Raw genomic sequence first — 144,179 nt, 5'->3', positions numbered from 1 at the left:
GGATTGTTGATGGTACTGGTGTTGTTACTGATGGTACTGTTGGTGCCGGTGATGTTGCTGAAGCTGGTAAACTTTGCACCATATTCTCCCAATTGATTACTCGAGCGCAAAATTTGTTGACTTCTTCTATTATTCCGGGATGATTGTCGGTTGAAACGAGCGGGTGAATAAGGTTCAGAATTGTGGATAGAATATAATCGTGTCGAACTACTCTGGAACTGAGGCTAAAAATGGTGTTACGAACAGGTTCGCCGGTAAGTGCTTCAGGTTCTTCATCAAAAGGTGAATTCGGTTAGTGGAAGGGGTCGCCTTCTGCGCGTCTCCATTGATTAAGTCGACAACGAACCCATCAGATGAAGTGGGGATGGATGATTGGTTGATTCATTCTGGTGACACTACTTTCGGAGCTTATGTGAAACTCCATATTAGAATAGCTGTCGGAATCCGAGGAGTTCGAACTAGTTGAGGGATTCATCTCGTACGATCAGATGAAGAATTTTCAATAAGAAATAGATTATAGGATGTTGATTAGTACCTTGCAATACATAATTTACATATGCATATATAATACTAAAATCCCATAAGTTACGGAGGAATCTACGGAATATGTTAGGCAAAGTTAACAATAACAGATACGCTAAGATATGAATTTATCTATACACTGTCTATGCAATAGAGGCAGCAAGACATGTCTAGACTAAGAATGATAAGCAGGTAATTTCCTAAGGATGATAAGCAGATGATTTCCGACTAGAAATGACAAGCAAAACTTTTGACATGCAGACATGGTCGAAGTCCAGACTCACTAATGCATCTAAACAACTATCAGTTAGACACACTAATGCAAAACCTGGTTCTCTAAGACCACCGCTCTGATACCACCTGTAAAGACCCGTCCTTATCCACCTGAACAAAGTCTTCAACATATGGTCCCATTGCGGGGTACTGAACTCTATATGCCTTGAACGACTCCATGTAATATCTTTAAAATGAGTAAATGCACAGCGGAAGATTTCTTTCATACCTGAGAATAAAATGCTTAAAAGTGTCAACCAAAAGGTTGGTGAGTTCATAGGTTTATCATGATAATCATTTCAATATATTAATAGACCACAAGATTTCCGTTATCATAAACATAATACACTCGCAAGTGTATGTAAAGCATTCTAAGTGGTTGAGCACTTGGTAACCATACTTAACATTTAATCAACATCACATATTCCCTTTATTATGAAATCTCCCTACACTGTACCAAGTGTAGTAACGAAACGAAGTACTGTGCAACCGTTGAATACTGGTCGCCGGTCCGGTTGGGGTTGTCAAGCCCGATAGATCTATCAACAGGATTCGCATTTACAATACCCATGTAAATAGTAGTTACCAAGCTACAGGGAAGTATGCCAGTGGTACAACTCAACGTAGAATATATTTTTAAGTACTTGTGTCTATTTCGTAAACATTTATAAAAGCAGCGCATGTATTCTCAGCCCAAAAATATATATTGCAAAAGCAATTAACAAGGGAGCAAATGAAACTCACAATACGATATTTTGTAGTAAAACTATGCATACGACGATACTGAACAATGCAGGGTTGGCCTCGGATTCAAGAACCTATATCAAGTATGTATATATTAACACATATAATCGTAGTTGAATAATTTATATATGTACTTATTGGTGATATCATTTTATAACTTATATATTTCGTTAAAAAATATATATTAAATAAAAATATTAATATAGTTATATTATATGTATTAAGTATATTTTTTTAAATAATATTAATCGTTTTTTAAAAAAAATAGTTATAAGAGTATCAACATGCTGATAATAATAATAATAATAATTTTTAATAAAAAATATAGTTTTAATAAACATGTTCATTTTGGTAATAATAATAATACTAATAATAATAATAAAAGCGATAATGATAATAATATTACTAATTATTTTAACTACAAAAAAAAAAAAAAAAACATAATGAACCTAATAATATTCATCATAATATTAATAGTCTTAATATTAATAATAATCATAGGTTTATATATTATATATATATTTATTATGATAATGATAATAATAGTAATACCTAAAAAAAATGACAAGTATGTCACATGCAGGGATCAAAACCGCAACCCTTTGAATAACAAACATCCTAGCAACCACTGATCCGTCTTTTCATTTGTGAATTAGCCCCAAACTTAAATCTTTTAACCATTGATTCTGTTTTCATCTTCCTCTTCCTTCTTACCATCATCATCATTCACTACGATCCATTTAACCATAGCTATTGTGTACATAAATTTTACAGCCCATCATCAATACCATCATATTATCGAGCATCATTTATCTGTATCGTCTTCATCACCGGGTCATCATCTTTTATCACTAATAACCTCATCTAACCCTAATTACCTTTCTAATCAACACCCTTATCAATTATTATTAATTTTGTTTATTATCATCAACCTAAACCTAGCATAGCATCACCAAAATTTTACTAATTACATCAGGGACAGAAATGGATAGCCATTAAAGAGTAAGAACATAAGAGTTGAAATCTTGAGGGAGACGGTTTTAGACGAAAATATAAAATAGAAGTAGAAGTATTGTAGGGTCGTCATCATCGGTTCTTCATTATTCTCATCATATCTATTCGTTCCTCAATTTGATCATAATAAGATCTCAATCATCCAACTCTCGGTCCACTAGTCACTAACTGTCCCAACATAATAAAAAAAAATCATAGCAGCATGCTCAAAAGTTGGTTTGTGGGGTTAAGGTTATTAGTTGTAAATCCATAAAGAAAAATAAATAGGTCGGTCCCTAATTCTTCATCAATTATCATCACTTTTTCGCCACTGTAACATCATTAATATTACAATATCAGCATCTATCCTCATCGTGAAATCTCTTCATCCTCTTCTTCATTTTCTTACAGCAATTTACGGAAAAGTCTTGTTGAGTGGTTATCAGTTGTTTAACTTCAGAAATTAAAGGAAAGTTGCAGGTGTTGGTTGTCGAGGGTTTATAGCTGAAACAGAAAAGGATCGAAACAATTGGGTTGTGGCTTGTGCAATCACGAAAAGATGGAAGGTGACGACTTTGTTGACTGCAACAGAATTTAGATTTGGAAGGGAGAGCTAGTGAGAGAGAGGAGAGAGGGAAAGAGATGGTTTTTTGGTGGTGGTTGTGGTGCTAACCGATGATCGGTGGTGGTGGGTTTAAGGTATTTGTTTGGATTGATCGAATGTATGGTAACAAAACCGTGGGTTTGCATAGTTTAAACTTGAATAGGACCGATGATCAATGAGTGGTAGCAGTTTGTGTGATCTAGTTGGGTTATGGTTTGGAGTGGTGTTGATATAGGTGTGGTGACGAGTTATGGTGGTGATTTGGTTGAAACAGAAGGAAAGCAAATAGCAGGACTAGCGATAAGGGTGGCGAGTTGGTGGTTGTTTATTCGACATAGAAATAGAAACAGATTATAAGGGGATGGTGAGGTGATTGTTCTTCATGGGTTGGTGGTGGTGGTGCACTGTAGGTGGTGACGGTTAGGCTGTTGGTGGAGAAGAAGTCACAAGAAAGAAGATGGTGGATAATGAGTTATGTGGTCATGGTGGTGATTGTTAGTGGCGACAATAGGCGGTTATAAGGTGTTGGTTTCGGGTAGTAGCAGTAAATTTGCAAGCTTGTTTTGAGATTTGATGATCATAGTGACGATTGCTCGGTGATTATAGGTAGTGAGGAGGGTGGTTTAAGGTGATTCTCGAGCAAGAAGCAGGAAGTGAGTTTTTTGTTTAGTGTAGGTGCCTTTTAAACGTTGATATGTTGCTGTATATGTATTATTAAGTTGAAAGCAATTAAGTTGAAAGCAAACACACTATTGTTTCATGAATCATAAAATATTTAGAACGTGTATACAGCTCATCGATAAAGATAGGTAATAGTAATAAGACTTGAATGTTTGAAAGAAACAAATATAGTAATAAACGTTTAATCAATCTTCACTTTTTAAATTTGCAAAATTTGGATTTTGTCAAGGTTTTTATCCGTATGTTGATTATATATATATATATATATATATATATAGTAGTAATAGTAATAATAATAATAATAATAGAACGTGTAATTATAATATTAAGGAGTTAGTTGTCCAATTGTGTCATTATGTATTGATAGTTTTAACCAGGATACTCCGTGTCTCTTTGTTAAACAATTATAAGTGAAAGCCTAAAAATAAATTCCAATTCATATGTACGGTGTATTAACATTTAAACTAAAAAGGTAAAAATATTTTCATCAAACCTAAAATCGTCGTAATCAAATTACAGTCTAACTTTTATTTTGAATTTTCATAAACTCGTATTAGATCTATATGAACACTAGCAAAATGTCAACCGAGTGTTACTAACGTTTACTAATTAAGCTCGAAATCATTTATTTTCCATATACTATGTGTATATATAAATATATTTTAATATCAGGTTTTATTATATAACTAAATATATATATATTTTCAAATAAATATATTTACAATTAACATTCATGTATATATATATATATATATATGTATCTATTTACAAATAGTTCGTGAATCGTCGAGAACAGTCGAAGGGTAAATGAATATATGAAACAGTTCAAAATTTTTGAGACTCAACCTAATAGATTTTGCTTATCGTGTCAAAGATATTAAATCGTATCGAGAGTTTGTTTTAAAATTAGTCGAAATTTTTCGGGTCGTGACAATATACCAATAGTACATACATCTAAAATATGTGTATTGTACGAGTACGAAGTAGAATTGTTGATGAAACTGAACGAGGAAGTAATTGTAAGCATTTTTATTAAGTAGAAGTATTTTGATAAGTGTCTTGAAGTCTTTTAAAAGTGTAAGAATACATATTAAAACAATACATGTATACACATTTTAACTGAGTCGTTAAGTCATCGTTAGTCGTTACATGTAAATGTTGTTTTGAAACCTTTAGGTTAACGATCTTATTAAATGTTGTTAACTCATTGTTTATTATATCTAAAGAGATGTTAAATTATTACATTATCATGATATTATGATATATTAATATATCTTAGTATGATATATATACAGTTAAATGTTGTTACAACGATAATCGTTACATATATGTCTCGTTTCGAAATCATTAAGTTAGTAGTCTTGTTTTTACATATGTAGTTCATTGTTAATACACTTAATGACATCTTTACTTATCATTTATCATTATTAAACATAGTGTATCAATATCTTAATATGATTCATATGTATTTAGTAAGACGTTGTTATAACGATAATCGTTGTATATATCGTTTCGAGTTTCTTAATTCAATAAACTCAATTTTATGTATATAACACTTTGTTAAAATACCTAATGAGATACTTACTTATCATAATATCATGTTAACTATATATATAATCATATATATGTCATCATATAGTTTTTACAAGTTTTAACGTTCGTGAATCACCGGTCAACTTGGGTGGTCAATTGTCTATATGAAACCTATTTAAATTAATCAAGTCTTACCAAGTTTGATTGTTTAACATGTTGGAAACACTTAATAATGTAAATAACAATTTCATTTAATATATATAAACATGAAAAAGTTCGGGTCACTACATTACCTACCCGTTAAATAAATTTCGTCCCGAAATTTTAAGCAGTTGGAGGTGTTGACGTATCTTCTGGAAATAAGTGCGGGTATTTATTTTTCATCTGATCTTCTCGTTCCCAGGTGAACTCGGGTCCTCTACGAGCATTCCATCCAACCTTAACAATTGGTATCTTGTTTTGTTTAAGTCTTTTAACCTCACGATCTATTATTTCGACGGGTTCTTCGATGAATTGAAGCTTTTCGTTGATTTGGATTTTGTCTAACAGAATAGTGAGATCTTCTTTAGCAAAACATTTCTTCAAATTCGAGACGTGGAAAGTGTTATGTACAGTCGCGAGTTGTTGAGGTAACTTAAGTCGGTAAGCTACTGGTCCGACACGATCAATAATCTTGAATGGTCCTATATACCTTGGATTTAATTTCCCTCGTTTACCAAATCAAACAGTGCCTTTCCAAGGTGCAACCTTAAGCATGACCATCTCTCCAATTTCAAATTCTATATCTTTTCTTTTAATGTCGGCGTAGCTCTTTTGTCGACTTTGGGCGGTTTTCAACCGTTGTTGAATTTGGATGATCTTCTAGGTAGTTTCTTGTATTATCTCCGGACCCGTAATCTGTCTATCCCCTACTTCACTCCAACAAATTGGAGACCTGCACTTTCTACCATAAAGTGCTTCAAACGGCGCCATCTCAATGCTTGAATGGTAGCTGTTGTTGTAGAAAAATTCTGCTAACAGTAGATGTCGATCCCAACTGTTTCCGTAATCAATAACACATGCTCGTAGCATGTCTTCAAGCGTTTGTATCGTCCTTTCACTCTGCCCATCAGTTTGTGGATGATAGGCAGTACTCATGTCTAGACGAGTTCCTAATGCTTGCCGTAATGTCTGCCAGAATCTTGAAATAAATCTGCCATCCCTATCAGAGATAATAGAGATTGGTATTCCATCTCTGGAGACGACTTCCTTCAAAAACAGTCGTACTAACTTCTCCATCTTGTCATCTTCTCTTATTGGCAGGAAGTGTGCTGATTTGGTGAGATGATCAACTATTACCCAAATAGTATCAAAACCACTTGCAGTCCTTGGCAATTTAGTGATGAAATCCATGGTAATGTTTTCCCATTTCCATTCCAGGATTTCGAGTTGTTGAAGTAGACCTGATGGTTTCTGATGCTCAGCTTTGACCTTAGAACACGTCAAACATTCTCCTACGTATTTAGCAACATCAGCTTTCATACCCGGCTGCCAAAAATGTCTCTTGAGATCCTTGTACATCTTCCCCGTTCCAGGATGTATTGAGTATCTGGTTTTATGAGCTTCTCTAAGTACCATTTCTCTCATATCTCCAAATTTTGGTACCCAAATCCTTTCAGCCCTATAACGGGTTCCATCTTCCCGAATATTAAGATGCTTCTCCGATCCTTTGGGTATTTCATCCTTTAAATTTCCCTCTTTTAAAACTCCTTGTTGCGCCTCCTTTATTTGAGTAGTAAGGTTAGTGTGAATCATTATATTCATAGCTTTTACTCGAATGGGTTCTCTGTCCTTTCTGCTCAAGGCGTCGGCTACCACATTTACCTTCCCCGGGTGATAACGAATCTCAAAGTCGTAATCATTCAACAATTCAATCCATCTGCGCTGCCTCATGTTTGTTGTTTCTGATTAAATATGTGTTGAAGACTTTTGTAGTCGGTATATATAACACTTTTGACCCCATATAAGTAGTGCCTCCAAGTCTTTAATGCAAAAACAACCGCACCTAATTCCAAATCATGCGTCGTATAATTCTGCTCGTGAATCTTCAATGTCTAGACGCATAAGCAATTACTTTCGTTCGTTACATTAATACACAACCGAGACCTTACTTTGAGGCATCACAATATATCACAAAATCATCATTCCCTTTAGGTAATGACAATATAGGTGCCGTAGTTAACTTTTTCTTCAACAATTGAAACGCTTTTTCTTGTTCATCATTCCATTCAAATTTCCTCCCTTTATGCGTTAATGCAGTCAAGGGTTTTGCTATTTTCGAAAAATCTTGGATAAATCTCCTGTAATATCCAGCTAGCCCTAAAACTTGGCGTATGTGTTTCGGAGTTTTTGTGGTTTCCCACTTTTCAACGATTTCAATCTTTGCTGGATCCACCTGAATACCTTCTTTGTTCACTATATGACCGAGGAATTGAACTTCTTCCAACCAAAATGCACACTTTGAAAACTTACCGTACAGTTTTTCTTTTCTCAGCAACTCTAGCACTTTTCTAAAATGTTCTTCGTGCTCTTGATCATTCTTCGAGTAAATAAGTATGTCATCGATGAAAACAATGACAAACTTGTCAAGAATGGCCCACACACTCGGTTCATGAGGTCCATGAACACAGCTGGGCGTTAGTCAATCCAAACAGTGTAACCATAAACTCGTAATGACCGTAACGCGTCCTAAAAGCAGTCTTTGGAATATCATCCTCCTTCACCCTCATTTGATGATATCCAGAACGTAAATCGATCTTCGAATAAACAGACAAGCCTTGTAGTTGATCAAATAAGTCATCGATTCTCGATAGTGGGTAGCAGTTCTTGATGGTAAGTTTGTTCAACTCTCGGTGGTCGATACACAACCTGAATGTACCATATTTCTTCTTGATAAACAAAACAGGAGCTCCCCATGGTGATGTGCTTGGTCGAATGAAACCACGCTCTAAAAGTTCCTGTAACTGACTTTGTAATTCTTTCATTTCGCTGGGTGCGAGTCTGTATAGAGCACGAGCTATTGGTGCGGCTCTTGGTACAAGGTCTATTTGAAATTCAATGGATCGATGTGGGGGTAATCCCGGTAATTCCTTCGGAAATACATCGGGAAATTCTTTTGCGACGGGAACATCACTGATGTTCTTTTCTTCATGTTTAACTTCCTCGATATGTGCTAGAATAATGTAACAACCTTTTCTTATTAGTTTTTGCGCCTTCAAACTACTAATAAGATATAATTTCGCGTTGTTCTTTTCTCCGTACACCATTAAAGGTTTTCCTTTTTCACGCATAATGCGAATCGCATTTTTGTAACAAATGACCTCTGCTCTCACCTTTTTCAACCAGTCCATGCCAATTATTACGTCAAAACTCCCTAACTCGACTGGTATTAAATCAATTTTAAACGTTTCATCCCCCAGTTTAATTTCTCTCTCCCGACATATATTATCTGCTGAAATTAATTTACCGTTTGCTAATTCGAGTAAAAATTTACTATCCAAAGGCGTCAATGGGCAAATTAATTTAGCACAAAATTCTCTACTCATATAGCTTCTATCTGCACCCGAATCAAATAAAACATAAGCAGATTTATCGTCAATAAGAAACGTACCCGTAACAAGCTCCGGGTCTTCCTGTGCTTCTACCGCATTAATATTGAAAACTCTTCCACGGACCTGCCCATTAGTATTCCTCTGATTCGGGCAATTTCTAATAATGTGGCACGGTTTTCCATATTTATAACAAACAGTGTTGGTATTTCTTGCTCTGACACTATTCGTTTCGGCATTACTTGTTCCGACATTATTTGTTCCTTTAGTTCTGTTAAACTTTGGTCCATAGACCTCACACTTTGTCGCGCTATGACCATTTCTTTTACACCTCTTGCAAAATGTCGTGCAAAACCCTTGATGATTTTCTTCACACCTATGACATGGCTGTTTTTGGTTTTTGTTGCCGTTGTTGTTATTGAGGTTGTTGTTGGGATTGTTATTGTTGTTGAAACGGTTGTTGTAGTTATTGTTTTTGTTGGGATGTTTGTTGTAATTATTGTTAGGATTGCGGTTATTGTTGCGATTGTTTTTGCGGTTGTTGGGATAGTTGTTGCGATTGTGGTTGTAATTGTTGTTGTTGTTGTACTGGTGACTCTTGTCACTGTTTTCCTCCCACTTCCTCTTTAGTTGTTTCGTGTTGGCTTCTTCGGCCACCTGCTCTTTAATTCTTCCCTCAATCTGATTTATGAGTTTATGAGCCATTCGACTTGCCTTCTGTATAGAAGCGGGCTCATGTGCACTCACATCTTCTTGAATCCTTACTGGTAACCCTTTTACAAATGCGTCGATCTTCTCTTCTTCATCTTCGAATGCTCCCGAACATAATAGACACAACTCTGTGAATCGTCGTCCATATGTGGTAACGTTGAACCCTTGTGTTCGTAATTCTCTAAGTTCTGCCTTGAGTTTATTGACTTCGTTTCTAGGACGGTACTGCTCGTTCATCAATTGCTTGAATGCCGACCACGGTAGTGCGTAAGCAGCATTTTGTCCTACCTGTTCAAGATAGGTGCTCCACCACATTAACGCAGTACCTGTGAAGGTATGCGCATCGTACTTAACTTTGTCCTCTTCAGTACACTTAGTTATGGCAAACACCGATTCGACTTTCTCGATCCACCGTTTCAATCCAATTGGTCCTTCGGTTCTATTAAATTCAAAAGGTTTGCAGGCAGTGAATTCTTTGTAGGAGCATCCTACACGATTTCTTGCTCCGTTAGCTGCATTGCTAGATTTAGAGTTATTGTTTGTATGTAGCGCAGCCTGTACTGCGGCTATGTTTGCAGCAAGAAAGGTACGAAAATCTTCTTCGCTCATATTCATGGCGTGTCGAGTAGTCGGTGCCATTTCCTTCAAAATAGCCAACTGAATCGAGTTAATCATACAGAATATTAAGAGTAGTCAATAGTATTTCGTAGGATAATATGAACTCATTTATAAAAGCTTTTTATTCATATTAGCGTTTTATAAGTTTAAATTCGGGTACTACCTACCCGTTAAGTTCATACTTAGTAGCTAATATACAATTCAACTACTACAATTCCATATGAAAAACTGATTATAATAATATATCACATACAAATATTCTTCAAACTTACAACTTCGCTATATTACATATAACATGAAATATAGTACACTTTGATACATGACAGTTTTGAAGATAAACCTAGTTAATACGCAAGTTGTTCAGCAAAGGAAATAAAGACACGTAATTCATAAGTCCAGAAACAAGTCATGCATTCTGGTTTTACTAAGACGACTTCCCATCCTTGGTCTTGTGGAAAATAACCGTTATGACCATTGGCTAGGCAGCATGTTGTAATGTCGTTAGAATAACGAGGGTTTCGTAATGTCCAACAGCCCCGTAATAATCTAAAAACCTTGTTTCTCACCCCAACTACTGAATCCGTCACTTGTGGTAAAGTTTTATTTAAAAGTTGCAATCCGATGTTCTTTTTCTCACTTTGGTAAGAAGCGAACATCACTAACCCGTAAGCATAACTTGCTTCTTTATGTTGCATGTTAGAAGCTCTTTCTAATTCACGAAATCCTATGTTGGGATATGTTGAGTCAAAATAGGTTCTTAACGCGTAGCGTAAAATTGCATTTGGGTTCCCCGTATTTAACGCTTTCAAGAAAACACGGCGTAACTTACGGTCTTCCCAATGTGATATACGCCACCTATAAAAGGAAAGCCTTTTATAAACTAAGGCATTTCTGGAAAGTCTTTCAAATGCTTGATAAGTTAATTTCGCCATAACTAAATATGCTGATGAATTCTGACCGACTCTAGATAAGATTTCCTCAATCATATCCTCTGGTAGGTCTTCTAAAATATTCGGTTGTCTACCCTTAACGTCCATTTTGTTTTTATACTGTAAAATAGATAAGAATTAGATTCGTAAAAGATAATTATTAAATAATACAAGCAATTTTTACATAGAACATAAAAGTACAAGCACACTACGATATAAATAATACACAACATGATTACAACCCTCTAATCTGAATCACTGGTTTCTTCTTCTTCGGACTTGGTTTGTTTTCCTAATTTTCTAGGGATATATGGTGTTCCTCTAATACGAGCCGTCGTTTTCCACAATGGTTTAGAAAAACCTGGTGGTTTAGAGGTTCCCGGGTTATTGTTACAATTTAGGAAATACAGACGTTGCCGATAGATATAAAGTTCATCGGGGTTGGAATCAGGTTTCTCTATTTTTATACCTTTTCCCTTATTATTTTCTTTTGCTTTATTAAATTGGGTCGAGGTAATTTCTATAATATCATCGGAATCCTCATTGGGATCCGATTCATCGGAAAATTGGTAATCTTCCCAATATTTTGCTTCCTTGGCGGAAACACCATTGACCATTTTTAACGTTGGTCCGTTGGTTGAGGATTTTATTTTATTTAATTGATTTACTGTAGGTATCAATATTTCTTCCTCCGGAACCTCTTCTTCTTCCGGTTCCTCCTCTTCCGGTTCCTCCTCTTCCGGTTCCTCTTCGGGAATTTGTGAATCTTCCCAAAGTATATTCGAGTCTTCATTATTATCGGGTGAGTCGATGGGATTTGTACTAGTGTAGACATCTATCACACAATATCAAACATATTAAAAGGTTAATATATCACATAATAATTACATATAGTTTTCAACAAAATTGTTAAGCAATCATTTTTAAAGAAAACACGGTCGAAGTCCAGACTCACTAATGTATCCTAACAAACTCGATAAGACACAATAATACAAATTTCTGGTTCTCTAAGACCAACGATCGGATACCAACTGAAATTTCCCATTCATATTGATTACAAACATTCCATATTAATTGATTTCGTCGCGAGGTTTTGACCTCTATATGAGACGTTTTTCAAAGACTGCATTCATTTTTAAAATAACCATAACCTTTATTTTATCGATAAAGGTTTAAAAAGTATTACGTAGATTATCAAGTAATGATAATCTAAAATATACCGTTTACACACGACCATTACATAATGGTTTACAATAAGAATATATTACATCAAAAAATAAGTTTCTTGAATGCAGTTTTTACATAATATCATACAAGTATGGACTCCAAATCTTCTCCTTATTTTAGTAAGCAACAGCGGAAGCTCTTAATAATCACCTGAGAATAAACATGCTTAAAACGTCAACAAAAATGTTGGTGAGTTATAGGTTTAACCTATATATTATCAAATCATAATAATAGACCACAAGATTTCATATTTCAATATACATCCCATACATAGAGATAAAATTCATTCATATGGTGAACACATGGTAACCGACATTTACAAGATGCATATAAGAATATCCACTATCATTCCGAGAAATCCTTCGGACATGATAAAAACAACATCGAAGTACTAAAGCATCCGGTACTTTGGATGAGGTTCGTTAGGCCCAGTAGATCTATCTTTACGATTCGCGTCAATTAGTAGATTGGTTTACTAATTCTTAGGTTACCAAGCAAAAGGGGCATATTCGACTTCGATCATTCACCCATATAATGTAGTTTTATTTACTTGTGTCTATTTCGTAAAACATTTATAAAACTGCATGTATTCTCATCCCAAAATATTAGATTTTAAAAGTGGGACTATAACTCACTTTCACAGATTTTTACTTCGTCGGGAAGTAAGACTTGGCCACTGGTCGATTCACGAACCTATAAAAAATATGTACATATATATCAAAGTATGTTCAAAATATATTTACAAAATTTTTAATACGTTTTACTGTTTTAAGTTTATTAAGTCAGCTGTCCTCGTTAGTAACCTACAACTAGTTGTCCATAGTTAGATGTACAGAAATAAATTGATATATATTATCTTGACCCAATCCACGACGCAGTGTATACACGTCTCAGGCTAGATCACAACTCAAAGTATATATATTTTTGGAATCAACCTCAACCCTGTATAGCTAACTCCAAGATTACTGCATATAGAGTGTCTATGGTTGTTCCAAATAATATATATAGATGGGTCGATATGATATGTCAAAACATTTGCATACGTGTCTATGGTATCTCAAGATTACATAATATATTAGAATACATGTATAATACAATATAAGTTAGCTAGGATATGATTTGTATAGAATTGTTACAATATTTCCCGTAGCTACAACAATCAAAAAATATCCAATCTTGTTTTACCCATAACTTCTTCGTTTTAAATCCGTATTGAGTGAATCAAATTGCTATGGTTTCATATTGAACTCTATTTTATGAATATAAATAGAAAAATTATAGGTTTATAGTTAGAAAAATAAGTTACAAGTCGTTTTTGTAAGAGGTAGTCATTTCAGTCGAAAGAACGACGTCTCGATGACCATTTTGAAAAATATACTTCCACTTTGATTTTAACCATGATTTTTGGATATAGTTTCATGTTCATAAGAAAAATCATTTTCCCAGAAGAACAACTTTTAAATCAAAGTTTATCATAGTTTTTAATTATTAAACCCAAAACAGCCCGCGGTGTTACTATTACGGCGTATGTCCGGTTTTACGGTGTTTTTCGTGTCTCCAGGTTTTAAATCATTAAGTTAGAATTAACTAAACTATGTTCTAGTGACTTCAAGTTTAAATCTTCGAATAAGATAGTTTTATATGTATGAATTGAATGATGTTATGAACATCATTACAACCTTAATTTTAGTAGGTAAACCTACTGAAAATGAGAAAAATAGATCTAGCTTTAAAGGATCCTTGGATGGGTTGAAAGTTCTTGAAGCAGAATCATGACACGAAAAGAAGTTCACGTAAGATTTCCACTCGAAATAAGATTGTTATAGTTATAGAAATTGAATCAAAGTTTGAATATGAGTATTACCTTGTATTAGAAATATATCTTACTATAAATAAGAAATATTTCTTGAGGTTGGATGATCACTTTACAAGATTGGAAGTAAGCTAGCAAACTTGGAAGTATTCTTGATTTTATGAAACTAGAACTTATAGAATTTATGAAGAACACTTAGAACTTGAAGATACAACTTGAGAGAGATCAATTATATGAAGAAAGTTGAAGAATGAAAGTGTTTGTAGGTGTTTTTGGTCGTTGGTATATGGATTAGATATAAAGGATGTGTAATTTTGTTTACATGTAAATAAGTCATGAATGATTACTCATATTTTTGTAATTTTATGAGATATTTCATACTAGTTGCCAAATGATGGTTCCCACATGTGTTAGGTGACTCACATGGGCTACTAAGAGCTGATCATTGGAGTGTATATACCAATAGTACATACATCTAAAAGCTGTGTATTGTACGAGTACAAATACGGGTGCATACGAGTAGAATTGTTGATGAAACTGAACGAGGAAGTAATTGTAAGCATTTTTGTTAAGTAGAAGTATTTTGATAAGTGTCTTGAAGTCTTTTAAAAGTGTAAGAATACATATTAAAACACTACATGTATATACATTTTAACTGAGTTGTTAAGTCATCGTTAGTCGTTACATGTAAATGTTGTTTTGAAACCTTTAGGTTAGCGATCTTGTTAAATGTTGTTAACTCATTGTTTATTACTACCTCTGTCCCATTACAAGTGTCCACTTACTTTTTGCACACAGTTTTAGGAAATCCCACTAACTTCATTCTCCACTAATCAGAAATCTTCTCTCTCCAGAATAACCTCTTCTCATTGGTTAATATACAAAGTGGACATTTGATATGGGATGTCTCAAAATAGAAAGGTGGACACTTGAAGTGGGACGGAGGGAGTATATCTAAAGAGATGTTAAATTATTACATTATCATGATATTATGATATATTAATATATCTTAGTATGATATATACAGTTAAATGTCGTTACAACGATAATCGTTACATATATGTCTCGTTTCGAAATCATTAAGTTAGTAGTCTTGTTTTTACATATGTAGTTCATTGTTAATACACTTAATGACATGTTTACTTATCATTTATCATGATTAAACATAGTGTATCAATATCTTAATATGATTCATATGTATTTAGTAAGACGTTGTTATAACGATAATCGTTGTATATATCGTTTCAAGTTTCTTAATTCAATAAACTCAATTTTATGTATATAACACTTTGTTAAAATACCTAATGAGATACTTACTTATAATAATATCATGTTAACTATATATAAAATCATATATATGTCATCATATAGTTTTTACAAGTTTTAACGTTCGTGAATCACCGGTCAACTTGGGTGGTCAATTGTCTATATGAAACCTATTTAAATTAATCAAGTCTTAACAAGTTTGATTGCTTAACATGTTGGAAACACTTAATCATGTAAATAACAATTTCATTTAATATATATAAACATGGAAAAGTTCGGGTCACTACAACATTTTCTTGATATGTTCAGGAGTTAAGTAGAATGAAAGAGTTATGTAACATGGCACATGATGACGTTATGATCTGTGAATCATCATGCTCCAATAGAACTTCCAGCATGACTTACTGTAATATAATCACATTTGCCAAGCATCATTTTATTATACTAACTCATGCTCTAATTCTTAACACTTCTCCAGAATTCACTCATAATTTATGCTTAGGTTTTACAGAAGTTTCCAATATAATGGAATACAGATAGCACGAAGAGGTATATAATTTCGAACGAGAATATTTATGAAAATATCTTCAGAAATATCGAAGATATTTATGATGATATTTTGGAATTTCTAAGTTTGAAAGTTGATGAAGAAATATTTTTCGCAAGATTTTAACATGACTTCAGAGCATGAAATTCTCTAAAGATTTCATCGGATCCAGAATTACCTGGATTCTTTGAATATAGGGTTTGGTCCTTGTATTTGTTCTTGGTCTCCTTCATGATTAGCTAAATCCGTTTTTCAGTACCAAATTTTCTATTGAGCGTTTCCAACACTCCATACTTTATCATCAAACTCTTGGTCATTTAGGCCATCTACAATTTTACTGTTTTGTCTGCATTTAATGCAGCCATATCTGAATCGTCAGTTATTAATCCGAGGTGATTTCAAAAGAATTGTGTTTTAGATGATTAAACGCTGATGGTAATATGGTGGAATATAAAAGGTTCCCCGGTAACAATAAAGAGCATGCATATATATATCAAAGTTATAATAAGGTTGTTTCGAACGAAAAGTCGAAGTTGACTTGCTGGAGCTGTGACAAAATTGGCTAATTTGGAAAGAGATTGCAAAGTTATTTTCGGTATTAGTAACGCTAAAGGAATTAGCACAGTTACGCGTTAAACGTTTACTCAGTTTCCGAGAGTTTTTCAGGTACATAACTATATGCATAAATCTTTTCTTCTGTAGATGAAATGCGGTTGGTTCATTCTCTCAATCGAGGTGTTTTCAAGAATCATGAAAGGTTTGAACGCAGATTGTAATCGTCAAGGTACAAACGAGGTTTAAGATGAAATCAAGTGGCAAACTTGAAGAATTGTTTAGTTTCATATGTTATAATTAATATTTTAATTCATTTTTAATTGTCCAATGTTGATAGTCCAATAATCGTTTTATATATATATATATATAATCTTAGAATTACCCCACGACGTATTGTATACGTATTGTCTTTGCATCAACCCAGAGACATATTGTATATGTATTGTCTTAGAATTAACTAAAACGTATTGTGTACGTATTGTCTTAGGATTTATCAAAATGTATTGTATACTTATTGTGTTAGGATGTACCAAGAATATTATTATACATATATACAATTACAGAATTCGTGTACATGTCTCAGACTCGATCACAGCTCAAAGTGTATATATTATTGTAGAATCAACCTCAACCCTGTATAGCGAACTCAAGCATTACAGCATATAGAGTGTCTATGGTTATTCCAAATAATATATATATATGCGTCAATATGATATGTCAAAACTTTGTATACGTGTCCCGATATTTAAAGTGAGTAAAAATAAAAACAGAAATTAAATGACGATAAATAAAATTGCGAGAATATAAATTGCGATAATTAAATTGCGATAAATAAAATGTAATCAGTTAGCTAGGAACAGTTAGCTGGAACAGTTAGCGTGGATTCTTAAAAAAATTTCTCATAGTTAATTCGTTTGTTTTTAATAAATTTTATTTTGTTCAATGTTTCTTCATTATGCCACTTGTTGGATTCTGATAAATCAAAATCTAAATATGAAATTGAATGAATATGGTTATTCTGTGGTGAATGGATACGTATATCGGTGGATGTAAATAGGATAGTAAATGACCGTTAAATCAGATTCGAAGAATGTACAGTGTAACTTATTAATGCGAAATCTTAAATATTCCTCGGGTATTACCTACCCGTTAAAATATTTTCATCATTAACAGTTTGTACGAAAGAATTTTTATTTACAATCTTTATGAAAATATACTTGCATATATATTTTCTTCAGATGTAATCATGGATCTAATGAGTTAATATGATATTAATCTCATTTGCTTTTCGGTTTGTGCTAGAATAAGTAATCTCTAAAACTATTAGGAACCACTTATTCTTTGCAGAATATTAATGAAGTTATGGATCAATACGTCATCGTTAATTATTGTTGGTACACCTTGGTATCTATGGTGCGTATGATGTTGATGTTCGCGGTATAGATTATGGTGTCGAGATGTGTGATGCGGATGTTGTAGTTAGTGGTACTGGTGCTGCTGGTACTGATGTTGATGGTACTGTTAGTGCCGGTAATGCTGCTGGTGCTTGTAAGTTTTGAACCATATTCTCCAAGGTTAGCACCCGAGCTCGATGTTCTTTAACTTCTTCTACTAACCCTGGTTGGTTATCAGTGTGAGGTAGAGATCGTATATCTTCTCTAGTTCCGTTAATGGTAGTCTCAAGACAAAACATTCTCGCAAAAAGGGTATAAACGGTGTTGCGAATAGGTTCGCTGGTAAGCGGGTCGAGTACTCCAAGGTTAGGTGGTAGATTCGGTTCATGATATGGAGTACCTTCTTCCCTTCTCCATAAGGTGAGTATGTCGTGAACCCACCCCCATCTTCTCCAGTAATCACGGTAGTTGATTGGTTGGTGTGCTCCCGTCACACTGTCTTCGGAGTCAGAGGAACTTGGACGATTCGTAGAGGCCATCTTTCGCGGCCGCAGAAAAATATTTTTGGTATGAAACGTTTAGTGACAGCAATTGATAGTTGGATGGTATTCTCAATGCATAATATGCATAGATATATATAGTACCAGGATTCCTTAAATTACGGAGAAATTTACGGGAGATATCAGGCAAAGTTTACCGTAATAGATACGCTAAGATATGAATTAGCAGATACGCTAAGATATGGATTTGTCTGTACACCATCTATGCAATAATTGCAATAAGAAGTGTTGAGACTGACAATGATAGGTGGATATTTTTCGACAAAGAATGATAAGCAAAACTTTTGACATGCGAACCAGGTTCAAGTCTAGACTCATTAATATAACCTAACAACTACTAGGCCGAAGTCCAGACTTATTAATGCATCCTAACAACTACTAGTTAGACACATTAATGCAAGATCTGGTTCGCTACGACCACCGCTCTGATACCAACTGTAACAACCCGTCCTAATCCACATGGACGAAGTCATCAACATCTGGTCCCATTGCGAGGTACTGACCTAAAGATGCCATGAATGACACCAAGTAATATGTGTTAAATGAGCAAATGCACAGCGGAAGACTTCATTCATATCTGAGAATAAACATGCTTAAAAGTGTCAACCAAAAGGTTGGTGAGTTCATAGGTTTATCATAACAATCATTTCAATAACTTTAATAGACCATAAGATTTCAGTTTCATGAATATATGTACACTCGCAAGTGTATAAAAGTATTCTATAAGTTGTTGAGCGCTTCGGTAACCATACTTAACAATTAATGTGGAATATTCCATTTATTATGAAATCTCCCTACACTGTACCAAGTGTAGTAAAAACGAAGTACTATGCAACCGTTTACGATACTAGAGCGACTAGCCCGGTTGGGGTTGTCAAACCCGATAGATCTATCAATAGGATTCGCGTATACATGTTCTTCCAACATGTAAATATTAGTTACCAAGTTATTAGGAAAGATATGCAAGGTGGTACAACTCAACGTAGAATATATTTTAAGTACTTATGCCTATTTCGTCAAACATAAAAGCAGCGCATGTATTCTCAGCCCAAAAATATATGTTGCAAAAGCAATTAAAAAGGGTGAAAATGAAACTCACCTAATGTATTTTGTAGTAAAAATACATATGACTATATTGAACAATTGTAGGATTGGCCTTGGATTCACGAACCTATAACATTTGTATATTTATTAATACACATAATCGTAATCGAACTTATATATTATTCTTAGTGATGTGTTATATATATATATATATAGTAGATTAATAAGTTTCATTATGTGTATTTCCATTTAATATATAGTTATATCAATATAGTTAAGTTATGTATATTAAATATATATATTTTATACGCAGATTATTTGTTTATGAAATTATTATTAATTCTGATACTACTAAAGTTAATAAAAATAGTGGTATTTTATAATAATATTGATAAAAGTGATAATAATAATAATAATAATGTTATTGGAAAATAATGATAATAATATTAATGTTAATGATGATATTTATAAAATCATAATATTTATAATAATTTTAATAATAATAAAGTTAATGATAAAAGTAATAATAAAAAAAATGATAAAAATAATAATAATAAAAATTACTACTACTTTAATAATAAAAATCATATTTATATATTAACAATTAATCATCTTACATAATTAATCTTAACCATAACAACAATGGAATTAATAATAATATTAGTAATAATAAAAATTATAATAATAATAATAATAACAAACAATACCTTAGAAGCATTAAAGGAAATAAACTGCTCGGGACAGGACTCGAACCCGCAACCTCTACCTTACACCACAACACTCCTAAACATTGCTCTACTTATACTTTCCTGTATTATTCCCGAATTAAAGTTATATAACCAAATCCTCAGTTTCTTCTTCTCGTTCACTTATCCCAATCGGGTCACAGCCCAAAACGCAGCCCAATATAATTAGTAAGCCCAACAGTCCTTTAGCCCATTTAAAGCCTGATAATAAAAAAACAGATACTTAACGCAAGTTGCATTATTTATCAAATAAAAAAAACAAGGTTGTCTTCTGGTTCCTTTATCTTCGACGCCCCCCTCTCCCCACTAACATCATCATCATTATATCGTTTATCCATAATCATCATCATAAACATTTTCATTTCTTCTCCTTTAACTAACTGTATCGAATTAACATCCATCACTCTACATCATTCATTTATCACTATCATCCTATATTATTAACATCACGATCGTTACGTATTGCAGTAGCAGGAATGATAGTAGTAGCAAAACGCCTTACTCGAATCGTGTACATATTTAAGCGAAACACGTAATATTTTTATATAATTACTCGTAAAATTTGGCCATTATTACTGTAGCTCATCATCCCTTTTCGCTGGTTTTAAAAGAAACAGAAAAGAGCAGCTGTAATATCGATTTGCAGGTGGATTTTTGTTGTGGATTTCGAATGAAAAAGAAACGAGGGAACAGCAGCAGTACAACAGTGTTTCAAGGTGGTTGTGGTTGTTTGAAATAGAAATAGTAGTAACGATGGTGGGAGTTGAAAATAAAACGGTAGTAGCATCAATGGGTGGGTTTATGGTTGCGGTTTGTATCATTATTGAACGAAACAGAAACTTGTAGCGTAGGAGCAACAATTTGCGTGATATAATAATGGTGTTTGGCTTTGGTTTTGCAATTGAAAAAGAAACAATACATAGGCAGCGGTTGTTGATGACCGATGGTTCATGGCTTTGAGATGATATTCGAGAGTGTGGTTGTTTGAGTTTATTATGATGGTGAACATAGATGGTGGTGTAGGGTGGTGGTGTATGGTGGTCGGTTGTAGTGATTGGTGAAGGTCGATGGTATGCATATGCATATACATATAATGGTTATTTGTATGTATAATATAAATATGTGTAAGTTTATGCATATGTAAGTGTAGATTTTATATAGATATATATGCTGTGAGGATATTAAACAAAGAACACAAAAAGTGCTCAACTTTAATAATGCGTACAGTTAGCAGCCGTGTAAAATGGAATTTTCTACCGACACTTTTAACCCGAAGTATTATATTGTGTCCATTGCTAAACAGTTAACGTATAAAAGTGTTCCTAAAAATCCCAAATTTTTAGATTAAATATATTTAATTATTTCACTCATTAACTGTTTGAAACCTGATCAAAAAGGTTCGATAATTATTTATTTTCTGTTCTAATTTTTATGTACGGAGTACAAATATTTAAATTTAAAAAGGTGAAAATATTTTTAACAAAACTAAAATCTTCGTAATCAATTTACAATCCAACTTTTATTTTGATCCCTCGTATATATATATTATATCTATATGAATACTAACGAAATGTCAACCGAATGTTACAGACATTTACTATTTAAGCTCGATATCATTCATATTTCATTTTCTTTCTCTATATATATAATTAGTTTTTAAATAACAAGTTTGCCATATTAATATATGTTATATACTTTTAAACAAATAGATTTAGTATAATTTGATATATTTACAAATAATATTTATGTACATATATATATATATATATATATATATATATATATATATATATATATATATATATATATATATATATATATATATATATATATATATATATATATATATATATATATATATATATATGATAATAGTTTTCATTATATCGCATAATATTTTACATATTCATTTCCAACAATTTAAATCATATATTATGTAAAATAATATTTTAAATTATTATTATTATTATTTATATAATATATATATATATATATATATATATATATATTTCTCTTTATAAATAATTGTTCGCGAATCGTCGGATTTGAATATATAATCAGTTCAAACTTTTTGAGACTTCAACATTACATACTTTGCTTATCGTGTCGAAATCATATGAAGATTAACTTTAAATTTGGTCGGAAATTTCTGGGTCGTCACACACACCTCAACATCACAATCTGTACCTCGAACATCAACATCATACGAACCGTAAATACCAAGGAGTACCAACACCAATAAACGATGAAGTATTGATTCATAAATTCATCGAGGAAATATTCTGCAGAGAATATGTAATTTCTAAAAGTTTTAGAAATTATTTATTCTAGTTCTAATTGTAAACCAGATGAGTGAGCGAAATGATGAAATGAAACCTTGACTGGAATGGTGCATGATTTACATGCTATATTTGTTTTACCAGCAGCATCAACAGTACCGTCAGCATTACCAGCACCGTCAGTGCCATCAACATCGTCAGCACCAGCAGCACCTATAACATCACAAGTTCTACCAGATCTATAATCACCAAGAACAACATCACTAATCAACAACAAGTATGTCATATCAATGAGTTATGAACTTATTTCCACTGAAGAAATTATATGTATAACTTATATATATAAATTTTGGAAACCATAGTATATCTCTTCATATTAAGCTATTATGAATGATTTAAATAAGGGTAGATACTACTCAGTTAATTCATATTACTGATATGCAATGATGTACATCCTTCGTTCATGACTTAACCATTGTTAACTACAACCTCTCTTTCAAATCAATGAATTCCATTCCATAATAAACTAAGTGTATTATTCAATTATATGTTTGATTTTACACTTTCATCGTCGACGTATTCGAAACTTTCTACGAAAACCTTATTCGTACCTTACAAAGTTCATGGGAACTCCACGAACATCAACATCCTTCACCGAGGAAATATCAATAAGAATAAATAATGGAGTATTGACCACAGTGGTGAAATACTCTGTGAAGATTATGTAATCTATAATGTTAGAGATTAATTCATTTCTAGTTCCAGCCGAAAATCAAATGAGCTTAATATGATATTAACTCATTAAATCTATATTACATCTGAAGAAAATATATATGTATATACATTTTCATAAAGACTGTGATAAAAATTCCCTTGTATAAAATATTACTTGTGAAACTTTTAACGGGTAGGTAGTACCCAGGAGATATAAATTCACAATTAATATGTTACATTATTCGATTCTGATTCAGCAATCATCAACTATACTCACTACTTTCACAACGATATACATTCTTTCATAGAAATCAAAACAACCATTCTCATTCAAATTTGATTACATATTCTGATTTTGACAAATCAAAATCCAAGTTAAGATTTAACAGAAGACATCACTCTTAGATCCCTACATCTTTTGAAGTTATACTTTGACTTCAAAAATGTGATAGAACATCATTTATATTCATAAAACCTAGAAAAATATTCGTATCATTCAAAATTCTAGAACATCATAGATATATTAACAATTACAATCTGTGTTCAAACCCTTCGAAATTCCTGAAGACACTTCAAATGATGAACACTCAAGATGATGATCCAACCACATGTTACCCACAGTCTTGCACCTGAAAAACTCTTGAAACTAAAGTCATAGTTTAACACGTATCCGTGTCAGATCCTTTGGCATTTACTAGCAAAAATAATTTTTCAATCCCTTTTCAACGTAGACAGTTTTATCACAGCTCCAGCAAATCAACTCCAATTGTTCATTTGAATAAGCCTTATTATAACGATTACCCCTTCATCATTGTTACCGGGAAACCGTTTATATCCCACCACATTAGCAGCAAACTTACCAACAATTTTGTTAATCTTTAACTTTCAGAAAAATCATTATATTCATTGAGACCCTATCATATACTCATCCGCACCTTGTAACGAAAATTTTCATACCAATTATCGAGAATCAGCAATCAGTATTTTGAAATCTCACAGCATGTCTACATCAACAGTTCTATATATACATATAACGTCCATCTTTTAGACTTACATACTTCGAATGTGAAGCTTCTGAAAAACACCCTAAACTGCGAACTAGTTCTCCGAATTTTGAAAAATGTTGATGAAGCAACGAAAACTGTAAATGACCTTAACAGCCAAAAGTTTGATGATAAAGAATAGTGTGTTGGCAAAGCTCAGAAAAAGAGAAGATTTGGTACCAAAAAACGGATTGAACAAACCATGAAGGAGGCTGTGGACAAATCACAAAGACTATACCTGCCTTCAAAGAATCCAAATGATTCAGTGTCTGCTGAAATTATTATCGAATACCTTGCTCCTGACTCTAAACCTTTACGGATAAATCTTCATCATCATCCATCGATGTTAGAAATTCTAAGATATCATTGTATCTTTCATTATAAATATCCTCGATATTTCTGAAGATATCTTCATAACTATTCTTATCTGAAATCAATTATCTCTTCGCGCTATCTGTATTATATCAGAAAGGAAACCATTTTAGTTTCAAAATTCTGAAAAATTCGAACTTAAAATATGAATGTTATTGAAGTAGTGTTAGGACCTGAAGCATGAGTTAGTATAATATAATGACACTTGATCAATGTGATTATATTACAGTAAGTCATGCTGAGTTTCTAAATGGAACGTGATGATTCACAGATCATAACGTAATCATGTGTCATGTTACACGACTCTTGTACTCTACTTAACCTCTAAACATATCAAGAAATATTTTCTTAATAATTCGGTCTTTTCCAGGATATTCTGGTAATTTAACAAATTAAATCGTGCTACTACCTTTCCTTTCTATTTTGTATATTATGATAATTCGAAACTCCATATCTACGAATTCTGGACCATTATTCGCTTGACTTGAAGTCGGGAAGAGAAAACAAAAGCATGGAACTTCTAAATATAAGGGAAAATATAAAGCCCAACAACAACACAGGAATTACAAACCGTGTATATCAATACGTATTGCTACGTAAAGAAACGAGATAATTAAAAACACTATAACCCCAAGATAATAGTAAAAGTAAATAAAATCCTCCGGTAGTAGATGAAAGAGAAGAATGACAGATATGAAAGTTAGAAGTATATCAAGGATCAGAACGGGATGGAGCATATTGACAAATGTTTTAAAATATGAATTGAAGGAGGAAGAATAGAAGGTGTGAACTGTGGGAATAAGGAAACGAAGAGGGTAGATATATAGTTAAATATCCGACAGGGCAATCAAAATAGATTATCATATTTAATCAAAGCGGATCCTAATTTCCTTAATTACCGAAGAACCAAATCTTATTATGAAGATTTTCTCTAAATCCCTTAAATTCCAAAAATCAACCGTGACTACGTCACCGGTTAAAAAAACCTACATTTACTCATTTCACTCTTTTGTGATAACTTCACTCATACTCTTCACATAAACGGATTATTTTATCCACATTACTCTATGATGATAAAATTCTATTTATCAACTCATATTTGTCATGAAAACATTCTTATTGTTATTCATGATGACCTCGATCAAATTTCGGGGACGAAATTCCTTTAACGGGTAGGTACTGTGACAACCCAGAAATTTCCGACCAAATTTAAACTTTAATCTTTATATGTTTCCGACACGATAAGCAAAGTCTGTTGAATCTCAAAAAAAAAAAAAATTAAACTATGATCATACATTCATTTAACCTTGACCAAATTTTGACGATTCACGAACCATTATACAATTGATATGATTATATATGTATATATATGTATATATATTATAACTTGAAAATGTCAACAAAGTATTAAATGTATAATACTTTACCTGAACGTAATTGCTCCCATATGTTTATCGATGGAATAGAAGATAATATCAAATGATTGAATTATCAGATACATTGAATTGTGATTATGGGTCTCTATTGTGAGGTCCACTTTGATTTGAGAAATCGTTCCTTTTTAACGGTATTTGTGATAATTGGTAATGTGATTTACAAGTGAGAATAAGGTATCAATTAACGAGTGTTAGACAAAAGTTAGTGGAGATTCCTGTTTGATTTCCAATAATTACTTTACAATATTTTTCCTCGTATCTTTTGATAAGTTAATTATTTAGCTTTCATAATGATTGATCAAATAGAATAAATAACTAGGATAAGGTTCGTCGATTAGATAAAAACCATTTGACATTTTACATTAAACGATATCATACGTTTATATTAACCATTAGATTTTATCTTACGCTTCACCAGCAAACGGTAATTTAAAAATTTGAAAACCTATTATGAATTATTTACGATATTACTTTTCTAAAACATTTTATGATATAACGATCTTCATTATTTTAATCTTTTAACAAAATGATTCTCAAAATATATATTAGCTTTGGAAAACAAAAGTTATCATATTTGTTTGGTTTTATACTAAAATGTTTTCAGCTTAGAAAGAACTTTATTAATAAAATGTTTTATAAGATACTTTGTTAAATAAATTTTGAAGAACTTAATTAAAGCATTATATATATATATATATATATATATATATATATATATATATTGTTTTAAAAATGTAAACGTAATACGACATAATATTTTCTATCATTTCAATGATTATAAATGAATTTTGAAATATAATTACTTTTGAAAAACTAAATATTATATTATTAAATAAATATTTCAATTATAATTTATATTTGTAAATGAAGATATATATATATATAAATATATTTATATATTTACAAAATGATTAAATATAATATTAACTAGATATAAAACGTTTTGATTTAAAATAATTAAATATAATTTGATAAACAATGAGACGTCGATTTATAGAAGCAAATGACCAAAACACTTAGATGACTAAGTTACACTTCGAGTGATATAGTTCATTGATGAATTAAGTCTAAATATTGACAAAGGTACGAGTCACGAGACGTAAAGTGCTAGTTTTCTTAGCGCATGAGAGAACGTTCGAAAAACCTGAACTGGGACAAAATTCGATCGTGAACGTACAAGACATCGAAACTAATTTTGCAAGTCAACTATGCACGTAAATATAATATAATATATAATTAATTATATAAATTAAATATATTATATATAAAATATATTAAAATGAGTGTCAGCATGAATGATTGATCGAAGGTGAGCTAGAGAAGGCCCTCATACGATCGCATGGGCACTCCATACAACCCTCATGTGATCGCATGAGGGGAGTTGGTGGCTAACATCCTTTAAAAACCGAATTCGATTCATTCTGATTCATTTCATCTTATTTCTATATTACGGAGTATTACTTATATTAATTATTATTATTATTATTATTATTATTATTATTATTATTATTATTATTATTATTATTATTATTATTATTATTATTATTATTATTATTATTAATCTTATTATTATTATTATTATTATTATTATTATTATTATTATTATTATTATTATTATTAGTATTAGTAGTATTTAGTATTATTATTAGTACATATTATACATAAAATACTACGATAAGGGCATGCGCGAGCGAATTCAAAATGAGTTTTTCGAGTGGGATAAAGTTAAGAAAAATATGGGTTAAAGCTATGGAGGTTATGGGTATTGTTCGGGGGTATGCTCGTGAAGTCAAACTAGTGTTTATCATCTCCGTTGCGTCTACATACTTTCCTACAATATTGAATCACAATATTGATACGTGAGCACTCATAACTTAACTTTTATATATTAATAGTGTATCCCTGACTAGTGCTCGAGTATATAGGATTATGCATGCTTGTATGCTTAATATTGTCGTTAGCTAGTTTATGATAAATCACGAATTTAATACATATGCGATTGAGATAAGGTATATGAGATGCATGTTGTTGGAAAGTTGGCGGAAAATTAATAACTTTTCATTTAGAAAGCGTATGATTTCGATGAACGGAATAAAAGATATCGTCAATTGAATTAACTATAATTTTAAGTATTATTGTTAAAATGATTATTATTACCGTTATCATTTTCGTTATCGTTATCGTTATCGTTATCGTTTTCATTATCGTTATCGTTATCGTTATCGTTATCGTTATCATTGTCGTTATCGTTATCGTTATCGTCGTTATTATCGTCATTATTATTATTATGTAATAATCAATATTATTATTAGTATTATTATTATTATTATTATTATTATTATTATTATTATTAAAATAATTAATATGTTTATCAAAACTATCATTTTCTTATTTTTATCGTTATTATTATTAAAAGTATCATTAATATTAAAACTAACATTTTTATTAAAATTATGATTTTAATAGAAATATTGTTATTGTTATTATTAGTAGAATAATAATAATAATTATTATTATTATTACAAAATAATACAACTTTTACTCATTATTATTATTATCAATATTATTTTATCGAATACATGTGTGATTCAAAGATATTTTTTTTACCACACGTAATATAATTACATTAATAATACATATCACTATATTTTTATGATATTAAGTAAACTATATAAACTATATTACTTAAGATATATAAAAGCATATATTTTTTTTATCATATATAAATTTTAATATAAATTTTTATTTATTAATAAAGGACTTGTATTATTTACTTAAATAAAAACCTGATAAACATATTTAAATATATAAAATGACTATATTTAAAACATATAATAAACATGAATATATTTTGAAGTCATTTTGGGTCAAAATGATTTTTGTTAACCTCTGCATAATAATCTCGAGCATTAGGATTGTGATACACTATGACTTGACCTAAATTGTTAGACATATATTGACTAACATATAAATATATATATATACTTAATATAGGTTCGTGAATCCGATGCCAACCTTGCACTTGTTCAATGCCGTCATATGTATTTTTACTACGAAATACAATATAATGAGTTTCATTTGCTCCCTTTTTAAATGCTTTTGCAAAAGACCCGTCATTTTGAAAAGCCATTTACAATCAACTAGCCTAGAGCCAGCAGGTTATGCAACAAGTTCCCAAACTTGGTTGTCATACATGGATTGCATCTCAGCGTTCATGGCTTCCTGCCATTTATCCTTATCAATCCTTGATAAAGCATCTTGGTAGTTTGCTGGTTCATCCAAATCAACCACATAGCAACCATCCATGAGAAACCCATATCTCTCAGGAGGATTACTAATTCTACCAGATCTGCGAACGTCTTGTGTATTTTGATCATCCATTTGACCATTCTCAACATTTTCATGTTGAGTGCTAGTATCAACCAATTGTGTATCATCTACTTGATCTCGAACCTCCTCAAGATCTATCATCCTTTCACTATCACCTTCCATCAGGAACTTAGTTTCAAGGAATTCAGCCTTCCGAGCAACAAATACATTCTGTTCTGAGGGATCATAGAAATAATATCCCATATTATCCTTGGGATATCCTATGAAGATACACTTTGTGGATCGAGCATTTAACTTATTAGGGACGTAACGCTTAGGGTAAGGTTCACATCCCCATACCTTTAAGTATGATAGAGATGGAGGTTTTCCAAACCACATCTCATGAGGTGTTCATTCCACTTTCTTGGTTGGGGCCATATTTAAAATACGAGCCACGGAGCATAAACAATAACCCCAAAATGATAGAGGTAATGAGCTTCTAGCCATCATAGATCGAACCATATCCATTAGGGTTCAGTTCCTCCTTTCGGAAACTCCATTCAGTTGGGGTGTTCCAGGAGGAGTGAGTTGCGAGATAATCCCACCACTTCTAAGATGATCTTGGAAAGCATCGCTTAGGTACTCACCTCCTCTATTGGTACGAAGTACCTTGATTGTCTTATTGAGTTGATTTTGTACTGCATTTTGATACTCTTTGAATGCTTCAAAAGTTTCGTCCTTATGTCTTAACAAGTAGACATATCCGAAACGACTGAAGTCATCAATGAAAGTAACGAAGTATCTTTCACCATTCCTAGTTGTGGGCTTAAAGGGTCCACATACATCCGAATGTATTAATCCCAATAAGTCCTTAGCCCTTTCGTAGGTCCCTTTGAAAGGTGCTTTAGTCATTTTGCCTTGTAAACAAGATTCACATACATCAAACGAGTCTAGTTCATTTGATTTCAAAAGGCCATTCTTTTGAAGTGTATGCATTCGATTCTTGTTTATGTGACCAAGGCAACAATGCCATAAGTAGGAATCACTCAAATCCCTTTTGAGTTTCTTGGTGCTAGTATGGTATATTGAGCTACTAGATGATGTGTCATCATGAACCAATTCATAAATTCCATTTAAAGGTGAAGCCTTAAAATAGAATACATTATCTAAATAAACGTGGATATCATCATTAACAAAATTAAGATAAAAGCCACATTGTTTTAAACGGGAAACTGAAATAATGTTTCGACATAAATCTGGTGCATACAAAACATTGTTCAAAATAAGTTCCAAACCACTTGGAAGCTTTAATACAAAGTCTCCTTGAGCCTTCACTTGCACTTTAGCTCCATTACCCATAAAGAGACTTGATGTTCCCGTTTGCTTGCTACTTCTTTTGAACCCCTACAAAGAATTGCAAATGTGAGTTCCACATCCAATGTCTAATACCCATGTATTAGAAGAAGTAATACTAATCTCTATATATACCATATATATATATTACCTGAGGTTTGCCCCGCATCCCTCTTTTCCTTCAACTCCTTAAGGTAGACCGGGCAGTTGCGTTTCTAGTGACCCATTTCACCGCAACCGAAGCACGGGTCTTCCTTGGGGTTTGCTTGTCCGGCAACCTTTTGCTTCTTGTTCTTGTTTTTGGTTGGGGTAACCATCCTCCCCTTTCCTTTGCCTTGATGGGCGGGTCCTTTCCTCTTAGCCGCCTTTGGCTTAGACGTGTTATTACCTTTAAACCCACCATCATTGATCATTAGCACTGGTGAAGCCCTCTTACCCATGCTAGTTTCTGCCGTCCTAAGCATGCCATGAAGTTCGCCAATGGTCTTATCCATCCCATTCATATTGTAATTAATTACAAATTGGTCAAACCTCTTTGACAAGGAGTTTAGGATAAGATCCGTGGCTAGCTCATTAGATATGTTGAGATTAAGACGGTTTGCGCGATCAATGAGGCTTTTCATCTTAAGGACATAAGATGAAACGGATTGGGAGTCGTCCATAAGACATGCATGAAGCACTCGAACGGTCTCGAAGCGCTCGACACGTGCTTGTTGAAGGAACATCTCCTTCAATTGCGTGATCATGCCGTATGCAGTATGATGCTCGAAATCCTTTTGGAGTTCGGGTATCATAGTCCCAAGCATTAGGCAAGCGACTTGCACCGAATCGGCCTAATACTTATCTCAATAAGCCATGCCTTCCGTATCATCCTCTTCGGGTTGATCGGGAATGGGGTCTTCCAACACATACGCCTTATCCTCAAGTTTGAGGACAATCCTAAGATTGCGGAACCAATCCATAAAGTTCGTATGGTTGAGTTTGTCTTTCTCGAGGAGAGACCTTAACGATAGGTTGTTCAAGTTAATAGGTGCGTTTTGCATGTTACTGTTATTGGCGGCCATCTACAAAATTTAACAAAGTTCATTTAAGTATCGATTTTAAATTTAATAAACAATACCCTTTTAAATTTTAATTGACTTATTAAATATTAGAATCCAACGGTAAATCAAATTTCGGTTAGGTGACCTTTATCCCGTTATTTGATTTAGCTAGGTAGTCATTTATATGACAATTGCAATCCTTTTGCAACTTCTAAATTATGGGATCATGCAATCCTTTTACATGGCATATTCATCCCATCAACGCCTATTTGTTCCTCATGCTTCGGTGACCCTAAGTTCATGATTCCCAAATGAAGTCGTCCTACTTGTGTAAACGTGTAAATTTAACATCCAAGTGGTTAGGTGACCTTTATCCCACAAGTGTGCGAAATTTACCTCAATCATATTAGTTTGCTCACAACGGTTAGGTGACCTTTATCCCATTATGAGTTCCCTAATATTTTCAAGTGTCACACAAAAGGATGGCGTTTAACTTGTTTGCCTTGTCGATTAAGGGATTTTAAGTTTTTGTTAATTCTAGTTGAAGAAAACATTTATGCAATACACCAACATGCATTTCGTGTATGGTTCATTTGAAATCCATTTTCAAGTCTTGCAATTTTAGCCAATTACTTGATATAAATTAAACCATTTTATATATATGATCCTTATCATGTTCTTAATAACCGTTTATTAATGTCCTTTTAGCCGTTTTTAATTTAGCCATTTAAATTGACGTTTTGCATGTCGTTAATAATTTAACCAATTAAATTGTAGTTATGCTTGTTGTTAACTTGAGTGATAATTTGTTGTAGTAACATACACAATCCACAATCATACAAGAAATATAACAACCACGCATGCAAACAAATGTGTTCACAATCAAGCCAATTTGGTAGACATTTGTTTAGCCGAAAACAAATGTCACCGGTTAAGGGTTATAACACTAAGTAGGAGATTTCAAAATATCCCACTTAATCTTGCATCCAAATGCATCTTCCAAGTCTTCATCTTGTATCTTCATTTTTACAAAAAAACATATCCTAATATATTTTTCTAGAAAATGAAAATACAACCTAATCTATTTTACATACCAAATATAAAATAAATTACATAACCAAAATAACAATATTACAAACCAACTTGAATGAATATTATTACATACCAAATGAATTATTAATAATCATCCAAACATGCAACCATTCAGACAAAAGGTCAAGGCTTGATTGTGAACTTCAACATACAACAAATTTGACCAATTTGCAAGTTCCAAACCCATTTGGAACTCTTCCTAAAATCGGCCAACTATACCAACCCTCCCAAACCCGAAAGTTTTTGCATTCCATATTCATGCATGTACTTAGAATGCAAATATAGCGGGTTAAAAGGCCATATAAGAAGCATAATCCATAGACTTCGGCTCTAGATACCATTGATGGAATTTAACAAGTTCATAAAACATGTTCTTATAGTTTACATAATTACAAAACCAATTTTTAGTAGTGTTAAAGCAAGCGGAAGCAAAATGATAAGTTCATGTTATATGTTTAGCCATTAAGTTAAATTCCATGTTAATATCAAGTCTAGAATATATACTTACATATAAGAACAAGAGGAGAAGATATATATACCTCCTCAAGCTAGTTGAGGGTTGTTTTCCAAGTTGCAAGATGATGATGAAGATGATGAACTATAGAGATTCTAACTTGAAGCCTCAAGAAAGTAATACCCACAAGCAATAACCCCAACACCTTGTAATTAGTTAGGATTTAATTGACACTAGATATGAGCTTGTAAAAACAAAATGTAGAACTCTCTTTTGGCCAAAAAGCCCACGGCTTTCAGCTCAGTTTTGAGCAGTTTCTGTGCAGTTTTTTTTAGCTCCCTTTGATATGTTTTGAATGCATGTGTGTGTGGAATACTAAGTCCCTTGGTCTTAGTTAAGCATGGGTAGCAAGTATTAAACAAATGCATGCTTATTCTAACTCCCATGCCACTCACATTGCTATAATATAATATACTTTTATAAAAAAAACTGATTTTATAAAATCAGTTTTTATAAAACTTGATTTCATAAAATACATTTTATAAACTTGTATATATATTATTTGTTATGTATATTTTATAAAACCAATTTTATAAAATGTATCATAACTTAATTAATTATTTAACCTATAAATAATTAAATCCTTGTTATATAAGTTGTTCCATAACTTATATAAACATATCAAGTAATATTATTTAAGAAACCTTTTCCTTAAAATTCAAGTGTTGCGTATTTAATCAATGATCCAATCGTTAAGATCAAATACGAATAAGGTGTCGGTAAGCTTGTTATTGGGTATGACCCGACTTGGATCAAAACATATTAGCCACATTAATTTAATATGTCTCTCGGGCATACGAAATACCTTCAATCTCCCACTTGCATGAGAAACATAAGAAATTAATGCAAGTGATGGATACCACCTAACGACCGTCTATCACCCCCAATATGTTATGACTTTGTGCCATTCAATAACATCATCCCTTTCGAGTTCCCATCTCGATTATGAATAGGTGAATCTTTTCATTATATCCTTTCATCCTGGATGTCATGTTAAATCCAAGAGACACAGAGTGATCACTCTCTTCTAGATTTAACTTTATCAGGCCTTAGACATCTGACACTCAACGAATAATAGGGACAAATTCCATCTTGACTACATACGTCCAAAATATATACCTTGCATTATACTTGAGCTTTTCCTTGTGAACTACCATTTTTCAGAATAGCAAAGGAAAGAATCAAGGCACGATACTTGGTAAATATCCGAACCCAATATGTATCTCAGGTCAGAGGATACAATGATATTTGCCTTTACTCAAGACTACATGTGATCAACCACAAAGGCTCCATTTAGTAAATCTTGAGGGCGGGTCTTCCAATATTTGTATCCCACAAATATCTATGAACCTTGGTTGCAACCTAGCCCCACATTCATACCGTGAATGTTTACCAATCTAAATTCATAATAGTCTAAACCTCACACTTGTTCCCACATATGTGATCGACTACGGAATTTTAGAATAATTACTTATTCATGGATAAAATATGCAAAATAGGAACATGACTCAAAATAAATTAATACCATAATTATATTAATGAGTTTGAACAAATTTAGTTCCGTTACAATACTTAAAACAGATCATGACCAATCACTAGAATATCGAAGCCCTAATGCACAAACATGTCCTGTATGTTTTGATCTATGTAGGAGCTTCGTGAGAGGATCCGCTATATTAAGATCTGTGTGAACTTTGCGAATACATATCTTTCCCCTTTCAACTTCATCCCTTATGTAGTTGAATCTCCGCTCAATGTGACGGGTCTTTTGGTGAGCACGAGGTTCTTTGATTTGAGCAATCGCACCCTCGTTGTCACAAAAGATCTCAAGAGGGTCCTGAATAGAAGGGACTACTCCTAAGTAGTCGATGAATTTCTTCATCCATGCAGCTTCCTGAGCTGCTAATGATGCGGCGATGTACTCCGACTCTGTAGTGGATAAAGCAACAACATCTTGTTTTGAACTCTTCCAAGAGACTGCACCTCCATTTAACGTGAAGACATAACCGGATTGTGATCGAGAATCATCTCGATCAGTTTGGAAACTCGCGTCCACGTAACCTTTTACAGCGAGTTCCTCCTCACCAGACCCGTATATAAGAAACATATCCTTAGTCCTCCTAAGGTATTTCAATATACTTTTAACAGCAATACAATGACTGTTTCCTGGGTTATTTTGGTATCTACTTGTCAGGCTAAGAGTGCATGACACATCCGGTCTAGTGCATATCATTGCATACATGATTGACCCAATAGCAGATGCGTATGGGACTTTCTTCATTCTCTCTTGTTCATCTTTCGTGGTAGGACACTGAGATGAACTGAGAGGCTTTCCTCTTTGAATAGGTACCAAACCTTTCTTAGAGTTGTCCATCTTGAACCTTTTCAAGATCTTTTCAATGTATGCACTTTGATTCAAACCTATCAGTTTCTTGGATCTATTCCTGTAGATCCCAATCCCCAAAACGTATTGTGCTTCTCCAAGATCCTTAATGGAGAAGCATTTACTTAGCCAAGTTTTAACTCCTTGCATTGCCGGAATATCATTTCCAAATAACAATATATCATCCACATATAGTACAAGGAACATGATAGTGCTCCCACTAGCTTTCTTGTATACACAAGCTTCATCACCATTTTTGATGAAGCCAAATTTCTCGGCCTCCTCATTAAAACGATGATTCCACATTCTAGATGCTTGTTTCAATTCGTAGATTGACTTCTTTAACTTGCATACCTTTTTAGGATATTTCAGATCAACAAAACCTTCAGGCTGAACCATATAGACATCTTCCACAAGATATCCATTTAAGAAAGCGGTCTTGACATCCATTTGCCATATTTCATAATCATAGTGAGCAGCAATGGCAAATAATATCCTAATAGACTTTAGCATTGCCACAGGCGAAAAAGTTTCATCATAGTCAAAACCTTGAGTTTGAGTGAAACCTTTTGCTACAAGTCTAGCTTTATATGTATCCAAGTTTCCATGTATGTCGGTTTTCATTTTGAAAAGCCATTTACAATCAACTAGCCTAGATCCAGCAGGTTGTGCAACAAGTTCCCAAACTTGGTTGTCATACATGGATTGCATCTCATCGTTCATGGCTTCCTGCCATTTATCCTTATCAATCCTTGATAAAGCATCTTGGTAGTTTGTTTGTTCATCAAAATCAACCACATAGCAACCATCCATGAGAAACCCATATCTCTCAGGAGGATTACTAATTCTACTAGATCTGCGAACATCTTGTGTATTTTGATCATCCATTTGATCATTCTCAACATTTTCATGTTGAGTGCTAGTATCAACCAATTGTGTATCATCTACTTGATCTCGAACCTCCTCAAGATCTATCTTCCTTTCACTATCACCTTCCATCAGGAACTTAGTTTCAAGGAATTCAGCCTTCCGAGCAACAAATACATTCTGTTCGGAGGGATCATAGAAATAATATCCCATATTATCCTTGGGATATCCTATGAAGATACACTTTGTGGATCGAGCATTTAACTTATTAGGGACGTAACGCTTAGGGTAAGCTTCACATCCCCATACCTTTAAGTATGATAGAGATGGAGGTTTTCCAAACCACATCTCATGAGGTGTTCATTCCACTTTCTTGGTTGGGGCCATATTTAAAATACGAGCCACGGAGCATAGACAATAACCCCAAAATGATAGAGGTAACGAGCTTCTACCCATCATAGATCGAACCATATCCATTAGGGTTCGGTTCCTCCTTTCAGAAACTCCATTCAGTTGGGGTGTTCCAGGAGGAGTGAGTTGCGAGATAATCCCACAACTTCTAAGATGATCTTGGAAAGCATCGCTTAGGTACTCACCTCCTCTATCGGTACGAAGTACCTTGATTGTCTTATTGAGTTGATTTTGATGGAATTCAACATTTCAACAAGTTCTTAATGTTAACTTATTCATGAAACCAATTCATTAAGAGTTACAACAAGCGGAAGCAAAATATTAAGAAAGCATGTTAATATGTTAAACCACTTTAGATGAATTCCATATAGTTATCAAGTCATGAAATAATGCTTACATATAACAAAGAAGGAAGAAGATTATACCTCCTCTATGATGAGTTATGAGCTGAATTTGGACAGCAAAATGATGATGAAAATGATGGAAGAAAGCTACCAACTTGAACCCTCAAGTGTGCAATACCCTAATCCTTTGTTGCACCAACACCACCCTTTAAGTTAGTTAAGATTTAAACACTTAACTAGCTAATTAAGCAAGCTTAAAACCCTTTTAATTGCACCCAAAATTCTGATCAGCAGCAACTAGAAAGAAGATGATGAATGGAGCCTCAAAACTATGAAACCTCAAGTGTTTATACCCCAAACTTATAACCAACACTTATTGCTTTGGTTAGGATTTAATAACACTTGAATTTCTCACTTGCAAAACCACTTGAACCCCTTTTTGTTCAGCTCAAAATTCGGCCAGAATCATGCAGCAGAAAGTTTGAAAGAGTTTTCTAACTTGTAAGTGCAAAATAAGAGTCAAAACTTGGTTTTAAGTGTTAAGCATGCACTTGGGAATATTTGTATCAAAAGTAACAAGAATAAACTAGCATGGGACTTGTCTTGGAGTCCCAAAATCTGCCCATCCATGCCATTATTTTATAACAAGAAAGTTTATAAAAAAAACTTGATGTTTTATATATAAAACTTGTTATAAAATATATGCATTGTTTAGTTACTTATATACTTTATAAACTTTTTATAAAATATAACACAATATAATTATTTAAACCTATAAACAATTATATATAATTATCCAAATAATTTATCTCAAGTGATAATATTTTAGAAAACCGATTTTCTAAAATTCAAGTGTCGCGTATTTACTTAACGATCCAATCGCTAAGATTAAATACATTTAAAGTGTTGGTAAGCTTGTTATTGGGTATGACCCGACTTGGATCATAATATATTAGTCACATTAATTAAATATGTCTCTCGGGCATACGAAAATCCTTCAATCTCCCACTTGCACGAGAAACATAAGAAATTAATGCAAGTGATGGATACCACCTAACGACCGTCCATCACCCCCAATATGTTATGACTTTGTGCCATTCAATAACATCATCCCTTTCGAGTTTCCCATCTCGAATATGGATAAATGAATCTTTCATTATTTCCTTTCGTCCTAGATGTCATGCTAAATCCAAGAGACACAGAGTGATCACTCTCTTCTAGATTTAACTTTATCAGGCCTTAGACATCTGACTCTCAACGAATAAGAGGGAAAAATTCCATCTTGATCACATTCGTCCTAGATATATATACTTTGCATTACACCTGAGCTCTTCCTTTTGAACTACCATATTTCAGAATAGCGAAGGAAAGAATCAAGGCACAATACTTCGTAAATATCTGAACCCAATATGTATCTCAGGTCAGAGGATACAATGATATTCACCTTTACTCAAGATTACATGTGATCAACCACAAAGGCTCCATTTAGTAAATCCTGAGGGCGGGTCTTCCAATATTTGTATCCCACAAATATCTATGAACCTTGGTTGCAACCTTGCCCCACATTCATCCCGTGAATGTATACCAGTCCAAGTTCATAATAGTCTAAACCTCACACTTGCTCCCACAAATGTGATCGACTACGGAATTTAGAATAATAGCTTATTCATGGATAAAATATACAAAATAGGAACCTGACTCAAGATTAATAAATTAACACCATAATTATATTAATGAGTTTGAACAATTTCGTTCTGTTACAATACTTAAAACAGATCATGACCAATCACTAGAATATCGAAGCCCTAAAGCACAAACATGTCCTGCATGTTTTGATCCATGTAAGAGCTTCGTGAGTGGATCCGCTATGTTAAGATCTGTGTGAACTTTGCGAATACATATCTTTCCCTTTTCAACTTCATCCCTTATGTAGTTGAATCTCCGCTCAATGTGACGAGTCTTTTGGTGAGCACGAGGTTCTTTGATTTGAGCAATCGCACCCTCGTTATCACAAAAGATCTCAAGAGGGTCCTGAATGGAAGGGACTACTCCTAAGTCGTTGATGAATTTCTTCATCCATGCAGCTTCCTGAGCTGCCAATGATGCGGCGATGTACTCCGACTCTGTAGTGGATAAAGCAACAACATCCTGTTTTGAACTCTTCCAAGAGACCGCACCTCCATTTAACGTGAAGACATAACCGGATTGTGATCAAGAATCATCTCGATCAGTTTGGAAACTTGCATCTACGTAACCTTTTACAGCGAGTTCCTCCTCACCAGACCCGTATATAAGAAACATATCCTTAGTCCTCCTAAGGTATTTCAATATACTTTTGACAGCAATCCAATGACTGTTTCCTGGGTTATTCTGGTATCTACTTGTCAGGCTAAGATCGCATGACACATCCGGTCTAGTGCATATCATTGCATACATGATTGACCCAATAGCAGACGCATATGGGACTTTCTTCATTCTCTCCTGTTCATCTTTCGTGGTGGGGCACTGAGATGAACTGAGAAGTGTTCCCTTTTGAATAGGTACCAAACCTTTCTTAGAGTTCTCCATCTTGAACCTTTTCAAGATCTTTTCAATGTATGCACTTTGATTCAAACCTATCAGCTTCTTGGATCTATCCCTGTAGATCCCAATCCCCAAAACGTATTGTGCTTCTCCAAGATCCTTAATGGAGAAGCATTTACTTAACCAAGTTTTAACTCCTTGCATTGCCGGAACATCATTTCCAAATAGTAATATATCATCCACATATAATACAAGGAACATGATAGTGCTCCCACTAGCTTTCTTGTATACACAAGCTTCGTCACCATTTTTAATGAAGCCAAATTTCTTGGCCTCCTCATTAAAACGATGATTCCACATTCTAGATGCTTGTTTCAATCCGTAGATTGACTTCTTTAACTTGCATACCTTCTTAGGATACTTCGGATCAACAAAACCTTCAGGCTGAACCATGTAGACATCTTCCTCAAGATGTCCGTTTAGGAAAGCGGTCTTGACATCCATTTGCCATATTTCATAATCATAATGAGCAGCAATGGCAATTAATATCCTAATAGACTTTAGCATTGCCACAGGCGAAAAAGTTTCATCATAGTCAACCCCTTGAGTTTGAGTGAAACCTTTTGCTACAAGTCTAGCTTTATATGTATCCAAGTTTCCATGTATGTCGGTTTTCATCTTGAAAAGCCATTTACAATCAACTAGCCTTGAGCCAGTAGGTTGTTCAACAAGTTCCCAAACTTGGTTGTCATACATGGATTGCATCTCAGCGTTCATGGCTTCCTGCCATTTATCCTTATCAATCCTTGATAAAGCATCTTGGTATTTGTTGGTTCATCCAAATCAACCACATAGCAACCATCCATAAGAAACCCATATCTCTCAGGAGGATTACTAATCCTACCAGATCTGCGAACGTCTTGTGTATTTTGATCATCCATTTGATCACTCTCAACATTTTCATGTTGAGTGCTAGTGTCAACCAGTTGTGTATCATCTACTTGATCTTGAACCTCTTCAAGATCTATCTTCCTTTCACTATTTCCTTCCATTAGGAACTTAGTTTCAAGGAATTCAGCCTTTCGAGCAACAAATACATTTTGCTCGGATGGATCATAGAAATAATATCCCATATCATCCTTGGGATATCCTATGAAGATACACTTCGTGGATCGAGCATTCAACTTATTAGGGATGTAACGCTTAGGATAAGCTTCACATCCCCATACCTTTAAGTATGATAGAGATGGAGGTTTTCCAAACCACATCTCATGAGGAGTTCGTTCCACTTTCTTGGTTGGGGCCATATTTAAAATACGAGCCGCGGAGCATAGACAATAACCCCAAAATGACAGAGGTAACGAGCTTCTAGCCATCATTGATCGAACCATATCCATTAGGGTTCGGTTCCTCCTTTCGGATACACCATTAAGCTGTGGTGTCCCGGGTGGAGTAAGTTGTGTGATAATCCCACAACTTCTAAGATGATCTTGGAAGGCATCGCTTAGGTATTCACCTCCTCTATCGGTACGGAGTACCTTGATTGTCTTATTGAGTTGATTTTGTACTTCGTTTTGATACTCTTTGAATGCTTCAAAAGTTTCGTCCTTATGTCTTAACAAGTAGACATATCCGAAACGACTGAAGTCATCAATGAAAGTAACGAAGTATCTTTCACCATTCCTAGTTATGGGCTTAAAGGGTCCACATACATCCGAATGTATTAATCCCAATAAGTTCTTAGCCCTTTCGTAGGTCCCTTTGAAAGGTGCTTTAGTCATTTTGCCTTGTAAACAAGATTCACATACATCAAACGAGTCTAGTTCATTTGATTTCAAAAGGCCATTCTTTTGAAGTGTATGCATTCGATTCTTGTTTATGTGACCAAGGCGACAATGCCATAAGTAGGAATCACTCAAATCCCTTTTGAGTTTCTTGGTACTAGGATGGTATATTGAGCTACTAGATGATGTGTCATCATGAATCAATTCATAAATTCCATTTGAAGGTGAGGCCTTAAAATAGAATACATTATCTAAATAAACGTGGATATCATCATCAACAAAATTAAGATAAAAACCACATTGTTTTAAACGGGAAACTGAAATAATGTTTCGACATAAATCCGGTGCATACAAAACATTGTTCAAAATAAGTTCCAAACCACTTGGAAGCTTTAATACAAAGTCTCCTTGTGCCTTCACTTGCACTTTGACTCCATTACCCATAAAGAGACTTGATGTTCCCATTTGCTTGCTACTTCTTTTGAACCCCTGCAAAGAATTGCAAATGTGAGTTCCACATCCAGTGTCTAATAACCATGTATTAGAAGAAGTAATACTAAGCTCTATATATACCATATATATATTACCTGAGGTTTGCCTCGCATCCCTCTTTTCCTTGGGGTTTGCTTGTCCGACAACCTTTTGCTTCTTGTTCTTGGTTTTGGTTGGGGTAACCATCCTCCCCTTTCCCTTGCCTTGATGGGCGGGTCCTTTCCTCTTAGCCGCCTTTGGCTTAGAGGTGTTGTTACCTTTGGACCCACCATCATTGATCATTAGCACGGGTGAAGCCCTCTTACCCATGCTAGTTTCCACCGTCCTAAGCATGCCATGAAGTTCGCCAATGGTCTTATCCATCCCATTCATATTGTAATTAATTACAAATTGGTCAAACCTCTTTGACAAGGAGCTTAGGATAAGATCCGTGGCTAGCCCATTGGATATGTTGAGATTAAGACGGTTTGCACGATCAATGAGGCTTTTCATCTTAAGGACATAAGATGAAACGGATTGGGAGTCGTCCATACGACATGCATGAAGCGCTCGAACGGTCTCGAAGTGCTCGACACGTGCTTGTTGAAGGAACATCTCCTTCAATTGCGTGATCATGTCATATACAGTATGATGCTCGAAATCCTTTTGGAGTTCGGCTATCATAGTCCCAAGCATTAGGCAAGCGACTTGCACCGAATCGATGCAATACTTATCCCAATAAGCCATGCCTTCCGTATCATCCTCGTCGGGTTGATCGGGAATGGGGTCCTCCAACACATACGCCTTATCCTCGAGTTTGAGGACAATCCTAAGATTGCGGAACCAATCCATAAAGTTCATATGGTTGAGTTTGTCTTTCTCGAGGAGAGACCTTAATGATAGGTTGTGTAAGTTAATTGGTGCATTTTGCGTGTTGTTGATGTTATTAGCGGCCATCTACAATATTTAACAAAGTTCATTTAAGTATTGATTTTAAATTTAATAAACAATACCCTTTTATATTTTAATTGACATATTAAATATTAGAATCCAACGGTAAATCAAATTTCGGTTAGGTGACCTTTATCCCGTTATTTGATTTAGCTAGGTAGTCATAATGACAATTGCAATCCTTTTGCAACTTCTAAATTATGGGATCATGCAATCCTTTTGCATGGCATATTATCCCATCAACGCCTATTTGTTCCTCATGCTTCGGTGACCCTAAGTTCATGATTCCCAAATCAAGTCGTCCTACTTGTGTAAACGTGTAAACTTAACATACAAGTGGTTAGGTGACCTTTATCCCACAAGCATGCGAAATTCACCTCAACCATATTAGTTTGTTCATGACGGTTAGGTGACCTTTATCCCATCATGAGTTCCCTAATATGTCTAAGTGTCACACAAAAGGGTGGCGTTTAACTTGTTTACCTTGTTAATAGAAGGGATTTTAAGTTTCCATTAATTCTAGTTTAAGAAAACTTTTATGCCATACACCAACATGCATTTAGTGTATGGTTCATTTGAAATCCATTTTCAAGTCATGTAATTTTAGCCAATTACTTGATATCAACCATTTTATACATATGATCATTATCATGTTCTTAATAACCGTTTATTAATATCCTTTTTACCATTTCAATTTATCCGATTAAATTGTGGTTTGGTAAATATCATGTTGTTAATAATTTAACCAATTAAATTTTAGTTTTGCTTGTTGTTAACTTGTGTGATAACTTGTTGTAGTAACATGCACAATCCACAATCATACAAGAAATTAAAACAACCACGCATGCAAAACAAATGTTCACAATCAAGCCTTTTGGTAGACATTTTGTTTAGCCAAAAACAAAATGCCACCGGTCAATGGGTAAAACACAAAGTAAGAGGTTTTAACCTCCCACTTATCCTTGCATCCACATGCTTCTTGTGTTCTTCCTTGTGATCTTCATGCATCTTCATCTTGTTACAAAATATATCCTAATACATTTTGTCTAGAAAATAAAAACACATCCTAATCTATTTTACATGCCAAATATAAAATAAATTACATAACCAAAATTAATATTACATACCAAATGAATAATTAATTTTACAAACCAAATTGAATGAATATTACAACCATTCAACCAAACAAATATCCATTCAAACACACATGCATACATCATAAGGTCAAGGCATTGATTTTGAACTACAATATACAACAAATATGACCAATTTGCAAGTTCCAAACCCACTTTTGGAACCCTTAAAATTCGGCCAAAATCATGAACCCACCCAAACCCCAATATTTTTACATTCTACTTTCATGCATGTACATAGAATGCAAAGTTGGTGGGTTTTAAAGACCATATATAAGAAGCATATTTCATACACTTCGGCTCTAGATACCATTGATGGAATTCAACATTTCAACAAGTTCTTAATGTTAACTTATTCATGAAACCAATTCATTAAGAGTTACAACAAGCGGAAGCAAAATATTAAGAAAGCATGTTAATATGTTAAACCACTTTAGATGAATTCCATATAGTTATCAAGTCATGAAATAATGCTTACATATAACAAAGAAGGAAGAAGATTATACCTCCTCTATGATGAGTTATGAGCTGAATTTGGACAGCAAAATGATGATGAAAATGATGGAAGAAAGCTACCAACTTGAACCCTCAAGTGTGCAATACCCTAATCCTTTGTTGCACCAACACCACCCTTTAAGTTAGTTAAGATTTAAACACTTAACTAGCTAATTAAGCAAGCTTAAAACCCTTTTAATTGCACCCAAAATTCTGATCAGCAGCAACTAGAAAGAAGATGATGAATGGAGCCTCAAAACTATGAAACCTCAAGTGTTTATACCCCAAACTTATAACCAACACTTATTGCTTTGGTTAGGATTTAATAACACTTGAATTTCTCACTTGCAAAACCACTTGAACCCCTTTTTGTTCAGCTCAAAATTCGGCCAGAATCATGCAGCAGAAAGTTTGAAAGAGTTTTCTAACTTGTAAGTGCAAAATAAGAGTCAAAACTTGGTTTTAAGTGTTAAGCATGCACTTGGGAATATTTGTATCAAAAGTAACAAGAATAAACTAGCATGGGACTTGTCTTGGAGTCCCAAAATCTGCCCATCCATGCCATTATTTTATAACAAGAAAGTTTATAAAAAAAACTTGATGTTTTATATATAAAACTTGTTATAAAATATATGCATTGATTAGTTACTTATATACTTTATAAACTTTTTATAAAATATAACACAATATAATTATTTAAACCTATAAACAATTATATATAATTATCCAAATAATTTATCTCAAGTGATAATATTTTAGAAAACCGATTTTCTAAAATTCAAGTGTCGCGTATTTACTTAACGATCCAATCGCTAAGATTAAATACATTTAAAGTGTTGGTAAGCTTGTTATTGGGTATGACCCGACTTGGATCATAATATATTAGTCACATTAATTAAATATGTCTCTCGGGCATACGAAAATCCTTCAGATTTTGTACTTCATTTTGATACTCTTTGAATGCTTCAAAAGTTTCGTCCTTATGTCTTAATAAGTAGACATATCCGAAACGACTGAAGTCATCAATGAAAGTAACGAAGTATCTTTCACCATTCCTAGTTGTGGGCTTAAAGGGTTCACATACATCCGAATGTATTAATCCCAATAAGTCCTTAGCCCTTTCGTAGGTCCCTTTGAAAGGTGCTTTAGTCATTTTGCCATGTAAACAAGATTCACATACATCAAACGAGTCTATTTCATTTGATTTCAAAAGGCTATTCTTTTGAAGTGTATGCATTTGATTCTTGTTTATGTGACCAAGGAGACAATGCCATAAGTAGGAATCACTCAAATCCCTTTTGAGTTTCTTGGTGCTAGTATGGTATATTGAGCTACTAGATGATGTGTCATCATGAACCAATTCATAAATTCCATTTAAAGGCGAAGCCTTAAAATAGAATACATTATCTAAATAAACGTGGATATCATCATTAACAAAATTAAGATAAAAGCCACATTGTTTTAAACGGGAAACTGAAATAATGTTTCGACATAAATCCGGTGCATACAAAACATTGTTCAAAATAAGTTCCAAACCACTTGGAAGCTTTAATACAAAGTCTCCTTGAGCCTTCACTTGCACTTTGACTCCATTACCCATAAAGAGACTTGATGTTCCCATTTGCTTGCTACTTCTTTTGAACCCCTGCAAAGAATTGCAAATGTGAGTTCCACATCCAGTGTCTAATAACCATGTATTAGAAGAAGTAATACTAAGCTCTATATATACCATATATATATTACCTGAGGTTTGCCCCGCATCCCTCTTTTCCTTCAACTCCTTAAGGTAGACCGGGCAGTTGCGTTTCCAGTGACCCATTTCACCGCAACCGAAGCACGGGTCTTCCTTGGGGTTTGCTTGTCCGGCAACCTTTTGCTTCTTGTTCTTGTTTTTGGTTGAGGTAACCATCATCCCCTTTCCCTTGCCTTGATGGGCGGGTCCTTTCCTCTTAGCCGCCTTTGGCTTAGAGGTGTTATTACCTTTGAACCCACCATCATTGATCATTAGCACTGGTGAAGCCCTCTTACCCATGCTAGTTTCTGCCGTCCTAAGCATGCTATGAAGTTCGCCAATGGTCTTATCCATCCCATTCATATTGTAATTAATTACAAATTGGTCAAACCTCTTTGACAAGGAGTTTAGGATAAGATCCGTGGCTAGCTCATTAGATATGTTGAGATTAAGACGGTTTGCACGATCAATGAGGCTTTTCATCTTAAGGACATAAGATGAAACGGATTGGGAGTAGTCCATACGACATGCATGAAGCGCTCGAACGGTCTCGAAGCGCTCGACACGTGCTTGTTGAAGGAACATCTCCTTCAATTGCGTGATCATGTCGTATGCAGTATGATGCTCGAAATCCTTTTGGAGTTCGGGCATCATAGTCCCAAGCATTAGGCAAGCGACTTGCACCGAATCGGCGCAATACTTATCCCAATAAGCCATGCCTTCCGTATCATCCTCGTCGGGTTGATCGGGAATGGGGTCTTCCAACACATACGCCTTATCCTCAAGTTTGAGGACAATCCTAAGATTGCGGAACCAATCCATAAAGTTCGTATGGTTGAGTTTGTCTTTCATGAGGAGAGACCTTAATGATAGGTTGTTCAAGTTAATAGGTGCGTTTTGCATGTTGTTGTTATTGGCGGCCATCTACAAAATTTAACAAAGTTCATTTAAGTATCGATTTTAAATTTAATAAACAATACCCTTTTAAATTTTAATTGACTTATTAAATATTAGAATCCAACGGTAAATCAAATTTCGGTTAGGTGACCTTTATCCCGTTATTTGATTTAGCTAGGTAGTCATTTATATGACAATTGCAATCCTTTTGCAACTTCTAACTTATGGGATCATGCAATCCTTTTGCATGGCATATTCATCCCATCAACGCCTATTTGTTCCTCATGCTTCGGTGACCCTAAGTTCATGATTCCCAAATCAAGTCGTCCTACTTGTGTAAACGTGTAAATTTAACATCCAAGTGGTTAGGTGACCTTTATCCCACAAGTGTGCAAAATTTACCTCAATCATATTAGTTTGCTCACAACGGTTAGGTGACCTTTATCCCATTATGAGTTCCCTAATATTTTCAAGTGTCACACAAAAGGATGGCGTTTAACTTGTTTGCCTTGTCGATTAAGGGATTTTAAGTTTTTGTTAATTCTAGTTTAAGAAAACATGTATGCCATACACCAACATGCATTTAGTGTATAGTTCATTTGCAATCCATTTTCAAGTCTTGTAATTTTAGCCAATTACTTGATATAAATTAAACCTTTTTATATATATGATCCTTATCATGTTCTTAATAACCGTTTATTAATGTCCTTTTAGCCGTTTTTAATTTAGCCATTTAAATTGACGTTTTGCATGTCGTTAATAATTTAACCAATTAAATTGTACTTATGCTTGTTGTAGTAACATACACAATCCACAATCATACAAAAAATATAACAACCACGCATGCAAACAAATGTGTTCACAATCAAGCCAATTTGGTAGACATTTGTTTAGCCGAAAACAAATGTCACCGGTTAAGGGTTATAACACTAAGTAGGAGATTTCAAAATCTCCCACTTAATCTTGCATCCAAATGCATCTTCCAAGTCTTCATCTTGTATCTTCATTTTTACAAAAAATATATCCTAATACATTTTTCTAGAAAATGAAAATACAACCTAATCTATTTTACATACCAAATATAAAATAAATTACATAACCAAAATAACAATATTACAAACCAACTTGAATGAATATTATTACATACCAAATGAATTATTAATAATCATCCAAACATGCAACCATTCAAACAAAAGGTCAAGGCTTGATTGTGAACTTCAACATACAACAAATTTGACCAATTTGCAAGTTCCAAACCCATTTGGAAGTCTTCCTAAAATCGGCCAACTATACCAACCCTCCCAAACCCGAAAGTTTTTGCATTCCATATTCATGCATGTACTTAGAATGCAAATATAGCGGGTTTAAAGGCCATATAAGAAGCATAATCCATAGACTTCGGCTCTAGATACCATTGATGGAATTTAACAAGTTCATAAATCATGTTCTTATAGTTTACATAATTACAAAACCAATTTGTAGTAGTGTTAAAGCAAGCGGAAGCAAAATGATAAGTTCATGTTATATGTTTAGCCATTAAGTTAAATTTCATGTTAATATCAAGTCTAGAATATATACTTACATATAAGAATAAGAGGAAAAGATATATATACCTCCTCAAGCTAGTTGAGGGTTATTTTCCAAGTTGCAAGATAAGATGAAGATGATGAACTATAGACCTTCTAACTTGAAGCCTCAAGCAAGTAATACCCACAAGCAATAACCCCAACACCTTGTAATTCGTTAGGATTTAATTGACACTAGATATGAGCTTGTAAAAACAAAATGTAGAACTCTCTTTTGGCCAAAAAGCCCACGGCTTTCAGCTCAGTTTTGAGCAGTTTCTGTGCAGTTTTTTAGCTCCCTTTGATATGTTTTGAATGCATGTGTGTGTGGAATACTAAGTCCCTTGGTCTTAGTTAAGCATGGGTAGCAAGTATTAAACAAATGCATGCTTATTCTAACTCCCATGCCACTCACATTGCTATAATATAATATACTTTTATAAAAAAAAAACTGATTTTATAAAATCAGTTTTTATAAAACTTGATTTCATAAAATACATTTTATAATCTTGTATATATATTATTTGTTATGTATATTTTATAAAACCAATTTTATAAAATGTATCATAACTTAATTAATTATTTAACCTATAAATAATTAAATCCTTGTTATATAAGTTGTTCCATAACTTATATAAACATATCAAGTAATATTATTTAAGAAACCTTTTCCTTAAAATTCAAGTGTCGCGTATTTAATCAATGATCCAATCGTTAAGATCAAATACGAATAAGGTGTCGGTAAGCTTGTTATTGGTTATGCCCCGACTTGGATCAAAACATATTAGCCACATTAATTTAATATGTCTCTCGGGCATACGAAATACCTTCATAACTAGCTTAGGATCATCACGAGCTTCATTAGAGTTAATGTTGAAAGCCCTTCCTCTTGCAGGTTCAGCAATCTTACTAACAGTTGGACAATCCTTCCGGAAGTGACTTTTTTTTCTGCACCCATAACACATATTCGTACCAGCTCTACACTCGGCAGCCACATGTCCATTCTTCTTGCACTTATCACACCTCTTCAAACAATCTCCCGGGTGATGCCTATTACATTTAGCACACAACGGTAACTTTCCCTTATAACAAGAACTAGCATTCGGAGTTGCAGTGTTGCCCTTAGCAGTATCTTATTTCTTAAAGGGCTGCTGATTGAAATTCTTCCCCGAGTTGTTATTATTGTTCCATTTCCTCTTATTATCATAAGTTTTAGTCTCAGTTGAGGCAAGAGTCTTCCCTCGCTGTTCAACTTGGTCTATCAACTCACCAGCCATCTCAATAGCCTCTTATATAGTTCTCGGCTTCGAAGTAGTCACACCGCTTTGAATATTCTCGATCAAACCTTTCACATACAGAGTGATCGTGCGGCATTCGGGAGTAACCATATGCGGACACATGAGAGCAAGCTCAAAGAATCTCTTATTGTAACTGGCCAGATTAGTACCCACTAGCTTTAAGTTTTGGAGTTCCCGCTCCATCTTAACAGTTTCAGTGTAGGGACAATACTCTTCGATCATCCGTCGTTTCAAATCCTCCCATGGAGTCTCAAAAGCCTGATCCATACCTACGAAATTTGCATAAGTATTCCACCATGTCAAAGCGCCATCAGATAGCTTACATGATGCAAACTTCTTTCTATCCGCATCTCTACAACCGCTGATACGAAAAACAGACTCAAGCTTCTCAAACCAACGATTCAAGCCAACTGGACCTTCGGTGCCATTAAACGAGTGTGGTTCACAACTCAAGAAAGCCTTATACGTACACCCTGCTTGTCCAATGTTCTGATTATTAGTTGCATCCTGGTTTCACTAATTTGTAGTGCTCACATCGTTGCTGTTGGTTCCATTACGGGGTTCTGCCACGACCTCGGTTAATCCTTCGAAGATCCACCGACGAACATCAGCTTGGGAAACTGGCTTGGGCGGCATTATCTTTCTGGTCAAGATAACACATTCGGTTAACGTCAGTGAAATAGACATATAAAAATTATACTATCAACGGAATGATGCATAGTAGATAATATTAAATCATAGTGATTTTAGTAGGACTAATGATAAGTAGTAGCGATACATAGCGTGTAGCAGTAGCAATACCGAGGACAATGTACACTAGTAGCATTATCATTAATTAACAATAGTAGTAGTAACACTAAGCATGATCAGTCATTAATAAATCCAACACATAATGTAATAAAAATCTCTTTCAAACATCATGCATAACCAACAAAAGTAACATATCCCTCATATCATAAGTAAAACTACATAAGTAAAACCACATCTAGCAATGTATATGCAAATATCAAATAATAAACAGTAATATTCAAGTAGTATTTTAATAGCGTGGAACAAGTCTAAACAAGCCATCTCTATTTGCGTTTTTGGAGCTCCTTCAACAAATACTCGACAATCTTCTCCAAGTTTTCAACTCGTAACGTGAGGACGCTAGGGTTGTTGTCATTAGCAGCAGTGGAGGTACTAGGTTTAGAAGTAGATGTGGAAGCATCATAGGGATGAAAATGGCGACACATCTCAAGTGACTGTTATCATAGCGAAAACTCTTGTAAAATGGGTTTCTAGCTCGAGCAGGTCCTTTCGGTATCCTACGGTGGCCTCTTGGTCCATAGGGGCTAACATAGTCGGCATTAACAAAAGGTGACTGGGGCGAATCAGGTAAGTCAAGTTCGGATTCGAAATCGGGTTCTGAGTCTTCCTCGGGATCCTCTTCTGGTTCTTTTCCCCTGGGCTCATTCTCGTGCTCAGTTTCCATCTCGGGTTTCGACTCGGTATCATCTACAAAATTGAGTATCGTATTTCCTTGCGCTAGTATGGTTTTCTCGAATTCCGTGTCAGAGTCGGTAAGAATGATAGGATTGGAAGAAGTTGTCTAGCACTCAAATAAAACATAAAGTTAGTTCATCTAGTAATCACGTCATTATAGAAATCATGTAGCATAGCATTTAGTTTAACTAGGGTTCATGTAACTTAATAAGTCTAAGGTTACAGTCTAGACTAATTAGACGTCCTAACATTCGACTCTCTAATGCAGCCTAGTCCTTGGTAACCGATCTACTCTGATACCAAATGTAATACCCCGTCAGAATCCACTAAAGGAATATTAACATCTGGTCTCACAGTTTAGCAGTCACGCCCTCTATATGAGACGTTTTCGAAAAGTATTCGCATTAATTATCAAATCAAGTCATTTATTAAAGAAAATGTAACTGGAAAACATTTGACATAAATGACTAATGTATATGAACCTAAAACATCTCGAAATAAAGTAGTTTAAATGCGAGTATTTGTTTTTGAAATGAAAATGATAAATATGCTGGACACCGTCCAGTTCTAGCAGCAAACAGCATAATAACTTCAGTTAAGCCAAAGTACTACCTCTATGTACCTGAGATGAAACACGCAAAACATCAACGAAAAATGTTGAGTGAAACTACAGGTTTAGTAAATCATTTCGTAAGTTAGGCCACAAGATTTTCTTGGAAAACATCATAGGAAAAGTATACATTATGATGAGCACTTGATTATAAAGCTTTAACCTTTGCGTGAGCCAAACACACGTCTTTTGTTTACCCTATCATGGCGATACACCAATCAAGTGTACGAGTAACAACAAAATAAGCACCAGTTATGTTGAGGTGAGGTTTGTATAACCTAACGGTACCGTCCCTATAAGTCGAGCTTACAAAGTAACTAATATAATCAAGCTAAGGGATTTTTGATCTGAACTTATATGTATATTCTTTGTAAGTTACTTGTGCCTAATATGTAAAACATTTGGAAAAAGCATGCATCTCATCCCTGTAAAAATGTAGTAGGGACTGTAGACTCATCTTAGCAAAAGCACTTGTAATTTCTTAGCAACACGTACGGTTGTCGAACAATCTCGACTGAACAACGCAGCCTAAATAAGTAAATCATCTTAAGTATACACTTATAGGTCAAACCATGTCAACCCATAGTGTACGTAAAGTCCTAGTGCTCAGACTGACTTAACGAACAAGTAAAAGTCAACTAATCCAAGCAAGTCAACCAAAGTCAACCCTAAAGTCAACTCGGTCAAACTGGTCAACTAAAGTCAAACATCTCAGTAGGTCATGCAAACATGGTCAACAAGTCAAACCTAGGTCAAGTATCACTTTACAAGTCATAGTTAAGCATATTGCACTTTTGCACCTTAAAGCGTGCCTTTGAAATTTGTACGTCGTAGAAAGATCCAACTATAGCTCATAGCTCATAAATCATTAAATTGTGCACATAGAACATAAATCATTAAATTGTGAATAACTCCAGATCAAAACTAAACTTAAAATGGATTCCAAAAAGTCTGGCCAAAGCCTCGTACGATATATAAAAGTCCAATATCAGAAATGGTCTAATCATAGTTTATTACAGCAATTTCTGCCCGCGCGTCAGTTTTTAAACATTTTTGAAACAATATAGAAAATAGATTTTGACGAACGGCCAATTGGAGTCATCTCAAAACATCTCAAAGTTTTAGTGATAAAATAATCAGAAACATTGCTTTAGCCAATTTGTACAGTTTCACAAACATTTACAGACTCTTCAGTTTTTAATCATCATCTGGACACATCACATAGAGGAGCATATATCTCATGGCAAATCACATTCTCGCAAGTTCACATACAAATGAAACATGTCAAGTAACATATAAACTAACATATTCCAGAAGATAAAAGTCTCAATCAATTCCTAGTTTACTCTATCAATTTTTATGTAACTTTGAAAATCGATTCAGCTCACTTTAAGAACTAAATCTTCGTTTTGACGTAACGGGAGCATTACATAACCTTTTGACGCAAATCTTAAGTCCAAATTGCATAAATTTTCATAAGGAATATAGTAGTACACTTTTTATAAGCTAAAACACAAAGCATGCAACTCAGAAATTTCGGATTACGCACAAAACCTAGTCAAATCTTCGATTAAGCATATCTTAAGCATACGATAACGAAATCATGCAAAATTGGAGTCTAAAATTAATAACTTTTCGATATATTTCCATTAAAACATATTACAAGATACTTTCTCATGTTAATTAATTCAGATCATTCAAATACAAATTCGTTTTTCATGTAAACAACGTTAATTAAGCAATCAAACGATTAATAACAACACAAGACACCATTAATTGAGCACTAGACTCTAATACACTATGTAATTACATAAAAATCAGATTTATAAAAACTAGGTTTAGCAATTATACCTCTAATGATCAATTTGCTTATACCACCACGTAGAGAACGATGCGTAGAACAACGTTTATGCACGAGGTTTGGTCTAATTTCAACTTTGGATGAGTACATGTGTGTGTGTGTGTGTGTGTGTTGATGTCAACGAGCAAGAAGAGAGGTGAGGGAGAAACCAATCAGCTAAGGAGAAGAAAAATAAGGGTTTATGGGATTTTCTTGCCTTAAATACTTCGGGTTAGGGCCTAAACTTACCAAACTAATGACCCACTACACAAAATAAGTCCATTAAGGGGTACCCACTAAGGGTTCGGCCGAATGGACCTTCTAGGGGTGTCCTGGGCTCGGTTTTGCTTAATTAATCATATGCGCGTGGTCCGTTTCGAGTGCCGTTAACCGTACCGGGTCTCCAGAACGTTAACTAGTCGTTGAAACAAAATCACCGGATTTAAATCACTAAATAAATAATAAATTAAATTAGTTTTTCTTAAAGTTAATAATTATTGAAAATAATTATTTCGTAGTTTTTCTGAGTTCCGTATACTGAAAAGCTTTCTAGGCGATTAACTTAATCGTAACGTTTTCTAGTTATTTCACTTTTCGAAATAAATTCATAAATTAATATAACCTATTAATTCAAGAATCTCTCTAATAAGCATGTATTTAATTCTATTAAACACAAATACTTAATGGACAAGTATCGATAGTAAACGGAAAAAGTCGGGTTGTTACACCAGAATGGTTGGTACATCTCCAACTCATTCCTATTAGAGTTATCGTCTGAATCGTCACTAACAATGATAGGTGCAGTCACGGTGTTGGATCCCATAGAACTAGACGAAGCCATCTTAACATACACAACACATAAAAGTTAGCCTATAGAATTTCCGTCGAGTAAAAGTAATAATATATGACTCGAAAAATAGTAGAGACCGGAAAATTTTTGACTCGGTTATAGGTGGGACACACTAATGCATTCCTAGTTGGTCAGGTCTAGACACACTAATGCTGTCCACATTCCATATAACCCAAGCTCTGATACCATGTCTGTCACGACCCCCGTCTCGATTTCCCAAGACGTGGTGTGAACTTTAACATAGTGTCCCAGGTTATAGTCAACGTAGCAGTGGAAACATAAATATTATTACATCACGGTCTCTTTTTTAGTTTTGGTACATCGTGGTTACAAAATACAAGTACAGACAGAGCACAAATACAAATACATCATAATCTAGCCTATCAATACTAGATTTAACTAAAGACATTTTTAAACTTCCACGATGTCCGACCTAAAAATGCTCCAAAAGCTAAGTACCTGAGATAAATACTTAAAAACGTCAATATAAATATTGGTTAGTTCATAGGTTTAGTTACAATTCATAAGTTAATGGATGTCAAGATTTCATGTATAAAACAGTTAAAAGGATATTCTAGTTCATGAGCTTTCGATATCAAACGTTAACGTAAAAGTACCCGAAAATAAGCGTCACTTAAGGTCTAAGTTCATATGGTCGAAGGTTATGCATCTGATAGTCTAGAAGGCCTATCCTGATGTGAGGAGTCATCCTCAAATAGATCTATTCATAATATTCGCGTTTACCAAACCGGTAATTAATGTTATCAAAATCGGGCTTTCTAAATTGACCTTTGTTACTCAACATAGAATATAGTTGTAAGTACTTGATTCCAATATGTAAAAACAGTAAACAAGTAATATCTCATCCCAAAAATATAAAAGATTGATTAAAAATGGGACTGCGAACTTACAAGTGATGCGGTGCAAAGCATTCACGGTAATCGGTCAGATTGTGTTAGGTGTTCCGGGCTTGAGACCTAATGAAATGTTAATAGGTCAGAGGTTATACTATCTAATATAGTACTTAGATTAGGTTTAAGATCAATCCCTTAAGTAATCTTACATGTCCAATTCGGTTCTCGGTTTCAAAAGTTACTAGTTTATAGTTTTAAGAGTAGACTGTTTTTTTGACTAGTTTTACTATAACATTAGTGTTGGTGTTTTTATTAATCTAGACATCCATTTTAAGTGAGATTACTATCTGGAAAGATCTTTGAGTCTAGCTTCTAACCATGTAAGGTTAGCCTCTAAACCCATAACATAAGTTGGTCAAAAGTTCATTTCTTTACAAGTGTACAAAAGAGTTCAGTTTTACACTATAAGATCTTATGCAAGTTTAGAAATAGCAAAACTTATTTATTTGACTCAAGAATTTTACATAAGTCTTAAAACATATAAAAGTGCTTATTCTCAAAAGGAATAGTCTCCAGGTCTTCATTAACCTTGTCTTTAGAGATAAGGTTTTAGACCAATTTCTGACTTCAACAAAATCTTGTGCCAACTAGATGGGACTATATCTCAATGATTTCTTAATGGATTTTGGTGATTTTGCTATCCATGGTTTCCTTATTAAGTATACTTTTTAGACATAAGACTTTGGTTCAATATCTATCTTATATTTTGATTTATACATGAATCTTTGTGAATCTGAACCTGTCTCACCAAATAAAATTTAAAAATGACTTTCTCTTTGAGATAAATCATGAAATCTTTACTACAAGTCTCAAACACATATATGAACATCATATAAATTCATGAGTTCCAGAGAGCAACCATAGGTTGGTGTTTAGGTCATAGACTTCAAGTTAAAATTTGAACAGCTCAAAGACAAAACAGTTTTACATAGTTTAACCACTTTGGTTCTTATTTTAACTTCATTTTAAGACATAGGACATGTAGAGATATTAAGTTTAATGATCTAGCATCAAGATCATAGTTAGCTATATAGTCATCATTGAGTGATTTAACATTCTAGATCAAGCTTTTACACCATGAAAGCTCTTGATTATGACTAGAAATGATGAATAGAAATAGTTTAGCTAGTTATACCTTGATGATATATACTCCTAATGCTTAAAGAAGATGAATATTAGATGGTTTATGATCTGTATTTTGAGAGTAGAGAAGTGTGAGAGAGAAGGGAGAAGGAACAAATGAAAGAATGAGAGGTAGAAGTAGGTTTATATAGAGATGGTGGTGGTGGTGGTGTTGGGATGAGGCAAAGGGAGGAGGAGGGGAGGGGATGACTCACCAGTAGTCATTAATGAAGTTCATCATGATGTTTTGCATGGTATTTAGCTTAGGGAGGAAGTATTAGGGGAGGTGGTTTGATGATGTAGATGATGATGATGATGAAAAACGATAATGATGATGATGGTGTAGATGTTCTAGTCAATTTTTGGTTTTGCAAGTGTACATGTACTTGTGTAGGTATTCTAATGTATAATTCTAAGATTTTTATGAGACGGCCCGTCCTAATCCATAAGGACGAATACAATAACATATGATTACATCGCGAGGTATTTGACCTCTATATGATACATTTTACAAATATTGCATTCATTTTTAAAAGACAACCTTTCATTACATTGAAAGTTGACATGCATGTATACCATTTCATAATATCCAACCTATAAATGACCTAATATGTCATTTACTTAATAATAATCTCTATTGAACTCAACGACTTGAATGCAACATCTTTTGAAATATGCCATGAATGATTCCAAGTAATATCTTTAAAATGAGCAAATGCACACCGGAAGATTTCCTTAATACCTGAGAATAAACATGCTTTAAAGTGTTAACCAAAAGGTTGGTGAGTTCATTAGTTTATCGAAATCAATCATTTTCATAATTTTAATAGACCACAAGATTTCCTTTATTCAATAATCATACACTCGCAAGTGTTTAAAAATCATTCATATGGATTGAACACCTGGTAACCGACATTAACATAATACATATAGAATATCCCTAAAACAGAAATCCATCTATATAATATAAACTCGGAGTACTAAAGCATAACATTTTCCAGTATGGGGGTGTTAGTGCCCATAGATCTACCTTTAGGATTCACGTCAATTAGGGTGTTTGTTCCCTAATTCTTAGGCTACCAAGCAAAAAGGGGTGATATTCGATTCGATAATCCAACCATAGAATGTAGTTTCGATTACATGTGTCTATATAGTAAAACATTTATAAAAGTAGCGCATGTATTCTCAGTCCCAAAAATATATTGCAAAAGCATTTAAAAAGGGAGCAAACGAAACTCACAATTCTGTATTTTATAGTAAAAATACATATGACGACATTGAACAATGCAAGGTTGGCCTCGAATTCACGAACCTATATCAATTATATATCTATCAACATATGTGATGGAAAGTTACATAATTTCATTTATTAATATATCATTTATATATTTGTGGTTATATAGAATTTATACTAAATTCCATTTAAAAAGGTATACTTATATTATATTTTAAATTACATGTTATATTTATTTATTTTATATATATTTATATCTAAAATGATTAATATATATTCATTTAGTTATATTAATATATATATATACATATATTTATATATATAATTAATATTATTTTTAAAATCAGTAGTTTGTTATACGAAGGTATTTATAAGAGAAATGATAATATCTTTGATATATAGTTATATGAAATGTTAATATAATTATGGTATATGTAATATGTATACTTTATGTACATAATAATTATCAAAAAAATGATAGTTTTGATAATAATGATTTACTAATAATAACAATAATAATAATAATAATAGCTTTATTAATAATGATAATACTAATAATAACGATATTGTTAATAATGATACTTATGCTAATAATAATAATACTGATAATAATAACTATTATTTTATTACTAATGATAATAGTTTGAATAATAATAATACTAATATTAATGATAATAATATTAATTTTGTAGAGACCCGTCCTAATCCATCCGGACGAATACATTACATTTGGTTACATCGCGAATTACTTGACATCTATATGATACATTTTACAAACATTGCATTCATTTTTAAAAGACAAACTTTCATTGCATCAAAAGTTGACGGCATGCATACCATTTCCTAATATATCAAACTATAAATGACTTGATAATAATCTTGATGAACTCAATGACTCGAATGCAACGTCTTTTGAAATATGTCATGAATGACTCCAAGTAATATCTCTAAAATGAGCAAATGCACAGCGGAAGTTTTCTTTCATACCTGAGAATAAACATGCTTTAAAGTGTCAACCAAAAGGTTGGTGAGTTCATAGGTTTATCATAAAACAATAAAATTCATCATTTTGATAGACCACAAGATTTAAATCCTGCATGATACAAATGGGCCCGAATCTTATACCCACCTGTAATGTACATGCGATATCTTTTAAATACAGTACACCTTTCTCGTGTACAAAATCATGTTTCATAAATCTTAGTAACCGTACACATATCTCGTGCACAAAAATAACATACACATAACCTGTGTATAAAATTATTCTCTAGATACATAACATTCACATCAATTGGTGGCAATTATCATGTCCACATAATTCAATGGTGGTAATTATCATGTCTACATAATTCAATGGTGGCAATTATCATATCCACATAATTCAATGGTGGCAATTATCATGTCTACATAATTCAATAATAATCCGCAGAACTTCTGTCTGCATAATAATTCATTCGAGGAATGTTTTGCTTGTGTCTATCTCGTCAAACATTTATAAAAGCATTTCATGTATTAGCAGTTCAAAATATATTTCAAAAGCATTTAATAAAGCAGTTGTAAAAATAGCGCATGTATTCTCAGTCCCAAAAATGTAAAGAGTAAAAGGGAATCAAATGAAACTCACCATACTGTATTTCGTAGTAAAAATACATATAACATCATTGAACAAGTGTAAGGTTGGCCTCGGATTCACGAACCTATACCATTTGTATATTTATTAATACATATCCTTGTAGTCGAACAATTATATATATATATATATATATATATATATATATATATATATATATATATATATATATATATATATATATATATATTATTACTGATATAATTTTTATATTATTACTTATATATATTTCGTTATTAATATATGTTCATTTATATATATAAAAATATAAATTTTGTTACGTTATATATATTAAATATTTTATATATATATATATATATATATATATATATATATATATATATATATATATATATATATATATATATATATATATATATATATATATATATATATATATTCCATTTGTTCGTTAAAATAGTACTTATTCTAATACCAAAATAATATTAGTAGTGATTAAAATAATAATAGTAATAATAACAATAATACTAGAAATTATTACTTTTATTAACATTGCTAAAGATAACTACAATAATAATACTTAAGTGATAACCTTAACAATAATAAATACGTTAATAATACGTATAAGATTGATAATAATAATAATAATAATAGTAATAATACTAATAATACTAATAATATTTTTAGTCATAATTATAATCATAATAATAATAATGTTAACTAATACTTTTAGATGACAAAATCTATAATAATAATTACATTACTAATGTTAATAATAATAATAATAATAATGATGATAATAGGAATGAAGTTAAGAGTGTATACCCCTCTTGAAGCCTTTTCCAAAAAAAAAAAAGATCCATACGAGACTCGAACCCCTAACCTCTCGCTCACACACAAACACACTTAACCATCGGACCATGCTTGTTTTCCTGAATTAATTTGTAACCCTCATTTACTTAACCCGTTTTTGAGGAACCCAGCCACAATTTCATAAGCCCAACATTTAGATTAATCCTCGGCCCAATTACAGCTCAACTGATAACAATGATCACGACCCAAATGATAATTAACTCAAACCCAAAATAGAAAAGAGACTTAACCCGATAAAAACAAATCCAGTAATATAACTCTTTTTGGGACGTTTGAAATAACAATTTGGTTTCTTTGTACGTGAGATTGAGGAGTAGTAAAAGAGGGTTTCGGTTCTCCCTTGTTCACCATCGATCGTCGATCATCTACTTCATCGAATTACCCACCATCGTCATCATCGTATCACGTAATCATCATCATTAAATCTTTAATCGCTGAACGGGAAACAAAATAATACGCAGCAACAGCGGTTCTTGTTGCTCATCATCTATCTCATCTATTACATCTATAATCATAATCGAGCAATCATCATCGTGTCATTATCGTACGTATTATCTCCATCATCACTAACTATCATCCTAATCAACACGTCTTCTATCATCATCATTAACATTCGTTAACAGTAGTAGGAAAACAGAAATGATAAACATTTTAGCAGCTCGTTCATGGCTATTGTAGTTTGTCGAGTATTATCATTAATTGTTTATCATCAAAAAATTATGGGTTTTGTGTTAGAAGAAACCAAAGATAAGAATAGCCTGATGGTTGTTATTCAGAATCCAAAACAGATCAAAACAAGACAACAACGATAGTAACGTAACAGGAACAAACGTATATATGCAGCAAATTACTGTTCATCATCTTCATCATTATTGCTACAGTACCATCATCATTTTAAAACAAAAACAGAAATCCAGCGGGCAGTAACAGCAGTTTTGTAGAGAGAGAAAATGAGAGAGAGGATGAGGTAGGTGGTGGTGGTGTGACTAAAGGTTCAAGATTTATTGAGGTTGATTGGTTATTTGATGAAGGTTCAATTAGTGGTGATCGATGGTGGTGATAAAGTATTCGAAATAGTAGCAAACCGGATCAAACGGGTCTTAGTTTTTTTTGGGTTGCACCGAAACGGAAGTAGCAAAAGAAAAATATAGGTTGTCGATGGTGGTTTGTATTTTCCCAAACCAGGAAAACATTATTGGTAGGATGATTCTTGGTTGTCTTTCTTTTTCTTCAAACAATTATAGTAACGGAATCAAGGGAGCATATGGTGGTGATGTGATGAAAGTGGTGGTGATTTAGTTGGTGATTTAAATGGAAAATAAGAGACAAGAAGAAGATAGAAGCAAGTAACAGTTCTGGGTTCTTTTTTATATCTACATATACTTGTAGTAATATTAGAAATAATTCAATAATAATAATAATAAAAATTAATAATAATAATATAATAATCAATGATAATAGTAATTTGGACGTTGAATTGAAAGGAAAGCAGAAATTAACAAACCAACAGTTAAGCAGCCATCAAAATTGGATTGATGTGCCGACAGTTTTCAAGGAGTGTGTCCATTGCTAAACAGCTAACGTATAAATGTGTTCCTAAAAATCCCAAACTTTTAGATTAACTATAACTAATTATTTCACTCATTAAATGTTTGAAACCTGATCAAAAAGATCCTATTATTATTTATTTTCTGTTCCAATTAATATGTACGGAGTACTAATATTTAAACTAAAAAATGTAAAAATATTCTTAACAAATCTAAAATCTTCGTAATCAAATTAGAGTCCAACTTTTATTTTAATCTATCATGTACACGTATTATATCAATCTTAAAACTAACGAAACTTCAACCGAGTGTCACTGACATTGACTAATGAGGCTCGAAATCAATTGTTTTTAATATATTCACTTTCTATATGCAAACAGTTTTAAATAGCAAGTTTTAATTACTAAAGCAAATATATTATATATTTTTAAATAAATAGTTTTAGTATAACTTTATAGATATACAAGTAATATATATATATATATATATATATATATATATATATATATATATATATATATATATATATATATATATATATATATATATACATATATATAATTATATATATCTATATATTTATAAATATAGTTCCCATTACATCGCATATTATTTTACATATTTAATTCTAACAATTAACTCATATATTATTTTAATTAATATTTCAAATTATTACATATATATATATATATATATATATATATATATATATATATATATATACATGTATCTATTTACAACTAGTTGTTCGTGAATCGTCGAGAATAGTCACAGGGTATTGTAATACATAAAAGAGTTCAAAATCATGAGACTTTAACAATACAGACTTTGCTTATTGTGTTGGATTTATAATGAGATTAAGTTTAAATTTGATCAGAAATTTCTGGGTCGTCACAGTACCTACCCGTTAAAGAAATTTCGTCCCGAAATTTGAGCAAGGTGGTCATGGCTAACAATAAAAATGTCTTCAGGACGAATATGAGCTGATAAATAAAGTTTTATCATTATTGACTAATATAGATAAAACGATCCGATTATTATGATGCGTACGAGTGAAGTTATCGCAAAAGAGTGAAATGAGAAAATAAAGTTCGTCATAACTTTCGACGTATACGTGGTTGAATTTAGAAAATAACGTGCGTCTTAACTTTTGACGTAGAGGGCTGAATTCCGGAATTTAAGGAATTTAAAGAAAATCTTCGAAATCTAAAAGATTTGATTCTTCGGCAAATAAGGAAATTAAGATCTCTTAAATGCGATGATCTGCCCCAATTACTACGTCAGATATTTCCATTATAAATTTACCTTTTCCGTTCGATAAATTTTCCGCCACTCCTATACCTTCTTTCTCAATTCATATACCCAAAAGATTATAATAATACTTAATCCGTTTCTAATCCTTGTTCTTATTCTGACTATCGTAACAATCATTCTCCTTTTCCAACTTCCACCGGAGGAATCTGTTTTCTTCTACTTCGCCCTTGGGGTTATCGTGTTTTTAATTATCCCGTGTCTTTATGTTGTGATAAACATTGACATACACGGTTTGTAATTTACGTGTTGTTATCGGGCTTTATATCCTCCTTTATATTTCGGAGTTCTATGCTTTTATTTTCTCTTCCTGACTTTAAGTCAAGCGAATAACGATCCAGAATTCATAGATATGAATTTCAAAATGAATATAGTTAATGTTCTAAGAAAGAAATGTTAATAGCACGATCTTGATTCGTCAAATTACCAGAATATCCGGGAAAGATAGAACTATCAAGAAAATATGTTCTTGATATGTTTATATATCAGATAAAATGTAAGAGTCGTGTAACATGGCACATGATGACGTTATAATCTGTGAATCATCATGTTCCATTTAGAAACTCAGCATGACTTACTGTAATATAATCACGTTGATCAAGTGTCATTATATTATACTATCTCATGCATCAGTTCCCAACATTACTTCAATAACATTCATATTTTTAAGCTTGAAAGTTTACAGCATATAGAAACTAACAGTTTCTATATGATGTAACACTGATAGTACGAAGAGATTAATGATTTCAGATAAGAATAGTTATGAAAATATCTTCAGAAATATGGAGGATATTTATAATGAAAGATACGATGATATCTTGGAATTTCTAATATCGAAGGATGAGGAAGAAAATTTGTCCACAAGAGTTTTGAGTCAGAAGCAAGGTATTCGCTAAAGATTTCATCAGAAACAGAATCATCAGGATTCTTAATGTACAAGTTTAGTCCTTGTGATTCGTTTAGAGACTCCTTCGTAGTTTGCTCAATCAATTTTTTAGTTTCAAACTTTTTCTGAGCTTTGCCAACATACAATTCTTTATCATCAAATTTTGGCTGTTGAGGTCGTTTACAGTTTTTGTTGTTTCATTCAACTTTTCAAAATTCAGAGCATTAATTCGCAGACTGGGTGCTTTTCAGAATTTCAGAATGGAAGATCATAGTTCTAAGAGATATATGTTATATGGATACATATAACTGTTGATGTGGAAATGTTGCGAGACTCAAAATACAGATTTGCTGATTCCTGGTAATTGGTATGGCAATTCTTGTTACAAGATGCGGATGAGCACATGATGTGACTTCAATAGATAAATATAGTGATTTGTTGGAGAGATTTAAGCCAAGGGGCAATGAGGTTGTTGGTACGTCTGCTGGTAATATGATGGAATATAAAAAAATTCTCTGGTATCAAAAGGGTAATCGTATATATCAGGATTATAGTAAGACTACTTCGAATGAAAAGTCGAAGTTGACTTGCTGGAGCTGTGACAAAATTGGCTAATTTGGAAAAAAGATTGCAAAGTTATTTCCGGTAATAATAATGCTAAAGGAATTTGTACAGCTACGCGTTAAACGTTTACTCATTTTCCGAGATTTTTTCAGGTGCAATACTATATGCATAAATCTTTCCTTTCGTGGATGAAGTGCGGTTGGTTCATCTTCTCGATTGAGGTATTTTCAAGAATCATGAAAGGTTTGAACGCAAATTGTAATCGTCAAGATACAAATGAGGTTTAAGATGAAAATCAAGTGGCAAACTTGAAGAATTATTTAGTTTCATATGTTATAATCAGTATTTTAATTCATTTTAATTGTCCAATATCATTCGTCCACAATCGATTGTCCACAGTTAACAGTCCAATCATTCATATATAGTTTAATATATAATATTCGAATTAATTAATACGTATCGTGACCCGTGTACATGTCTCAGACTCGATCACAACTCAAACTATATATATTATTGTAGAATCAACCTCAACCCTGTATAGCTAACTCCAACATTACTGCATATAGAGTGTCTATGGTTTTTCCAAATAATATATATAGATGCGTCGATATGATATGTCAAAACCTTGTATACATGTCTCGATATTTAAAGTGCGTAAAATAAATAACAGAAATTAAATGACGATAAATTAAATGCATTAAGTAAATAACATAAATTAAATGAAGATAAATAAAATTGCGATAATTAAATTGAGATAAATAAACTGCGATAAATAAAATGTAATCAGTTAGCTAGGAACAGTTAGCTAGGAACAGTTAGCATGGATTCTTAACAAAATTCCTCATAGTTAATTTGTTTGTTTCTAACAAATTTTATTTTGTCAAATGTTTTCTTCATTATGCCACTTGTTGGATTCTGATAAATCAAAATCCAAATATGAAATTGGATGAATATGGTTATTCTGTGTTGAACGGATACGTATATCGGTGGATGTAAATGGGATAGTAAATGACTGTTGAATTAGATTTGAAAGGATGTACAGTGTACTTATTAATGTGAAATCTAAATATTCCTCGGGTATTACCTACCCGTTAAAATATTTTCACCATTAACAGTTTGTACGAAAGAATTTTTAATTACAATCTTTATGAAACAATATATATACATATATATTTTCTTCAAACGTAATCATGGATTTAATGAGTCAATGTGGTATTAAACTCATTAGATTTACAGCTAGAACTATAGTACATAATCTCTAAAACTTTAGAGATTACATAATCGCCATGAAGGACGAAGATAGTTTATGTAGAACGATTCTTAGAACGATGATTATGCTTGAGGTACAGGTGGTGATATTGAGGCATGGATTGTTGATGGTACTGGTGCTGTTATTGATGGTGTTGTTGGTGCCGGTGATGTTGCTGAAGCTGGTAGATTTTGCACCATATTCTCCAAATTGATTACTCGAGCGCGAAGTTCGCTAACTTCTTCTATTATTCCGGGATGATTGTTGGTCGGAACGAGCGGATGAATAAGGTTTAGAATTGAGATAGTATATGATCGTGATGAGATACTCTGGAAATGAGAGAGAAAATGGTGTCTCGAACAGGTTCGTCGGTAAACGCTTCAGGTTCATTGTCAAGAGGTGAATTCGGTTGGTGGAAGGGATCTCCTTCTTCGCATCTCAATTAATTAAGTTGACTACGAATGCATCAAATGAATTGGGGATAGCTGATTGATTCATTCATTCTGGTGACACCGCTTTCGGAGCTTAGGTGAATATCCATGTCGGAATAGCTGTCGGAATAACTATCGGAATAGCTATCAAATCTGAGGAACTCGAACTGGCTGAGGAATGCATCTTGTACAATCAGATGAAGGATTTTCGATAAGAATTAGATTATAGGATGTAGATTAGTACTCTGCAATACATAATTTACATATACATATATAATACTAAAATCTCATAAGTTACGGAGGAATCTACGGAAGTTGTCAGGCAAAGTTAACAATAACACATACGCTAAGATATGAATTTATCTATACATTGTCTATGCAATAGAGGCAGTAAGAAGTGTCTAGACTTTAAGGATGATAAGCAAATAATTTTCGACACTAAATGATAAGCAAAACTTTTGACATGCAGACACGGTCGAAGTCCAGACTCACTAATGCATCTAATCAACTATCAGTTAGACACACTAATGCAAGACCTGGTTCGCTAAGACCAACGCTCTGATACCAACTGTAGAGACCCGTCCTAATCCATCCGGATGAATACATTACATTTGGTTACATCGCGAGGTACTTAACCTCTATATGATACATTTTACAAACATTTCATTCATTTTTAAAAGACAAACTTTCATTACATCAAAAGTTGACGGCATGCATACCATTTGCTAATATATCAAACTATAAATGACTTGATAATAATCTTGATGAACTCAATGACTCGAATGCAACGTCTTTTGAAATATGTCATAAATGACTCCAAGTAATATCTCTAAAATGAGCAAATGCACAGCGGAAGTTTTCTTTCATACCTGAGAATAAACATGCTTTAAAGTGTCAACCAAAAAGTTGGTGAGTTCATAGGTTTATCATAAAACAATAAAATTCATCATTTTGATAGACCACAAGATTTAAATCCTGCATGATACAAATGGGCCCGAATCCTATACCCACCTGTAATGTACATGTGATATCTTTTAAATACAGTACACATTTCTCGTGTACGAAATCATGTTTCATAAATCTTAGTAACCGTACACATATCTCGTGCACAAAAATAACATACACATAACCTGTGTATAAAATCATTCTCTCGATACATAACATTCACATCAATTGGTGGCAATTATCATGTCCACATAATTTAATGGTGGCAATTATCATGTCCACATAATTCAATGGTGGCAATTATCATATCCACATAATTCAATGGTGGCAATTATCATGTCCACATAATTCAATAATAATCTGCAGAACTTCTGTCTGCATAATAATTCTTTTGAGGAATGTTTTGCTTGTGTCTATCTCGTCAAACATTTATAAAAGCATTTCATGTATTCGCAGTTCAATATATATTTCAAAAGCATTTAATAAAGCAGTTGTAAAAATAGCGCATGTATTCTCAGTCCCAAAAATGTAAAGAGTAAAAGGAAATCAAATGAAACTCACCATACTGTATTTCGTAGTAAAAATACATATAACATCATTGAACAAATGTAAGGTTGGCCTCGGATTCACGAACCTATACTATTTGTATATTTATTAATACATATCCTTGTAGTCGAACAATTATAAATATATATATAATTATTACTGATATAATTTTTATATTATTACTTATATATATTTCGTTATTAATATATGTTCATTTATATATATAAAAATATAAATTTTGTTACGTTATATATATATATATATATATATATATATATATATATATATATATATATATATATATATATATATATATATATATATATATATATATATATATATATTCCATTTGTTCGTTAAAATAGTACTTATTCTAATACCAAAATAATATTAGTAGTGATTAAAATAATAATAGTGATAATAACAATAATTCTAGAAATTATTACTTTTATTAACATTGCTAAAGATAACTACAATAATAATACTTAAGTGATAACCTTAACAATAATAAATATGTTAATAATACGTATAAGATTGATAATAATAATAATAATAATACTAATAATACTAATAATATTTTTAGTCATAATTATAATCATAATAATAATAATGTTAACTAATACTTTTAGATGACAAAATCTATAATAATAATTACATTACTAATGTTAATAATAATAATAATAATGATAATAGGAATGAAGTTAAGAGTGTATACCCCTCTTGAAGCCTTTTCCAAAAAAAAATGCTCCATACGACACTCGAACCCCTAACCTCTCACTCACACACAAACACACTTAACCATCGGACCATGCTTGTTTTCCTGAATTAATTCGTAACCCCCATTTACTTAACCCATTTTTGAGGAACCCAACCACAATTTCATAATCCCAACATTTAGATTAATCCTCGGCCCAATTACAGCTCAACTGATAACAATGATCACGACCCAAACGATAATTAACTCAAACCCAAAATAGAAAAGAGACTTAACCCGATAAAAACAAATCCAGTAATATAACTCTTTTTAGGACGTTTGAAATAACAATTTGGTTTCTTTTTACGTGAGATTGAGGAGTAGTAAAAGAGGGTTTCGGTTCTCCCTTGTTCACCATCGATCGTCGATCATCTAATTCATCGAATTACCCACCATCGTCATCATCGTATCACGAAATCATCATCATTAAATCTTTAATCGCTGAACAGGAAATAAAAGAATACGTAGCAATAGCGGTTCTTGTTGCTCATCATTTATCTCATCTATCACATCTATAATCATAATCGAGCAATCATCATCGTGTCATTATCGTACGTATTATCTCCATCATCCCTAACTATCATCCTAATCAACACGTCTTCTATCATCATCATTAACATTCGTTAACAGTAGTAGGAAAACAGAAACGATAAACTTTTTAGCAGCTCGTTCATGGCTATTATAGTTTTTCGAGTATTATCATTAATTGTTTATCATCGAAAAATTATGGGTTTTGTGTTAGAAGAAACCAAAGATAAGAATAGCCTGATGGTTGTTATTCATAATCCAAAACAGATCAAAACAAGACAACAACGATAGTAACGTAACAGGAACAAACGTATATATGCAGCAAATTACTGTTCATCATCTTCATCATTATTGCTACAGTACCATCATCATTTTAAAACAAAAAAACAGGAATCTAGCGGGCAGTAACAGCGGTTTTGTAGAGAGAGAAAATGAGAGAGAGGATGAGGTAGGTGGTGGTGGTGTACGGTGGTTTGATGGGTGACTAAAGGTTCAAGATTTATTGAGGTTGATTGGTTGTTTGATGAAGGTTCAATTAGTGGTGATCGATGGTGGTGATAAAGTATTCGAAACAGTAGCAAACCGGATCAAACGGGTCTTAGTTTTTTTTTGGGTTGCACCGAAATGGAAGTAGCAAAAGAAAAATATAGGTTGTCAATGGTGGTTTGCATTTTCCCAAACCAGGAAAACAGTATCGGTAGGATGATTCTTGGTTGTCTTTCTTTTTCTTCAAACAATTATAGTAACGGAATCAAGGGAGCATATGGTGGTGATGTGATGAAAGTGGTGGTGATTTAGTTGGTGATTTAAATGGAAAACAAGAGAAAAGAAGAAGATAGAAGCAAGTAATAATTCTGGGTTCTTGTTTATATCTACATATACTTGTAGTAATATTAGAAATAATTCAATTATAATAATAATAATAATAATAATAATTAATAATAATAATAATATAATAATCAATGATAATCGTAATTTGGACGTTGAATTGAAAGGAAAGCAGAAATCAACAAACCAACAGTTAAGCAGCTATCAAAATTGGATTGATGTGCCGACAGTTTTCACGGAGTGTGTCCATTGCTAAACAGCTAACGTATAAATGTGTTCCTAAAAATCCCAAACTTTTAGATTAACTATAATTAATTATTTCACTCATTAACTGTTTGAAACCTGATCAAAAAGATCCTATAATTATTTATTTTCTGTTCCAATTAATATGTACGGAGTACTAATATTTAAACTAAAAAATGTAAAAATATTCTTAACAAATCTAAAATCTTCGTAATCAAATTACAGTCCAACTTTTATTTTAATCTATCATGTACATGTATTATATCAATCTTAAAACTAACGAAATGTCAACCGAGTGTCACTGACGTTTACTAATGAGGCTCGAAATCAATTGTTTTTAATATATTCACTTTCTATATGCAAACAGTTTTAAATAGCAAGTTTTAATTACTAAAGCAAATATATTATATATTTTTAAACAAATAGTTTTAGTATAACTTTATAGATACACAAGTAATATTTATATATATATATATAATTATATATGTCTATATATTTATAAATATAGTTCCCATTACATCGCATATTATTTTACATATTTAATTCTAACAATTAATTCTACATATATAAATGTACATGTATCTATTTACAATTAGTTGTTCGTGAATCGTCGGAAATAGTCACAAGGTATTTTAATATATAAAAGAGTTCAAAATCATGAGACTTTAACAATACAGACTTTGCTTATTGTGTCGGATTTATAATGAGATTAAGTTTAAATTTGGTCAGAAATTTCTGGGTCGTCACAGTACCTACCCGTTAAAGAAATTTCGTCCCGAAATTTGAGCAAGGTGGTCATGGCTAACAATAAAAATGTCTTCATGACGAATATGAGCTGATAAATAGAGTTTTATCATTATTGACTAATATAGATAAAACGATCCGATTATTGTGAAGCGTACGAGTGAAGTTATCGCAAAAGAGTGAAATGAGAAAATAAAGTTCGTCATAACTTTCCACATTATATATATATATATATATATATATATATATATATATATATATATATATATATATATATATATATATATATATATATATGACATAGAGGGCTGAATTCCGGAATTCAAGGAATTTAAAGAAAATCTTCGAAATCTAAAAGATTTGATTCTTCGGCAAATAAGGAAATTAAGATCTCTTAAATGTGATGATCTGCCCCAATTACTACATCTGATATTTCCATTATAAATTTACCTTTTTCGTTCGATAAATTTTCTGCCACTCCTATACCTTCTTTCTTAATTCATATACCCAAAAGATTATAATAATACTTAATCCGTTTCTAATCATTGTTCTTATTCTGACTATCGTAACAATCATTCTCCTTTTCCAACTTCCACCGGAGGAATCTGTTTTCTTCTACTTCGCCCTTGGGGTTATCGTGTGTCATGACCCGGAAAATTTCCACTAATTTTAAACCAAACTCTCGATACGATTTAATATTTTTGACACGATAAGCATAGTTTGTAAAGTTGAAATTCAAAATTTTGAAATTACATTCATGTAATCATTTACCTTTAGACTATGCCTGACGATTCACGAACAATTTTGTGTAAATATATAGATATATAAATATAAGAGTATATATATAATATTTTGAATCAATGAAATATACCTTATTCAATTGGAATCAAAAAGGTAAAATAATATATAGAATAATTAAATTGATATTAAAGTGAATATAAGTAATACTATAGAAATATATTGTAATTAATAAATATTAAAGATTTAATATATTATATACTTGGTAAATATGATATAGTTAATAAATTGTAGTATATATTAAAATTGATTACAAGTTTGAAAATAATTGTTATACTAATATTATTAGTACCTTCATTATTATTATTAATGTTAGTATTAATATTAATATTTGCATCATAGGTATCCTTAATTTTAATACAAAATATGTATATGTATATGAAATTTGATGTGAATAAATTGTTATATTATTATTATATTTAATATGATTATTATCACGAATAATATTAACATTATTATAATTAATATTATTATTTTTTTTATTATTTAATGATATTATTATTATCATTTATATTGTTATTATTATTATTATTAATTATTATTAAACTTATTATTTTATTAGAATTTTTATTTTTGTTATTATTAATGTTATCATGTCACCTTCATTTTTATTATTAGTATTTCTATTATATATATATATATATATATATATATATATATATATATATACTACTAATTCTGTAATTAATATTATTGTTATCTAATAATAATATTGTTGTTAATATACATATTTATTATTAATTCAAATTGAATAAAATGACATATACTTCCTACATCTTTGTTACCAATAGCTATCCAACTATATTAGATTAATACTTCTGTCTCAATCTTGAATTGCCAGTCGAAATGTATCACAAGAATGATTACAAAATCTGTTGAATGTCCCTTTCTCTTTTTTCTTTTATTTGTTTCCGTAACCCAATTTTCCTTGTCTCCAATCTATAAAAGTCGATTTCATAGTACCATGCGAATCAATCAGGATCAGTTCAACTATTAAATTACGTAACTACTTATGGTTTCCTTTTGATACTCGATTATAACCATCACCATTTCCTTGTTTCATTCATGAACAAACCATATCACCACCCTTGCAACTCACCACCTTAACCATCATCCAACCACAAACCTAAGTTGTTTTCTCGTTTTCCTTCTTGAACAACCAACATGACCATCGCATTGCTACTGCTATCTTCGTTTCTAGTTATATTCGAAAACAAACCACCTTCACCTTACTCTTCTTCTTCACCATCGAACCACCATAGAACCCTAATCACTAACACCTTGTTGCTTATTGTTTTTATCTCGGGTACAACCCACATTCACAAACAACTATCACCCATCATCCAACAAACCGCCACTACCAATCACCATTTTTTTTTCTTTTCTTGTTTCATACGTGAACCACCATCCTCCTTCACTAACATCGACAACCACTTCAATCTAAAACACCACCACCCGTTATTCTGTCTTTCCCTTCTGTTAAGCCGTGAACTCTCACAAACTACTACCATTGTTACCATCACGTTACTGCTAGATCTCGATTGATACTGCAGTAATCTTTACTCTGCTTATATTTTTTTTTTCTTCATAACCCACTCACACCCCATAACCTTTGAAACAATTTAATGAAATGATAAGGATGACATGTATACATTTTAAGGTGTGAGAACTTGATTATTATATAAATAAACACATGGCCTTTGATCTTTAATCAAGTGGGACTAAGATTTGTTTCATGGCCGACAATGATAAATGATTATTAGCACATGATTTGCGGTACTACTATGTTTACTTTGATATAATATTTTTTCCATTACGCCACTAAGAAGTTGATCCCATATTCAATGTATTGTCTTAAAACAAATCACAATTCGTTACCTTACTGTTTGGCATATTACTCTTGAGGGACCATGAGGGAATTAAAAATCCAAAGAAAAGGGGCCGAGATATTTGCTAGTGGAATGGTTATTATATTGATGATAAAGGAACATGGGTTGGTAGCAAGCTGTAAAGTGGCCGATCACTACAACAAGTAATAAAATAAAAACCCTACTTGTTTTTTTGCATGCTGTTATCCTCTTCTATTTCCTGTTTGTCTGAACCCCAAACCACGAGCTGTACAACTGGTTCGTTTATCATATTCATGCCGTTGCTACAGTTCTTTTACTTTTCTGTTATATCCGGTTTCTAGTTGATAACAAGGTGATGATAATATTATGAGGTGGATTATGATAATTGTCGACGTGAATTTTTTTTTTTTTGATGTTCCTGAATCTACTGCCATTCCAAGTACAAGGCTAGCCACGAATTGATTTTTAATTTGGGCTTATAAAATTGCTAAGTGGGTTTCTACATATTAACTTGTTGGGCCGTGATCTTAATTGGGCCGAAGTAATCTTGGGATCATTAGAAGACGGGCCAAATGCAATAGGGTTAGATAAGGTTGATGTACGATAGTATCTGATAAATAATTAAACCGCGAAGTATTAAAACAGAATGTAAGCAAGGGTTCAATGGTTGGGCGTGAGGTTCTTAAGCGAGAGGTCTTGAGTTAGAGCCCGGGTGTGGACAGCTTTATTCTTTTTGGGACTCTTTAATTGTGAGGTAGTTTCCTTATTAATATTGATTACTATTATTATTATTATTATTATTATCATTAGTTATTATTATTATTATTATTATCACATGTATCATAATCATAATTATTATTATTATTAATGCCAAAATATGTATTAGTTACCACTTATATCATTATTAACACTATTATTAATATTAGTATTATCATTAAGATTGTTATTAGTATTATTATTATTATGATTGAAAACTATCATTTTTATTATTATCATTTTCATAGCAAATAAATATTATGTATATAAAAATATACTGATATTCAGATTAAATATAATTATATATTGAGTATATTAACATTTTTACATATAGCAAGTTATTGACTTTTGATAAAAAATACTAATTACATCTAAATATATATATATATATAAATATATATATATATATATATATATATATATATATATATATATATATATATATATATATATATATATATATATATATATATATATATATATATATAATCATAAGTATAAATATTAACTACTTTAAAAGTATATATAAAATAAAAATAGATAACTTATAATTTAAGATAAAAAAATATACATAAAAAATATATATATTAATTAGGGTTTATCATAAATTTCATATAATTACAACACTCAGCATATAAATATTATAAGATTAATAAATGAAACTATTTGATTACCATTATATGTATTAATATACACAAATGATATAGGTTCGTGAATCCGAGGACATCCCTGCATTGTTCAGTTATTAAATATCGTTATATGTATTTTTACTACAAAATACAGTATGGTGAGTTTCATTCACTTCCCTTTTACTCTGTACATTTTTGGGACTGAGAATACATGCGCAACTTTTATAACTGTTTTACAAAATAGACACAAGTACCTTAACTGCATTCTATGATAGAATTATCTGGGATTGGGGTTGATTATTATGACACGCATTAGCCCCCGGTTTCCGTTAGAGCGTATGATCTCCCGAGCCGGGTGGATGGTTTATTATTTACGACATTTTAGCACTGGTTGTCCTATATTTTATAAACATGTGTTCAGCCGTGGGGTGTAAAGACCGGCACAGAGGTTCTATATTTTGAAGGCACATGTATTCAGCCGTGGGGTGAAAGACCGGCACAGATGGTTACTATTATATTTTGAATCCTCACCAGGAGTTCTTCATATGAAACATATTTTTTTTTTGTGCAGTTGGAATGGGACTTCTGCACGTTTTATAATATTTAAAATCTTGTGGTCTATTAAAATGATGAAAATGAAATGATTACTATAAACTGATGAACTCACCAACCTTTTGGTTGACACTTGAAAGCATGTTCATTCTCAGGTTTGAAAGAAATCTTCCGCTGTGCATTAGCTCATTTTAAGGATATTACTTGGAGTCATTCATGACATATTTCAAAAGACGTTGCATTCGAGTCATTGAAGTTCATTAGAGATTATTAAGTAAATGACAGATTAGGTCATTTATAGTTGGATATTATGAAATGGTATGCATACCTGTCAACTTTCGATGTAAATGAAAGTTTGTCTTTTAAAACGAATGCAATGTTTGTAAAATGTATCATTTAGAGGTCAAGTACCTCGCGATGTAATCAACTATTATGAATCGTTTATAATCGATATGGACTTCGTCCGGATGGATTAGGACGGGGCGTTTCATCGTGTTTTTAATTCTCTTGTGTCTTTATGTTGTGATAAACATTGACATACACGGTTTGTAATTTACGTGTTGTTATCGGGATTTATATCCTCCTTTATATTTCGGAGCTCTATGCTTTTGTTTTCTCTTCCCGACTTTAAGTCAAGCGAATAACGATCCAAAATTCACAGATATGAATTTAAAAATGAATATAGTTAATGTTCTAAGAAAGAAATGTTAATAGCACGATCTTGATTCGTCAAATTACCAGAATATCCGGGAAAGATAGAACTATCAAGAAAATATGTTCTTGATATGTTTATATATCAGATAAAATGTAAGAGTCGTGTAACATGGCACATGATGATGTTATAATCTGTGAATCATCATGTTCCATTTAGAAACTCAGCATGACTTACTGTAATATAATCACGTTGATCAAGTGTCATTATATTATACTATCTCATGCATCAGTTCCCAACATTACTTCAATAACATTCATATTTTTAAGCTTGAAAGTTTACAGAATATAGAAACTAACAGTTTCTATATGATGTAACACTGATAGCACGAAGAGATTAATGATTTCAGATAAGAATAGTTATGAAAATATCTTCAGAAATATGGAGGATATTTATAATGAAAGATACGATGATATCTTGGAATTTCTAATATCGAAGGATGATGAAGAAAATTTGTCCGCAAGAGTTTGGAGTCAGAAGCAAGGTATTCGCTAAAGATTTCATCAGAAACAGAATCATCAGGATTCTTAATGTACAAGTTTAGTCCTTGTGATTTGTTTAGAGACTCCTTTGTAGTTTTCTCAATCAATTTTTCAGTTTCAAACTTTTTCTGAGCTTTGCCAACATACAATTCTTTATCAACTTTTGGCTGTTGAGGTCGTTTACAGTTTTTGTTGTTTCATTCAACTTTTCAAAATTCAGAGCATTAATTTGCAGACTGGGTGCTTTTCAAAATTTCAGAATGGAAGATCATAGTTCTAAGAGATAAATGTTATATGGATACATATAACTGTTGATGTGGAAACGTTACGAGACTCAAAATACAGATTTGCTGATTCCTGGTAATTGGTATGGCAATTCTTGTTACAAGATGCGGATGAGCACATGATGAGACTTCAATAGATAAATATAGTGATTTGTTGGAGAGATTTAAGGCAAGGGGCAACGAGGTTGTTGGTACGTCTGCTGGTAATATGATGGAATATAAAAAAAATTCTCTGGTATCAAAAGGGTAATCGTATATATCAGGATTATAGTAAGACTACTTTGAATGAAAAGTCGAAGTTGACTTGCTGGAGCTGTGACAAAATTGGCTAATTTGGAAAAAAGATTGCAAAGTTATTTCCGGTAATAATAACGCTAAAGGAATTTGTACAGCTACGCGTTAAATGTTTACTCATTTTCTGAGAGTTTTTCAGGTGCAATACTATATGCATAAATCTTTCTTTTCATGGATGAAGTGCGGTATGATAATTTTATTAACATTGATAATTATTAACAATAATAATAATAATAATAACAATAATAATAATAATAATAATAATAATAATAATAATAATAATAATAATAATAATAATAATAATAATAATAATAATAATAATAATAATAATAATAATAATAATAATAATAATAATAATAATAATAATAGAAGAAAAGAAAAAAAAAAAGAGTATACCCTTCTCTAAAGAGAATTGCCCCCGACGGGACTCGAACCTGAGACCTCTCGCAAACCCGTTAACGCCTTTAACCATTGAACCATTTTAATCCTTCTGAATTAATCCAACACTCGTAGTATTTATTTTGTCCATCTTTTAGCCCAGTCCGAAAAATATCATAACTCTCGACCCAACAGTAGCCTCTCAAGCGCAAAAAGCTAAATCCATTTTCAATAGGCCCAAGTAGAAAATGGCAACCCAACAATCACTTAAATAAGGCGTCTGATAACAAAAAAAATATATATACATCTTATCTTCTGTCAAAACGAAAAGGAATATGTGTTTGTTGGCGGCTACAAACAGACCGAGAAAGCAACACGCAGAGAAAAGTGTAATCATCAAATCAATCCATCAACAATCATCATCATCATCATCATCGAATCAATCCATCAACAATCATCATCGTCATCATCGATCTTCTTCATCATCGTTAATCATCATCGTTTCCAGATTATAACAGGAATAGAAGAAAAATACTGCAGCCTTTCGATGGGTTTTTGGGGTTGAATACGAATAGGAAACAGAAAAATTTGATCTTCTGGTTTCCGGTTATCAAACTTTATCAATACCAGGTAATCGATTCATTATTATTCTTTTAATTTCTTCATCCCTCTATATATATTCTTTACCTTTAATTGTATCAAACACTAACAGTAATGAATTGTGTTCTTGAAGGGTTTATAATAGTCGAATATAGTTATTGACCTGCTTGTAGTTTTGATTATTAATTGGAGTAATATGAGGTGTGGTTCGATGGTGTTTTCTTAATCGTGATGTCGGAGTGGAGTCTGAAACAAAAACAGGAAGATCCAAGCAGTAGTTAGGTATATTTGATGTTTGTTTGTGGGTGTGGTGGTTGTCAATCATAACAGAAACAAGACAGGAGCAAGAGTACATCTGCAACAAGAATGTGAAACGTATGCAGCTGAAACTGTAGTCTTTGATAGGTTTAAGTGGTGGTTCACTGTTGTTTGAAATAAGAAGAAAACAGAAATCATAGCAGCAACAAAACAGTAGCCGGTGGTATTGGTAGTCCAATGGTGGTTCAAGAGTGATGGGTTCTTGGTGGTCGATGGTGAAGAATAGTGATAAGCCATGGTGGTATCAAGGTGATGTTTACAACAAACTGCAGCAGTACTATCATGATGATGGTGGAGGTTTATGTTGATTCGAAATGGTGGTGTTTCACAAGGGTGAAGTGGTGGTGAGGGTGAAGGATGGTGGCGGTTCTTAAGGTGAGATTGTGGTGGTGATTGATGACCTAGAAAACCAAAGGCAGTAAGGTGATGTAAAGTGATGGTTTGATGATCGAAACATGAAATGAATTAGTAGCAGAAATATTGATGAAGATGGTGTTTGATGAAGGAGGTGGTCTTTTGCTTAAGTAACCCAACTAAGTAAATATGTTGATGATGAATATAATGAAAAAATATACGATTATGTATATGGGTTTGAGTAGTGTTTTGTGGTGTTCCTCTAAACAAAATATAGCCAACTACAATAATTATATAGATGTTCATGGAACAAGTGGCCGTTGATTGGGATTGGAAAACAAAAAGTCACTATCTACTTTAAACCAAAAACAAACATCCATGATAAATTTAGAAATGATGTTTTGAGCTTTATCTAAATTTTCCAATGTAAAGATGGTTAAATGAGTGGTAATCGATAGTGGTTTGGTTTTTGTGGCTGTTCGACAAGCAGAATAGCATCATTCAAGTATCCCAATGACCAAAAGTGGTGGATCTTTATGTTGGGTTTAATTGAACACACAACAATAGAAATGAGTAAATATAATATGCTTGTGTGTCGTGTAGTTGGTAGAACAAGGAAAAGAAAATTGGGCCGAACAATTATATAGCTAGTATATATTAATAATTCATTAGTGTATACCAATAAGCTAAGAAAACTTTATCTTATATCAATCAAAATAATCCATAATTGATACGAGCATGAGTTAGTGGGTGGAATGAGTCAACAAGTGTGTCCAAAATTTATTCAATAATTTCATGAATTATATGTGTGGTGGGTCTCTATAATTAGCAGTAACGTTATCATCTAAAGTTTCAATTCTATAGGTGGAAAGTGGAGATGAGTTTGTTGGATAGAGATGTTATAAGGATTAAAATAAATAAAAATTAATAAACATAGAAATTATAAAGACAAAGTCACGAGCATTTAGGACATAACCTCAACAATACTTCATATATATAAATACATTTAAATAACTAGTTTTATTAAATCATAACTTATCATATAATAGTTTGTTAACGTATTTCAAGTTATTATATATATACATGTATTTTTATATACATTTATATGTATACACATTTGTTTGCAATTTATGGTTCGTGAATCGTCGAAGATAGTTGAAGGGTAATTGCATATATGAAACAGCTCAAAATTTTTGAGATTCAACATTACAGACTTTGCTTATCGAGTCAGAAACATATAAAGATTAAGTTTAAATTTGGTCAGAAATTTCCGGGTCGTCACAGTACCTACCCGTTAAAGAAATTTCGTCACGAAATTTGATTTGAATGGTCATGGCTGACAATAAGTATGTTTTCATGACTCATATGAGTTGTAAATTAGAGTTTTATCATCATTGAGTAATATGGATAAAACAACTTGATTATGTGAAGAGTACGAGTGAAGCTATCACAAAAGAGTGAAATGAGTAAATAAAGTTTCGTTATATCTTTTGACGTAGATTCGTTTGATTTCCAGAGTTCAATGGATTTAAAGTAAATCTTTGTATTAAGATTCGATTCTTTAGAAATTAAGTAAATTAGGATCCTCTTTGGTTAAATGCGATAATCTGTCTTGATTGCTTTGTTTGCTATTTCACTATAAATGAACTTCTTTCGTTCCATTATTTTCATAACTCCCATCTTTTATACTTCAATTCATATTTTCAAAACATTTGCCAAATTATCAGAAGTCACTAGAAAAGATAAAATTATCAAGATAATATGTTCTTGATTTGTTTTAGAGATTTATTAGAATGTAAGAGTCGTGTAACATGGCACATAATGACGTTATGGTCTGTGAATCATCACGTTCCATTTAGAAACTCAGCATGATTTACTGTAATATAATCACATTGATCAAGTGTCATTATATTATACTAACTCATGCTTCAGTTCCTAACACTACTTCAAAAAGATTCATAATTTAAATTCGAAGGTTTACAGAATATAGAAACTAAACAGTTTCCTTTCTGATATAATACAGATAGTGCGAAGAGATAATTGATTTCAGATAAGAATAGTTATGAAAATATCTCCAGAAATAGCGAGGATATTTATAATGAAAGATACGATGATATCTTAGAATTTCTAATATCGATGGATGAAGAAGAAGATTTGTTCGTAAAGGTTTAGAGTCAGGAGCAAGGTATTCGTTAATAATTTCAGTAGATACTGAATCATTTGGATTCTTTGAAGGCGGCTTTAGTCTTTGTGATTTGTCCACAGCCTCCTTCATAGTTTTACATAATCCGTTTTTCAGTACCAAATCTTCTCTTTTTCTGAGCTTTGCCAACACATTATTCTTTATCATCTAACTTTTGGCTGTTAAGGTCATTTACAGTTTTTGTTGCTTCGTTCAAATTTCAAAATTCAGAGTATTGATTCGCAGAATGGGTGCTTTTCAGAAATTCAGAATTGAAGATCATAATTCTAAGATGTAGACATGCTGTGAGATTTCAAAATACTGATTGCTAATTCCTGGTAATTGATATGGTAATTCTCGTTATAAGATGTGGATGAGTATATGAATAGGTTTTAATGAACAAATATAATGGTTCTTCGGAGAGACTTAAGCCAATGAGTAATGAAGTTGCTGGTAAGTTTACTGCTAATGTGGTGGAATATAAACGATTTCCCGGTAACAATGGCATACAGGGAAACTTATATATCAAGGTTATAATAAGGATAATCCGAATGAACAATTGAAGGTGATTTGCGGGAGCTGTGATAAAACTGTCTATTTTGAAAATGGATTGAAAAGTTATTTTAGCTAATAAATGCCAAAGGGTCTGACACGGATATGTGTTAAACTATGACTTTGGTTTCGAGGGTTTTTCAGGTACATAACTGTGGGTAACATGTGGTTGGATCATCATCTCGATTGTTCATTATTTGAAGTGTCTTTAGAAATTTCGGAGGGTTTGAACACAGATTGTAATCGTTAATATACATATGATGTTCTAGCATAGTTTTGAAGTCAAAGTATAGCTTTGAAAGATGTAGGAATCTAAGAGTGATGATACCGGTTATATCTCAAATCGAATTATGAAATTTGATTTATCAATAATTGGAGTTGAATGAATATGGTTATTTTGATTTTTATAAAAGAATGTATATTGTTGTGAAAGTGATGAGTATAGTTGATGATTGCGGAATCAGATTCGAAGAATGTAACATATTAATTGTGAAATTATATATCTCTCGGGTATTACCTACCCGTTAAAAAAAATTTCGCAAGTAATATAAAAGAATTTTATTACAGTCCTTATGAAAATATATATGTATGTACATTTTCTTCAGATGTAGTATAGATTTAATGAGTTAATATTAAATTAACCTCATTTGATTTACGTTTGGAACTATAATTAAATAATTTCTAAAACTTTAGAAATTACGTAACCTTTGTTGAGTAATTCTTCAAAGTGAGTGAAACTTTGAATCAATACATCGTTATTTGTCGTTGAATGAGGTTGGTGTTTGTAAAATTCTTGTGAACTTCACTAAACATTAATGATTACTTCTATAAAGTTTCAAGTATATTGACAATGAAAGTGTAAAATCAAACATATATTTGAACAATACACTTGATCTATTATGAAATAGAATTCATTGATTTGAAACAGAGATTGTAGTTAACGCTGGTTAAGTCACTGACGAAGGATGTACATTATAGCATATTAGTAATATGAATTAACTGAGTAGTTAAGATTCACACGTAATAGCTTAGTACGGAAAGATTTATTATGGTTCCAAAATTTATATATATAAGATATACATATAAATTCTTCAGAGGAAATGAGTTAATACTTCATAACTCATTGATACAATATACTCGTTGTTGATATGTAATGATGTCCACGGTGATTCTTGAACTGGCGAAGCTTGTGATATTATAGATGCTGTTGGTTCTGACGGTGCTAGTGATGCTGACGATACTGTTTATGTTGTTGGTAAAACAAGTCTACCTTGTAAATCGTGCACCATTCCGGTCAGGGTTTCTACTCTACTGTCTCTGTTCACTCATCTGATTTGTAATCAGGATCAGAATAATCTCTAAGATTTTGGAGATTACTTACTCGACGCAGAATGTTTCTCCAATGAGGTTATGAAACATTACTTCATCGGTTATTCTTGTTGGTACTCCATGGCATCTATGGTGCGTGTGACGTTGATGTTCGAGGTATAGTTTGTGATGTTGAGGTGTGGGATGCGGATGTTGTTGTTGGTGGTGGTAATGGTATCATTGGTGTTGATGATGGTGATGGTGCTGATGTTAGTGGTGCTTGTGGTGCTTGTGATACTTGCAAGTTGTGCATCATATTCTCCAAAGCCACTACCAGAGCGCGAAGCTCGTTGACTTCTTCTATTACACCGGGGTGATTGTCGGTTCGGACGAGCGGATAAATAAGATCTAGAATTTGGTATAGTATATAATCGTGACGAGATACTCTGGAAATGAGAGAGAAAATGGTGTTTCGGATAGGTTCGCCGGTAAGTGCTTCAGTTTCTTCGCCAAGTGGGCAATGTGGTGGATAGAAAGGATCGCCTTCTTCTTGTCTCCAATGATTAAGGAGGCTACGAACCCATCCCCAATTCATCCAGAATAGATGATGGCTAATTGATTGATCCATTCAGTCACACTGCTTTCGGAGCTTGAGTGGGATTCCATTTCGGAATCCGAGGGACTTGAACTAATGACAAATTCCATTTCGTACGATTGAATAAAGGATTTTTCGATATGAAATGATTTCTGATTATCAGATGGTATTCTAATTACATAGAATATCTATATATATAGAACAAAAGATTTCGTAGATTACAGAGGAATTTACGGAATATATCAGGCAAAGTTTACAGTAACATATACGCTAAGATATGAATTAGCAGATACGCTAAGATATGGATTTTGTCTATACACTATTTATGCAATCAATGCAGTAAGATGTGTCTAGACTAAAAATGATAAGCATGTTATTTTCGACAAAATTGATAAGCAAAACTTTTGATATGCAGACACGGTCGAAGTCCAGACTCACTAATGCATCCTAACAACTATCAATTAGACACACTAATGCAAGTCCTAGTTCGTTAAGACCACCGCTCTGATACCACATGAGACGACCCGTCCTAATTCATAAGGACGAATACAATAACATATGATTACATCGCGAGGTATTTGACCTCTATATGATACATTTTACAAATATTGCATTCATTTTTAAAAGACAACCTGTCATTACATCAAAAGTTGACATGCATGTATACCATTTCATAATATCCAACCTATAAATGACCTAATCTGTCATTTACTTAATAATAATCTCTAATGAACTCAACGACTTAAATGCAACGTCTTTTGAAATATGCCATGAATGATTCCAAGTAATATCTTTAAAATGAGCAAATGCACAGTGGAAGATTTCCTTAATACCTGAGAATAAACATGCTTTAAAGTGTCAACTAAAAGGTTGGTGAGTTCATTAGTTTATCGAAATCAATCATTTCCATAATTTTAATAGACCACAAGATTTCCTTTATTCAATAATCATACACTCGCAAGTGTTTAAAATCATTCATATGGATTGAACTCCTGGTAACCGACATTAACATAATGCATATAGAATATCCCCAAAACAGAAATCCACCTGTATAATATAAACTCGAAGTACTAAAGCATACTATTTTCCAGTATGGGGGGTGTTAGTGCCCGTAGATCTACCTTTAGGATTCGCGTCAATTAGGGTGTCTGTTCCCTAATTCTTAGGCTACCAAGCTAAAAGGGGTGATATTCGATTCGATAATCCAACCATAGAATGTAGTTTCGATTACTTGTGTCTATTTCGTAAAACATTTATAAAAGCAGCACATGTATTCTCAGTCCCAAAAATATATATTGAAAAAACATTTAAAAAGGGAGCAAATGAAACTCACAATACTGTATTTTGTAGTAAAAATACATATGACAACATTGAACAATGCAAGGTTTGCCTCGGATTCACGAACCTATATCAATTATATATCTATCAACATATGTGATGGAAAGTTACATAATTTCATTTATTAATATATCATTTATATATTTGTGGTTATATAGAATTTAAACTAAATTCCATTTAAAATGGTATACTTATATTATATTTTAAATTACATGTTATATATATTTATTTTATATATATTTATATCTAAAATGATTAATATCTATTCATTTAGTTATGTTAATATATATATATATATATATATATATATATATATATATATATATATATATATATATATATATATATATATATATATATATATATATATATATATATATATATATATATACATATATTTGTATATATAATTAATATTATTTTTAAATCAGTAGTTTGTTATACGAAGGTATTTATAAGAGAAATGACCAATGGATCTTCGATCCAGCGGTACCGCGGTTACACTTGTGTACTCGCAGGGCTAGAGGTCTCGAGTTCGAACCTCATCACCCGCTCTAGGAATTGAAATATATTCCTTGAAGGTGGCCCAAAGGGAAGGTTTTACCGACCCGCTCCGGGACTAAGATCCGGCCCGCCTGCCCCTCGGGATGGTTTAAGGGTCGGATCCTCAGAGTGTGGTTTGGGTTTCCTGCCCGAAAGCGCGTGTGTGTGTGTGCAAATGATGACTAGGCTTCGGTCCGGACTGATGCAAGCTTGCCTTTCAAAAAGAATTTATAAGAGAAATGATAATATGTTTGATATATAGTTATATGAAATGTTAATATAATTATGGTATATGTAATATGTATACTTTATGTACATAATAATTATAAAAAAAATGATAGTTTTGATAATAATGATTTACTAATAATAACAATAATAATAGCTTTATTAATAATGATAATACTAATAATAACGATATTGTTAATAATGATACTTATGCTAATAATAATAATACTGATAATAATAACTATTATTTTATTACTAATGATAATAGTTTGAATAATAATAATACTAATATTAATGATAATAATATTAATTTGCATTATGATAGTGATAATAATAAGTAAACTTAGCAATAATAATAATAATAATACCCTAATTATAACTAAAATCATAATAATAATAATAATAATAATAATAATAATAATAATAATAATAATAATAATAATAATAATAATAATAATAATAATAATAAAAAATGATAATTACTACTTTAGTACATATGATAATTTTAATAACATTGATAATTAATAACAATAATAATAATAATAATAATAATAACAATAATAATAATAATAATAATAATAATAATAATAATAATAATAATAATAATAATAATAATAATAATAATAATAATAATAATAATAATAATAATAATAATAATAATAATAATAGAAGAAAAGAAAAGAAAAAAAAAAGAGTATACCCTTCTCTAAAGAGAATTGCCCCCGACGGGACTCGAACCCGAGACCTCTCGCAAACCCGTTAACGCCTTTAACCATTGAACCATTTTAATCCTTCTGAATTAATCAAACACTCGTAGTATATATTTTGTCCATGTTTCAGTCCAGCCCAAAAAATATCATAACTCTCGACCCAACAGTAGGCTCTCAAGCCCAAAAAGCTAAATCCATTTTCAATAGGCCCAAGTAGAAAATGGCAACCCAACAATCACTTAAATAATGTGTCTGATAACAAAAAAATATATACATCTTATCTTCTGTCGAAACAAAAAGGAATCTGTGTTTGTTGGCGGCTACAAACAGATCGAGAAAGCAACACGCAGAGAAAAGTGTCATCATCGAATCAATCCATCAACAATCATCATCGTCATCATCGAATCAATCCATCAACAATCATCATCGTCATCATCGATCTTCTTCATCATCGTTAATCATCATCGTTTCCAGATTATAACAGGAATAGAAGAAAAATACTGCAGCTTTTCGATGGGTTTTTGGGGTTGAGTACGATTAGGAAAAAGAAACATTCGATCTTGTGGTTTCCGATTATCAAACTTTATCAATAGCAGGTAGTCGATTCCTTATTATTCTTTTAATTTCTTCATCCCTCTATATATACTCTTTACCTTTAATTGTGTCAAACACTAACAGTAATGAATTGTGTTCTTGAAGGGTTTAGTAATAGTCGAATATAGTTATTGACCTTCTTGTAGTTTTGATTATTAATTGCAGTAATATGAGGTGTGGTTCTATGGTGTTTTCTTAATCGTGGTGTCGGAGTGGAGTCTAAAATAGAAACAGGAAGATCCAAGCAGTAGTTAGGTATATTTGATGTTTGTTTGTGGGTGTGGTGGTTGTCAATCATAACAGAAACAAGACAGGAGCAAGAGTACTGCTGCAACAGGAATGTGAAACGTATGCAGCTGAAACTGCAGTCTTTGATGGTTTTAAGTGGTGGTTCACTGTTGTTCGAAATAAGAAGAAAACAGAAATCGTAGCAGCAACAAAACAGTAGCCGGTGGTATTGGTAGTCCAACGGTGGTTCAAGAGTGATGGGTTCTTGGTGGTCGATGGTGAAGAAGAGTGATAAGCCATGGTGGTTTCAAGGTGATGTTTACAACAAACTGCAGCAGTACTATCATGATGATGGTGGAGGTTTATGTTGATTCGAAATGGTGGTGTTTCACAAGGGTGAAGTTGTGGTGAGGGTGAAGGATGGTGGCGTTTCTTAAGGTGAGATTGTGGTGGTGATTGATGAACTAGAAAACCAAAGGCAGTAAGGTGATGGTTTGATGATCGAAACATGAAATGAATTAGTAGCAGAAATATTGATGAAGATGGTGTTTGATGAAGGAGGTGGTCTTTTGCTTAAGTAACCCAACCAAGTAAATATGGTGATGATGAATATAATGAAAAATATACGATATATTTGTGGTGTTCCTCTAAACAAAATATAGCCAACTACAATAATTATATACAATAACTATATAGATGTTCATGGAACAAGTGGCCGTTGATTGGGATTGGAAAACAAAAAGTCACTATCTACTTTAAACCAAAAACAAACATCCGTGATAAATTAAGAAATGAAGTTTTGACCTTTATCTAAATTTTCCAATGTAAAGATGGTTAAATGAGTGGTAATCGATAGTTGTTTGGTTTTTATGGCTGTTCGACAAGCAGAATAGCATCATTCAAGTATCCCAATGACCAAAAGTGGTGGATCTTTATGTTGGGTTTAATTGAACACACAACAATAGAAAGGAGTAAATATAATATGCTTGTGTGTCATGTAGTTGGTAGAACAAGGAAAAGAAAATTGGACCGAACAATTATATAGCTAGTAAATATTAATAATTCATTAGTGTATACCAATAAGTTAAGAAAACTTTATCTTATATCAATCAAAATAATCCATAATTGATACGAGCATGAGTTAGTGGGTGGAATGAGTCAACAAGTGTGTCCAAAATTTATTCAATAATTTCATGAATTATATGTGTGGTGGGTCTCTATTAATAGCTGTAACGTTATCATCTAAAGTTTCAATTCTATAGGTGGAAAGTGGAGATGAGTTTGTTGGATAGAGATGTTATAAGGATTAAAATAAATAAAAATTAATAAACATAGAAATTATAAAGACAAAGTCACGAGCATTTAGGACATAACCTCAACAATACTTCATATATATAAATACATTTAAATAACTAGTTTTATTAAATCGTAACTTATCATATAATATTTTGTTAACATATTTCAAGTTATTATATATATACATGTATTTTTATATACATTTATATGTATACACATTTTTTGCAATTTATGGTTCGTGAATCGTCAGAGATAGTTAAAGGGTAATTGCATATATGGAACAGCTCAAAATTTTTGAGATTCAACATTACAGACTTTGCTTATCGTGTCAAAAACATATAAAGATTAAGTTTAAATTTGGTCGGAAATTTTCGGGTCGTCACAGTTTACTTGTATGCTTAGGGTTTAGGAAGTAAGCTAAGGTTAGGTTCTAATCAAGATAGATCAATGTTGATTAAGTGAAAGAAATGGCTAAGTACAAAGTAATCAGAACTAGTTGTGAAAATGATGAAGTGTAGAAATGTTTTTATCTTATGATCAAATGTTCAAATGAACTTGTTTCATGTCTTTAATCTAAATACTTAGTTAATAAGTTTATTTATTAAGTTAATATAAATATAATGTACAAGTCTAAGGTTTATGAAAATGAGCTAGGGTCTAATGTAGTAAGCTAGGGTTTTAGGACTTTGTGCAAAATGTGTGAAGTTATACTTAGTCAGGTAAAACCTAAATGCAACCTTAGAGTTATACAAACTCTAAAATAAACCAAAACATAGATTAATAAATTTACTCGTCATGTCAAAAAAGGTAACTTAAAGAAGTCAAACAAGACAACTTTAGTCGAAAAGCTAGAGTTGTGACACAAATCTTTCACGATTCCTTGGCACACTCTAACTTATGACTTAAAGTACCATTGCCAACTGACAACCTATTTGGGTCATCCACAACATGCACATTGTGATGGAATTTCCCACATGCTCTTCGGTAACTCCAAATGACATGCAATCTTTCTCAACTTACCACTCGTCCACCTTTCCCTAGTGAACCTTTACTTTGACTGTCCATCAAGAATGGTCTAGTCACTTTTTGAACGTATAATTTCTCAACAAACTAAAGAACTCACCCTCGTACACGCTAAACACTCGCATGCCTCTACATGAGATAGTCTGAATCAACACTTTACGCCCTGAGATTGCTCACCAAACGGGACGACTTTCGGCAATTCGCACGAACACGCCTACCAAACTGACGCAACACTGTACCCTATGGGTACACACTCCCCCACTTAGGGTTTTAACCCCACGCTCTCACCGGCAAGATGATAACATCCCGCGAAATTCAATATTCCTTAATGCACATGACTAGTTTCAACATTGGTCATACACACCAATCCTCTGTGAACTTACTACAAGGTACTCGAACCTCGCCTTTTCAAGTTAGTCAAATCATAAACGCCCGCTAAACACCACAGCAAAACACAGTTGTATCTTCGAGTTTCTCAACGGTACCCAAGTACAAAGTAATCACACTATCGGAGTTGAACATTACACTAGCAAGTATAAGAAGGCACCTGACACAGTGTTATGTAACTCCCACCACCACCATCGAGTCTCAAAAACTCGACCCTTTCGGGGTCTACTCCCGGGGTCACATGTCACCCGATGACTCGAAGTCACACATATCCAAAGAACCTCAGGGCTCAACGCCCACAACTTTCCTAGCGACACTCGCTAGTCACAATCCACTTAGGCCGCACAACTAACCTAGTACTCTTCCACTCGTCACTAAGGAGATGCTTGGGATCACCAAGGCTTACACCCTTCCAACTTCGTCATAACCATTAACACGTTTACCTTCACACCTCAATGCTAGTCAACAACCATGACCATAATCGCACACGTACATAGCCAACGAAAGCGCCTCCCTAATGGCACTGCCACGCATACACACACGAAAAGTGCCTGACAAAGAGTAAACAACACTCGCCACTGATATGGCCAAAACAGACGGTTTTATTTATGCAGTGTCGTTAGGTCGCAAAACGTCAGAATTAGTTACCAAAAGAGAGTAATGGTTTTATTATTTATATTTAGGTGGGTTTCCTAGCTATATTTCACCTACTTATCTTCCTTTTAACGAGTAAGCGGTAAGTATAACTTAGGTTCGTATTTTTATATGTTTGCTCAGTAATGTGGGATAAAAGTGCCTAAATAGTTAACCCTAGTGACAAGTGGTGATAGATTAAGATTAACTAAAGGTAATATAAACTAGAAAGATAAAAAGGGATAGGTATGAAGAATAGAATACTGATGGGGAACTTATTACAAGAGTTTAACTTCCTAGAATAAATACTAAACCTCAATCAACTTGGCTATGCACCTAATCGATTTTTCAATAAGAGTTTAGGCTTTGAAGATTCTGGCTAAGACGGATATCCCTACTCCAAACGTTAACCTTAGAGGGTTTAAAAGACCTTATGGATAGAATCCTAGGTACATGAATAAAGTGGTATATCCCTAAAGGAAAGTCTCAGCTTTTCTTAATCCTAGTTGGTCTAACTACAGTAATATTCCACCACTTAATACTAAGCTATGCATTAACATTAACAGATATGCAATCTTGGATGTTCTAAGGTATTGTTAATTAGATTAGAGGTCTCTCCTTTGCGGTCACTTACTCAACCCCGGATCATCTTACAACATCTCAAGAACGTTGCTTCTGAAGCCAATCATGCTTCTGAGCAAGCTAGTATTCACTGAACTCTATATTGCCTACTCGAATCACAACCTAAATGGGCAGCTCTTCTTTGATGGATAAATGATTATTCGTACGTAGGTACTATATCTCTATTGGGATGTTAAGAACACATAACTACTTACCTTGTATCCTAGGGTTGATCAAGTCCTAATACTAGGTTATAGCCACCATCAAGGTTTCAGCATAACAATAGCATAAGTTTCAGATAAGGTATTCAACATATAATAAACATTTGCAACGGATAGATAATCATGAAAGATGAAAGCAACTTAAAGTAACAAGATAACTTTATTAAATTAAGGAAAGCGTTCACCATTTACAGACGAGATCTGTTCCATTACAAGTGCTGACATCATCTAGACCGCTCCTAGTACAATCTGCGGCGTTCGCGTCAGGGTACTTAATTTCCCGCTCGGAGATGAGAAGGCCTTGAAAGCTCTAGTGAGAGAAAGTGTATTGTAATGAGAAAGTGAAGAGAGGTGTGCTGAAAAAATGGATGACAAAAAGCCTTTAAATAGAAGTGAATTTAGCCTGCATACGGCTGGCAAGCCGTATGGCAGGCCGTTTTTGATGCCCGTATGCTTTGGTCAACCGTTTTACCTGGCCGTTTGTTTGGGCCGTATGGCCTGCCCTGGTTTTGCTTATTTCACTTGATCGTAATTTGATTACCTTGATCGTGATTTGGTTTTTCGTCTTTCACCGTTTTCGCTTTAGAATCTTCATTTTAGCTCCAATTCTCTTGATTCTTTTTGCATCGTCTTCGTAATCACTTAATCTACAAAATTAATCGAAAAATCGATTATTTTTCCGACAAAGTTTGGAACTTTATGATTTTGGGACTCAATATCGGGAGTAAAAACGTGACTTTTTAGCCGATATCAGCCACACATCTAACACGCAAAACTGGCCGACGAAGAGTAAACAACACTCGCCACACACATCAAACCGCAATCATGGTCAACGAAGAGTGAGATCTTAAAAATTCACTCACCATATTGCCTCAACTGGCCAACCAAGAGCAAATCCTTACACTAGGATGTCACTCACCACCTCACTCGCAATGAGCAACCATACACAACACTCTAAAATAAGATGAACACACGTCACGTACCATCACATGGTGATATAACACTCGGTACTCTCTAACCCAATAACACACACAAAAGGGAACGGTACTCGCACCATGACCGTCGGTACTCGCACAATGACCAAAAGTGTACATACACCTTGTAACACTAACCCCTAAAGTGGTCGTCCGCACTTGCCGTAAAGCACCTGAATAAATCGATCAGACCCACCTATCACACCTACCTACACATGATGATATAGCATCGAATGCCCGAACTTTAAACCCATATCACGTGCCAACATGATGTGGTATCGAAGGCCCAAACTTTAAACCCACATCGCATCCCACACAAGTAAATACACAATATACATTCACATATAATTACTCTACTCACTAGGACACTATCACAACCAACATCCTACGGGTCTCACTCGAGCGAGCTTAGCAACCCAAATACCAATCCAAATGCCTAAACACAAAATACGCACACAATTGAGTCAAGGCCTAACACATTAACCAGACACTCTATCGATTGCTGACCAAAACCATAATCGTAAGCTGACCGCTTGCTAAAATTATCTCCACCGGAGAATAAAGTTTAGCTAAGGCTTACATACACGCTGCATGTTATTACAAACGAACAACATACAAATTACACACTAAAAGTACCTGAACGTCTTCTCGCGATGCCTTTCACCGCTAGCTCAGGACACTCCGTCTTGCGATGCCCTTCTCTACGGCAATTGAAACACACAATGCCACTACCTCTTGATACCGGGCACTCCCAGCACTCGTGACCTCTTTCTCCACAATTGAAACATCTATATGCACTAATGTTCGACACTCCCTTCCTCGTGCTACCCGTGGTCCCAAAAGCACTTCTGGCTTTCTTGTTCGGAGCGCCATACAATTCAACTTCTCTTACCCGAACTATCATCAATCATCGTAGGAGCATAGGATTCAAAACTCTTATCCACGAAAAATAGTTTAGCAATAGAGTCCAATTGCCCAAGGCTAATCTTCCCGCGCAAATTATCATTCAAGGTATTAACAAAATGCTCCATCAACAACCTATCGTTCCTCGTATATTCGGGACAAATTCGGGCCTTCGCCAAAAAGGTTTCCCTAAGAGTATTTAGGTCCATAGACCCTGGTCGCAAATTTCACAACTCATCACGCAACCTCATCAAATCAGCTTGCGTCCGAAACTCCTCGAAGGATTCCTTCTTAAAATCGTCCCATGATAACCCCATAAACAGTTCCTCACCAACGATATTTATCTTACCGTCCAACCAATTCTTCGTATTACCCCGCAACAAACTAGTAGCGAGTCTCATCTTCTTGTCAAGAGGGAGTTAACTCGTATGAAAACACCCTTCGACATCCGAGATCCAACCGGTGCTTCTCAAAGGATCGGGATCTCCGGCATACATAAGAGGTTTAATCATCATGAAGTTTTTGTAAATAAACTCCCTTCTTACCATATTGCCTCGAATCCCATGATCAAGGAGAACATCTTCTCCACTGACTTCAACTTATGTTTAGGAAACCTCTTCTCAAACTCCACTTGAACAATCGTACCCATTTATTCCTTAAGAAGATCGATTACTTATCCTTCAATCGCCCCTTGAAAGAATTCTTTAACCTTCCCGGTAAAAACCGAGGAATAACTCTCCAAAGTGGCCCTAATCTTAGCCGTCAACTCATCATCATCACCTTGCTTCCCACTTAAAGCCCCACGTCTCGTCTTCATTTTTAAGAATGCAAATCGATTAAACAAAGAAACGCAAATAAACCATACACACAACACCGCCCCATCTTACTCAACACTCGTCGTACTTCACTTATTAGACACGATTTGCACTCCTAACAATGGCAGCTAGTCATTATTACGCGTACACGCTGTCTCAACTCATTAGTACAATGACTATCTTGCTCGATGATATACACAAACACAAACATAAACTCAAAGCGAAATAAGTACACACACGAATAATATCATGATACAACCACAATCCTAGTTAGCTCACCTACACGCTAAGACAATAATCAATTCCCCGTTTCGAACCGTACTCCTACAAGTCCCGCAACAAATAAGAACATACAGAAGTCTAAGTCTAGGCACCTATCTTAAGTCGCCAATATCGCTTAGACCATGCTCTGATATGACTTGTAATGACCCAACCCGTCATTATACCGACCCGGAATTTTTTTGCTTTATACAACACATTAATATTAATAGCACGAAGCCACAACTTATGTTTTCAAAACACTTCCAATTCGCCAATAAGTTTAAACAAGGTAAATGTGTTTTGTACAATAATTTAAATATCAACGTGAGCATAACCCAAGACCCTTTTTTATAGAACCAAAAGACACTTTCGACCCAAAGCGTTTAACTCCAACATAACATCGAGCATGGTGATTGGGAATGCACTACCCAATCCTAAATAAAATCCAAAAGCAAAGTCATCTGAAGCAACCCCCAATAATCCAGTAGTCCCCGCGCTTACCCTTCCTACCACTTCCTTGCGGATCTATAAAAATATAAACAACGAGAAGGTAAGCTATAAAGCTTAGTGAATGTAAACATACTATATCCATACATATGCATAAAATGAATACGTAACCAACAACAAGTAATAAACACATACAGCATCCATGTTAACCTTGGGATTTTTGCATATATATATATATATATATATATATATATATATATATATATATATATATATATATATATATGCAAAAATCCCAAGGTTAACCCCTTAACCTCAAACCCATGAAGGTTGGCCGAAACCACACGCGCCCTAGTGAATTCGAAACCACATGATATTTACTACCCTAAGTCATAACAACAATAACGGGGATGTCTGAAACCACACGCGACATTGTGAATTCGAAACCATACGAGATTCACTTCCCTAATCCGTAACAACAATAATGGGAATGTCTGAAACCACACGCGACATTGTGAATCCGAAAGCACACGAGATTCGCTACCCAAATCACCTTAACAACGTCAATGGGGTTGACCTAATTGTCAATGTGAATCCGAAACTCACGATATTCACTAACCTAAGGGTGGTAACCCAAAATGCACAAACATGCCAAGTGGACCTGAACTAGTTGTGTCCATCATCCCACACATATGTAAAGTGAAACCCGACGCACAAGGATTACTCTACCCCACCCGTACCCATCCTATGCATACACATACATATAATATATTTACGCTCACCTTGTCGCCTTGATGAATTCAAATGCCAAAACCGCAACCTTCAATGGAATGTACCTATTCCATTTATCACATAACAAACAACACAATTAGGGTGGATTACAAACCAACCCAAATTAACACTTAGTGCAATTTTGACCCAATTGCACTTCCGAGCACAACTAATGCCCAAACTAACCAATAATCACTTAACACTAGTGAAAATGGTCCTATAATGCCAATTAAATCGAAACGCAAGTGTTAGACACTTGTCTTTCCCAAATTAACTCACAAAACCTAATTTTGACCCATTACAAAATCAAGCTTCTAAACACACCCATTTGAGTTCCAACATCAACATAATCACTAACCCTAGCGGTTATACCCAAATTACTAGCCCTAACATGGCCAAGTAGTCTTCCAATCTAAAACTCACCAATAATGAGTCTAAACCCAATTACTAGCTACCATAAACTCACTTCATGAGCATAAATGGGTTTCTCATCGATTTAAGCTCAAATAAATTTGAATATCAAATCAACACATGAAATCTAAAGTTAGAACTTACTACCACTACCAAAATGTAGCCAAAAATGAGATGAACAACCTTAACACTTGCACTTTGAAGAGATTCCCACTTCTTCTTCCTCAAATCAAGCTCTCTCACTCTAAAACTCTCTTTCTGTCTCTAAGATAAGATGAGAGTGTTTTTGTGGAAAAGAAATGAGTTATGACTGAACTCTAGATCAGCCCCCAAGCTTATAACCCATTTATAAGTAAAAAGACACAAATACCCCTCATTTTAGCCTTAAAAACGACTTAAAATTGACCTGTCTGACGAACCTCGTGACCGCGAGGTCTGAGGTCGCGAGTGAGAGCTTGCAACCAAAAATAGCTGAATTTCTGACTAAATCTCGCAACCGTGAGGTCAAATCTCGCGCCCGCAATGTCCCCAATTTCAACATTTTTGAGAACTTGTTTTGGTCATAACTTTAAGACCGTAACTCCATTTTTGATGAATCAAATATCGTTGGAAACGTAAAGGTCTACTTTCCAATGGTAAGGTTTTTAAACATTAACTCAGGCTCTATTTTGGGTCAAAAGATACTGATGTGCGTAGAGGTGTATACGAAATAGTATTAATTTTTACAAGGAAATACTATTAAATACGATACAATTTTACACAAGTTATTTATTTATTTATAGAGTGGATATACCTAAACCTTGCTACAACACTTATTGGCAGTGTACCTATTCGTACAATAGTGTAGTTTTTAGTAAGTCCGGTTCGTTCCACAGGGATCTTTAGCCAAGTTTAACGCTATATTTTTAAAACAATATTTGTAAATATATATAAATATATATATATAAGTAGTATTATTATTATAAAAAGGGGGGTTTTTACCGTTTAATGACCGGTTTGTCGATTTTAAAACTTTAGTCGCAGTTAAAACCTAATGTAAAATATTAAAAATAAATATAACTTAATTTTAAGCGTAAAGTAAATAACGATAATGAAATTGCGATAAATAAAAGTGCGATAAAATAAAATGACAATAAATAAAATTGTGATAATTAAAAAGTACGATAATTAAAATGACAATAAATTAAAGTGCGATGATTAAAAGTGCAATTAAATATGAAATAAAGGAATTATGCTTATTTAAATTTCTGTAATCATGATGTTTGACGTGTTGATTTTAGTTTTATTACCATGGGTTAATTGTCCTTTGTCCTGGATTATATAATATGTCTGTCTGGTTTTTGTCCATAACAGTCCATCAGTCATAAATATAAAGTGCGAGTGTCCTCGTCAAATTATCCTTATATCCGAAGTCAAATATTCCAACTAATTGGGGACTTAAACTGTAACAAGGTCTTAATATTTGTTTAATAATTACACCAGGATATCGACTGCGTGTAACCCAAGGTTTTAATACTTTGTTAACAATTACACCAAGTGTCCTTGTACATAATTCACCCCTATTTTAATAAATCCATTAACTATTAATCCATTCCCGTGTCCGGTTAAATGAACGATTATTTGTACTTATAAATATCCCGCCCATCGTGTCCGATCGAGTGTATGTGGTTATTTATAGGTACATTCAATTGTAAATCTTTATATTAAATTAACAAATTATCATTTAAGTAAACAAATATAAAGCCCATTAATAGCCCATAGTCTAATTTCCACATGTGTCGTTCTTTTATCCAAACCCCAATTATGGTACAAAACCCAATTACCCAATTTTAATTTTTAGCCCAACATCACGATTACTTCGGCTTAAATAAGCATAATAATAACTTAGTTACGAGACATTAATTTAAAAAGGTAGAACATAACTTACAATGATTAATAATAGCGTAGCATTACACGGACAGAATTTCGACTTACACCCTTATAACATTCGCTAACATACCCTTATTATTAAAATTAAAATTAAAATTAAAATTAAAATATATTACGAGTGAGAGATGAGGAAAGAAAAAAGATGTGTTTTTGTTCACTGAACTCGTTGCCTTTTATCGATGTGGCCAGCATTTCAGGGCCATGCGATCCCATTGATTTTTCACTTCCAGGCCATGCGATCGCATGGCCTGCTTTTCCAGCTCACATGATTTTGTTTGCTTCTTTTGCCGACGTTTTAATAAATAAATATAATATATATAAATAATTTTTAAGAATTATTTATATATTATATTATATTTATGTACATAGTTAACTTGTAATTTTAGCTCCGTTGCATCGCGCGTTGAGAGTTGACTCTGGTCCCGGTTCTGGATTTTCGAACGTCCTTTCGTACAATTTAATATCTTGTATTTTGCGTTTTGTGGCTTGTACTCTTGTAATTTTGAGACGTTTCTCACCAATAATTTGAACCACTTAGATTGTACTTTGTACTTTTGAGCTTTTTGGTCGTTTGCGTCTTCAATTCGTCAAATCTGTCTTTTGTCTTCACCTTTAATTATTTAAACGAATATCACTTGTAAATAGAACAACTGCAACTAAAAGCTTGTCTTTCTTGAGGGATAATGCTATGAAATATATGTTCGTTTTTAGCATTATCAAATATTCCCACACTTGAGCGTTGCTTGTCCTCAAGCAATATAGTCTTCAAAATAAAAATACTAGAATCACTTCTTTATTCTTCACACTTTGTACATCAGTGATTTCTATACGGCGGTATGAACAATGATAGTAACATTGTGGTTTACAGTCCCACATGACTATGAAAATTTAGATCCTTAAGGAAATTGGATCTTTATGAAAACATTTGATCTTTTGAAAATTCAATCTAGCTTTTATCCTAGATAAGTTTTCCGGAATAACCCTTCACCGGTGTCTGCAAAATTGCTTTTGTGGGTTTTGTGGGTTTCAGATTTGAAAATTTTAGCTCAAAACTTGCGGTTTTGTGTCACCCACTTGCTAACCTTGTATTGGGAAAGCAACACGTCCAGTATACTTGCTCCGTATATTATCTTTCGGTAAACTACCGTCCGGTTGTAAAGGAAAGCGTTGAACAAGCAACTGTTAAGGAAATGTCCCCTGACATGCTTTTAATTATGGTCTATATCGTGTCGGATGCAATTACTATCCTTTGTAGGAGCAATAGTAAAGATCACCCTATAGTTTTTCGGTCTGGCACAAGGTCCTGTCTTTGACCATGCTATGCAATCACCGTTCTTACGGTTGACACCCGATTTGGTTCAGGTGACCTAATGAATTCCAGGTGAATTACTAGAATTTTACATTCAATGGTAATGAACGCATTGAAAATAGGGTTTTCAGAAAACAAATCGGTTTGTAATTTTGATCAAAATATTTTCTCATTCAAGCTCAAGTTTAGATATCATCGAATTCCATGAGTTTGAATTCTCAATCTTTATGGTCAATCTCAAGGATTGAGTAATATCAGTCTTAAAAGCTAATTTTTAATCTTTAAGGAGATTATCCTTTCTGGGGGTCTGATTCATTAGTCTTATCAAGCTAATTTGCACGGCGCCCTCCTCATTTTACGAGACATATCCTTTCATGGTTAAGATAAGTCTGACCACTTGGCGACCCTGTTTGATGTTAAGGTCCGTGGATTTCCAGCTGATTTTCGAGAAAACTTTTCAAGATTTTTCGTAGACTCTACAACTGGTCTGGACGACAACTTCCTGACCTAAATCAAGAAGCGCGTGTCTTTTTCGGAAGACTTTACTTCCTTTTAATGATGGAATTGATTCATCGTGTAGATCCATCTTTTCTTTCAAATATATTATAAGAAATTGGGTAAAACTGATAAAATTGTCCAAAACAAAAGTATCTTCAGTTATTTGTACAAAAATATGTGATATATGTTTTAAATAACTTGGTAAATTTTTCCACACTTGGCTTTTATTTTCCTTTCTTTGCCTTTTTATTGTCCTCTATTCCATTTTAAATGAATTCTAACATTTTGGGTTGTTTCTCAATTTATGTCCTTTCCGAGGTAACAATAATTTCGGTGTTAACACCTAGTTTTATCGTTCATAAATATGTATAAACATGATTTTGAATTCATTTAATTGAAAATTTTGAAAATTTTTACTAGAATTGGGTAGTCAGTATATAAAACTAGGGATGTTCTTTATTATCAGAGAGCACTAGATTCTAATACAACTACTACGTTACTAGTATTTTTAATGGTAATCAAGTGTATAAGTTAAAAAAAATTTTTAAAATCCGAAAGAATTTAATCCCTTCCCACACTTAAGATCTTGCAATGCCCTCATTTGCAAGAAATCAGTAACAATTTAAATTATTGAGGGTGATTAGCGTAGAAAAATGATTAAATTTTACCAAAGTTTCCAAACATATTGGCATTTGTTTGTTGAATGATAAATGAAGCACATCATTTGTTCATTTCGTCTTGTTGTTACATCACATTTGTTTTTCGTTTTGTCGTCAAAATTAGTAGCTTTTGCTGAACTTAATGCCAGTCTTTGAAAATGCGCTGTTTTACCCTGTTGTGTACATGAAATACAATACATACAATACAAATATAAACATGCATGGTAATTTAAAATGGGACTTAAAATCCCACTTTCAAATCAAATATAAAACATTAGTACAACATAATAAAAATATTAAACAATACATTAATGTATCACAATATCATATGTTTAAACATAAATAAATAGAAATAATAAAAAGATAAAAATCAAAGAAATCACCAACGGGAACTAAATCAATCTGGATAGGGGTTCCAGTTCATGTCGTTGTTCGGGTTCCATGGTTGGTGATAAGTGTACTGGTAGGCCTGGTTAGGGTCGTAGAGAGTAAATGGTGGTCTCATCTCGGGCTGGTGTGGAGGATAGTAAGCGGGTCGAGTTGGTACGTAGTGATCCTGAGGTGATAGCCGACTCATGATCTGACGCTGATGATAGTCCCATCTATCATGCTGTCGTTGCTTGGAATGCTCGTAATCATTCCGGGCTTGCTACAGCTCTAACCGACTAAATCTATCCTCGTTTGTCATTTCTACCTCATCTATACGCTGGTAGACGTCAGTCATAGCCTCCCTAATGACATCCCTAATGTCATCCGCTTCCTCCATTTCCTCATCTGAACCTCTCTCTACTTGTGGATGATTACCATCATAGGGTACTGCCTGATTTTGTCTACTCTTTAATACCTTAGCACCCTGATAGACCCTCAATCCTAAAGGCTCAACCTGTTCTCTACATAACAAAAGTGGACCCCCTTGTTCCCTATCTACACCCAAATACTCTCCAATGAGAGTAACAAAAATACCTCCTCCTATTACTCCCTCTTCCTGTATTCCTTCCACCATTTTAGACAAATAAAAACCAACACAGTAAGGGATATTAACAAAGCCTCTTGGGTCTCGAATACACTTTAGGTAACATAAATCATGTAAGGTCATTTTCTCCTTGTTGTGACCTCTCTGTGTAATCGAGTTAGCCAGAAATCTATGAATTATACGAAGCTCGGCCTTGTTAATATGTAAGTAGGAGTGTGCTCCTGCCCGCCCAAAAACATTATAATCTGACATACACCTCCAGACGGCGTTAGCATCAAAATTCCTATCTACCCTTTCACCATGATAAATCAAATTCATACAATCGGGTAGTAGTAATTCAGCAGACGTATATATCTGTAAAGCCCTGGCCATGTCCAGCATGGACATCCTGTACATCCTACGACCAAGTATAAATCTAAGAAAACTTCTATTATCTAACCTAACTACATCCGCATTAAGTGAAATAGTACTCATAAGCTCAACGCACCATTCCTTATATACAGGCCTACGAATGGTAAATAAACGTTCCCAATCGGGAAATGAATAGCTGCCATACCTTTGGACCAGATGCTGTCTAACTGAGTTAGCAAGTTGGACCCTTTCCAAAGGCTCCCAATCGATTACCCTTGGCACTTTTACATTTTTCGTTATCAGTTTGAATTTGTTACTTTGATATGTCGGGTAATCTCTCCAACGTCGATCAAATCTCAAATTGGGATGCAACTGTTCTTTATGAATCGTTGGGTGTTGTACTATCGGATGCATCAAAAATACTACGTAGGCATCAATATATTCTAGTTGCGGATCATAATATGGAATGTGTTGATCAGGTTGTTGTTGTTGTTCCTGTTGTTGCTCTGGTTCAGGTTCATATTGCATTTCTGGTTCAGGTTTTGGAGCAAGTTGTCTAGATGATGATGATGCACCATCAGTATTAGTAAATCTCTGCAAAACACATTAAACACAAATTTTGTGCATCCAAATATGCATTAGTGTTAGCAAAATAACAACTTGAAACAATTACAATAACATGTTCAATCAAAATTAAACTTATACACATTTTCACAATTTTAACATTTCTACATTTTTTCAAATAAGCATTTATGAAAATGTTTACAAAGTTCATAAGCATTTAACTCAAATAACATGTTAAAATAACCATTACTAGCAATTAAACAAGTTTCAAATGGCATTTACATCAATTTAATCAAGTTCATGAATTTTATACCTAAAAAGTCCACTTTAATTCTCAAAAATCATGTTTAGGATCAAAGTTTGGATCATTTAGCTACCTAAACATGTTACATACTTAATTTAGCAATAATTCTTGACAAAAATCGGCCATAACCTGTTTATATCAAAAAGCCCCAAATTGCTCAAGAACACAAACCCTATATTCCTAAATATTTTGAAGTTTTTGGCTTCAAATCATGTTAAATAGCATCAATCTAGGTTATACATGCATAATATACTAACAATTTAACTCTAATTACACTAGAAATTAACAAAATCAAATTAGGTAAAATATAGCTCAAGAACACTAAAAATCAAATTTAAAGAGGTTTAGGGGTACCCTTCTTGATAAACTACTTATCAAATTCATGATTAGAGCGGATTATAGGATGAAATTTAGTTGAATTTGGTGAAAAAATGGTGAATTTAGGGATGTTTTTGAGAGTATGTTCGTGTATTGTGTGTGTGTGTTGGAGTGGAGACAGAAGCAGCTCGCTGAGCTTTATGAATCTGTCTAGAAATAGAGCCTCATGCGATCGCATGAGGTTGAAGGCCAAACCTCATGCGATCGCATGGTGTCCTGGTTTTTTTTTTTTTTTCAACCTTATACTTATTAAAAAAAATAATTAAAAAACCTTATACTTATTAAAACAAATAATTAATTAAATTTTAAAAATTTTGTTTCTTTTTAGGAGGAGGGCGTTTCGGATCGTTGTCCTAGTCCGTCACTCGACAAAAATTTAAAAATTTGTCACGTTTTAAGCGCGGTTTTAAAAGTAAAGATTTTTGGGTTTTTTAATATTTTTGGCATACTTTAATTCAATAAGATTAAAAATAATGATAATAAAAGTTCTCGTCCCGCCCTTGGGTAAAGCAATTTCGGTTCAACGACCTAGTTTTCAACTCACGACGAATTTTAAAAATCAAATTTTTAACTTAGTGAAATAAAGTAAATTTTTGTTTTTAAATTCACACCAAACTTAAATTTAAATGCATAAAATTAAAAATTCATATTAAAAATTCAAACCAAACTTATATTATATTTTTGTTTTTTAACATACAAACTTATATTAAAAATATTAATTTTTTAAATAGGTACAAACTTAAATTTATTGATTTTAAAAAGTTTACAATAATAATTTAATATTTATATATTAATTTTAAAAACAAGGTAAAAATTAAAAATTAAAAATCTTTTTGGTCTTTTATCCCACTTTAATCAATCAAATATTATCAAAAATATACGCCCCTCTTTTCGATAAAGTAATTTCGGCTATATTACCTAGTTTTACTGCTGACGAATTTCTGAAATATTTTGGGTTGATTGATTAAAGATATTTATACCTTAAGAATAAACGGTAAATTTCGCAGTGATGTAATAAATTTTTGTATGATATCAATATTTTCGGTTACGCATACCTAATTTTATTGAATACCAATTTAATACTTTAAAGCGAACGATTTAGCGTTTATTATCAAAAGGTTAAAAGCAATAAAAATAAACATAAAAACTCTACATACTTACCTGTGAGAAAGAATTCTCAGAGACCTGCTTTAGCCGACTCATATGAGAGTCGTGTGATTTGGTTCTCCATAGCTACGTAAGCATAACCTCGATTCTTCAATATCTTTTCTTCTAAACATATGAATGGTCCTTCTCTGCATAGAGTAACAAATTCGGTATTTGAATATGTTTGATTATTTGAACATTTACCTTCGTGTGACCATTTTCCGCATTTGTAACATCTTTCAAGGTGTCGTGCTATTCTTTTTGTTGCGGATTTTGATTTTCCTTTATCAAAATGTATCTTATGATGATCTTTTCTGAGTTCTTTTCTTACTCCGTCCATTTTTCCTCTTATGAATGATACCAGTGCACTCGGAAGTGTGTCATTTTTATGTTTAGTAATCATAGCGTGTAGCATTAGACCATGGTTTAGATCAAAGGAATTCTTCATCTCGTAAAACCTAAAAAAATAAAAATTTAGAATGGTGGAGAAGACTAGTTCTTTAGGGTCTGCTAGGGAAAGACCATTCGGATTCCATTCTCGAGAACTACATGAAAACAGAATATCTAACTCTAACAGAAATATATATTACCCTAAAAAGATTCGAACATTCCCACACTTAGTTACCTGTGGTGTCGAAATTGTAATTAACTTCATCTTCAACTTCTATTGGATTATCTATGTAATGTTTAACCCTGTGACCATTAACTTTAACTTCAATCTCATTTGAATTTATTAACTCTACTGTTCCGTACGGGAAAACTCTTTTGACTATGAATGGTCCAGACCATCTTGATTTCAATTTTCCAGGAAATAGCTTGAATCGTGAATTGAAAAGGAGAGCTCTGTCTCCTTTTTTAAATTCTTTTGAACTTCTGATTCTTTTATCATGCCATTTCTTCGTTCTTTCTTTATAGATCAATGAATTTTCGTATGCTTCATGTCTTAATTCTTCTAATTCATTTAGTTGGCTTAACCGTAGACGTCCAGCTTCATGTAAATCAAGATTACATGTCTTCAAAGCTCAAAATGCTTTGTGTTCAATTTCTACTGGAAGATGACATGCTTTTCCGTAAACGAGTCTAAAAGGTGTGGTTCTAATTTGAGTTTTGTAGGCTGTTCTAAAAGCCCAGAGTGCATCCTCCAATTTTATGGACCATTCCTTCGGATTTGATCCTACAGTTTTCTCTAGAATACGTTTTAAGGCTCGGTTGGTATTTTCAACTTGTGCACATGTTTGTGGATGATAAGCGGTTAAGATTTTATGAGTTACTCCATATTTTTTGAGAACTTTCTCAAGTTGATTATTACAAAAATGAGTACCCCGATCACTTATTAAAGCTTTCGGTGTTCCGAACCTAGCAAAAAGACGTTTTAAAAAGTTGACTACAACTCGTGCATCATTAGTTGGAAGAGCTTGTGCTTCTGCCCATTTAGATACATAATCAATAGCAACGAGAATGTATAGATTATTATGAGATTTTAGAAATGGACCCATAAAGTCAATACCCCAAATGTCAAATACTTCACATACTTGAATGACATTTTGTGGCATTTCATCACGTTGACTTATTTTTCCAGACCTTTGACAAGCACCATAGGATTTGCAAAGAAGGTGTGCGTCTTTGAAAATTGTAGGCCAATAGAATCCAGCATCGTAAACTTTTCTTGCTGTGAACTGAGGCCCATAATGCCCTCCTGTTAATCCTGTGTGACAATGGTTTAAGATTTGACTAGCTTCATCTCCGAATACACATCGGCGTATTATTCCATCGGGACAACTTTTAAACAAATGTGGATCTTCCCAGAAATAGTGTTTTATATCACTAAAGAATTTCTTTCGTTTTTGGTACGACAACCCTTTTTCAAGGAATCCACATACTAAGTAGTTTGCATAGTCTGCAAACCATGGTATTTCATTATAATCTATCTTCAATAGATATTCATCAGGAAAGTTATCTTGTATGGCCGATTCATTTAGAACTTCTAATTCGGGATTTTCAAGACGAGAAAGATGATCAGCGGCGAGATTTCCTGCTCCCTTTTTGTCTCGGATTTCAATATCGAACTCTTGTAAGAGTAAGATCTAACGGATTAATCGTGGTTTGCCATCTTTTTTCGAAAATAGGTATCTAAGAGCAGAATGGTCGGTATAGACCACCGTTTTAGCTAGAACGAGATATGAACGAAATTTGTCAAAAGCAAAGACAATAGCAAGGAGTTCTTTTTCAGTAGTTGTATAATTTTTTTGTGCTCCTTGTAATGTCTTACTAGCATAATAAATAGGTTGAAATCATTTTTCAATCCTTTGTCCTAAAACGGCTCCCATTGCAAAATCACTTGCATCGCACATAAGTTCAAACGGTAGATTCCAATTTGGAGTTATCATGATCGGCGTATTAGTGAGTTTTTCTTTAAGAATATTAAAAGATTTGGTGCATTCATCTGAAAAGATGAATGGAGCATCCTTTTCTAGGACTTTATTCATAGGAGTGGCAATTTTAGAAAAATCTTTTATGAAACGTCGGTAAAAATCGGCATGCCCTAGAAAACTCCTAACTCCTCTAACATTGGTGGGATGTGGAAGTTTAGCAATTACATCTACTTTAGCTCTATCCACTTCAATTCCTTCCTTTGAAATTTTATGTCCAAGAACGATGCTTTCTTTAACCATGAAATGGCATTTCTCCCAATTAAGAACTAGATTTGATTGTTAGCATCTAATAAGCATTCGTTCAAGATTAACTAGACATGATTCAATGTATCACCGAAGACTGAAAAGTCATCCATGAAAACTTCCATGTATTCTTCTATCATGTCGAGAAAAATCGCCATCATGCACCTTTGAAAGGTTGCAGGGGCGTTGCAAAGTCCAAATGGCATGCTTTTGTAAGCAAAAGTACCATAAGGGCACGTGAACGTGGTTTTCTCTTGGTCCTCGGGTGCTATTGGAATTTGAAAATATCTGGAAAAACCGTCAAGAAAACAATAGTAACTTTCCCGACTAATCTTTCCAACATTTGATCAATGAAAGGTAAGGGAAATCTTTTCTGGTGGCGTCATTTAATTTTCTATAATCAATACAAACACGCCATCCTGTTACAGTCCTAGTAAGAATAAGCTCATTTTTCTCATTTGTGATGACAGTCATGCCACCCTTCTTAGGTACGCATTGAACTGGGCTTACCCATGGACTATCAGAGATTGGATAAATTAAACCTGCATCTAGTAGTTTAATAATTTCTTTCTTAACAACATCTTGCATATTAGGATTTTGTCTTCATTGGCGTTGCACATACGTTTTATGACCTTCTTCCATAAGAATTTTATGTGTACAATACGAAGGACTTATGCCTTTAATATCATGAATCTTCCATGCAATAGCTGGTTTATGAGCTTTTAGCACAGAAATGAGTTGAGATTTTTTATTTTCAGTAAGAGAAGATGATATTATTACAGGTAATTCAGATTCACCATGTAAATAAGCATATTCCAAATGGTTTGGAAGTGGCTTTAACTCTAATGTTGGTGGTTCTTCTATCGATGATTTATATCGATATCTGTCTTCCTCTTTTAGCATTTGAATTTCTTCTGTTGTTGGTTTATATCCATTAGTCATAAATGTAGCTAACATTTCAGTTTAATCAATTGGTTCAGTTCCTTCTCCTAAAGAACATTCTCCTGTTCCTTGTAATTCTGGAAATTCTTCTAACAATTCTGCATGTGAATCTATAGTTTGAATATAATAACATGTATCATCTGCAGATTGTGGTTGTTGCATGGCTCTATCAACTGAAAAGGTAACACTCTCGTCCTCTATACTTAGGGTCAGTTTCTTACAGAACACGTCTATTATTGCTTTAGCCGTGTTTAAGAATGGTCTTCCTATTATGAGAGGAACTCGAGAATCTTCTTCCATGTATAGAATAACAAAATCTACTGGAAATACTAAAGTACCAACTTTAACTAGCATGTTCTCCATTATCCCTCTAGGATATTTTACTGGTCGATCGGCTAGTTATATGCTTATTCGTGTTGGTTTCAATTCTCCAAGGTCTAGTTTAGTGTATAGTGAATACGGCATTAGATTTATACTAGCACCTAAGTCTGCCAATGCTTCTATTGATATAAGACTACCCAGAAAATATGGAATTGTGAAACTTCCTGGATCTGAAAGTTTTTCTGGTATCTTATTCAACAGCACTGCAGAACAATTAGCATTCATAGTAACAGCCGAGAGTTCTTCCATTTTCTTTCTATTTGTGATTAGATCTTTCAAGAATTTAGCATATCTAGGCATTCCTGAAATCACATCAATGAAAGGAAGATTTACATTTATTTGTTTAAACATATCGAAGAATATGGATTGCTCGGCTTCAAGTCTTTCTTTTCTCATTTTACTCGGGTAAGGAAGTGGTGTTGGTATGGTTTAACATAAGGTTTAGCCTTAATTGTGTTATCTTCATTAACCTTTTCAACTACCGGTTCTGTTTCCTTATCTTGATCAGATTTTGGTTCTTGTGGAGTAGGAATAGAATCATTAGAAATTACAGGTATTTCAGGTGGTTTAAGTGTAATAACACTTCTCGTGGTAATGGCTTTAGCTGTTTCATTCTGGGGGTTAGCATTTGTATCACTAGGTAGACTTCCCGGTTTTCTTTCACCTATCAACCTTGCTAGGTTGAACACTTCTTGTTCCAAATTTTGAATAGAAGCTTGTTGATTTCTAAATGCTTGGGCATTTTGTTCATTGTTTTGTTTCTGAGATGTGAAAAACTGTGTTTGAGATTCAACTAGCTTCGACATCATGTCTTCTAAATTTGGCTTTTTATCATCGGTTTGTGGTGGTTTATTTTGAAAAATTAGTCTTTGCTGATTGTAAGTATTATTAGATACTTGTTGGTTGCTAGGACCTTGTTGGTTGTTGCATGGAACATTTCGGTTATAATTCTGATTTTGAATGTAGATTGGTCTTGGCGGTTGATAATTATTCTGATAATTATTTCCAGGCCTTTGCTTCATGTATGAAACATTCTCTCTTTGTTCCATTGTTGGTTCAATACTGAGACAATCTTTTATCAAATGTGGTCCTCCACACTGCTCACAACTAATTCGTATTGAGTGAATATCCTTAGTCATCTTTTCCATTCGTCTCTCGACAGCATCTATCTTTACGGAAATGGAATCAAAGTCATGGCTAGAATCGGCTCTAGCTGCTTTAGATGATCTAACAATATCTTTTTCTTGATGCCACTCATGTGAGTAGGAAGCAGTGTTATCAATAATTTTGTAAGCGTCAGTTGCGGTTTTCTTCATAATGGAACCACCAGCTGCTATATCTATGTCTTTTCTTGTAGTGATGTCTCATCCTTGGTAGAATATTTGTACTATTTGACAAGTGTCTAAACCATGTTGCGGACATCCTCTTAATAACTTTCCAAATCTTGTCCATGCCTCATATAGAGTTTCATTTGGCTTTTGTGTGAACGTAACAATTTCTCCTTGAAGTCTTACGGCTTTAGATGCCGGAAAGAATTGTTTAAGAAATTTTTCAACTAAAATATCCCATGTATCAATCGCCCCTTCAGGTTGCGATTCTAACCAATCTTTGGCTTCTCCCTTTAAAGTCCAGGGAAATAACATGAGATATATCTATTCATCCTCCACTTCTCTTATTTTGAATAAAGTACAAATCCTATTAAAGGTACGAAGATGTTCATTTGGATCTTCCTTCGGCGCACCACTAAATTGGCATTGATTAGTTACCATGTGTAGGATTTGTCCTTTTATTTCATAATCTGGCGCATTAATGTCAGGTTGAGTAATTGCGTGACCTTGGCCAGTGCGTTTAGCTCTCATTCGATCTTCCATACTTAGAGGTTCCAGATTTTTCATGATTGAATTTGTTGAATCTGAATCACTAGAGGATTCTGATTTAATGGGTTGTTCCTCTACAATCTCTGTTTGAATGATTGGTAGTTTCGGAGGATAGATTAGTGGTTCAGGATCTCTGAATTGTCCCTGAATATCCTCCGGATTCTCAATTGTGTTGTCGGGTTCAAAAAATGGATTATCGGAAATTTGAATTGGAGTACTTGGTTGACTTGATGACGATTCTAAATAAAAATCAACGGCGACAATATTGGCTAGATGTCTTGATCGAGTTACAGGTGGTGAACGTATAAAAGGTGGTGAACGTTTTGCTCGGTGCATTCACTGAATTTCCTATTAGTTTTAAAAAATAAAAATTATATAAGTTATCAAAATAATAGACTTTACTGATTTTGCCCACGTTTCGAATAGCCAATAGATGCAGCAGGTAGCCAGGACCCTTTAAATCGGAAGCCCACAACTCGCCACTAACAAATCCAACTATTACTACGAACCAGAAAATTTAGGATGTCTATCAATTTAACCACTTAAAATAATTTTTCGTCGAAGTTTAAAGAAATTTTAGAGAAGAAATAGAAAATTCAATGTCCTAAAAACTAGAGCGTCGATGAAAAAGAAAAAGTGCGTCGAAAAACGTCGAAAAATAAAAGGTTGAAAAATAATAAAAAGAATGTAGCGCGTCGAAACTTAAAAGTCTAAAAACTAAGAATTAAAAGTTGCGTCTAAAAATATTAAAGCTTAAAAGAAATTCTATATCCAAAACGGTATAAACTTAAAAAGGTACTAAAATTTTAAAACGGCGTCGCAAAATTCTAAAGCACTTAAATCTTAGTCTATAGAAAAAGCACTTAAGGGATTTTACAGCAAAGCTTAAAAATCTAGAAATAAAAATAACTACGGCAAAAACTATGACTTAGAACTAAATACGAACGAAAAATATAAATATTATGCTAAAACAAATAAAAAGATATAAAATATAAAAATAAACTTAAAGTTGTAAAAAGTACAATTTTTATAAAAATATTATGTTTATATTATTTATTTTATAAAAGTAATAAGTTTATATATTTAATAAAACTAAAATTAAACTAAAAATACAAATTAACTAAAACTAAATAATAAATAAACTAAACCCTAATTATTATTAATTATATATTATTATTTAAATTAACCCTAATCCTGTCGGCTGAGGTTACCAGGCCTGTCTTTTCAAGATATGCGATCGCATGGCTTCGAAGTTATATTTCCATTCGATCACATGGGCTAGGGTTTCGGGCCAGAATCAGGGCTGCTACAGTACCAGGCCGAGTGTTTTATTATTATTTTTTTTCTGTTTTTAGATTATATAAAATATATATATAACTTAAATAAAAATTTAATTTTAAAAACTAAAATAAAAATACTTTTTAACTTTATATATATTTAACAACTCTTAAAAACAAATATATAGATTTTTTTTCTTTTTATATTTTTTGTATTTTTAATAATTAAAATGTATTTTTACAAAAGCGTATTTTTACAAAAGTAAACTAAGAATCTCTTTTTTTTTATAGCGTTGCGCTTTCGGCGTTTTAGTTTCCCCGGCAGCAGCGCCAAAAATACTTGATGTGCGTAGAGGTGTATACGAAATAGTATTAATTTTTACAAGGAAATACTATTAAATACAATACAATTTTACACAAGTTATTTATTTATTTATAGAGTGGATATACCTAAACCTTGCTACAACACTTATTTAATGACCCGTCCTAATCCATCTGGACGAATACATTACATTTGGTTACATCGCGAGGTACTTGACCTCTATATGATACATTTTACAAACATTGCATTTGTTTTTAAAAGATAAACTTTCAATACATCAAAAGTTGACGGCATGCATACCATTTCATAATATATCCAACTATAATCGACTTAATAATAATAATCTTGATGAACTCGATGACTCGAATGCAACGTCTTTTGAAATATGTCATGAATGACTCAAAGTAATATCTCTAATATGAGCAAATGCACAGCGAAAGATTTCTTTCATACCTGAGAATAAACATGCTTTCAAGTGTCAACTAAAAGGTTGGTGAGTTCATTAGTTTATTATAAACATTCATTTCCATCATTTTAATAGACCACAAGATTTTCATTTCTCATAAATATAGGTCCCATGCATAGAGACAGAAATAATCATTCATATGGTGAACACCTGGTAACCGACCTCAACAAGATGCATATAGAATATCCCCTATCATTCCGGGACTCCCTTCGGACATGATAAATTCGAAGTACTAATGCTTCCGGTACTTTGGATGGGGCTTGTTGGGCCCAATAGATCTATCTTTAGGATTCGCGTCAATTAGGGTGTCTGTTCCCTAATTCTTAGATTATCAGACTTAATAAAAAGGGGTATATTCGATTTCGATAATTCAACCATAGAATGTAGTTTCACGTTCTTGTGTCTATTTTGTAAATCATTTATAAAACCTGCATGTATTCTCATCCCAAAAATATTAGATTTTAAAAGTGGGACTATAACTCACAATACTGTATTTTGTAGTAAAAATACATATGACCACATTGAACAAATGTAGGGTTGGCCTCGGATTCACGAACCTATATTCAATCATATATATTAACACATATAATGGTAATCAAATAGTTCATCTATTAATTATATAATATTTATATACTTAGCGTTGTAGTTATATAATCAAAATTATATATACTTTATTTTATATATTATATCCTTCGTTATATGTTATATATTTATTTTGTAAAATAATTAATATTGAAACATATAGTTATATTAGTATTTATATATTAATAATTGGTACTGTATCAAAAATTAATAATTTGTTATATGTAATATTTATATATATTAATATGTTTAATATAAAGCTTTATGTAATATTAATATAAGTATATAATATTTATTTGTTATATAAAAATAATAATAATTATGATAAAAATCATGATAATTCTAATAATTATAGTAATAATAATAATTTTAATAATAATAATATTAATAATAATAATAATAATAATGGTAATAATAATGTTATCATAATCATATTATCATCATCTTTTAATTATAAGTATATATATATATATACACAAATTAGTCTTGTTGTTTTAGATATGAATTAATATATTTATATAAAAATATCATAATTTATATATATAATTGATATGTATATTATAATAACTATATGTATTGATTTTATATATATTTGTTTTTTATATAAAAATTATATATATTGATATTTCATTTTTAAATCATATTCATATATTTATATATATAAAGAGTTTACTTATATGTATATTTATATTTTCTTTTAATAATATAATTTACGTCTTTATATACATATACTACTACATATCGTTTTAATATTTATACTTATCATCTTAAATACTTATCTAATGTAATTTTCACTACCATGTGTTAATATCAGATTCATATCAAATCGCTTGGTTAACTTATTCGATTCGTCTAATCTTTTTATTACATCAATTATATAATAAATAATCAAAATCAATAAGTTTAAGTTTTAATTAAATATACCCTTAACGAGAGAATGAGTAAATGGGTTATCGAGTAGTCACGTGTTGGGTTTGTTAGGCAAATCTTGAATTGAAGTCCAACTTAATAAAAGAGCCCAAGTTGTCTAGTCCAAAAGAAACTCATTTGTCCCAATAGCAAAATCCCATTTGCAAGTCCACTTAACTAATAAACGACCCAACATCAAGAATTGGATCACGGCCCATGTTATTGGATTCAAAGGCCCGCTAGTATACTTCAATTAAACCCACCAAATGGATTGTGGAGTTTCGACTGGAACAAAAATAATAACACCTCATCATCATTTGGTATCATCCTCATCATACGGCATCCATATCATCGTCATCATAATCATAAACATGTCATTAACATCATCTAATCATCATAGCATACGGCAATCATATCATCATCAATCTCATCCTCTATATCATCATAATCATAATCATAACATAATTACAATTATAATCATAAGCATAAACATATTATCTTTATTTTCATCATCATCATCAAAACATCCATTATAAATCTCACATATTGAATAAGCAAAACTAATTCCAATATCAAATTGAAACTGCTATTCAAAACTAAATCATTAATATTGAATCAATAATTGAATCAGAAGTATACCTAATCAAAGTCAAACCGAATCGTGACTATTCTTCATCCCTTGTTCACCAAAATTTTAAAATCAGTAGGGTAACATCAATAATCGATTGTAAGATGATCAGGTAGTCTCGATTATAGAATTGTATAAAAAAATTGAAGTCAAAAAATTATCACAGAAACATAAATTCTTGATGAACGGTGGTGGGTTTGAAACTTATGAATTTGAGAAATTGGGTTTTCGATTTAGATTTTTTTAGAGTTTGTGGTCTTCATGAAAGTGGTTAGAAAACATCTTAACAACACTTACGAACCTTTAATTGAACCTGAAACTTCATATCAGACCAGAATTGAGTCGTTGACCAAACCTGAACAAGATTTGATTTGTAGATTTCGCACTTGTAGAGAATTAATTATCATAAATTGATGCATCATAGAGCTCGCGTGAATGATCAAGAACTGTAATTTGTACTCAATTCGATCTGAGATTGAGTAGATTGATTCGAAGACCCCAATGCTATGAACGATCAATTTTGTGTGCACACAACCCAAAGTTAATTGATTGTAAATTTGATGTTTAGAATTGAAGATCACTAGATGTTAAGCTGTGAGTGAGGATCATGATTCGGTGGGGAAGATTGGATCGACAGAAAATCATGGGTGGGAGAAGAACAAAGGAAAGAAGAAGAAAAAATGATTAAGGTGAAAGTGATATCCACACATCACGGTTTATATCATTATTTATTTTTTTATACGGAATAAGTAATATCAATAATTTATAAACATATATTAATATTATTAATGTATTAATAATAATAATAAAATTACTAATAATATAATAATAAAAATAATAATATTAATATTAATGATAATTATAATAAGTTGTATTATAAAAATAATGATACTAATGATAACAATAATATTAATGATAAGTATACTAATAAAAATAAATAATAATAATAATATGATAATATTAATAAGTAATAATATTAATATTAATAATAATTATATACATATAATAACTATAAAAAAATGATTATTATAAATTTTTACATACAATATTTATAAATTACAATATACATATAATAATTATGTATATAACTTATGGTATATAATATATATCTACAATTGCATATATGTAATTTTTTTATTTATCAATTTCGTATTTTTCTTGTTTAATATCAAATGAGATGACAAACGAGTGTTAAAATTAATTAATAATTATGTTTCATATATACTTGATATAGGTATATATATATATATATATATATATATATATATATATATTCATAATAATTTTATTATTTCATATTTTATTTTACATATTTATTTTTAATAATTAAATCTTATAGTATTTCAATTGTACAAATTTTTATACATACATATGTATATATATATATATATATATATATATATATATATATATACATATATTTAAATCTATATATATCTATTTACAAATAGTTATTCGTGAGTCGTCGGGATTTGTCGAAGGTCAATTGAATATAAGAAACAGTTCAAATTTTTTGAGACTCAACCTAACAGACTTTGCTTATCGTGTCGTATTCATATTAAGATTAAGTTTAAATTTGGTCGGAAATTTCCGGGTCGTCACAGTACCTACCCGTTAAAGAAATTTTGTCCCGAAATTTGATTGGAATCGTCATGGCTGACAATAAATATGTTTTCATGACTCATATGAGTTGATAAATAGAGTTTCATCATTATTGAGTAATATAGATAAAACGATTCGATTATGTGGAGCGTACGAGTGAAGAATTCACAAAAGAGTGAAATGAGAAAATAAAGATTCACCTTAGCTTTTGACGTAGTCACGTTTGAATTCCGGAATTCAAGGGATTTAAAAGAAAATCTTGGAAATCTATAAGATCTGACTCTTCGGGATTTATGGAAATTAACATCTCTATAATTAAATGTGATTATCTGTCTCGATTACTTTGTCTGGTATCTTTACTATAAATGAACTTATTCCGTTCCAATATTTTCACCATTCCAATACTTCCTTTCTCGATCCATACTTTCAATGATTGTGAATATGCTTAATCCAACTCTGATTCTTAACCTCATTCTGACTATCGCAACAATCATTCTTCTATTCCAACTCCCACCAGAGGAATCTGTTTACTTCTACTCCGCTCTTGGGGTAATTGTGTTTATCATGCTCCCGTGTCTTTATATTACTATGCATATTAATATACACAGTTTGTGATTTCAGTGTTATTGTCGAGTTTTATATCTTCCCTTATGTTTCGGAGCTCTTTGCCTTTTTATTCTCTTCTCGGCCTCTAGTAAAGCGAGTAATGGCTCAGAATTTGTAAGTATGGAGTTTCGAATGATTATAGTATTCTGAGCAGAAAGGAATGTATTAGCACAATTTGATTTGTCAAATTACCAGAATCTCTGAGGATGGATCTATCAAGAATATATTTTCTTGATATGTTCAGAGGCTAAGTAGAATGAAAGAATTATGTAACATGGTTCATGATAAAGGTATGATCTGTGATCCTTTATTACGTTCCATTAGAAACTCAGCCTGACTTACTGTAATATAATCACATTGGCCGGGCGTCATTATATTATACTAACTCATGCATCAGTTCCCAACACTACTTCAATAACATTCATATTTTAAGCTTGAATATTTCAGAATTTAGAAACTAAAATAGTTTTCTTTTATGATATAACACAGATAGAGTGGAGAGATAATTGATTTCGGATAAGAATAGTTATGAAAATATCCTCAAAAATATCAAGGATATTTATAATGAAAGATACGATGATATCTTAGGTTTTATAATATTGAAGGATAGTGAAGAAGATTTGTCCATAAAGGTTTAGACTCAGGAGCAAGGTATTCGTTAACAACTTCGGCATACACTGAATCATTTGGATTCTTTGAAGGCAGATTTAATCTTTGTGATTTGTCCACAGCCTCCTTCATGGTTTGCTCAATCCGTTTTCCAGTACAAATTTTCCATTGAGTGTTTCCAACACTTCATTCTTTATCATCAAACTTTTGACTGTTAACGCCGTCTTCCGTTTTCACTGCTTCGTCAGCTTTTTCAAAACTTAGAAAACTATTTCATAGGCTAAAGCGTTTTTCAGAAATTTAGAATTGAAGATCATAATTCTGAGAGATAAATGTTATATGTATACATATAACTGTTGATAAAGATATGCTGCGAGATTTCAAAATATTAATTGCTGATTCTCAATATTTGATATGACAATTCTTGTTACGAGATGCAGATGAGTAAATGATGGGGTTTTGATAAATATAATGATTTTTCGGAGAATCCTAGATCACTGCAGTTGCTGATAAGTTTATTGCTAATGTGGTGGAATATAAATGGTTCCCTGGTAACGATGGCAAAAGGGCAACGTATATATATCAAGATTATAATGAGGCTATTTCGATTGAAAATTCAAAGTTGATTTGCTGGAGCTGTGACAAAACTGACTACTTTGGAAAACAATTGAAAAGTCATTTTAGCTAGTAAATGCCAAAAGGGTCTGACACAATTACGTGTTAAACTATGACTCCGGTTTCAAGAGTTCTTCAGGTACATAACTGTGGGTAACATATGGTTGGATCATCATCTCGAATGTTCATTATTTGAAGTGTCTTCAGGTATTTCGGAGGGCTTGAACACAGATTATAATCGTTAATATACATATGATGTTCTAACACAGTTTTGAAGTCAAAGTATAGCTTTAAAAAATGTAAGAATCTAAGAGTGATGATTTTGGTTATATCTCGAGTTGAATTATGAGATTTAAAAATCAGAATGTGTAATTGTACTAGAATGAAAATGGTTATTTTGATTCATGTGAAGGAATGTATATTGTTGAGAAAATAGTGAGTATAGTTGTTGATTGCTGAATTCAGATTCGAAGAATGTAACATATTAATTGTGAATCTATATATCTCTCGGGTATTACCTACCCATTAAAAAAATTTATAATTAATATTTTATACCAAAGAATTTTATTACAGTCTTTATGAAAATATATATGTGTATATTTTCTTCAGATGTAACATAGATTTAATGAGTTAATATTAAATTAAACTCATTTGATTTACGGTTGAAACTAGAATTGAGTAACTCCTAAAACTTTAGAAATCACATAAGTATTTCTTCAATGATATTGAAATTATGAATCAATACTTTGTTATTTGTTGAAGCATGATGTTGGTTTTGTGAAATTCTTGTGAATTTTGCAAGGTACGAATGATGTTATTTGAAAAGTTTCGAGTACATCGATGATGAAAGTGTAAAATCAAACATATATTTGATTAATACACTTGTTTTATTATGAGGTGGAATTCATTGAATTTACAATAGAGATTGTAGTTAATGATAGTTAAGTTGCTAACGAAGGACGTACATCATTGCATATTTGTAATATGACTTAACCGAGCAGTTAAGATTCACACACAATAGCTTAGCACTGAAAGACTTATTTTTTATTTCAAATATATATATATATATATATATATATATATATATATATATATATATATATATATATATAATATAATATAATATGCATATAAGTTCTTCAGAGGGAATGAGTTAATTCTTCATAACTCGTTGATACAATATACGCGTTATTGATTCGTAATGATATCCACGATGATTCTTGAACTGGCGGAGCTTGTGATGTTAGAGGTGCTACTGATTCTGACGATGCTAACGGTACTGTTGATGTTGTTGGTAAAACAAGTCTGGCTTGTAAATTGTACACCATTTTCGATCAAAGTTTCTACTCTACCGTATCCGTTCGCTCATCTGATTTACGGTCAGAATTAAATAATCTCTAAGATTTCAGAGATTACATAATCGCCGTAAAGATATCTCTTTAATGAAGTTATGAATCAACACTTCATCGTTTGCTGTTATTGGTATCCCTTGATATCTACAGAGCGTATGACATGGGTGCTCGTGGGACAGTTTGTAAAGTTGAAGTTTACGATGCGGTTGTGGTTATGGGTGGTAATGGTACAGTTGGCGTTGATGACGGTGGTACTGATTATGCTACTGATGCTGCCGCTGGTGTTTGTAACCTTTGCACCATATTCTCCAAAGCCACTACCCGAGCGCGAAGCTCGTTGACTTCTTCTATTACACTGGGTGATTGTCGGTTCGGACGAGCGGATAAATAAAATCTAAAATTTGATGTAATATATAATCGTGACGAGATACTCTGGAAATGAGAGAGAAAATGGTGTTTCGGACAGGTTCGCCAGTAAGTGCTTCAGGTTCTTCGTCAAGAGGGTAATGTGGTGGATGGAAAGGATCATCTTCGTCTTGTCTCCAATGATTGAGAAGGCTACGAACCCATCCCCAATTCATCCAGAATAGATGATGGCTGATTGGTTGATCCATACCGGTCACACTGCTTTCGGAGCTCGAGTGAGACTCCATATCAGAATTCGAGGGACTTGAACTAATGACGAATTCCATTTCGTACGATTGAATAGAGGATTTTTTGATATGAAATGATTTTTCGGCTATCGGGTGGTATTCTAATTACATAGAATATATATATATATATATATATATATATATATATATATATATATATATATATATATATATATATATATATATATATATATATATATATATATATATATATATATATATAGCAAAAGATTTCGTAGATTACGGAGAAATTTACGGAATGTGTCAGGCAAAGTTTACAGTAACAGATACGCTAAGATATGATTTAGCAGATATGCTAAGATATGAATTTTGTCCGTACACTATTCATGCAATTAATGCAGCAAAATGTGTCTAGACTAAGAATAATAAGTAGGTAATTTCCTAAGGATAATAAGTAGGTGATTTTCGACACAAAATGATAAGTAAAACTTTTGACATGCAGACACGGTCGAAGTCCAGACTCATTAATGCATCCTAACAACTTATCAGTTAGACACACTAATGCAAGACCTGGTTCGCTAAGACCACCGTTCTGATACCAACTTTAATGACCCGTCCTAATCCATCTGGACGAATACATTACATTTGGTTACATCGCGAGGTAATTGACCTCTATATGATACATTTTACAAACATTGCATTCGTTTTTAAAAGATAAACTTTCAATACATCAAAAGTTGACGACATGCATACCATTTCATAATATATCCAACTATAATCGACTTAATAATAATCTTGATGAACTCGATGACTCGAATGCAACGTCTTTTGAAATATGTCATGAATGACTCCAAGTAATATCTCTAATATGAGCAAATGCACAGCGGAAGATTTCTTTCATACCTGAGAATAAACATGCTTTCAAGTGTTAACCAAAAGGTTGGTGAGTTCATTAGTTTATTATAAACATTCATTTCCATCATTTTAATATACCACAAGATTTTCATTTCTCATAAATATACGTCTCATGCATAGAGACAGAAATAATCATTCATATGATGAACACCTGGTAACCGACCTTAACAAGATGCATATAGAATATCCCCTATCATTTTGGGACTCCCTTCGGACATGATAAATTCGAAGTACTAAAGCATCTGGTACTTTGGATGGTGCTTGTTGGGCCCAATAGATATATCTTTAGGATTCGCGTCAATTAGGGTGTCTGTTCCCTAATTCTTAGATTACCAGACTTAATAAAAAGGGGCATATTCGATTTCGATAATTCAACCATAGAATGTAGTTTCACGTACTTGTGTCTATTTTGTAAATCATTTATAAAACCTACATGTATTCTCATCCCAAAAATATTAGATTTTAAAAGTGGGACTATAACTCACAATACTGTATTTTGTAGTAAAAATACATATGACGACATTGAACAAATGTAGGGTTGGCCTCGGATTCACGAACATATATTCAATCATATATATTAACACCTATAATGGTAATCAAATAGTTCATCTATTAATTATATATTATTTATATACTTAGCGTTGTAGTTATATAATCAAAATTATATATACTTTATTTTATATATTATATCCTTCGTTATATGTTATATATTTATTTTGTAAAATAATTAATATTGAAACATATAGTTATATTAGTATTTATATATTAATAATTGGTACTGTATCAAAAATTTATAATTTGTTATATGTAATATTTATAAATATTAATATGTTTAATATAAAGCTTTATGTAATATTAATATAAGTATATAATATTTATTTGTTATATAAAAATAATACTAATTATGATAAAAATCATGATAATTCTAATAATAATTTTAATAATAATAATAATATTAATAATAATAATAATAATGGTAACAATAATATTATCATAATCATATTATCATCATCTTTTAATTATAAGTATATATATATACACAAATTAGTCTTGTTGTTTTAGATATGAATGAATATATTTATATAAAAATATCATAATTTATATATATAATTGATATGTATATTATAATAACTATATGTATTGATTTTATATATATTTGTTTTTTTTATAAAAATTATATATATTGTATTTCATTTTTAAATCATATTCATATATTTATATATATAAAGAGTTTACTTATATGTATATGTATATTTTCTTTTAATAATATAATTTATGTCTTTATATACATATACTACTACATATCGTTTTAATATTTATACTTATCATCTTAAATACTTATCTAATACAATTTTCACTACCATGTGTTAATATCAGATTCATATCAAATCGCTTGGTTAACTTATTCGATTCGTCTAATCTTTTTATTACATCAACTATATAATAAATAATCAAAATCAATAAGTTTAAGTTTTAATAAAATATACCCTTAACGAGAGAACAAGTAAATGAGATATCGAGTAGTCGCGTGTTGGGTTTGTTAGGCAAATCTTGAATTGAAGTCCAACTTAATAAAAGAGCCCAAGTTGTCTAGTCTAAAAGAAACTCATTTGTCCCAATAGCAAAATCCCATTTGCAAGTCCACTTAACTAATAAACGACCTAACATCAAGAATTGGATCACGGCCCATGTTATTGGATTCAAAGGCCCGCTAGTATACTTCAATTAAACCCACCAAATGGATTGTGGAGTTTCGGCTGGAACAAAAATAACAATACCTCATCATCATTTGGTACCATCATCATCATACGGCATCCATATCATCGTCATCATAATCATAAACATGTCATTAACATCATCTAATCATCATAGCATACGGCAATCATATCATCATCAATCTCATCCTCTATATCATCATAATCATAATCATAACATAATTACAATTATAATCATAAGCATAAACATATTATATTTATTTTCATCATCATCATCAAAACATCCATTGTAAATCTCACATATTGAATCAGCAAAACTAATTCCAATATCAAATCGAAACTGCTATTCAAAACTGAATCAATAATATTGAATCAATAATTGAATCAGAAGTATACCTAATCAAAGTCAAACCAAATCGTGACTATTCTTCATCCCTTGTTCACCAAAATTTTAAAATCAGCAGGGTAACATCAATAATCAATTGTAAGATGTTCAGGTAGACTCGATTATAGAATTGTATGAAAAAATTGAAGTCAAAAAATTATCACAGCAACATAAATTCTTGATGAACGGTGGCGGGTTTGAAACTTATGAATTTGAGAAATTGGGTTTTCGATTTAGAATTTTTTTAGAGTTCGTGGTCTTCATGAAAGTGGTTAGAAAACATCTTAACAACACGTACGAACCTTTAATTGAACCTGAAACTTCATATCAGACCAGAATTGAGTCGTTGACCAAACCTGAACAAGATTTGTTTTGCAGATTTCGCACTTGTAGAGAATTAATTATCATAAATTGATGCATCATAGAGCTCGCATGAATGATCAAGAACTGTAATTTGTACTCAATTCAATCTGAGATTGAGTAGATTGATTCGAAGACCCCAATGCTATGAACGATCAGTTTTGTGTGCACATAACCCGAAGTTAATTGATTGTGAATTTGATGTTTAGAATTGAAGATCACTAGATGTTAAGATGTGAGTGAGGATCACGATTCGCTGGGGAAGATTGGATCGACAGAAAATCACGGGCGGGAGAAGAACAAAGGAAAGAAGAAGAAAAAATGATTAAGGTGAAAGTGATATCCACACATCACGGTTTATATCATTATTTATTTTTTTATACGGAATAAGTAATATCAATAATTTATAAACATATATTAATATTATTAATTTATTAATAATAATAATAAAATTACTAATAATATAATAATAACAATAATAATATTAATATTAATGATAATTATAATAAGTTGTATTATAAAAATAATGATACTAATGATAACAATAATATTAACGATAAGTATACTAATAAAAATAAATAATAATAATATGATAATATGATAATATTAATATTAATAATAATTATATACATATAATAACTATAAAAAAATGATTATTATAAATTTTTACATACAATATTTATAAATTACAATATACATATAATAATTATGTATATAACTTATGGTATATAATATATATCTACAATTGCATATTTGTAATTTTTTTATTTATCAATTTCATATTTTACTTGTTTAATATCAAATGAGATGACAAACGAGTGTTAAAATTAATTAATAATTATGTTTCATATATACTTGATATAGGTATATATATATATATATATATATATATATATATATATATATATATATATATATATATATATATATATATATATATATATATATATATATATATATATATATATATATATATTCATAATAATTTTATTATTTCATATTTTATTTTACATATTTATTTTTAATAATTAAATCTTATATTATTTCAATAGTACAAATTTTTATACATATATATACATATATATATATATATATATATATATACATATATATATACATATATATATATACATATATATATACATATATATATATACATATATATATACATATATATATATACATATATTTAAATCTATATATAATTATTTACAAATAGTTGTTTGTGAGTCGTCGGGATTTGTCGAAGGTCAATTAAATATAAGAAACAGTTCAAAATTTTTGAGACTCAACCTAACAGACTTTGTTTATCGTGTCGTATTCATATTAAGATTAAGTTTAAATTTGGTCGGAAATTTTCGGGTCGTCACAACTTATAGGCAATGTACCTAATCGTACAGTATTGTAGTTTTTAGTAAGTCCGGTTCGTTCCGCAGGGATCTTTAGCCAAGTTTAACGCTATATTTTTAAAACTATATTTGTAAATATTTAAATATATATATAAGTAGTATTATTATTATAAAAAGGGGGGTTTTTACCGTTTAATGACCGGTTTGTCGATTTTAAAACTTTAGTCGCAGTTAAAACCTAATGTAAAATATTAAAAATAAATATAACTTAATTTTAAGCGTAAAGTAAATAACGATAATGAAATTGCGATAAATAAAAGTGCGATAAAATAAAATGACAATAAATAAAATTGCGATAATTAAAAAGTACGATAATTAAAATGACAATAAATTAAAGTGCGATAATTAAAAGTGCAATTAAATATGAAATAAAGGAATTATGCTTATTTAAACTTCCGTAATCATGATGTTTGACGTGTTGATTTTAGTTTTATTACCATGGGTTAATTGTCCTTTGTCCTGGATTATTCAATATGTCCGTCTGGTTTTTGTCCATAACAGTCCATCAGTCATAAATATAAAGTGCGAGTGTCCTCGTCAAATTATCCTTATATCCGAAGTCAAATATTCCAACTAATTGGGGACTTAAACTGTAACATGGTCTTAATACTTTGTTTAATAATTACACCAGGATATCGACTCCGTGTAACCCAAGGTTTTAATACTTTGTTAACAATTACGCCGAGTGTCCTTGTACATAATTCACCCCTGTTTTAATAAATCCATTAACTATTAATCCATTCCCGTGTCCGTTTAAATGAACAATTATTTGTACTTATAAATATCCCGCCCATCGTGTCCGATCGAGTGTATGTGGTTATTTATAGGTATATTCAATTGTAAATCTTTATATTAAATTAACAAACTATCATTTAATTAAACAAATATAAAGCCCATTAATAGCCCATAGTCTAATTTTCACAAGTGTCGTTCTTTTGTCCAAACCCCAATTATGATACAAAGCCCAATTGCCCAATTTTAATTTTTAGCCCAACATCACGATTACTTCGTCTTAAATAAGCATAATAATAACTTAGCTACGAGACATTAATTTAAAAAGGTTGAACATAACTTACAATGATTAATAATAGCGTAGCATTACATGGACAAAATTTCGATTTACACCCTTACAACATTTGCTAACATACCCTTATTATTAAAATTAATATATATATATATATATATATATATATATATATATATATATATATATATATATATATATATATATATATATATTACGAGTGAGAGATGAGGAAAGAAAAAAGATGTGTTTTTGTTCGCTGAACTCGTTGCCTTTTATAGATGTGGCCAGCATTTCAGGGCCACGCGATCGCATGGATTTTTCACTTCCAGGCCATGCGATCGCATGGCCTGCTTTTCCAGCTCACATGATTTTGTTTGCTTCTTTTGCCGACGTTTTAATAAATAAATATAATATATATATATAATTTTTAAGAATTATTTATATACTATATTATATTTATGTGCATAGTTAACTTGTAATTTTAGCTCCGTTGCGTCGCGCGTTGGGAGTTGACTCTGGTCCCGGTTCCGGATTTTCGAACGTCCTTTCGTACAATTTAATATCTTGTATTTTGCGTTTTACGGCTTGTACTCTTGTAATTTTGAGACGTTTCTCACAAATAATTTGAACCACTTTGATTGTACTTTGTACTTTTGAGCTTTTTGGTTATTTGCGTCTTCAATTCGTTGAATCTGTCTTTTGTCTTCACCTTTTATTATTTAAACGAATATCACTTGTAAATAGAAGAACTGCAACTAAAAGCTTGTCTTTCTTGAGGGATAATGCTATGAAATATATGTTCGTTTTTAGCATTATCAGATACGATTACCTACCTTGTAACTTAAAATGACGTCCAAAATAATATGTAACTGAGAAACGGGGCGTTACACAAAACCTAAGGACAAAATAGTAATCTTACAGCTAAGCCCGGTCCAAGGGTGTTATAATGTCCGCTCTAGTTATTAAAGTAACTTTTTGGAGTTTCACTCTCAATATTTTGGGAGTGTCTCGGTGACTTGCATATAACTTGGGTGAAGTTGTCGGATGCATACACTATCATTGTTAGGAGATATAGGGTTAAGTCAATCCTTAAGCTTTTTAGTCTGGCACATGGTCTAGTTTCTTACTATGCTACGTAACCACAGTTTTCACTGTTTACACTCGATTTTGTTCAGGTGACCTACATTTATAGATCTGACAATCCAATATTAGTAGGATTTCTGTTTATCTTGTAATACGCTGTATCACACAAAACATTGTAATAAAGTCATTTTATAACTTACATGAAATTTGGGTAAGGATGCCGGGCACACGTATTATCCCGGTGAGGAGCAATAATGCAGACAACCCTAAGTTTATCGGTCTCGGTCTTCTAAACAACATAAATTGACCACCTGTTTTGTGGTAGTTCTGCATCTTCTGCTGGTTCTTCTTCAGTGTTCTGATGGGTCAGCATTCATCCCTTTTCCTGGTTACTAAGAACCATTATACTTGACTTATCTTGAGCTGTTGGAACCCCGAGAAGGAGTAAAACATGTTTCTCTAGCCTTATGGAGGATCCTTTAGATAAGGTCAATATAAAGGATCCAAGAATCCCTAGATTAGATAAGTTTAGCCACTGTTATGTAGAGATTTCAAGAGAGCAATGGAAGTCAATCTTGACCGATTGACTTTCTCTCTCAATCTTAATGGTTAATACTTCAAATTCATTGATATTCATGTGACAAGGGTCCTATCAATTGGTTTCAGAGCCTAACCTTCAACGAAACGAAGGAGATCCTACTGAATATTATGAATGTTTTCCCTCCACCTTCAAAACCTTCACACCTTCAAACCTTCAAACACAAAACACATACATCTTCAACCTACCTTCAACCAAAACCTTCAAATCTTCATCATCTTCATCATGAAGACATGAATATCTTCAAATTTCCAAAAAAATTTCGAAACCGAATCTCACTTACCGAGTTTAAACCGAACCTTATCCAAATCAAAATCCAAAACACAAATAACGATTCATTTCACATACTGAATTATACCGACACTTATTCCAATTCCACTCACATATTTCACAACACATATCATAAACAACAACATAATCACATCTGATTATTCTTATTCAATTCATAAAATAACAAAACCAGATTACAATAAAACCTACTGCTATTGTTCACGACTATGTTCTTCATGAGCTCAAAATTGATTTTAACATTTTTTGATTCTCATCATAAATTGAGTACAACAACATGATCTAGTATCACAAAAAAACACTCGTGCATCAATAGAATCTATTAACATCAATAGATTGGAAGTAATTTGATCGTATTCTTCATCTTTTAACTAAAAACACAATTTGATGTGTTTTGAACGATTTACTCCATCATCAATTGATTTGAGCACATTTCTGGAATCCTTATGATTCATTTATGCTTCGTGATGTCTTCAATTGATTGGAGAAACAGCATTAGATTCACAGATTGAAAGTCAAACTTCGTTCATATTCGGTCAACGTTTTGATTCGAATGATTTAATGTATTTCAGGATTAAAGGATGAAGTTCGAGCATTAATGAGATGATTTTGAGAATATTTCATGTTGATCACAACACCTGAATCGAATCAAAAGATGATTTTGATTTTTGAGGCTAAACGATGGCGGTTTTATTGTTCCTTATTGCAACTTGAAATTAATTGTTGTTTTGATGATAAATCTTCAATGACATATGCTAAACGATGGATATGAAACGTGACTAAATTAGGGTTAAGTGCAAATTTGATCGATGGATGATGATTTGCGTTTGTGTTCATCACGGTTTGATGAACAAATTCGGTATAATACAAGTATGATTCTGATTCGGTATGGTTGTTAATTATGATTCGGTATGGTTCCTACTCCTAATTCGGTATAGATTTGATACTCTAATTCAGTTTCGATGTGAAGATGATAATTCAGGACTCGGTATGTGTAGTTTTATTTATCTTCGATATTCTATTCGGTAAAATTATGGTTACAATAGTGATACAGTACCGAGTATGAATTTGGGCTTCATGCTTTTGTTGGACCACCAAGTTTCACATGGCCTAGTGTGGGCCTACCAAATTTTAATTAGCCTACCGAATCTGCTTTAAATTGGGCCTTCAGCTTCTTATTAGCCCAATACCGAATCTGCATATCAATTTGACAATTGTAGTCCCTGTCAGGTTTTAGCTTTTTGCAAGGGCAGTCCCTTTATAGAATCTTGCTCAAATTTTGATAGTTTTGGCCCCTGGAGCTTATCAGAATTTTTAGGCCTAGTCCTTTACCAAATCTGGCCCTCCAAAGCGTATTTTTTCACTATTTTCGAGGCTCGAATTCACACGGCTTTTCTCACACGTGTTATTTACGATGTTTTGGGGATATGCCGAGCACATCAAATAATTTAAACAATGAAGCTTTTTCTTCGTGCAAACATCATTGTGCGGGAGATATGTATATGGTTGATGTGCGTGTGACTTTCATACATGTACGGTATGGGACTGGGCTTCAAATACAAAATCGAAGCGTTACTTATTTTGAAACGCCCCGTCCTAATCCATACGGACGAAGTCCACATCGATTATAAACGATTCATAATAGTTGGTTACATCGCGAGGTACTTGACCTCTATATGATACATTTTACAAACATTGCATTCATTTTTGAAAAGACAAACTTTCATTTCATTTAAAGTTGATGACATGCATACCATTTCATAATACATCCAACTATACTTGACTTAATAATAATCTTGATGAACTCAACGACTCGAATGCAACGTCTTTTGAAATATGTCATGAATGAATCCAAGTAATATCTCTAAAATGAGCAAATGCACAGCGGAAGATTTCTTTCGTACCTGAGAATAAACATACATTAAAGTGTCAACCAAAAGGTTGGTGAGTTCATTAGTTTATCATAGCAATCATTTCGATATTTTAATAGACCACAAGATTTCATATTTCAGTTCTCATAAATATACGTCCCATGCATAGAGACAAAAATATCATTCATATGGATTGAACACCTGGTAACCGACATTCACAAGATGCATTTAAGAATATCCCCATCATTCCGGGATCCTTCTTCGGACATGATTTAAATTTCGAAATACTAAAGCATTCGGTACTTTGGATGGGGCTTGTTGGGCCCGATAGATCTATCTTTAGAGTTCGCGTCAATTAGGGTGTCTGTTCCCTAATTCTTAGATTACCAGACTTAATAAAAAGGGGTATATTCGATTTCGATCATTCAACCATATAATGTAGTTTCAATTACTTGTGTCTATTTCGTAAAACAGTTATAAAACATTTCACATGTATTCTCAGTCCCAAAAATATAAAGAGTAAAAGGGCAAATGAAACTCACCTAATGTATTTTGTAGTAAAAATACATATGACTATATTGAACAACTGAACAATGCAGGGGTGACCTCGGATTCACGAACCTATATCATTTATGTATATATTAACACACATACATATAATCAAATAAATTCATATATTATATCTTAAATTATATATCTTATATATTTAATTTGTACATATTTAAAATAGTTGATATTTATATAGTTTAATATTATATTTAAAATCAATAAATTGTTATATGTAAATATTTATATAAATAATCTTTATATATATAAAATTTTATGTAATATTATGGTGGTTGGAATATATATACACTTATATATAATAAATATTTATTTGTTACAATAATATTGTTAAATGCAAAAGTAGTACTTATAACAATAATGTTAATAATAATAATAATAATAATAATAATAATAATAATAATAATAATAATAATAATAATAATAATTATAATTATAATAATTATAATAATAATAATAATAATAATAATAATATTATTATTATTATTATTATTATTATTATTATTATTATTATTATTATAATGATAATAATACTACTAATACTAATAATTATAAAAATAATGATTTTACTAATAATAATATTACTTAACATTCATGATAAAAATAATAATAATGATAAGTAAGTAAATAAATAACTACCTCAAAGAAGTGGTCCTAAAAAAATTGCCCAAGTCCGGGTTTGAACCCGCGATGTCCCGCTAACCCAATAACATCCTAAACCATTATCATTATCAATATTGTGAACATCATCATCTTTACATCGTTATGTCATCTTCATGATTCCTATCATCATCATGTCAATCATGTTATCCGAATCACCACAACATTGTCCGTATCATCATAAGATCATCATTTATATTTTCATTTAATACATCATCAACTTAACATGTATTAATATTATAATACTTCTCGGCCCAATTATAAATCAATTCACGGCCCATAATAAAACTAATTTTCGGCCCACTCAAGGAAACTAGAGTTCAGCCCAACAAACAATTTAATCAAGGCCATTTAATAAGTCAACGGGAGCCCAAGTAAAAATCAAATTCGATGTTCATTGTTTTCCCGTATTTGTTTTGATCCAACACAACAACTATCATCAAATCAATAACATAAATTCATAATTATAATCATAATCATAATCCATGATCATAATCATATTCGTCATAACCAACCCTATAAACTAGCCCTCCATTTTGGCCCAACGAGTGACATGTGGGCTTCGACAGAATGGAAAAACAAGAAAACTGGTGTAGCAGTCCAACAGAACAGAAGTATCGGCCCAATAAGAAAGGAAGTCTCGGCCCAGGTAGTTGTCAGCCCACTAACAGCTCATTAACAGCCCAACAATCAAAACTGTATGTCGATAAAGTAATGAGGATGTTCGTGTGTTTTAGGATCCAAGAAAAACAAACAAAACGTTTCTATCCTGACCCCTCCAATGGTTATTTTAATCATGCAACAACAATCAATCAATTTATTCGTTTTCTTTTTAAACAAGTGGGTTATTCTTTTACAGCTCACATGCCATCATCGACTTTCATTATCACATATCATCCTTCGTAAAAATAAAATTTAATAGAATAGAAACAGGTACAAAATAGGAGCAATATCGGTTTTGTGTTGGTGACTGTGTAAGCAGGAAGAACCGAAGAGGTGTAGCAACAAGTTACCTTGGTTTTGATCAGACAAGTAGCAACAATGGTTTTCATCTAATCTCGTCTCATCATCATTCATCTTTTCGCTGCACTGAACCGGAATAGCACACTGCGGCAGCAGCAACAACGAAGAAGAAGGAAAAGAAGAAAAATAAATAAATAAATAAAGGTGTTCGGTTGTGGTGTTTGGGTAGCTGTGGAGTTCGAATAAATCAGGAAAAAAAACAGTAGATAGGTTGCAGTAATATAGCAGCGGTTTGTGACAGTTTTATGGTGGTTGTGTTAGTGTTCTGCACCGGGACAGAAATAGTAAGAAAAACAGCTGCAGTTTGAATAATAATTATTATGATTTTTTGTGGGTTTTGAGTATAAGTGATAATCGAAGGGAATGGTTAAACGAGTCGTTCTTGGTCAGAGTATTACATCAACGATATCAAGCAAAATGTGGCATTTGTATGTGATGGAAGAGGGTGGCGGTGGTGAAGTTTGGAGGGTGATGGTGGATAGCTGTCGGAAAAAAAAAGGGAAGGAGAAAGATGATAATATCTTGGATGTGTTTTCCCTCTATATGTATATGTGTATATCATATATAGAGATAATAGAGACTAGATACATGAAATATGTGATGGTCAGTGGGAACAAAACAAAAAGAAAACAATGAGCACTAGTAGAAAGTTTCCTCAAGTTGTTTGATGATTGAGTCTATCATGTTTATATAATATAAACATTTATATATAAAAATCATAACATAAAGTAAACGTGTTTTCTATTAGTCGTTGTACATATATGTATATCCACAATTAGTGGAATATGATTAGATATTGTATGACATTGAGTGAAAAGCAAAGATAGTAATATAGGATCTTTTTATGTGGTGTAGATATGTTGAGGGGAATGGGGTCATATGACCCTAATGAAATACTACATATAATACTAGTTTTTATATATTCCATTCCTAATATATTTGCAGCGCTAGCTCATTGGGTTTTAAATTAATATTTCAAGTTATACACCTAGGTTTAAATATTTGTCATACATATTCTTTAATTCTAGTTGTCTATAATTTTATCAAATGAATTATACTCATTGATCTTAATAAATGTTGTTATGTTTATGTTAGAAGGTAACTTTTTATGCTTCCACATAATCCTAGTCTTTCGATTAAAATTTTGTATCTTGATATATTTTGTTAAAATATTGTGACAACAATCAATATAAATCCTAACTCCTAAATATATTTTTTTTAATAAGCCTAAAATTTATATAACTCATTTTTGGATCACCGTTTATTTTAAAATTACCTAAGTTTGAATTTAACTTGTTTAATATCAATCGGAACATTCAGCGAGTATTACAATCATTTGATATTTATTTTTAATATACTTTATTTATATATATAGATATATTTTAAATAATAATTATTATAGTATCCTATTTTTATTTTATTAATTTTAATAACAACAACATATAATACTTCAAATTATATTTCGAATTATTATTTATATATTCATACACACATATCTATTTATAATTAATTGTTCGTAAATCGTCGGGATTGGTCAACGGTCAAATGCATTTATGAAAAATAGTTCTAACATTTTGAGACTCGGTTTAATAGACTCTGCTTATCGTGTCAAAATCATAGTAAGATTAAGTTTAAATTTGGTCAGAAATTCCCGAGTCATCACAGTACCTACCCGTTAAAGAAATTTCGTCCCGAAATTTGAGTGAGGTTGTTATGGCTAACAATAAGAATGTTTTCATGACGAATATGAGTTGATAAATAGAGTTTTATCATTATTGAGTAATATAGATAAAACGATTTGATTATGTAAAGCGTACGAGTGAAGCTATCACAAAAGAGTGAAATGAATAAATGGAGTTTCGTTTTAACTTTTGACGTTGCCTTGGTTAAATTCCTGAATTCAAGGGATTTAAAAGAAATCTTGGAAATCGATAAGATCTGATTCTTCGGCGAATAAAAAGATTAAGATCTCTCTAATTAAATACGGTGATATGCTTTGATTACTCTGTCTGATATTTCCATTATAAATTAAACTCTTCCGTTCCATTATTCTCACCATTCTTATACTTTCCTTCTTGTTTAATACATCCAAAAGATTATAATAATGCTTAATCCGGTTCTAATCCTTGTTCTTATTCTGACTATCATACTGATCGTTCTTCTTTTCCAACTTCCACCAGAAGAATCTGTTTATTTCTACTATGCTCTAGGGATTATTGTATTTATAATCCTCCCGTGTCTTTATATTGCTTTACGCGCTGATATCCACAGTTTGTAATTTCGGTGTTGTTGTTGGGCTTTATATTCTCCCTTATTTTTCGGAGTCCCCACTTTGGTCTTCTATAATCATTGTCATTCACAATTAATGTTCTCTCTTATTTTTTACGATTTATACTCTCATTTCTATGTCGGAGCTTCATTCTTTCGTTTCATCTTCTTGCGATTAAGCACCGCATATAATGGTCCAGAATTCGTAAATATGAATTTTGGAATGATCATAGTTAATGTTTTAAGAAGAAAATTGTAATAGTACGCTCTTGATTTGTCAAATTACCAGAATATCACGGAAAAGATAGAACTATCAAGAAAAATATTTTCTTGATATGTTTATAGATTAGACAGAACGTAAGAGTCGTGTAACATGGCACATGATGACGTTATGATCTGTGAATCGTCACGTTCCATTTAGAAACTCAGCATGACTTACTGTAATATAATCACATTGATCAAGTGTCATTATATTATACTAACTCATGCATCAGTTCCCAACATTACTTCAATAACATTCATATTTTAAGATCGAAGGTTTACAGAATATAGAAACTAACAGTTTCTATATGATGTAACACTGATAGCACTAAGAGATTATTAATTTCAGATAAGAATAGTTATGAAAATATCTTCAAAAATATGGAGGATATTTGTAATGAAAGATACGATAATATCTTTGAATATCTAAGATCAGAGGATGATGGAAACTATTGTCCGCAAGGGTTTAGAGTAAGGAGCAAGATATTCGCTAAAGACTTTAGCAGGCATTGAATCATTTGGATTCGTTGAAGTCAAACTTATTCTTTGTGATTTGTCCACGGCTTTCTTCCTAGTTTCGCATAATCTGCTTTTCGGTACTAAATTTTTCTATTGAATGTTTCCAATATAATGATACACAGGAAGCACGAGGAGGTATATAATTTTGGACGAGAATATTTATGAAAATATCCTCAGAAATATCGAAGATATGGATGATGATATTTTGGAATTTCTAAGTTTGATGTTTGATGGAGAAAGATTTTTCCGCAAGATTTTAACCTGACATCGGAGCAATATATTCTCTAAAGATTTCAACGGATCCAGAATTACCTGAATCCTTTGAATATAGGGTTAGGTCCTTGTATTTGTCCTTGGTCTCCTTCATGGGTAGCTCAATCTGTTTTTCAACACCCAATTTTTCTATCGAGCGTTCCTAACACTCCTTTCTTTATCATCAAACTTTTGGTCGTTTAGACCATCTACCATTTTTCTGTTTCCTCTGCATTTAATGCTATGATATCTGAATCATCGGGTATTAATCCGAGGTGGTTTCAGGAAAATTGTGTTTTTAGATGATTAAACGCTGATGGTAATATGGTGGAATATGAAAGGTTCTCTGGTAACAATAAAAGAGCACGCGTATATATCAACGTTATAATAAGGTTGTTTCGTACGAAAAGTCGAAGTTGACTTGTTGAAGCTGTGACAAATTTGGCAAATTTTGAAAAGGAGTTGTAAAATTATTTTGGGTAATAACAACGCCAAAGGAGCTAGCACAGATACGTGTTAAATGTTTACTCAGTTTCCGAGAGTTTTCAGATGCATAACAATACGCATCAGTTTTTTTTTCTTCCGTAGATGAAGTGCGGTTGGTTCATCCTCCCGATTGAGGTGTTTTCAAGAATCATGAAAGTTTTGATCGCAAATTATAATCGTCACGATACAAATGAAGTTTAAGATGAAATCAAGTGGCAGACTTGAAGAATTGTTTAGTTTCATATGTTATAATCAATATTTTAATTCATTTTAATTGTCCAATGTTCTTAGTCCACAATCGATAGTCCACAGTAACAGTCCAATAGTTCAATAGCTCCACCAAAACTAGTATATTTTAAGGAAATAGTCATATAGTAACAGTTAGCTAGGAACAGTTAACATAGTTTTAAAGTTTTAAGTAGTTAATTAATTGGTTACTAATAAATTTTATTTTGTTCATTATTTTCTTCATTATGCCACTTGTCAAATCTTGACTTGGGTTTTGATCGGCAGAAACTCGTATGTGAAATTTAATTGGAATGAAAATGGTTATTCCTTGGTGAACAGATACGTATATCTGTAAAGTAAATAGGATAGTAAATGACTGTTGAATCAGATTCGAAGAATGTACATTGTAACTCATTAATGTGAAATCTAAATATTCCTCGGGTATTACCTACCCGTTAAAATATTTTCAACATTAATAGTTTGTACGAAAGACTTTTTAATCACAATCTTTATAAAAATATATACATATATATTATCTTCAGATGTAATCATGGATTTAATAAGTCAATATTATATTAGACTCATTTGATTTTTCGGTTCGAGCTAGAATAAGTAATCCCTAAAATATTAGGATCCACATATTCTCCGCAGAATGTTGATGAAGTTAGGGATCAATACTTCATCATTAATTGATGTTGGTACTCCTTGGTATCTATGGTGCGTATGATGTTGATGTTAGTGGGACAGATTGTGAAAATGAGGTTTGGGATGCGGATGTTGTTGATGGTGGTACTGTTGGTGCTGGTGATGTTGCTGAAGCTGGTACATTTTACACCATACTTTTCAAGGCTACAACTCGATTGCGAAGTTCGTTGACTTCTTCTATTATTCCGGAATGATTGTCGGTCGGAACGAGCGAATGCATAAGGTTTTGAAGTTGAGATAGTATATAATTATGGCGAGATATTCGAGTAATGAGGGTGAAAATGGTGTTTCGGATTGGTTCGCCGGTGAGTGCTACAGGTTCTTCGCTAAGAGGGCAATTTGGTTGGTGGAAAGGATCACCGTCTTCGCGTATCCATTGATTAAGTCGACTACGAACTCATTATATGAATTGGGGATGGATGATTGGTTGATTCATTCTGGTGACACCGTTTTCGAAGCTTAGGTGATTATCCATGTCGGAATAACTGTCGGAATAAGTATCAGAATAGCTATCGAAATCTGAGGGACTCGAATTGGTTGAGGGATTCATCTCGTACGATCAGATGAAGGATTTTCGTTAAGAAATAGATTATAGGATGTAGATTAGTACTCTGCAATACATAATTTACATATGCATATATAATACTAAAATCCCATAAGTTACGGAGGAATCTACGGAATCTGTCAAGCAAAGTCTACAGTAACAGATATGCTAAGATATGAATTAGCAGATACACTAAGATACGAATTTTATCTATACACTATTCATGCAATCATTGCAGTAAGATGTGTCTAGACTAAGAATGATAAGCAGGTAATTTCCTAAGGATGATAAACAGATGATTTCCGACAAAAATGATAAGCAAACTTTTGACATGTAGACACGATTGAAGTCCAGACTCACTAATGCATCCTAACAACTATCAGTTAGACACACTAATGCAAGATCTGGTTCGCTAAGACCACCGCTCTGATACCAACTGAAACGCCCCGTCCTAATCCATCCGGACGAAGTCCACATCGATTATAAACGATTCATAATAGTTGGTTACATCGCGAGGTACTTGACCTCTATATGATACATTTTACAAACATTGCATTCGTTTTTGAAAAGACAAACTTTCATTTCATTTAAAGTTGACGACATGCATACCATTTCATAATACATCCAACTATACTTGACTTAATAATAATCTTGATGAACTCAACGACTCGAATGCAACGTCTTTTGAAATATGTCATGAATGACTCCAAGTAATATCTCTAAAATGAGCAAATGCACAGCGGAAGATTTCTTTCGTACCTGAGAATAAACATACATTAAAGTGTCAACCAAAAGGTTGGTGAGTTCATTAGTTTATCATAGCAATCATTTCGATATTTTAATAGACCACAAGATTTCATATTTCAGTTCTCATAAATATACGTCCCATGCATAGAGACAAAAATATCATTCATATGGATTGAACACCTGGTAACTGACATTCACAAGATGCATTTAAGAATATCCCCATCATTCCGGGATCCTTCTTCGGACATGATATAAATTTCGAAGTACTAAAGCATCCGGTACTTTGGATGGGGCTTGTTGGGCCCGATATATCTATCTTTAGAGTTCGCGTCAATTAGGGTGTCTGTTCCCTAATTCTTAGATTACCAGACTTAATAAAAAGGGGTATATTCGATTTCGATCATTCAACCATATAATGTAGTTTCAATTACTTGTGTCTATTTCGTAAAACAGTTATAAAACATTTCGCATGTATTCTCAGTCCCAAAAATATAAAGAGTAAAAGGGCAAATGAAACTCACCTAATGTATTTTGTAGTAAAAATACATATGACTATATTGAACAACTGAACAATGCAGGGGTGATCTCGAATTCACGAACCTATATCATTTATGTATATATTAACACACATACATATAATCAAATAAATTCATATATTATATCTTAAATTATATATCTTATATATTTAATTTGTACATATTTAAAATAGTTGATATTTATATAGTTTAATATTATATTTAAAATCAATAAATTGTTATATGTAAATATTTATATAAATAATCTTTATATATATAAAATTTTATGTAATATTATGGTGGTTGGAATATATATACACTTATATATAATAAATATTTATTTGTTACAATAATATTGTTAAATGCAAAAGTATTACTCATAACAATAATGTTAATAATAATAATAATAATAATAATAATAATAATAATAATAATAATAATAATAATAATAATAATAATAATAATAATAATAATAATAATAATAATAATAATATTATTATTATTATTATTATTATTATTATTATTATTATTATTATTATTATTATTATTATTATTATTATTAATGATAATGATAATAATACTACTAATACTAATAATTATAAAAATAATGATTTTACTAATAATAATATTACTTAACATTCATGATAAAAATAATAATAATGATAAGTAAGTAAATAAATAACTACCTCAAAGAAGTGGTCCTAAAAAAATTGCCCAAGTCCGGGTTTGAACCCGCGATGTTCCGCTAACCCAATAACATCCTAAACCATTATCATTATCAATATTGTGAACATCATCATCTTTACATCGTTATGTCATCTTCATGATTCCTATCATCATCATGTCAATCATGTTATCCGAATCACCACAACATTGTCCGTATCATCATAAGATCATCATTTATATTTTCATTTAATACATCATCAACTTAACATGTATTAATATTATAATACTTCTCGGCCCAATTATAAATCAATTCACGGCCCACAATAAAACTAATTTTCGGCCCACTCAAGGAAACTAGAGTTCAGCCCAACAAACAATTTAATCAAGGCCATTTAATAAGTCAACGGGAGCCCAAGTAAAAATCAAATTCGATGTTCATTGTTTTCCCGTATTTGTTTTGATCCAACACAACAACTATCATCAAATCAATAACATAAATTCATAATTATAATCATAATCATAATCCATGATCATAATCATATTCGTCATAACCAACCCTATAAACTAGCCCTCCATTTTGGCCCAATGAGTGACATGTGGGCTTCGGCAGAATGGAAAAACAAGAAAACTGGTGTAGCAGTCCAACAGAACAGAAGTCTCGGCCCAATAAGAAAGGAAGTCTCGGCCCAGGTAGTTGTCAGCCCACTAACAGCTCATTAACAGCCCAACAATCAAAACTGTATGTCGATAAAGTAATGAGGATGTTCGTGTGTTTTAGGATCCAAGAAAAACAAACAAAACGTTTCTATCCTGACCCCTCCAATGGTTATTTTAATCATGCAACAACAATCAATCAATTTATTCGTTTTCTTTTTAAACAAGTGGGTTATTCTTTTACAGCTCACATGCCATCATCGACTTTCATTATCACATATCATCCTTCGTAAAAATAAAATTTAATAGAATAGAAACAGGTACAAAATAGGAGCAATATCGGTTTTGTGTTGGTGACTGTGTAAGCAGGAAGAACCGAAGAGGTGTAGCAACAAGTTACCTTGGTTTTGATCAGACAAGTAGCAACAATGGTTTTCATCTAATCTCGTCTCATCATCATTCATCTTTTCGCTGCACTGAACCGGAATAGCACACTGCTGCAGCATCAACAACGAAGAAGAAGGAAAAGAAGAAAAATAAATAAATAAATAAAGGTGTTCGGTTGTGGTGTTTGGGTAGCTGTGGAGTTCGAATAAATCAGGAAAAAAAACAGTAGATAGGTTGCAGTAATATAGCAGCGGTTTGTGACAGTTTTATGGTGGTTGTGTTAGTGTTCTGCACCGGGACAGAAATAGTAAGAAAAACAGCTGCAGTTTGAATAATAATTATTATGATTTTTTGTGGGTTTTGAGTATAAGTGATAATCGAAGGGAATGGTTAAACGAGTCGTTCTTAGTCAGAGTATTACATCAACGATATCAAGCAAAAGGTGGCGTTCGTATGTGATGGAAGAGGGTGGCGGTGGTGAAGTTTGGAGGGTGATGGTGGATAGCTGTCGGAAAAAAAAAGGGAAGGAGAAAGATGATAATATCTTGGATGTGTTTTCCCTCTATATGTATATGTGTATATCATATATAGAGATAATAGAGACTAGATACATGAAATATGTGATGGTCAGTGGGAACAAAACAAAAAGAAAACAATGAGCACTAGTAGAAAGTTTCCTCAAGTTGTTTGATGATTGAGTCTATCATGTTTATATAATATAAACATTTATATATAAAAATCATAACATAAAGTAAACGTGTTTTCTATTAGTCGTTGTACATATATGTATATCTACAATTAGTGGAATATGATTAGATATTGTATGACATTGAGTGAAAAGCAAAGATAGTAATATAGGATCTTTTTATGTGGTGTAGATATGTTGAGGGGAATGGGGTCATATGACCCTAATGAAATACTACATATAATACTAGTTTTTATATATTCCATTCCTAATATATTTGCAGCGCTAGCTCATTGGGTTTTAAATTAATATTTCAAGTTATACACCTAGGTTTAAATATTTGTCATACATATTCTTTAATTCTAGTTGTCTATAATTTTATCAAATGAATTATACTCATTGATCTTAATAAATGTTGTTATGTTTATGTTAGAAGGTAACTTTTTATGCTTCCACATAATCCTAGTCTTTCGATTAAAATTTTGTATCTTGATATATTTTGTTAAAATATTGTGACAACAATCAATATAAATCCTAGCTCCTAAATATATATTTTTTAATAAGCCTAAAATTTATATAACTCATTTTTGGATCACCGTTTATTTTAAAATTACCTAAGTTTGAATTTAACTTGTTTAATATCAATCGGAACATTCAGCGAGTATTACAATCATTTGATATTTATTTTTAATATACTTTATTTATATATATAGATATATTTTAAATAATAATTATTATAGTATCCTATTTTTATTTTATTAATTTTAATAACAACAACATATAATACTTCAAATTATATTTCGAATTATTATTTATATATTCATACACACATATCTATTTATAATTAATTGTTCGAGAATCGTCGGGATTGGTCAACGGTCAAATGCATTTATGAAAAATAGTTCTAACATTTTGAGACTCGGTTTAATAGACTCTGCTTATCGTGTCAAAATCATAGTAAGATTAAGTTTAAATTTGGTCAGAAATTCCCGGGTCATCACATATTTGACGAGTGAGCAAAGGAAAACGAAAAGAATTTCCACAACCTTAGGGGAGTATTGGGGATGTTAGGAGCTTCGAAGGAGCCAAAGATCAAAGCCAACTATATTGATACCTGTAAAATATGAATAAATGAGGCTATCAAAGATGTGATGCGTACACACTTGATTGGCCGTATGCCCCATACATTCCGAGGGGAGTTTCTCAAGTTTTTCGAGCTTACTTATCAAGTCAAGTGTTGGGGGGGAGCTAAGTGATTTCAAAGAAGATCTTTATTCATTGGGGTTTAGTCAAAAGCCGGGTCTTTAGCAATTTTTCGATAATCGTGCTAAGTTAGAACGTGCTAAGTTAGAAGATGCTTGTTTCAAGATCGTTCTTAGTTCACGTAGGAAGGCCTAAGTACTTTGAAGGGGGAGATTCCAAGATTTCAAAGTCTTTTCATCAACATGAAGTGATGCAATGATGAATGTCAAGTTAATGCGGATTTTAGCTGTGAAAACTCAAAGATCGTTGAAAGAACAAAGATATCAAGATGAAGTTCAAGTCTCAAACAAAGTCAAAAGAAGATTGTTAGCGCGACAATTCGAGGATGCAAAGGAAGCGGTTGGAGCGTAATGATTGAACAAGACAATGTTAGAGATGCGAATTCATTTGTAGATTCAAAGTGAAGATTCAAGATCTTCATCAACGGCCGTACATCATTCGGGGGGGGGGGGGGGGGGTGGAGTTAGTTAGCAATAGTTGATTCTTTCCTTGTAATGTTGTATATTTTACTAGGGAGTTAGTTTTTGGAAACCCGTTTCACTCTTGGGGGAGATTGTTAGAACACGAGAAGGAGTAAAACGTGTTTCCCTAGCCTTATGGAGGATCTTTTAGATAAGGGGTATATAAAGGATCCAAGGCTCCCTAGATTAGCTAAGTTTAGCCACTGTTATGTAGAGATTTCAAGAGAGCCGTGGAAGTCAATCTTGACCGATTGACTTTCTCTCTCAATCTTAATGGTTAATACTTCACATTCATTGATATTCGTGTGTCAAGGGTCCTATCATGAGCTGATAGTTAAGGCAGCATACTTCAAACACTCAGCACAACTTACTTTTAAAAATTTTCTTAAATGAGTCTAGACAAGGACTAATCCACACATGTTTAGCATATAGTTTTTCAAAAACATGTAATAAACTTGAATGTTTTGCTAAAAATGTTGTTTTCCTAGGAAATGACCAACACTCGAAATCAATGAATTACAAAAAGTATGCAACACATGGAAACTAAGATACTTCATGAAGAGCGTGTTGTTCATCATACCAAATTTCCTGAACTAACTCAACTCTTCACTCAAAACAATTGCTTTTCATTCCTTGAGTTTGATCAAGTCATTTATCCAACGTTTATTAGGGAATTTTATGCTCATCTTGACCTTTCACATCCTGACCAAGTTTCATTTCGACTCTTCAATACACCCTACACTTGGTCTCTTAAATAATTTGCAATTGTTATGGCTATCTCATCCAAATGGTGTTCCTTCTATACTCCTTCTACTGATCTAAGATCTCTTAACCCTACATTTCTGTTACAACCTATCTTAGATGTCATTACCATTCCTGGAGCACCACAAAATCTCAACCAACGACTTCGTATTCAAGATGACAAAATACGACATGATCTTCAACTCCTATTAAACGTCATTCGCAACAATGTCTATTGTAAGGAACCTACCACCACTCACGTTTCAGGAACCGAAGTTGTTATCATGTGGTCTCTTCTTACTCATGAGCCCATAAATCTCGCTTATCTCACGACTCAACGAATGGGTTACCTTCGAGAGCTAGGAAATCGCCCTCTTTCATACTCAAACCATCTTAATAGACTTTTCCAATTTGTTGATGCCATTTCCCCATCTCAAATTCCTCAACCCGTGTCCACACTTCCAATCGCCTATTAGGTAGCACAACCGGTCATCATTATCTCCTCCGACAATGTAAGCTCAACTATCTTCGATGCATTTAGCACCAACGGCATTTATTGTGACGCCCCATACAAAATCAACGTGTACGGATCATCAACAACATGATCTTTACACGGTTACAACACTATATGCTGTTTTAAAACAAGTTTTGCATTCATGAAAAGGTAACGTTTTTACCAACGTCAAATGTTTTACAAAAGATGACGTCTTTACCAACGTCAATTGTTTTACAAGGATAACGTGCTTCTACGAATAGAAAGCATTAACATAAGCACATGACACAAAGGTCATTAGAAAACCATTGTTCAAATGTAACATAAGTTGTGAATGCAAGT

Source organism: Rutidosis leptorrhynchoides, chromosome 3, assembly GCF_046630445.1.
Source record: "Rutidosis leptorrhynchoides isolate AG116_Rl617_1_P2 chromosome 3, CSIRO_AGI_Rlap_v1, whole genome shotgun sequence".
In the NCBI taxonomy this organism is placed as follows: Eukaryota; Viridiplantae; Streptophyta; class Magnoliopsida; order Asterales; family Asteraceae; genus Rutidosis; species Rutidosis leptorrhynchoides.
Note: the sequence above shows the minus strand (reverse complement) of the source record.